At 40.3% G+C, this 144,179-nt stretch overlaps 5 protein-coding genes across 5 annotated transcripts in view; 2 read left to right on the top strand and 3 right to left on the bottom strand.

The window, feature by feature from the left end:
* Nucleotides 1-2,102: 2,102 nt before the first annotated feature.
* Nucleotides 2,103-37,181, top strand: st6galnac5a (ST6 (alpha-N-acetyl-neuraminyl-2,3-beta-galactosyl-1,3)-N-acetylgalactosaminide alpha-2,6-sialyltransferase 5a; the record flags this gene model as incomplete). The annotated part of the gene is made up of 5 exons (XM_079232567.1): nucleotides 2,103-2,117; nucleotides 3,307-3,516; nucleotides 27,225-27,637; nucleotides 35,674-35,781; nucleotides 36,923-37,181. 5 exons carry the CDS (start codon nucleotides 2,103-2,105, stop codon nucleotides 37,179-37,181), a joined length of 1,005 nt encoding a protein of 334 aa, XP_079088693.1.
* Nucleotides 37,182-42,583: 5,402 nt separating this feature from the next.
* pigk (phosphatidylinositol glycan anchor biosynthesis, class K) lies at nucleotides 42,584-67,361 on the bottom strand. Its single transcript, XM_079232646.1, has 11 exons — nucleotides 67,252-67,361; nucleotides 66,903-66,956; nucleotides 66,674-66,765; nucleotides 66,187-66,322; nucleotides 64,841-64,952; nucleotides 63,572-63,668; nucleotides 62,697-62,814; nucleotides 60,042-60,152; nucleotides 58,100-58,272; nucleotides 52,548-52,623; nucleotides 42,584-42,836 (listed from the first exon to the last, which is right to left on the bottom strand). Exons 1-11 carry the CDS (start codon nucleotides 67,315-67,317, stop codon nucleotides 42,720-42,722), a joined length of 1,152 nt encoding a protein of 383 aa, XP_079088772.1. The 5' UTR covers nucleotides 67,318-67,361; the 3' UTR covers nucleotides 42,584-42,719.
* A 2,266-nt stretch (nucleotides 67,362-69,627) lies between these two features.
* Nucleotides 69,628-124,216, top strand: ak5 (adenylate kinase 5; the record flags this gene model as incomplete). The annotated part of the gene is made up of 14 exons (XM_079214813.1): nucleotides 69,628-69,687; nucleotides 70,861-71,047; nucleotides 73,652-73,819; nucleotides 76,541-76,713; nucleotides 84,132-84,245; nucleotides 92,861-93,052; nucleotides 98,362-98,452; nucleotides 102,567-102,640; nucleotides 109,163-109,208; nucleotides 109,908-109,952; nucleotides 116,178-116,341; nucleotides 122,418-122,534; nucleotides 123,022-123,222; nucleotides 124,130-124,216. 14 exons carry the CDS (start codon nucleotides 69,628-69,630, stop codon nucleotides 124,193-124,195), a joined length of 1,698 nt encoding a protein of 565 aa, XP_079070939.1. The 3' UTR covers nucleotides 124,196-124,216.
* Nucleotides 124,217-125,444: 1,228 nt separating this feature from the next.
* On the bottom strand, nucleotides 125,445-138,393 carry zzz3 (zinc finger, ZZ-type containing 3). The gene is made up of 11 exons (XM_079215311.1): nucleotides 136,253-138,393; nucleotides 132,917-133,055; nucleotides 132,555-132,702; nucleotides 132,324-132,436; nucleotides 131,342-131,413; nucleotides 130,861-130,962; nucleotides 130,370-130,465; nucleotides 129,671-129,820; nucleotides 128,295-128,429; nucleotides 127,688-127,788; nucleotides 125,445-127,343 (listed from the first exon to the last, which is right to left on the bottom strand). Exons 1-11 carry the CDS (start codon nucleotides 138,376-138,378, stop codon nucleotides 127,199-127,201), a joined length of 3,327 nt encoding a protein of 1,108 aa, XP_079071437.1. The 5' UTR covers nucleotides 138,379-138,393; the 3' UTR covers nucleotides 125,445-127,198.
* Nucleotides 138,394-143,627: 5,234 nt separating this feature from the next.
* usp33 (ubiquitin specific peptidase 33) overlaps nucleotides 143,628-144,179 on the bottom strand; it is a gene marked incomplete at its 5' end in the record, with an annotated part of 15,410 nt that continues 14,858 nt past the window's right edge. Inside the window, one exon of the mRNA XM_079230810.1 lies at nucleotides 143,628-144,179. This exon is cut by the window's right edge and continues 384 nt beyond it.

The raw sequence follows: 144,179 nt of genomic DNA, 5'->3' as shown, positions 1-144,179 counted from the left end.
TAATAGTGTTTACTATATTTTCCTGTGACACAAAGTAGTGTTAGTCTATACATTTTTAGGTGGGAAATACAGTTATTTACTTTACTTGAAAGACATTAAGTCATTACTTGAGACTTGACTTGGACAAAAACAAAATTGCTTGAGCATCTCTTTGTTTATGTTTATATAGTTCATGTACATGCTTATGTATGCATGTATGTATGTATCTGAGTTAATATACTGTTCACATGTATTGTATTGTAATGTACACCTGGAAAAATGCATTTGTCTACAGGCAAGCAGACAGTTCTTTTAAACTAATTTTAGTAAATGAACTAAGATACCAGTATTATTACACTTGTCCTCCACAATTTGTAACAAATTGCTTGGTTATTTCAGATAGTTTTCTAGAAATGATAGTAAGTAAGTAATATACAAGTAAAGTAACGTGTTATGAAACTACTAACTGTATAATATTAAACAAATATATATTTTCTAAAATTACTTTCTGCAGGACTATATGGTGCTGTCTTAACCAAACAGTTGTTCAGATTTTCCATCAAAAAGTCTCAACTGCATGTTCCAACAGTGTCTCTGCAGCTCTGAGAAGCCCTTTGAACTTTGTTTTGAAAAGTATTGTGTAGCTTAACGTGTATTAATATGTATGCAAAACTGCTGTTGCAACTGCTTGAAACATGAAATGCATCACTTTCAGGACACCACACAGAGAAAAACAGAGCGAAACATTTCTGAAGTGACTAATTGATTTGTCAGTGTGGCTAGAGAACAAAATACATCACCATTTATTGTGCTACACGTGCACTTATAGAGGGTTTTAATACACAGACACAGTAGGCAGCATCACACACAGCATGAATACACAACCAAGACACCAACATTGAAAAACGAGCAGCACAGATTCAGCACCAGAGCTGCATGCTGCATTAATCAAACACTGAAAACTATTTACTTTGCGTTTTTTTTAAGGGGAAATCCATAATATGTATTGGTAATGTACTGCATAGTCTCATTTTGATGTAATGTAGCTGTGGCAAGAAGCTCTACTTAAAAAACGAACGCGTTTTTTCACGTTCGCTTTTAAGAATGCATATTTCATAAAAAAGGAAGATTATATAAAAAAAGAAAAGACGTAATCACAATATACCTCAGTGGTGTTAAAACTAACCTTTTTCAGCGTGCCCTTTTTTAATTTATGAAACAATAGAAAGACAAAACGAGAAAATGAAATGTACATTGAATAAAAGAGAAAGCTGGATCATGGACCAACAGCTGTTGACTGATGCTTTGATGGATAGAAGAAGAAAAAAAGTATTTACAAGTGAAAGTAATGTATTGAACATTTTACTTACTGAAAGGGAAACAACGTTTGTGCAAAATGTACTTAAAATATCAAACATAAAAGGACTATACCACTATATACTATATAAAACTATATAAAACACTATCAGGGTTAAATGTAAGCATTAGTCTTATAGTTAGTCCAGGTGGAGCTATTGTTAACACATATTAGTAAATAAATGCAGTGGAGTAAAAAGCATAATCTTTCTGAAATGTGAAATGTAGTGGTATAGCATATGAAGTGGCATGAAATGGAAATACTCAAGTAGTCAAGTTGAAGTACTTTAAGTGTGCAGAAGTGCAGTAGTTAAGTAAAAATACCTGGTTACATTCCACCTCTGATTACCAGAGGCTCAGTGTTGGCTCTTTTACGTCAGACATGGTGCAGGCAGGTTCACCTTACTCCTGAGTAATCCGAGCAGAGATGTCCATCAAATACTGCTCAGCACGAAATAACCGTTAAACAAAACGGCCTTATCGCCCTCTTGCAGGTAGTCTCTTTAATTAACTGCGCTGCGTCTCTCCACTCATCAGCCCCTCTAACTCGGGGGGCTTTAAGACCCAGCAGAGGTGCAATAGTGAACATCTGTCCCCTCGGTCTCCACAGTATGAATTGCGCCTGGGCTCCGGTCTGAAGACACACAGACAGCAGCAGGCGGACTGGCTCAGCGCGGACGGAGAGGAAGAGGATCTGGGATGCGAACAGATGAGAGAAAGTGGAGTCCGACGCACTGAGCCACGGCGATAAGACAGCGCGCTACAACATGAAGACACCTATGGTAAAGGTTTCTGTCGTGCAGCACTATATGCAGTTGTTTGTATTCGCTTTTACATCCAGCATTGTTCAGGGAAGTGCACTTCAATTGCCGTAACGCTGCTGTGTGTATTGTGTCGGATCAAAAGATTAGGATCTGAACAATGGGCATCCAGCTGGGCGCTCTGTTTGGCTCTAAGCTCCGGCTTTTTCTTATAATAAACACTACAGCATGGAGCACAGCGCGCCCTGCGTTATCCTTTCCTGCGCTTAATGCAGTTGCGTAAATCTTTTTTTTTTTTTTTAAGTGCATTATGTTTTTTTGTTGGTTTAATATGTATTGTACTAATGCATGTTGCGTAACAGGAAACAAATTGATGCACACAATTAAAACAAAACAAATCAAAAGTGTCACTGGCTTTTGATTTGACCACATACCTGTCTCTATGAGACTAAATGTTGAGAACCTACCTGTTTTGACCAGTAATAATAATGATAATTATGAACAACATTTTAAAGTAGATTGGGCAAAGATCACAGAAGATGATTTATTGCTTTACAAGTCACAAACTGATAAGAGCCTCGGAAATATTGATATACCACTTGATGCAATTATGTGTGGCAACATTAACTGTAAAAATCAAAATCATAATAGTGATCTGTGTGTAATGTATGATAACATTGTGAACTGTCTCAATAATGTAAGTAAATTATTTTCCAAAAAAAGGGCTAAACAACATAATCTTAGGCCAGGATGGAATGAATATGTGTCTGAACTCCATATAGAGGCAAGAGAAGCATCTGTGATTGAATAGTGATTCATAGTGAACAAGGTCAAGGCTCAAACTGAATCACCTTTTCACTTACAAGGTCAAGATATGGACATGAACTTTACTTTATCGTGTATTGTAACCGTGCAGATGTTCTCCTGTAAGGACCTGAACATTACAATATATTCATGCAAACTAAGTAAAGATGAACACTAACGACCTTCTGGCGTCTTGTCGATATCACGATTCAGCCTGTGCCCTCAAATAGTGGATAAGTGTTTTTTTTTTCTTTTTCTGGTTTTCTTTTTTGTTGAAGTTTTGGTCGCACGTGACATGGCATCCAGGAAGTTGGGGTGATGTTGACAGAATGATGGTGGTGCAGCCCATACTCAGTCCGCTGCTACTGGAATAATTGGACAGCATCTGTTTGTGTCTTTGTGTCAGCGCCATGGGATAGCCGTGCTCCTCGTGCTCCTCCTGTGCGCGAGCTTGTTCCTCGTGTACAACGGCAGCTTCAACGGCGCTTCCAGGGACGCTAACGACACGCACATCCGACAGCATGAACAGCTGCGGCGGCCCACTGAAGCCTCCGTCAGGGTGGCCAAGCCTCACCCCCCGGTCCTCCAGGGATACAGTGGCATCATCGACCATAAGGTAAACAGATGTGTTTGTGTGCGTCTCCCGGAATGCAGGGAGGAGGCGGGCGAAGGGCTCCAAATGGTGTCTGAGTCGCTGCAGAGATGGAGGAAAGTGAAGCCAGTTTCTTACTTCCCCCCCCACACACACATACACACGCGCGCTCTCTCTCTCTCTCTCTCTCTCTCTCTCTCTCTCTCTCTCTCTCTCTCTCTCTCTCTCTCTCTCCTCCTGTCTAATGACCAGCAGTCATCTATCTGCACAGGTCTTTAGTGAGAGTCTCACCCCTCTGTCATTTATCACAATTTTCTCCAGCACAGTGTTGCACCACACTCGATACCAACCTGTCGTTACTAATAACAGTTTAGGCTACAAATGAAATCCCTGGCTGCATTCTTGCGCTCTAATTGGTAAGCCCAGGAGACCTGCAGAGAGGTGAACCCTGACGTCACAGCAGGGGTGTATTGACTTCCATGTATGGGCCAGGAGAAAACAATCAATGTGAGTACTGGCGTGCTGCAAGTAGAGACTTTTTTTAGGCAACATACAAGATGGCGTGCTTCTCTGTAGGCAATTTGGGTGATGGGATGTTGGGCGGTTTGTGTAGCGGTCCGCACCACTGAGCCAAAGGAAGAATGGAACAGTTCTCCAACCATTGGATGTGAGATGTTTAAGATTGAAAGAAATGTACAGTTTTGGGCTGACTCATAGACAGATTTAGAGACAATGAGCCCCGGACTGAAAGAGACATAACTGAAGCAGATGTTTGTCTCTTTGTCTCTTGTAGTTTAGTGTGGCTCTTTGTAGTCCCCTTGTGTAAGTTTGTACTTGTTTTGCATCTCTCTGGCATTTAGCATTTCTTTATAGTTGTTTTGAATCTCTGTAGTATTTCTGTGTGTCTTTGTTGTTGTTATGTGTGTTACTTCACTGTCCTTTTGGATCTCTCTGGGTTTGTTTTGCATCTTTCTGTAGTGATGTGGTGTCTCTTTGGAGTTGTTTTGCTTCACTTTGGTTTCATTTTGGTGTTTCTGTTGAGTTGCTATATCTTTCTTTGAAGTCAATTTGTTTCTTTAAAAAAAATAGTTTTGCACCCCTCTGTAGTATTGCATGCCCGTCTTTCAATCAGAGGATCAGTGGTTCAAGCCCCCACTCCGCTAGTCCATGTCGATGTGTCCTTGAGCAAGACATGTTTTGCATTGCTGTCTTCATTTTGCGTCTCTTTGTAGTCAATTTGCTAATATTTTACTCTCTTTTCTTCTCTGTGTAGTTTTGTGTCTCTTTGTTGTCATTTCATTGACTTTTAACCAATACATGTAAACAGTTACTTCAACCTGGGGCCCAGGAGCCAGAGGGCAGGGGACATCTGGACCTGAGTCCTGGAGGTTCATTCAGTAATCCATCACTGGCAGGACTAATAACATTTTGAATGGCAGGGCTAATTGGTGCTTCCATCTATTTTTAAGAAAACAATGTTTTTGCTGCTGAACGCATTCTTTAAATCATCATATTATGTCACAGGTTGATTTGCATAAGAGTAATTTGACAGCCTCCTCCCTGCTCAGGAGGCTGTTGCTGTGTGGAAGAGACAAATAAGCAGCATGGACATGTATCTGCTAGACAGATTTGGAAGTAAGCACCTTGTTTGTAAATGTCAGAAAAGTATCCTGCTTGGGAAGTGAACTTTTGCTAAATTAAACACCAGGGGCTTTGAAGAGTCACTTAATCTTGTGACAAAGTAATGCAGTTTGGCAACAGAAGGTGGAACTATTATTCATTAAAAGAAATCTCTTTGGTGCAGGAACCAGCAAGCGAGGAAACCTCGCATGTTGATGACTGTGAAAAGTTCAGCTGGCAGAGTTTCCTCAGGAGAAATGCTGTTCGTCTGTCCACTTAAGTTTCCCTTTTGAGTCTCTCGGCTCTGTCTGCAGGAAATGCATGCTGGATATGTGCACAGTGAACTCACAGCTCACTTTATGTATGACACCTTGTACTTTGTACTTTGTGTATGTGTGTGTTTCCTTGTATTGTTTATTTTTTTTTTGCCCTCATTTAATCAAGTTACATGCCAGGCAATTCTCTTTTTGTTTTATTTTTAAGGCATTTGATATCTTACAGAGATCGCAGATAGATAAACTGAGGCAGGAGAGAGACGAGAGATGACATCCAGCAAAAGTCCCCAGCTGGATGCAAACCAGGATGCTGTGGTTCATGGTCAGCACCTTATGCCCTCGGCAACCAGAGCGCCCTGAAATGTTTAGTCTTGAGGCGGAAAACCAAGCAGTTGGAGTTCAGCACGTAGCTGTGAAGATTAGAATAGTTGAAATGATACTTGTGTCCACACGGCCACGAGGGCCTTGACCTAAATCAACCATGATGTGTGAACACGCCTCCTCGTGCAGACATCCAATGCAGTATAAGTTACATTAATGGACTGGCGGGTGGTACGGCTGCTGTCTCGAGAGCTCAGTAATTTTGTTGGTATTCGGTTACCAAGAATTTTCATTGAAGGAACTATTGTAATGTTGTGACTTTGTTGATGAGTGGCATGTGGATGATGGACTTGGTGTGAGACAGAACATTGAAATATAGCTGACCGAAATATTTGTTGCGGTCAATATGCCAGAGGCTGTTTCAGCTCTTGGTCTTAAAAAGCTAAGTCTTGCATCTTTCAGAATTTAATCGGTGCACAAATATATTTGAAATAAGTCATTCATATTTTAAGGCAGCTGACGGGGCTCACAGCGGCATCTGTTTTCTCACTGCCTGAAATGCCAATATTCAGTGACAGTGTACGTTTTGATTTGATGAGGATTTGTCTGTAATGCGTCAGTAAACCTAGCTTTGGATGAGAATCGATTTCCCCCCTCTGACGGGAGCAGCCGAGCACCATGAGTAAACCACCAATTTATTTTTTCTCTTGGCAATAAACCTATTGACATTTTAGCGACAAGGGACATCAATTAGGGCCACGGCTCCACTGAACATCATTTATGCTTCTTCAAACCTACTATTATATCACCATTGACATTCCGCCTCTGCAAGCTGCAATCAATACTTTATGATTCAAATGCACTTTGCGACTATGGCATGTGGAAGTGCATAATGCAGTCCAACCTTCAAATACTTAGCGTTCAGTTTTCTGAAGCATTGTGTTTGACAACATGGATGAACTTTCTCAGTAATATCCAGAAGTGAGAAAGTTATCGGCCTTTGATTCACATTTGTCCTCCTGCAGTGCTGAATGATTGGTGCTGGGAAAAAAACTCTGACAGGAACATTTGTCTTCTTCATCTTTGCCTGCTGCCCTCTCTGCCATATTGATCTTTCCAAGATATCAGCTGGCTGGCATGCAGGGTTCAGTGCCAGTCAGCCTTTGACCGTTTCACTTTATCTTCCTCCAGAGTATTAAACTCATCACAACCCAGAAAACATTTTGAAGCCTTTAAGTTTTTTGCCGACTTTTAGCCAAGATTTATTTTTCTCTCTATCGAGTGATGAACTGAAATTTTAAGATTTATTTTTGTATGTTACAGACATTATTTATGCCTCTGAAATACATTTCCATCTTGTGTACCAAGTATTTTCAATGCAATATGTTTTGATTTGAGTCAGAATGAAGTTTAATTGATTAATCTATTTAAATATATTTATTTCTTATTTATGCAGCAGCATTAGTTGGCCCTGAGCTGTGAAGACTGTAGGAGGGGCGAGATAAGCAAGCAAAGAAAGAAACTTGGGAAGGAGATGAAAAGGAAAAGAAACTCTTGAAGGGTAAGGCAAAGAGAATGAGAGAAGAGGACAAAACCTAGAAAGGGTAAGGATGGAGAGAATGATAAAAAAGAATACAGGACCGTGGAAAGGTTCAGCCAGCGAGAATGAGACAAGAGATGGAAGGATGCCGAATATGAGAGTGGAAAATAGAGTTGAATCCCATGGGGTTTCCTTTCTTAGAGCAGGATCCTCAGTTTTATTTTCTCGAGGAGGAAGGAAGGAGGAGGGAGGAGGACAGGAAATCACTCTCACCCATCTCACTGTGGAGATAGAAGGATGAGGTGCCATAACCATCTCCCTCTGACCCTCTGACATCGGTATCATGCCGATTCCTAACTGTTATCATGCGAGACAGGTGGAGGCAAACTAATGGAGGAGGGTTTGATGCAGAAGAGGGGAGTTTTATCAAACCCTGATGTCACGCTGGAAAGCCTTGAACCTGGCTGACTTGACACGTCTAACCAGACACAAGATATTTTCATATGATTTAAGGTTGAACGTTTGGTTGTTAAAAGGAGCAATATACGGCATTCAGAGCATTAATATAGCAGCAAACAACTATTTGCTATGTATAGACATAGTGGAGTAAGCTGGACCTGAGCAGAGAATGACGTTGTGTGTGTTGTTATTGGAGCTTCTCTGGGCTTTTCATTTTTTGCCGGGCTGGCCGCACATGCTGAGGGTGCCCCACTGGTCGGCTCATGACCTCCGCTCTGCACAGCGCTCATACGACGGTTGCAGCTGATAACCACAGCCCAAACTGACAGCGTTATCGCAAAAGTGTACTGCTGCCCGGTTCCTCCTCAGATTATTATCGGTAGCTCTGTCGGCATGTTTTCCGTTGTTTGTTCCGTTGTTTGTTCCGCTGTTAGCACCGTTGCTGCCGATCATGTATTATGCACTTTTAACAAACAAGACAAAGAGTACTCCACAGATTTAGTATTGCACTCTAACATTGTCAGATTCACAATGGATGGTGAAAAAAAAAAAAAAAAACTGATGATGGATTGTTAAAAAAAAAAAACTGATGAAGCTGAACAAGAGATGTTGACTGCTGCTGATTTTGCACACAAGTAATTTGTTATTATATAATTACTTGTTATTCTCTACTTTCTATTTCTGATTTTCATCATTCATCTTTTACCATTACTCTTGTAAATATGTGTGAAGTCTTTTAATATAATGCATAATTTCAGGTTGACGCAACTTAAATTTAGTTTTTTGCTTGCACAATGATTGTTGCTCATGTATAGTCGGTAGTATTTACCATGTTCATCATCTTTTAAGTTGGAGTTTACCAAACTGGAATAGCATTAGTTTTGCAGGTATTTGGTTGTAAAGAAAGTATTTGACAAATTGCAACTTTGAATTGATGATTGCAAATGGTGAAAAGTCAGCTGATCACCAATGTCTTGAAGTTTCATCCTCTGAGGAGCGTTAATGTTGAAACCAAAGTTTGTGAAAATGAATAGATTTTGAGATATTTCACAGAATTTAGTGAACATGTTGACTTACTTGCAAAGTTTGTATGATTCATCTTTCAGAAACTATAAATGTGTGTCCCAAATTTCCTGACAATAGTTGAAAAGAGATAATTTCAGTCTGGATCAAAGTAGTGAACCGAGTGACACCGACCACAGCCAGAAGCTGTTGTGCAGCTGCAGACAATCCCAGTAACATGACACGAGACATTTACAGAACAGATTCTTCTGCACAAACACTGGACACAGTTTGTTTTAGACATATCTGGGCTCTAGGTACACACAGCTTGAAGGCATACGCCAAGGAGAACAAAGCCATCTTTGCCAAGGAGACATGACAAGTCATCCCTCTCCAACCCACAGCTTTACTGACAGCTGGAGAAGTGAAGTGAGAAGTTAAATATTTCATCTCAGACAGCTACCTCTTCTACGATTTTCTCTGAGCAACAAAGCCATGTTTCACTGTTCATTGGGATGTTGCTTTGCAATCAGCCAGCTGGATAGTAGAATAGATACTGTGTTTGTGACAGTGGTGGAAGAAATGTATTTATTTTACCTTCATTCAACCAGATGAGTCAATTGAGAACCAGTTCTCATTTACATTGACAACCTGGCCAAAAAGGCACCACGTCGTTATAAAACAAATAAAACATGGAAACATCTCGATCAATCTCATAGAAAAATGTGCAATATGTTTAAAAATATAGGAGAAGTAAACTCAGAAACAGTTGCAGGGATCAAGGACTATTGTTTGTAATAAGTTATTGAAGGAGGATTACCAGGGTGTGGAGTTTGAGCTTCTTCTGCAACTCATTCCAGTCGCTCAGAGCTGCAAACTGGAATGAGAAATGAATGAAGGCGCTGCAGACTTTTGGGATGACCATGTTGATGAAATTGCTAGAGCGTAAATTGCGGTTACTGTTTGGAGATGATGAGTAGAGAGCGGAGATATGTGGGGGTTTTCCCAATGATAGTTCAATAGATGAGCTGATGCCAGTGGATTAGTCTGCGGGTGTGGACTGATGACCGGTTGAGGAGAGAGTACAGACTGCAGTGATGTGCGTGTGCGTGTGCGTGTGCGTGTGCGTGTGCGTGTGCGTGTGTGTGTGTGTGTGAGGTCTGCCTTTTGTGTTTTTTACAATTTAGATTTTTAAAATACAACGCAAACTTCATGTAACATTTGCTCAAGGTAACTACTATTTGTATGCAGAGACCTTGTTAGAATACTGGAAATGCTCCATTTCGACTAAGAGATGAGAATAGTGGTTTCGTTATGCCACAGTGGTCCCAATTGTGGTATAGTCTTGGATTTCAACTTATCTCCAGTGCATTCTGCTTCCGCCAAACATAACACAGCTTCAGGCACTTTCCAATGCAGGCCTGGAAAGCAATTATGGAAGAATAGTGGGATGGGAAGGAGGGCGCTGCCTCTCGATAAGCATTCACTCAACCAAGCAATCTCACACTCTGTGCCTTTTGGCATTCTTTGGTGAGGGAATCGCTGGTGAAGTCATACATTTTCAACATAAAGGAAGTGGAGGGAAATTTCTTGAGACGTGTGTCATGAGCTGAATGGTGATTTCATGCCTCTGCATGTCTTAACCTTTGGTGCCCGGTAAGCTGTTGCCTGTGGGGCACTCTTCTTATATGGCCCCTGAGAGACCTGTGAAGGATCTGAAAAGGTTAAACTATGATAAATGGATGATACCTTTTGGCACAACATCCGGAGATGGATGATGATGCGCCGCCGGCATCCGCGTCGTTGAGGGCCAATGCAAAGAGACGGCTTGCAGGAAGCATCGCAATGAAACCCAATTTCTTTGCTGCTCCTTCTTCTTGCTCCGCAGACCTACGAGGCCGTCTCCATCACTCTGCTCTTTAGACGTGATTAATGAGCATGTTTTACAAGGTGGGAGTGAGGAATGATCAAACCATAATTTACATTTTGGCATAATCTCTTTCTGTATGCCCTGAGTGTCCCTCAAAACCCAGATTAGAAACATATTGGATACCAAGGATATCAATGTGGTTCTAACCAAACATATTGAATACCAAGGTTATTAATTACAGAGGCCTGGGGTTTGCCCAAACAATGAGCTGCTTGAGGAAATAAAAGAGCAAAGGATGAGCTGAGTTACATTTGGCAATGCTTTCTTATAAACAAGAAATTACTGAACAAAAGATGTAGAAGAAACCTCTCCTGTAAGCGACTGAAGTGTTTTTTTTGCTGATTTGACATTAAATCGTTGCATGCACCAAGATATCTGCCTTCAGTCGAAACGGTCTCAATTACACAGCACACTTTGATGTGCATTCCACCACGAGGAGACAGTGTCATGGTTGTTCATCGGAAAGTCTTTGGTCTCCCGCTCTCACTGAGGAGGCGACTGATTACACCTCCACTGGTGTTGAGGAGTAAGCATTTTTTCCTGGAAATTATAAGGAGCTGCTTCCGCCTCCTCTTCCTTTCTCTCTGCTGGAAGGACAGCAGGGTGTTTTGATGTCTCTGTAGTGTAAAACAGATATTGTAGATACCTCATACGCTCTCAGAGCAATTTCATGTGATGCGTCGGCTCCTGCACTGGAAAAGTCCAAATCTACATCCAAATGAAGAGAACATCTGAAGAAATGAGTGTGAATAACAAATGCAGATGCTTGAGGGCTCACTGAATGGTTTAATGAGTACGAACATTATCTGAATCGTATCCTGTGGCCTTCGTAGTCCTCAGATCTCAACCCAGTTGGACACATGGGAGATAATGGTGTAACATGTGTGACAGCACCATTACTAAAACACCACATGAGGGAATCTGTGTGGAAGGAATAGTGTTCAGAGACTTGCTTATTCTTTGCCATGGAGAAGTTAAGCTGGAGACTCGCAGTTGCTTGACAACAACATACCCCATTTACCTGTTGCCACTTGGCACGTCTTGGGCTGAGTCTCCAGTTAACAGTCGATCATTAAACTGAAAGACATATTGATTTGAAGCGTATGTGTACAGATTGTAAAGCCCTCTGGCAAATTTGTGATTTTGGGCTATACAAAATGCATTTAATTGAATTCAAATGAATAAAAAAAGTATCAATATACTGGCTTCAAAATAGGATACTTCACTTGCATATAGCACACATGTAGACAGAGCCGTCTCCTGCTGTGTAATGACGACCAGCTGATTCATAAACATGGAGCCGAGGTGAGTCTGCAGTAATTGGTCCTGGTTGCTCCGTCTCTTCTCTGATCGCTTGCTGCCTCAGCAGAGTTGTTTGTGTGGTTCTGCAGTGAACGTAGAGGAAAGTAATAATTTGAGGAGTTTGGAGGATAGAATTTGTCCGTACTGCTTTCCACACTTATTCACACCTTGTCAGTCACTGTGGGAAGCGGGCGTGACTGTTGAATTCTTTGTTTCAGAAAGTATATTTCTTGCCTGCAGATACAGCAGCACCTCTTTCACCCCCATTTTCCTGGAGAATTGAGGAGGTTTGTAAACATTGCAGTGTTCGCCTCAGATTTTAACTTCATTGAGACCTTGGACAAGCCTCTGTGGGCAAGTGGGTCACAGTGACATGTAGGTCAACAGTGGAAATTGACATGATTGTCAGTACGCCTAAATTGATTTTTGGCGGGGAGGCGCAGGGTGTCGTTGATGTGGAGTAAAACCTCACCAGCTCAACAAAATTTTATCAAAAGAGCTCCTTCTTTCCTGCAGTTAAAAAAAAAAAGGATTAGATAAAGATTTGAAGTAGGAGGAAACATGTTTCTTCCAACAATACCCGCATTGTAATTCCTGTATAATCTATCAACCTTATTTTTATGACCTCAAATTTTAAATCCGTCATTTTGGCACGATAGGCGGGTCTAAATACTACAATAACCAGAAGCCTCGGCTGCCGTTGCCATGAAGAAGAAGCAAGTTAGAGGTCGTGAATCAGAGCGCTAGCAATTTCAAAACACTCCGTTGTTGAATTTGTGAGCAAAACGCAGCGTTCTAGTTCTTGAATTCAATTAACATTGACCCAAAAGTAGATTTAAGCTGCAGATGGTTTGTCGGTTTTCCCAACATCCTGATCCTTAACTTCCACTCGCTGTCGGCTGCACACAGTTTAACATTCTGACTTGTGATGCTTCCTCACAACTTGGGGAGTCGAATTGTATGCATACAGACTCGTGCTTCAGATTTTTTTTTATCAAAGGTTATGCAGTTGGTCGTCTTTCGGACTGATGATCTGACGAGGAGAGCTCAATATCGATTTCATGCTGTAGAAGAGCTGTGAATCGCGTAACATTGTTCATGGGAATAATGAATGGGACTCAAAAGTATTCTGTTTAAAGTTGCAGCGAAGCCACGAGACTTAAAAAAACCCCAATAAATCCAGGTTGAATTGACAAAACATAGTCAAAGAAGAATAAACTCATTACAGTCTTTTCCAATGCTTCTTTGATGTTCTAAAAATATATATTTATATATAACAACAAACAAATAAATTAGAGCCCCACAGCTTCTTTGTAGAACCAATTCTTTGTAATAATAAGCTCAATATCAAGTGTGATTTGTGTTCATTGTTTGCCGGCCAGTTGTTTTTAAAACAGGTTGCTCGAACTGCTTTGTCATGAAATGAATTAAATTCCTTTTTTTGCCAAAACAATCTGATATAAACTTTTGGAACAGCACTTGATTATCTTTCTTATCTTGCCAGCAGGGATTCACTTTTTATTCATGGAGGAACTCCTTTGAAACTTCTGCCTCTTCTCAAACTGCAGTTATTTGCAGTCGAGATAAACAAAAGGAACTGGGAGTAGAGTTGCTTCAGCGCTCGTCATCACTCAGTTGTTTCAATCGAAGCGCTCTGCTTTGGTTATTAGAAGTGGCTCCTAAATACCTACATTTCCTCCACCTCACTGGTGATGCTTTGAAACTCTACAAAGTTAAGCTTCAAACCTTAACACTGAGCTGGGAAGAAAAGTTTTGGATTGAAACAAAAAAGGTATTTAAAACTGAAAATGCTTTTTTTTTTTACAGTGAAAAGTAATGATAAAAAGACATCTGGCTCATAACATGAACAGAGATTAACAGATGTAGGGGCTTATTCCACAAATGCAAAAGAATATCTCTCTATTTATGAGCCGAAGATGACTCCACTTCCTCGGCTCGTAATCTGTCCTCATCATCATTTCGTTAATAATGCAACAAAGGCCTTGATGATGATGATGATGATGATAATAGCATCAGATGCTCCGCTAATAACCGAGAGGAAAGTTATCAGCTGCAAAGACGTTAATATCAGTGTTAATACTTCTAACAAACTTCAGCCACAGAGCCAACGGGTAACTTGACTATTTTCTTTTCATGCTACTTTAAACTTCCACTCCACAACATTTATCTGACAGGTGTAACATACTTGTTTTTGAGATTAAAAAGGAGATATGTGTTTCAAATACAATACAGTGTTATGGATTAAACCAGTATTTCCCAATTTCTTTTGGGTGTGCCACGTTTACAATCTGTGTCTATCTGGGCACTTTGTCAAATGTTTCACAACATTAGCGGTTCTACAATTTCCCTCTTAACTTCTCACATTGAGTTATTTGTTTGAAGCTCAACAAGGAAATAATATTCAATATTTCACAAAGCATTTATTGATTTGAGAAAGGTTCAAATAATGAACAGAGATTTGTGAACCTGAACTTTGTTATTTTCTTTTTTTCTACTCAATTAATCCTCCTCCAAATTTATCTTGGGCCAGAACCCATGTTGGGAACCACTAGATTAAACTACTTGATGATATATCAAGTAATAGTTTCACCTCAGGAGATGCGTTGCTGTAAAATGCTGCTTAAACATTGATCACTATCACTTTTTCTTCAAAATGAGCGCTTTTACTTCGATACTTTGGTGCATTTTGCTGATAATATCTATTTTGCTTGACTTTTAAATGATTTAAAAACGGTCTGCGTACTGTGCGTCACTCACCTTTCCTTTAGTGTGCAGCAACATGAAAATTGCCGATCAGCGCTCATTAGAGATAAAATGTTGTGAGAGCTGCTCCACGACAGAAGGATGTTAGCATACGTGCGCACATTGTTTATGTTTTCATGAATTCCTGCCACGCAGAATACTCCCAGGATTAGACTAATGAGCCCGGTGTTTATGGGGGAGGCTCATCACCTTGGTGAAAAAATGAGAAAACAACCTCCAAACAGCCATTTACTGATGTGAGGAATTATTTCTCTCATTGTAAAGATAAACCTGTGTGAATGTAACGCTCATTTGAATGTTCCCGATCACCGGTTCGGTTATTATCACATCTCAGGTGCGCACCCATTAAGGAAATGAAAAGGCATTACCTCGACAATAAACATTAATGGCGTGATTCATTTCATTAGTGTTTTCTTATTAAAAGTCATAGTTTGTGGGAATGCAATTGGGGGGGGGGAACAACAGCAATCAAAATTCTACTTACTGCAAGTAAAAATACATGGGAATTATCAACTAAATGTACTCAAAGCATCAAAAGTAAAAACACAGATTTTGCTGAAAAATGCCCCATGTGGTATATATTATTATTATATATGGCATTATGAGATTGTTAATCCAGATCGTGTAAGCAGAATGTCAGTTATTTTTAACTGCTTCATATACAGTTGGGTAGTTCAGTCCAGCGGTTACCAACCTATGGATTTCCACCCTCACTGCGCAAATTGTAGATGCACAAGCTAGAAATGGGTGGAAACGCTTATTTACCTCTGAAACACAAAAAGTGGATTTTATGAAACACTGCATTTTTATGAACCGGATAATCGTGAATATCCTCACTTGAATTGAAAAAAAGCGGAGAAGGGAAAAATAGAGCTTGATTAGAGGGAGATTTGGGGTGTTTTGAAGTGGGGTTGTAAGAGGTACTTATCCATAGTAAATGTATACAGTATGGGATAGACATGCCCCCAGGTTTGAGAAACTGACAGAAGTATCAGCACAGGAGCAAAGCCATGTACTGCTGTGGGCGAGGCAAAAGTAAAACATACTGTAGCCCCTAAAGGAAAGGCCCACTTCAATGAATTATTATCGGTTTAAGTGAACTGATCTGAAAGTGACACTTATCTATATAGAACGTATAGATACATTTCATTTTCAGTTCGGATCCCCGAAGGAAAGTTCGGTTTGACGGCAAGAAAAAAGCAGTGGAAATATTCTAAATGTAGCGTACACATAAACTGGTTTAGATTATTTTAAGGTGAACCTTTCTTTTAGGTGTCTAATACATGTTTTGCGGTTGCCCCCATCCACAGCAGTACATTCTTTGTTTCTCGTACCGGTACTTCTGTTGGGTAATATACTGAGTCAATGTACCTCACACACACTTCAAAACACACCCAAACCAAACCTTTAAAAGAAAATACAGGAATTATCATTGAAGAAATAACAGACCTACACAATGTTGATATTTGTATTTATCTTTCCAGGAAGGCTTTGTATTTTATAACTACCTTATCTAAGATAGTTTGTTTTTCACTAAAAAAGGATGTTGTTCTTTACTAAATGTAATGTAAAGTGATTCCAGTATGTATTCGGGCCATTTTGAGAGTTTTGAGAGAGTCACTTTGGTGATTATGAGGATAATATCGTGAAACAGGATAAACCAGACATGACTTTTTCATATCGCCTCATGCTTTGCCCCAACTCCACACTGCTTTCTTTTTTTACAAAAGGCCACAAATCCAAAGATTTACAAACCACTGATTGTTTTGTATTGTATAAGCTTATCATGGTTGTATAACATTTTCTTCAATAGTCAGTAAAGCTGTCAAATAGAATAATTCCCTCTGAAGTGTCATAGAGTGTAGTATAACGTACTTTAAAATTAGTACATGTAATAAGTTCGGTACATGTAATAAGTTACTTTCCACCACTGACATATGATAGACACAAGCACAAAGAGATTAGAAAACTCTCTCACCTGTCCTGTAAATAGGAAATCAGTGGCCTCCCAGGAGATTGTTCTTCTTAAGGAGGGTTGTCACTGGCAGCTGGTGGTTTAAGTACACACACACACACACACACACACACACACACACACACACACACACACACACACACACACACACACACACTCTCTCTCTCTCTTTGGTTACTGTCTCATCATCCTCGATCCTCTGTTCTAGCACATAATGGACAAGCTCCAACTATAGTATTTAGCATTGAACATGTTTTCAGAGTACTGTAGTATTGGCGATGTGTTATTGATGTCTTCTTTTTGTTTTTCTTTTGCTCGTTGTTATATTGCATATATTATAGAACACAACCGTAATTGCTCCTTTGGGATTTATCTCGATGGGATTTATTACACTCGCACTCCAAGACTTAGCAGCCGGTCTCCAGTCTGGAAGAAGAAGTTTCTTGCGTTAGTGTGAAAATTGCCTGTTTGCCCTTGTTCACAAATAACAAACTTGTCATCTGGAGTTTGACAGTTAACAGTTCGCCTGAGTTCCATATTCAAATTTCCTCCCGCTGTCCCTCACCGTGCATATATTCTACTTCACGCTAGGATTATTCTGCACCTTTTTATCTTTCAGTTTCCTTTTCAACTTGCTGTATCTCGTGTCAGAAAGAGACTTTTGCAGTTCAGGGTTGGACGTGATGTGAGCGTGAAATAGTGGCGCACACCTTGTGCTCAGTCCTCCGAGCCATTACCCTCACCAGACCTCTCTTAACAAGATCATCTTCTCGTTATCGATTCAGTCAACTGTTCACCACTCAGCCTGTGTGACCACCATGACCCTTCATCCTCAACAACTGACCTGAAAGAGTAAGGGGAACAACCGGCGAAGGTGACCACGAGTTCGCTTGTGAAAAATGTGAAATCTTCCTCAAATGCAGACGTCAGGTGTCTGGATGCGCTCAGGAGGAGAAATCCTGCAGATGTTTTAATGATGTTTTCGAGGCCACAGCTTCGCATAATGACCTTATCAGCTATCATGACTTCAATGCGTCTGCAAGTGAGTGTGCATTTCTAACTTTTCAGCCATCAAAAGATGCCCCTGAAATCCCTCCCATATGTCTCTGAAGGCCCTGCCCTAGTTTTGTTGGTCTCCAAAGTGCTTCTTTCTCTGACAGCCACTCCTTTTCTTGTTCCTCTTTTTCATCTATCAGATTGCCTTTCATTTTCCTCCCTTCCTCATCCTTCCTCTGTCTGCCACGTCCTCCCCCTCTCTCTTTGTCTTTTTGACTCCCTCTCTCTTCCTAATGTCCTTCTGTCATTCCTCCTGGCTTTCTCCCTCCATCTTCTCCACTCGCCACCTCCTGCTAGATTTCAGAGCCCAGAGAGTGAGAGATTCTTTGGCCTGGTAAATTGCACCTCATGTTTTGTATTCATGCCAAGGCAATCATTCCGACAGGGATGTGTCTGTGTGTGGTCCTCACAACTGTAGCTATCTGCTCCTCTATCTGTGTGGAGGTTATGGGGACAAACAGTGGCTGCACCATTGTACATTCTGCACCAGTGGCTAGCAGGCTGATATGGAGCCAATTAAGGCAAAGGAGTGTGGTTTGTAACAAGGTGCAGCCCGATTGTCTCCACACTCCCACTGGCTTGACACTTCGGGCTGCCTGTGTCCGGCCTCTCTAGCAGCTCATACTAATATAATCTCGCTGCAAGTGTTTCTCCTCTTCGGGTCAACCTCACAAGGTGAGGAGGAAGAGGAAGAGGTTCACGTTTTATCTGGGAGAAAAGGGAGAGAAAGAAACAAGGTGCAGCATTCTTCTTCTCACCTTCTCTGCGCAGGTGGTGAGGACAGTTAAGGTTTAATGACACAGAGTCTTGCCTTCAGGGCCGAGTCGTGCTGTCCGTCTATCTCATGATCTGCAGAGGTATTTGCTGTTTGGGAACTTTTAGATTGGAGCAGCAGAGTAGAGTGGATTTAGTGTGGGTGGACACTGGACACACAACAACACCTGTGTAATAGATGACAAAATGCAGCCCAATATAGTACAAGTTTTTGGTTTTCTTTTCACAGAAATGATGCTCCAACTTTGTGGTCAACTCCAAGGAGAAAAAGTGGGTTCTTGTTTTTTCCTATATTCTGTTTGTCGTTGTGTCACCCTCCTGCATACAGGATCCTAAATCAGCGTTTCCCAACATGTTTTTGCTTGTGACTGCTTCAGTCAGGGCTTCTTGTGTTGCATGTGTAGAAAGTTGTGAGCATTTTCACTTCTTTGATTATTTAAACTAAATCAATTGAGAGGTTAAGAAGTATAACTGCGATTATTTTGCATGAAAGGATGCAAATATTAGAGAAATTTAGTAAAGCAAGAATTCTTATTTTATTTTCTACCTGGTTAATCAATCATCTCATGAAGCCTTGAAGGGGTCGTCACCTCTATGTTGTTCATGCACAACATATGTCGTTGTATGCCCTTATTCTAAAAGAGACAATATTCCTACTCGTGTGTTTACATGGCTGATGATAATAAATTACGCTAATGTTTCTGTTTACATGCAGCGTGCATACTCTCAGCCTCCATCTTTTATTCTTTCAACCGCCTTCTTGAAAAGGTCGGCATTACAATATGTGTCCATATCCAAAACCCTGTTGATATCCAAGTCTTCGATTGTGTTTAAAAGAAGGTGTGTTTCTCCTTCCAACCAGAAAGAAGTACGAATACTCACAGGTGAGATGCGACTGAACCATGAGATGGATAAGCGCATCACACTACTTTCTCCTTTACTACTGAACATAAAACGTGTTTAATTGTTTTTTTCCCCTCATTATCTGCATGACTTCGAGAAGTTGCTTGTCCAGAAAAACGTATTTAAAAAAACAAACAAATAGTCTAGTTTTTGCAGCCAGACTCTCAAAGCTCTACTGTCCTTAACACTGACAGTCGCCAAAGTGGGCATCTTCCCTCTTCCTGTCTGTCTATTCTTGGTTGATGCATGTCGGAAAACTACGTGTGAAAGTGATATTAATCCTGAGTGTGATTTCAATTTTTTTAAACTGATGGGACAGCCAACAGTCAGCTTTAACACACTCAGAGAGAGGACACTTCAAATGTTGTGGTTTGTTTCTCCAAGAGGAAATTGAAAACAAGCTGTTGCTTTTATTAAATTGATTTAGGACTCGTCATCAATTAATCTGTCAGAAGTCTCTCGCCTCGCCGCCAATTTTCCATTGTAGAATTTATTCAGTTTCAGTATTTCCCCTAGGTTTACAGCTTCGGGGGGACACGGACAGACAGACGGACATACTACAAAGTAATACCTCACAGTACTAGTGACTCCATCTGTGCTTTTGCATGCATTGCAATCCCTTTCAAGTAAACCAGATCGCTCCATCAGACAAAAAAAAAGAAAAGTGCTATCACTGTGTTAGAAAAATGAAAATAAAGTTAATAAAAAATAACTAATATTGAGTTACTAGGAAATATCTAATTGTGGAAAACAATTAGCTATTTTCTAACTTTTAAGCACAAGGCGCACAGCTCATCAATAGGCTCGTTTGAGATGAGCCAGTTCTGCGCAGAATCGATCGGCGCGCAATGCATGCCGGTTAGATTTGACTTGCGCTGACGTTATGCACACGTGGTCAACGATAATCCCACGAGAGCAAGCCGGACGTCGATTTTAGAACCAGGCGCTGCAGTAGCTTTCCCCCGACTGCCTGGTCTAGTGCATGATGGGAAACGCCTGGCTGTCGCCACATCAGAGAGCTGATTGGCTCTTAGATCCCACAGCAAACACCACGTGTTGTAGAAAATTCTTATTTTATGTGTAGTTGTAATACTTAATGCTGGATTGTTGACTATTCGTCTCATGTTTAATCTTAAAACATATCTTGTGTGGTTGTTAATACAAAATTGTATTTATATAACACACATCAAAACCACTAGTAATGTATTTCACAGGCAGACATAAAAAGAACAAAGGATGCAGCTACACACACATTTCTACATAAATATATATTTATAAACACATGAATAAATCCAAACATGATCCAAAACATGAATTTTGCCCGGCGCGTTTTTGCCAAGGCGTTTTTGAAGCGGCTGCACTTTTAAAAGTCGCGTCTGGTGTGATTGCGCTGATAGCTTAAACTAGGGATAGCTTAAAGCAGCAAATCCCATTGTGAAAAGCACGCAACATATTTTTCGCGACACTGAGCAGAGAAGTAGACGCGCGACCATGTGTCTACAAGCTGTCGTGTAGATACGATCAATAACATACGGCTGTTTAGTTTGTTTAATAACAGAACAAGGTGTAGACCTGTTCTATAGGAAAGAGAACCTTAAATGACTTCTGATATCTGGCGTTATAAAAAAAAGGTTATTACCCTTACATTTGGGAGTCATTATTTAAATGATCTGGTTGTGGTTTTGATCGCACTTTGTGTGTTCAAAAGTGTGCAGCAGTGCCAGATGTGTATTGTGTGTATGTGTGTGTGTGTGTGAGAGTGTGTGAGAGTGAGTCTGATGTCCTGAAAGTGTTGCATCCCTCTCCATTGGCCGAACCTTTTACTTTGATCACAAACGTGTGCACACAGGCGCATATTACATTTCAGCTCCTCAGTGCTGTCTGTATTGAATTTCTCTCTTTTTCTGACACACACAGTGAAGAGCCGTCTTTGCAGTCCCGCTTGCTTTGAGGATCAGAGCTCGGCCCACAATCTGTCCTCTTCTTCCTCTGTTATCAGCTCTTGTTTTAGCCAGTACCCACTCTAGTTCATCAACCATGTCGTTTATCCCCAAAAAGCCAAACCCCTTTACCTTCATCAGTCAACTTTCAGTAGTTTCTTTTTAGGTCAGATGCTATTTTTTATATTCTGAAGTAGATAATTGCCCTCCATCAAAAATGTCTTCTCTTCAAGGTGCTCACTGAAAACTCTGCCCTAATTAGGACCAGAGCGTTGGAACAGCAGGAGCCGTCGCTGGAATCCCTAATTGCCCCTGTTTTCGATACCCACCCTCCCTAGCTCTTCCCTCCTCCTCTTCCTCCCCCTCCCCGTCTTCATTAGTCCTTAGCAGCGCTCGCTCCCCACCTCAGCTCTCTCTAATGAACGGTCAAACGCCCATGCCGGACAAATGGCTCCAAATCAGCCGTCCTCCATCGACATTTTGGCTTTTATGGCAGGAACCAACTTAAGAAGTTAACTTGTGGTTTTAGGGTATTTTTTTATTTTTTTCACAGATTTTTCAGCTTTCTTCATGGTCTTTTTTCACAGGCAATTTTACTGAATGATGAAATAAAGCATTAGCATTGTGAATATCCACTATATTCATCCCAGTGAGATTTAATTTAACTTAACCTCACTGTTAGAAACAGTTGGCTTTACACAAAAGGGTGTTCAAGCCATTTGTTATCTGCTTTTTTATGGTATTGGTTGTTTTATTTGTTGCCACTGGAGTTGTATACTGTTCAGTATTTTAAGCCGTGGCTGTTTCAGTCATTAGATTTTATTGAACATTTCCGTCAGTTTAGTCAAAAAATAAGTAATAAGCAACATCTTTGTTTGCTGCTGGTGTAGTCCTGATTTGACGCAGCACAGGAAATGAAACTGCTGCACTGAAAAGAAAAAATCAGTCTATAATATTTTGTCTTTTTGGTCAAACTACACAGTCACAGTTGGTGTTTAATGAAGTCGGTCTCATCATCATCTCGTCTCAGTCATGGATTAAAAGGTCGTTGACCAACATATTCAGTCATAGTTTTTGTTTGTTTGTGTTTTTGTTAATTGACACTGCTTTAGTCATCTAATTGGCAGTGTGGTGCTACCATTTAGTTTTGCTATAAGCTGCATTGTTGGTTAATTTCTGATCAAACCTCCTCACCCATGGAGAATGTGACCCATGGGCCATGGAGGACAAAAGCTGCAATCATAACTCATTGAGCAACACATGAGCAGGGTGACATACAATAATAAGAGATACTTATATGTATATTGAGGTCAGAATGTACCCTTATTTTTCTTTTTTTAACTTTCAAGCGCATTTTTTAGCTTCAAGCCATCATTAACTTCTGACCATGCATGGAAGCCTTCTCTTTAAGGAGGCTACAGAAAACAAAGGAGTCTTTGGCAAGTCTAAAGGTTAGGCCTGAGGCTCGGAAGAGGCTGAACATTTTTTGTTTTGTTGTTATATCTCGATACTAGACAGCCAGACAGCATCCTGCTGGGCTGCATGATTGCCGCCTCTCAGCTCTCACATTCACCGGCCATATCCTCAGTTTCATATCCTTGAAGACCCGGCATCCTCACTAAGCCCTCGCTCGATCCCCCCTTCCTACTGCATTCACCCACACAAAATCAATAACAACACTGGAATGGCATTTCTCCGCTCTGAGGGGGTATGGCACATGTCAAGCGTAATGGTTCACTGCAGTGTGAGTATTTATTTTCCTCAAGGGACCGAGCTAAGTCAGGGAATGGGGGGGAGGGTGGGAGGGGGAGATTAAAGCTGATTTCATGCCCCCTTAAGACTCATGTGAGTTTAAACCACCAATTATTGCCCGTGTTATCCATGGGCGGTGAAGGGCTCTGGGCACTGACTACGAATCCAATCAGGCCCGGCCAAACTGAACCATTTCTTCCAACTACAATCACAGTGATAATGTGTGTATATGAGTCATTATATTACTTCCTGTTTTTTGATTACACATACTGGTTCATGACTTACAAATGCCACTAAATAATACCAGGCTTGTCCAGAACAGCCTTAATAACACTGGAAACACCATTCCAGTGGCGAGCATCATGTTCCTTCAGTGCTTGAATCACTCTCTTTGGTCCCCACCCACCCCGTCCCCCTCTGCTCTCAAGGACACCGCCTCCCCAGGTGATCTGGGGACTCAAGCTGCCTCTCACTTACATCCCCCTCTGCCATTTTTTTCAAGGTTAATCCATGGAGCTCTGACAGCCATGTTTTCCTCGGGTCAGGAAGTCTGTCAGGGTGAATGGTGTGCAGGCAGTGATGGTCCATGCATCCCTTGTGAGAGACGGACTCGCTGGAAGCAGAGGGGGGTTCAGAATGCCGACCTGAATGAGGAAACACAGGAGGGCGACCCTGGCCGTCTGGGTTGTCGCTCCGCTAGGCGGAGCAGAGATGTGACTGGCTGTCGTCCGGCTGCACGTTGGGGTTTCTGTACCTTTTTTATAGGCCACTGTGGATGGATGGATGGGTGGGCTTAATGAAACCAGGACGGGCTCCCAGTGTTTGCCACAAGTGGGACAAGGTCACCCCGTAGGCTGGAAATCTCATGAAATTAAAAACTATTGTGTTGTGAGCTTATAAGTAAGGCAGTTGATTGGGTCCAGCTTCTCAAATGTGCAGATTTACTGCTTTTCTCTATTTGAAATGATGGCAAATTGAATTTTGGAAACACAAGTTTTTATGGCAACCTGTGAGACCAAAAGATGAATCCGCTAATCTTGAAAATAATTAATGTATTAATTAAGAAAACTAGTTAGTAACAGCTTTACAATTATCACATGTTATCTTAACATCTCTGCACTTTTACAGTCAATTGGCTAATAGATGGAAGAAACATGGACTAAACAATGAAATGCGCTAATTTAATATATTTTGTATTTGTTCGATTATCTGAAAAATAAAGATGGCGTCTTGGAGAAGCAGATTTTCTGTTGTGTCACAGCAGAGAAATTAGAGAAATTGTTTCGTTTATTGCATTTTCTTCTTTCTTATGTCTATTTGTATCCCTCCAGTAAGTCAAACATAGCCTCATGTTAATCAGGATACATGATTTATTTTTGATATTCACTCGGGTTACATCACTGATTGCAGCTTTGATCAGGTGGTGTAATGGGACACGGATGAAGAACACTTAAAGAACCTCAGCAGCCAGAAATTAAACGCAGCAAATCTTTTAATTATGATCAAAGGTATTTTGTTGTGTTTGAAATCGCTTGCTTTGTTCTTTCTAACGCATTGATAGAGCTGTTTTGAATTATGAACTATTAATAACATGAATCGTTGAGTGGAATTTTGTCACGGATAAATTAGATTTTAATGAAATTGAATGAAATGTACAGTTTTTAGGATTCTTAAGTTTCTCTCAGCCGGTTCTTAGGTAAGCTACAGTTTGCATCAACTCAATTGCCTCAACCCAAACCCCCATATTGCATGGGTCACGTAATACCGGCTTAAATGGAGAGCCTTGTCCAGACCATCCAGACGATTTCTTGGTAATAGCCTGACCGAGCTCCCAGAAGTGGGCAATTCGGGCCAGCAAGGCCCACTTAAATTCTCTGTGAGACAGTGGAAGAGAGAATAGCGTCTGTGGAGCCACTTAAAAGCCCCCGGGTGAAAATGGGATTTCTGACCTGCTCCACTGGTGCTGCAGCTCTACAGCCAGATTGGCTGTCAAGGCGCTGCCAGGTGGGAGAGGGGTAAGGGTGGGGTGTCGAGCAGATGGAAGGAATGGATGGATGCTGCTGCTGGTTGTTGGTGTAGACCGCTAGGACCTCATTAGCTCAACATTTCATCAAACACTGCTCTCACCGCCTCTATATATCTCTTTCCATTTTGCCATCTTTTCTTTTTCCTTGTTTTTAACTCTCTTTAACTCTCTTTTTTCTCTCCTTCCCACCTCCCCTCTCTGTATTGTTTCCCCCCTGCTTATCAAGGTCTCATTAACCAGATGAGGCTGTTCAGCTGGTAATCTGCCACTAAGTCAAAGTCGGAAGATGAGGATGATAATGACACATTTACACACGCACACACGCGTCGAGCTATAATCGTTTGTTCTTGTTAATGCCATGAACATGTAAATGTGTTACGGCAATAATAATGTCAATAACCACCATATTCTGCTGGGGAGATATTTCATGGGGCATTAAAGGGCTCTGCAGAACCTGGTTTGCATATCTTTGCTGTTCAGTGCAGGGAAAAGCAAAGACACACCCACATGCACGCATACAAAGTACATGTGTAGCAGCCTGACACACACACACACACACCGCCAACATGCGGAGCAGCTTAACATACATAACTAGGTTTATGTTAATGATTTATGTGCTTGTACATGGCAGGCTGAAGAGAAAAAGAGGCCACAGACTTAATGAACTGTACATGTACAAATGCATGACTGGCAATGTAGTTTCAAACACTGGTTGGGCCTTACACAGCAACGGATGATTATTTGTGAGTCTATAGAGAGAGAAAAAAACAGCAGATGTCAAAGTACAGCTATAATTTAAATCAACAAAATGCTTGTTGATTTGGTGGATTGGCCAGGATGCCCTTTTTTTCTTTTTTTTTTTTTTTACAGAAATAGGACCTTACTGCTCAGTTCTATGGCTGCAACTATTATTTTTATTACTGATCAATCTGATCATAAAATGACATCTGTCTGTCTCAATATTCCCAGTTGTCCAAGTTGCCATATTCAAATTGTTTGTTTTGTTCGACAATCATTTGAAAACCCAAAGACATTCAGTCTAATAACATATTGTATATTTAATTCATATATCAAAAAAGGAGAAGCTTGAATCATTGTTTAATTTGTGATAAAAAACAAATTATGAATTGCTCAATATTCCTCCCTGGATTTGTTTGACAATATGTGACACGGATATTTTATTCATTCTTTTTAGTGGCTTTGTGCAGTGTTTGTTTAACTATAAAGATTTAAACAATACTGGATATAAATAACAAGAAAAAAAGAAAAAAGGAAGAGAGAAGACAGCTCTCACCATTCAAGCATAAAGAAAAACAAAGAACATGAGGCCAAGTAAGTTCATGCATATATGTTCAAAGGAATCCATATTACACTCATGTGTACCTACACAAAGGCATACCAAGTCAAACAAATCCCCTGATCAGGTGTGTTTCACCTTGTAAATTGATAAAGTAGTAATTGGTATTTAATCCACGCATTCATCATGTTTATTATGTTATTATCATCTTTCATAAATATCGTAAAGCGTTCCAGAGTTTCAAATATATAAGATGCTGAATACATTGTAGGTTCATATTTGATAAGAATTCAACATGAATTATATGTATCAGGACTGTTGTTGGGGAGGTAAACACACATTCCTCTGTTGCGTGCAAGTGGGAGAAAGATGCGAGGTGAATCCTTTGTAAGACCCCGGGGTTTCTACCAATCGCAAAGCAATATGACAAGCTGCATATCCCCTGGAGGCTCTGTCACTACCCATTTGTCAACAAAGCATTTCCTGCCTCAAACACAGAGCGAAGCTTTTTACCAAAGTTCCCCTAGGTGTGCATTTCTGTCTGCTTTGCATATTTCTCTATAAACTGGGGCTAAACACAACTTTCAGAGCAGTTTTGACTTCTGGGGGGAAAAAAAATGTTTGTAGAGTTTATAACAAATATGGTGCAAAACAAAAAATCCTGCTGGCAGTGCTGTGGGTGCTTCTACAGGGAATGAAGAGGCCAAATATTCTGATGCACAGTACATATTTGTTATGTTCTGTTGACATCATTCTTGCTTTTTGCCATCAATCAGCCTCCCAGGATGCACTGCCAGACCTGCGCCCTGGTGACCAGCTCAGGTCACCTCATCGGAGGCGGTCGAGGTGAAGAGATCGACCGGGCCGAGTGCGTCATCCGCATGAACGACGCCCCCACCGCCAGAGGCTATGCTGGAGACGTCGGCCGGCGTACCTCCCTGCGCGTCATCGCTCACTCCAGCATGCAGAGGGTCCTGCGGAATCGCCATGAGCTGCTCAACGCCAGCCAGGACACTGTGTTCATCTTCTGGGGCCCCAGCAGCTATATGAGGCGCGACGGGAAGGGCCTTGTGTACAATAACCTGAGGCTGATGAACCAGGTGCTTCCCAAACTCAAAGTCTACATCATCTCCTGGCAGAAGATGCTGCAGTTTGACGAGCTCTTCAAAAAGGAGACCGGGAAGGACAGGTGAGGGAAAGATTATCACAAGGAGTGTGCAATAATGTGATAAGGAATAAGGATCCTATCGATGAGATGCATTGAGGAAAGCGTATTTAGTCGACGTTTGATTAATAGAGTAGTAAATAAACCAGCCATTTTCGGGCCAAGTTCATCAAGGAAATATTCCAAACGTTTGTTGGTTCAAGATTCTCGCTTTAATTATATCACTTAAATTCTAAGTATCTTTTGTTTTTAGACTTCCGAAATATGAAATTTAACAGCTACACCTTTTGCTCTGGGAAAGTGTGGTTAGTGTTTTTTATTGACAAAAAAAAGAACTCCATTATTAAAAACACAACAAAATGTCTGATTATTAAAATAATCATTATTACATAACAGTGACATATAGAAGTCTATGACTACTACCCGTGCTTCAGGGCCAGTATTCGTCATGATGAATACATGCAGTATAACAACTCTTTAATATGTGTAGTTATGGTAAGGATTGGGCCAAATAGGTCACCCATTGGTTTGTGGACTGCCGCTCTGTAGCCTCAGGATCGCCATCTTGGATTACGGCCGTCGCCATGTTGTTTTTTCCCCGCAACCAGTGGTTGTAACAATGGAATAACAATGGAAGCAGGGTTACTTTGTTAATTGCAAAACAACAGATTGATTCACATATTTGTAATTTATAAGTTACTGTCCTAAATGTTGGTTGATGAGCAACTTGTTTCACATGTAAACGAGATGTAGACGCTGGCCTCCACTCACCAGGGGACAAAGCAGAATGAGGTTAAACTTGGTGATCCATCAACTTCAATGTGTAGTTGTGAACGGGTTGTAGTTAATGCAGGGCTCTCAAGTTTTTAAGACAGGTAAGAGTGACATATCCTAGCCCTGTTTTTTTTTTTGATTGGCTGATGAGTCCAGGGCATTCGGGGGAGACGTGCTTGATTCCTCCATGGTGAGGGCAGCGCGACCAGGTCATGTTTGCGCTCTGCGGCACATTAAATAGCCTAGAGTTTTTTTTCAGCGTGAGAAATACGATGTGTGGCGGGAGGGCGTGACTTAAGACCGAAATGCGTGACAGTCACGCTCAATGCGTGACACTTGAGAGCCCTGTTAATGATTACATAGAAACACAGCACTAACAGTTGCTACTTTTACTGCTGGTTGGAATCCACAAAAATCAAATATAAGAGTTGGCTGTCGAAAAACCCGAAGTTGCTAGCTAGAAAGACATCAGTAAGTAAACTCAGATTTAATGAAAATGTACGATGTTGCAGTTTCCTACTACCGTTTGAATACATCACAAAGTTAAATGTTTCAAAGTAAAAGCTCAATGTTAAATCATAATGTCACTAACAAAAGAAGAAAAAAAACTGGTGACGTTTTTGTTTCTGAAACACCTTTTCTCAAGCTGCCCAGTCTTAAACGACTGAAATTGAATGAGTCCAAGCTGAGTTCTCAGTCCCGTGGCCATTAAAGCTTAAGGAAAATGCCACACACACACACACACACACACACACACACACACACACACACACACACACACACACACACACAGTGTCTCTCTCTTTGTCCGGGGTGTCATTGGAGATTGAATCGGACTTCAGATGTCAGGGAGGAAATTAGAGGATTTGGTGAATAGTTCAGACAGCCGTCCTTCAGGATCAGTGCCTGCTTTCATGGTAAATGTTTACAGTGAGCAAGCAGATCCTGATGTACTGTTTTCCTTTTTAGAGCATTCTGCATTAATATCTGTGAGACTTTTTTGAGGTCATCTCTGCTCTGTGGAGCGTGGGAAAAGAGAGAGAGAGTAAGCCTTTAAGTATTGCTTTTAGATTTTATTTTATATATTGCCGAAAGGAAACTGGTGGTATGAAAGAGCAATCTCTTTTAGTTAATTTGTCAAATGAATCCTACTGTTTTTAAGAATTGGGAGCTTGAGTGAGCCGCATTGATAGGAGAGTTTTCGGGTAATCATTTGTGCGATCTGCCAGCCTGTAATTGTAATTATGGGTTATGCTGTTTCAGTAAGGGTAATTAAGATGATGTGGGCTGTTGTCACATCCACCCATTTTAATAACACTGGCATAGGAGCAATGAAAAGCAGGTGTCCCTCTGCAATCTCTGTGTTAAATTGCCAAACCAGAATGAGCCTCAACCGGTGATTACAGGCAAATTAGCTTTTGAAATATATATATATTTCAAATGCAGTATTTACGCTGTGGAAATCGTCTCACTGTGTTGCTCTGTTAGGTGTCTACTCGATACATTTAGTATAATTTCCTGATGTTAAATGTATAGGTGGCAGGTTTGTTCAGTCACCAAAAGATCACAGGTTTGATCCCTGAAAAATGTCAGCTTGAGCATTGGCATTCCTGAAACACGAATCCTCTATGACTTAAAGTGTCAAAAAGAGGAGAAGAGAATATGCAACAGAGAACAATGCAGCACTGGTGAGTTCAAAGAGCCACCAGAACCAGACCTCCGTATTAATCTTTTCTTTTCTTCACTGAAAGTGAAAAAACTGAAGAGGAAAAGTCTGCTGCTCAAAGAAAAGCAACATCATAAAAGACATATTACGAGAACAATAATGAGAATAAGCTATATATCTTCGAAAGAGTACACATATAGTGATGTTCAGCAAGTGTTTCAGCTTTAACTTATTGCACTCATCACACCTTCATGTGACCTCCACCTCTCAGCAGTTGCATAACAACCATTACAATAAACTCAATGACAGTACACCTCTTCAGAAACAACAAAAACCCAAAGAGCACAACTGTCTTTCTCCGATCAGCATGTTTTCATATTTAGAGAGCTACACTGTACACTTCTTGACTATTGTGAATTTATGATCAAATTTTTCTCAACGTAAATAGAGCACTCCGCCTGCAGGATGTGATTTATTATGTTTTCCCTTCAAGACAAATCAACTTGTTTTTTTGTATCAGTGTCATCATATTGAAAAGCTCCTTTTATTAAATACAAGCAAAGAATAATCTCACTTTTTAATTGAAATAAGATTTTAAGACTTAAGGGGATCAACACACAATTTAACTGCTCATTAACTGGGCACCTTAACCAGGTTTTCAGCACCAAACTGTGTAAACACGTAGAGCAATGCCGCTCTTCTGTGCAAGGATTAATGCATCTTCACACTCACAGCTTGCTTCCAGTCCTTTTAAAGAAAGCCATTGAAACTAAGAGCTTGACATTTCACACCACATTATTCATCAGCATGTTCATCAACAAGAAAATGAGGAAGACTTCTTTAGTGAGATTAGCTGCGTGTGTCCTCACTAACACCTCTGTGCATCCACCGCAGACTGCTTGATGACAAAATGTTGCGCTTTGAACTTTTCTGAAGTTTTCTAATTTGCAAAAGGTGTGTGTGTGTGTGTGTGTGTGTGTGTGTGTGTGTGTGTGTGTGTGTGTGTGTGTGTGTGTGTGTGTGTGTGTGTGTGTGTGTGTGTGTGTGTGTGTGTGTGTGTGTGTGTGTTTTCTTGCATGCTGTTGTCATATTAAAGCCCACGGGCTGTGTTTGCATATCACAAGAAATCAACACGTTCCAGACAGCCTGGGTCATGTTGTAATTACGTGAAAATGAGAAGTCTGTGCTTCAGCTGCGATAGCATCACTTTGGGTTGATACTGTTGTTTGTGGTCTGAACAGACTTTAATAAAGATCAAGGATTGTGTGCGGTAACTATTCATCACACTGTCACTCAGTGTAGATTGATTGATTGAATCAGGAGGTTTGGGGTTGTTCGGCAACACAGTGAAACTGCAGGAAGTGACGACATGTCTACTGCAAACACAACGCTGTGGAATTAAAGGTCTGATAATGAAGGATGAAGGAGGAGACTTGTTGAGATTTGCTTCAAGCTTTTGTTGGTAATGTATTTAAGAAACCTTGTTTTATTTATTTGTTGCAGTTCTCTTTACATACCAACAGCAATCAATAAATCAAATGCTCTGACAAAAACAAAATCTGGTATCTGCGGCTGTCACAGGTCTGTTATAAGCCAATTATTGTGTCCGAATGACTGAATGTCCCACCTACCTGCATTGCACGTCACCGGAGTCTAAACTGCTAGTTCGACAGCTGTGAGTACTAACAATAGACATGTTTGTTTATGTTATTTTTGATGATTCTGTGGGAGTGGCTTTAAAGGGAGGGGCGACAGTTTCGCCGACTTGGCGACTTTCTCGCTAGATTTAGCAATCTTGGAGCCAGTGATGCCAGCTACATTCATTGGAATGAGTTGGCAAGACTGGGCTGGGGTTCTTTTTTTGTTAATCTAATCTACTCTTGCTGGTTTCTGCAATGTTGCTAACCCCATCTTTAATTGCTGAAAGTAAACCAACAACTCCCCATTTACTACACATTGCACTATATTTACCCTCCGCCATTTTATTTGAGCGTCCAAATTCAAGTTTGTAATTCATGCACGATAATAGTGAACGTAAAACTAAATCCCAAAATGGAACTAGTAGCATCCACACTAGTAACGTCCCCTGAATATTTCCTCACTTCCCAGAGTTTTCCAGGCTCATTTGTTTCTGTTCCATCGTAGCCAAGCAGAGGACTTGTTCAAAATACAAATGCTTAACAGGCTTTTTATTTGCGGATTTACCTGACCCCCCTACACTGTTCTCTCTCTCTGAGAAAACCAGAGAAACACCTTTTCAAACAGCAAGGTAAACCCTCTCCTCCATATGTGTCACCCTCATCAACCGGAGGCGAGTAGGGTGTCGAGCCCGCCAGGTTGTTCTTGTCGAGACTTTTCTTATCAGGCCCTGGCTTTGTTTCTCTGTCTTGCCAAGTTGAAACCTCTGCTGCTGTAGATGCTCGTGTATTTGTGTGGGAACAGTAACAAGCTTTCTGCAAGCAGCAGGGTGACGACAAGGTGGTAGAGAGAACAGGAGATCCTGTCAAACTGACTTTAATCCTTCGCCTCCTTACTCCCATTCACATCAATGACACAAGGGGAGCTCGTCTGACCGCGGTTGCCAGAACACGGCCCAGTGCACCACCTGCAGCATCACATATAGCAGCAAAAGTGAACAGCAACCCCAGATTCACTCTAATTTTTTAACAAACTTTGACTGCTTGGTGTTTCGCCTCACTGTATTTGCATTTTTTTGGCACTGGGTCTGACATTTAAACCTCCGCTAGTTGGTACATTTGTCTTGGATACGTGCTAGCTCCTGCGTGACAGATAGTCACCCAATGTCCAAACCCTGAAGCCCAGAAACACCCCGAACACAGCGAAATGAAAGGCAGAAGAATAGTACAGACAACGCCTCGCACTTCTGGTGGGTCTTCAGTGATGATTTGGAGGGAGTACTTTTGTACGAGTAGAGATAATCCTGCATTGTATACCTTCAACATGTTTGAAGTCTTTAAGTGTTTAAAGTGCAGGGGAAATGAAAATGAGTGTCAGCCGCACTGGTAGATTTAAGTATTGGATAGATGGTACAAATATTTTAGTACAATAGGAAGAATAATTTTTACTTTGTTGAACCCCTGACAGCACCACACGTATCCAGTAAAACATCTACAAGATGTATTACCACCAGATTTTTTTTTTTTTACAGACATTGAAGTTTCTCGTGATGTTTCTCTTTAGTGATTGCCTTGATTTTTGATCTTGAAGTTGACATTTGTGATATTGAGTGTCTCGGCAACTGGTAGATTGTCATGAATCTTGGTAAACACCTTCATTTTATGACCAAATATCTGCAAAACGAATCCACTTCAGATGTATTTTGTGTTTAGTGCTAATTAGCAAATGTTAGCATGCTTAACTAGAGATGAATGTGGTTATACCACATTGTACTAGTTTGCAAAACTACATAATCTGTTTTCCAGTATGTTTTATAATATAATGCCAATAGTATTACTATTAACCCAACCTATAATCTCATCCCGCTCTCTAAAGTGATTTAGAACCTACCCTTCTTCTGTCATCTGATAAAGCACAGAAGTCTGAAGGGTTTAGTTCTGTACCATAAAGCAATCTCACGTTATTCGGAGTACACCCTTTGTCCCAGCACATTTTCTGCAATAATCAACTGTGATTCTTGCAAAATAAAATGCCAAATGTTGGCCAATCTTATACTAAGGTATTATAATTAACACACAATGATTTACTGATGGTAAAATACTACAGGTGGCTATACTAGTTATTGAATGAGGAGGTTCAGTAGAATTTATTATGTTTCCCTTCTTCATTGTTGATTAATTTTTATAATAAAGGTTGCAGGGGTTATTCGTCTTGTGACATCAACATCATATTTTATATTTCAAAAGGGGCCATAATGCACCTGATAACTGATGCATGAACACATCCACTGGTCAGCAGTCACAATCCCAGTCGAGATTCTGTGCAGCATGGAAAGCATGACGAGATTCACAGCTGTGCCTGATTCAGCTGAGGGATCCACATTTATCTCTCCTGAATTGTGTTACACCGGCTCATACTTAAATATTTTTACACAGCAGTTTTTGTTTAGTTTTTTTCAATATAATTTATAAATTGATTTGATGAATACAGATTGTTCCAAAAGTGCTTTGGACCACAGTGGCTAAACCTACTGCATGAATGCTTTGCAGCGCTTACAACCTTGGCTCCAGGCCAGCAAGCCAGAGATCAACATCTTAAAGTGTTCTGTCCCGACTGCTTTGTGAAAACCACCGCTAGCAGCCGTGCTAGCAGCTCTGTGAGGCTGCACATAGGACCAGCAGTGTTTTGAGCTCAATACAAACATGTGACAATGCTAATGTTTAGCATGTTCACCATCTTTGTTTTGCATGGTGGCACAAAACAGCAGAGGCTGGAGGAAGTGACATCAGTTTTGCAGGTATTTTAATCAAAGCCCTGAAGTGGTGGGAAATGTTATGATTATGGTACCAGATGAATTTGTGGAGCTCACCAAATTATACTTCATCCTCCAGGGACTTTGAATATGTGTAGTCATGGTACCTAGTAGGTGTCAAGATATTTTACTGAAAAACAAAAAAAATGTAAGCCAGGATCACTTAAGTTGCCAGGATTCAGCCTCTGAGGGTAACCAATGGCTGTCCAACATTTGATGACAATCTGTTTAATAGTTAAGTGGTGGACAGACCAACATTGCTCTCTCTTGAACCATGATTGTGCTAAAACATATAATAATTGATTCAGGCCATCACAAAGTTTGCGGTCAGTTGTCTTCAAAACACTCATAGATATAAAAAGTCAGGTTAATGCATCCTGTATGAAAGAAGCTTCTGATAAACATTTCAGTGTATTTTATGTTTCAGTATCTTCTCATTGCAACATATTTAAGTTAACTTTCATTTAGGCTTATTCATTGAGTTTGCTGTGAAAACCACAGAATCAAAGGACTAACCAATATTTATTTTTTCATTTAGTTCAATTTATTTTCACTTTAAACTAAAGGTTTTCACAGCCCTTTGAGAAGTGGTGTTTGAAGTTGTATGACTTTGGGGCCCATTAAATCTATTCAAAAACAACATGGGAATCTTAAAAAATGTATGGTAGTCAGGCTGTAATGATTTTTTCATCTGACACAACCCTATGCAATGAAAATATTATTTCATATTTATTTCATATTTATTTCATAACGGCACATCTCAGAAAACTGATAATTGCTCATTGCTCAAGTGCTGTGTGAAAGCAGGTATTTCGCTCTGCAGCTGAAGCTTTTTAATTTCAACTATCTGCATTAAATTTGCAAAACTACTTTCTGATTAAGGGTTTGATTATTTGACAGGGTTCATTTGTATCAGTCGATATGTAGGATGGATCTGTATTTTAATCAAGCTGCGAGGAAACTTGAATGATCTTGCAGTCAGGAAAATCGACCTCAAGATTTAGATAAATCTTTATTCTGACATAAAACGCTGATGGGAAGATTGTCTATCCCAGTTAATCACATTCTGAAAAAAATCAAATATGGCACATTTTTTCAGCTGTGTGATCTCCCACATATGGAATCTATATATCCTTCTCCTCCTCCTCCTCCTCCTCCTCCTCTCTGCAGAAGGATATCAAACTCCTGGCTGAGCACCGGCTGGTTCACGATGACCATTGCCCTGGAGCTGTGCGACAGGATAAATGTCTACGGCATGGTTGCCCCTGACTTCTGCAGGTGAGACAGTGGAGCTGTATGTAAAATATCACCAAACAGCACCATTACTAAAAATGTTTAAAGCAAAGCAGTATATGCAGCCGCATCAAGGTTATAAAAACTCACAGCAGCATATCCACCTGATGAGAAAGATTTAAATATATTCAGGCGACTGATGAATAAAATGTCAGTGTGACTAGATATGTTTTTGAGATGCTTAAATGCCTGAATATAAGTTTCAAAATAACAAGTACAAAAAACAGGCAAGAATTACAAGTATGGAAACTGTTTTTTGTTTTTACATTTGTATGCATTTGAGATATTAGAGGAAGAAAACGCATAGGTCTTGCTCTGCTCCCTTTTTTTCTGGCCACTGCAAATATCATTGCACAGTATGTCAGAGTGAAAAATGGCTTTGTCGCCCATATTTAAGGTTTCCTCTAAGTCTGTATCTGTACAGCCTTTTTTTGCAGTGAGATTCAGCTTACTTGGTCTAATTCCCTGCTACACTATTTAAGCTTGTGGCAATCAATCAGTCTCCCTTTGTTTCCCCTGGCTTTACTTTGGTTATATTGGTTTTGTTTGTCCCACCATATAGCATCCCCAACAGCCCATTTTCTCTGGTTATTCATCCTCTGTAGACAGAGTCGAAAACAACATCTAACAATTGACCAAAACACAAAATGGATTGATTATCGGCTGCTGAGGGCTGCAGTTGTATTCCCCAAATTTCAGGCTAAAGAAGACTTTATTTATTGGATCAATCCGAGATAAAACAGGCCTTATTTATCCCTTAATACATATTTTGAATTATTCAGTTTGGAGATGCAGACTTCTAAAGATCTGGCCTGTGAACTGGAATGCAGTTTATGTGAAATAGGCGCACATTAGACATACATGATTAGATGTGTTGAACATGCTGCAACCACCCAGAGGCTCCATTTTATGCTCTTTCATAATTACGTTCTTTTTCATTCAGTGTTGGGACATTAAAGTTATAAAAGTTATTAAAATGGGCTAAATTTGGCTGCGTACGCCGTGCTAAGATCAACAAATTCTCCCTCCGAAAAGAAAAACACTTTGTGGTGTAACATGAAACTCAAGTGACTCATTAAAGCATTTTGAAATGTCAACTGTCTCTCTCCTCTCATTACTCCTGCAGGGAGCCTAAGCACCACTCTGTCCCTTACCACTACTACGAGCCACGTGGGCCAGATGAATGTGCCATGTACATTTCTCATGAGCGTGGGCGGCGCGGCAGCCACCACCGTTTCATCACGGAGAAACGGGTCTTCGCTAAATGGGCACGGACTTTTGACATCCACTTCTACCAGCCGGACTGGAGTCCCCCGCCTCTCCCAGCTAATCGGACGCTAGAGGGTACGATCGCCGCGACGCCCCTGGCACCCCAAAATACGTGACCTGTGTTGGGGGGGGGTGAAGAAAATACTTTCAAGATTCATCCAAGAAAGACTGAGGATTGGGAACGTTTGTACAGAATGCTACTGGACCTTTAACAGAGAGGATACAACATGAAGTAGGCAAGAAAAATAGTTCCCACAGATGAAGACTGAGTCTCGTTCATTCTGCTGGAAAAATTAATTCTGAACAGTTCTCCAGCTCCACCACTGCATCTCCAGCAGTGTGTTCTGTTAACTGAGGGGAACCAGTTCAAAGTTGTATATCCCTTGTACAACCTTGTTCAGTAAGTTTATACAAGGAGGCAACATGATAACGCTCCACTCTCAATGCATGCGTGCAGTGTCTTACTGTGGATCTTCTTTGTGTGTGAGTGCTGTATGTTTACCTGAGGGGTACAAACTTGAGTTTGGGCTCTCCACAAAGCCTCTGTTGAATGAAGGAACTATGCAGGAGTCACTGCGTACAGTTCAATGAAAGAAAAGTACCATTATAATGCTTGTAATCTAACAATGTAGTGCTGGAGACAGTGTAAACGGAATACTAATAGTGTAGTTCAATTTGGCTGTTTGAAATGTGAATCATCACTGGTGAGATTCATATTCATCTGCGATTTTCAAAGATTGAGGAGGTCAAGCTGGATGAGGTTCTTTATTGAAATTCCTGTGTCGTGCAACAAAGGCTCAAACTCCTAAGAAACAGGAGTCGCATCCCAAACTAATTTTGACCGCCTTTCAGATATCTGCATCGTAAGCTCTCAAAAGTGTCACCCAAGTTAAACCTTTGCAATGCAGCGCTTCTTGACCGAGTGTGTAACATTAATTGGAAGGTTTTATCTTGGCGTGTGCTCTTCCTCCTCGGCCCCGTATGTATGTACTGTATGTATCACAAGGCTTTGTCGCCTCCTGTCACCACTTAATTGTGCGAATTATTTAGCTACAGGCCGGACTTCCATGTAATCGCACAGCCATGTCACACAAGACAAGTGAGAGATTAGAATCGAGAGCAGGGTTGCAGCGGGCTCATCCATCCTACGATACAGTATTCATCTGCTGCTTGAATCGCCTAGCAGGAGAATTACACCGTTTTTTGTTAAACTGATGTGTATGTGATCCGTCAGTCTACACCCTCACTCTCCTTATTGTGTTGTGTCTGCACTCGCCTCTCATTTGATGAAGTATTTGCTGCTTGTAGGCTGCCCCTTCCTCCCTTTGTGATCCTCTATTCCCCCCTCTTCTCTCCATGAATAGAAATCAGGTGTCAGTCTGGAGAAAGACGTGCGGTTATCTTAATGATTTATCCTGGTGCTAAGTCCCTATTGATTTTGCCCTCATCTCTGTAATGTGAGTAATGAGAGGAGGGATTCTGTGGGTCGGAGACATCGGTTCTCACACCACTAGAATGTGTTTGTCACATTTCCTCGGCAGACGAGGAAGCGATTGCTACTGGTATACATCACAAACAGCTGCAGGAGTACTGTACTGGGAATCCTGCTGCTGAGCTGAGGTCCAGATATGCTCATTTGTTTTCTAGAGACTCATCTGTGAATGGCTGTGCACAACAGTCTGTATTAGCAAAGAGACATGCATTTGAATATTTTAGTTTTTTTTTGTGTAATTGACTTGAAACGTACTTGATTCATAGTATGTCGTTCTGCAGCTACTGGCTATTTTTTTATAAATTGTTTAGTCTGTAAAATGTAACAAAATAGTAAAAGAAATGCCAATCACAGGTTTCCAGAGCCCAAGGTGATATTTTCAGATTATTTGTTTTGTACAAATAGTCCAACACAGAGATATTCAACAGGCAGTGATATAAAACTGCTGCTGTTAATCCGTTTTCTTTTCACACACGATGGAAATGTATCATTCCACTCAATAAAATACTTTTTATCAATAGTCCTGCATTCAGCAGTTTCTATGTAACATAAGATGGTAAAAATGTGAGAAATAAAATATTACCCATGTATGTGTGTGTCGTAGCCCCCCAGACATGAAGATGAAACATGGAGGTTGTGAGGCCAGTGACTCACCTTCACCCTACACTGACAGCAGCTGCCATTTTTACTTTTCAATCTCGTTCTTCGTGTCTGGTTGTGACATCGGGCGGTGTCGCACTGAAATAATAATGAAAGACAGGCGGTGTTACAAGGCCCTTTCTCCCCAGAGCTACAATAGATCCCCGACTGTCTTCAAGACTGAGCTTTTGTATTTGATGATCGTACTGCCACAAAAGCTGAAGGTAAAGTAATTACAGTAGATCAAGGTAATATCAGATGATGAAGGGAAAGCATAGTATTCCGCAGGGGGTCATGAACACTTTTATTGGGCAGTTGAGCCCGATCAATAACATGTACTTGATAGGCATTTATGAGGATTGATAGCTCATTATAAAGTATAATGTAAAAAACTATGAATAGGGCTGAAAAATCACTGAATGCTTTTGTTCTATATCCTCTTAATATTCACAAAATACTACCCGTTATCATAACACTGGCCCTGGAACTAACAATTATTTTAATATCAGGTTTATTTTTATTTTTAGTTGATAAACAGTTTTGTCTGCAACATGGTTTTTGCAGGATTACCAAGTTATTTTTTGTTAAATAACACTGGAATGTAACGCCTGTTGTCATACTAGTAGCATGTGTCCTAGAATGATTAATTATATTGCATTTTTCTGTACTTCCCAACAGTATCAAACCATAATTTGAAACCGAGGAAGATATACTGATAAAATGCAACAGTGTAAAAAATAAAGAATTTAAACAAAAAAAGTGAATCAGTTATCAAAATTGCTAAAAATGTGACAACAAAACAATAATTTGTGGTTTTGATACACAACTCTCTTGTTGAAATTCATTCCGTAAAACTAATTAGGAGCTGAACCAATTGGGAAAAAGTTACAAACTCGCTTGTTAGTAGTCTCAGAAGTATGGAACGCCGGTCATGTGATAACAGAGAGACAGGTGTATGAGGACCATGAGATGTGTCTGAAAGCTCTGAAAAAAAACAAGTTAAGATTTGTTTGCCATGCAAAGTCAACACAAACATAAATTAATCTTACCTTAAGGTTTTCTGCGCAATTTAAAGGCTTATTGTTGGAAAAAGTAATTAATAAAACAATCTACTAATGTAAAGCGTCTAGTACTGTTTTCAACATATGAAAATCCTTAATATGCTCAGAATACACATTCTTTTTGTATCAGTTGAATTTTCTTTGCCATCTTAGTTTGTACTTGGTGTGAAATTGACTTTGTATGAATGAATAAAACATTAAAATGATGGAAAAAAAGAGACAAAGCTGTTTGTATGTTTTACAGGGGAAAAAGAAAGCCACATTTAAATTCAACATTACATTGAATGAGCGCCGCCGAGAAGGATTTATGTCACAGCTATTGTTGCAGATGAAAATGAAAATATGTGACTGAAATTACTTTCAATATTGCGGGGAATGATTGACATTACCAAGGCAAGCAGGACATTCAAAGTTTTCATGGAAATTGGACATGTCAGGTGCACACACCGTCTTAAAAATAGCACGTGTGTGTGTGCTTGTGTATCATTAAATTTAGCAGGCTGTCACATGAGACTAATGTCTAAAGACAACAAGCGCGCGCGCGTGCGAGTGAGTGAGTTTGCTTGTGCGTGTGCTCTCTCTGGTGAATACGTCGTATCGTTTGAACAACCTGTGTGACATATTCAGAGCATCCTGCCCGACTCTTCCACAGGAAATCTCGATGCCTCTATGGAGACAGCTGCTCAAATATTGTCCCGTCACTGGGTCTTCTCCCCCACCAAGTCAGGTGTAAAGGAAAACAGACACGGCTCTTGATTAGCATATAGGCAAACCATATTGAGAGGAGACGGGAGAGTATATTCAATTCCATCTGCGTAAGAATGACAGGCGCGGAGGAGACTGTCAAATTTGAAGTGTGTTAAAAAAATTAAAAAAACACATCGGAGATAGGTTGGCTTTAATTTTTATTGCATCTGCTGCCAGCCTGCTATTCACGGATTGTATATTGAGGCTTGGGTCCAATGGCTGCTCTATCTTTTGAAATACTAGACTGGAACTGAAACATTTTAGAAAGCCTCTCTGGATTGTTTGAAATGTGTCCAGTAAAAAAACAAAAGAGCAGGTGTGCAAGTCAGCTCAAGTGTTACCGATTTCAAGGATGCGTTTGTGGTATGAAATAAGCTTAGAGTGAGCTTTGCCAGGTCTACCTTCAAGGGTTGGCAACAGTAAAAGTAGATATTGTGTTTTTATACAGTATTAGAGTAATTAAGAAAGAAGAGAAAAGACAAGACAAATCCATTCCTTTGAGTCAGTGTTTAATCTTTAATCAAAATCCTTCGATTGAAGAAATAAAATGAACTTGCTCTCTCTGAAAGGTAACCAGGAGGAAAAAGGAAAAAGAAATAAGCATTGCATAAATAATGTAAAAGAAAAGGTACTTTGAGTGGCTGACACAGCAGCTGCCTTCTGATACATATGGTTTCATTTCCAACTCCATCTATTTTCCACTTTAGCCTCAAGGGAGAGTGGCAGCGGGCACCCGATGGGCGGGTCCTCACGCCAAGAAGCAAAAGACAAACTACCTTGGGTTCAATCCATATGCTTTGAGCATCAGTCACTCCCCTAACAATGAGTATGATGCAGAGTGGTTACATATGCAGGGAAAGGTAGAGGGGGTGAAAAAGAGGAACACACGTCCCAGCACAGAGGAGATTCATTTGGGACGGCTCGCGGCTTACTAGGTTATCACTCACTTATCGCCGCTGTAGCGCGAGACGTGGAATGGCCGGGGAAATAGCTGTCCATCACCCAGAATACAATCAGCGGAGTGCACGGCTGGGGAGCTAATGGATGTTTCCACAGGGAGGGCAATTTGGTGAATGGGAAAGTGGATGGGTCCATCATGCGAGATGGGATTATGTGCGATTGTTATCCTTCACAAGCGTGATATGACAGTCAAGGGGTGTAATGTATATGGACAAGGGAGACATTACATAGTAATCTCTTCACAGCCCACTCACAGCCAATAAGCCAGCCCACGTCCCACACTTTCCTTTTTCTGACCGAGCAGACGCTCTGAGTAGCACTTAAACAAAAAGAGCTACTGCTGCTGATTTATGCAGAGCAGCACGCTCTCAAAAATAAATTAAATTCTTATCTGCAGACTCAATTCAGTGCATTTTTTTTTACCAAATCAAAGCAATTACGGAATGGCTTGACAAAAACTGAGCTTTTGACACAAATATAAATAACTATAAGTTGAAGTCCTTGTCAAGAATAACACACAAAACGGTATAAAATAGCCATACTGCTAGTGTTAAACACAAACTCAATTTCATCAGCATAGAACAGTAACCCCCTCCCACCCCCCCAAAAAAAAGGCACCCACCACAGCTCCTGGCCAAGCAGCTGTGCTGCCATACATCTCCTTTCCTGTCACGAAAGCGCACCTCTAATGCCTGCAGTAAAAGCTCCAGATCTGCAGCCATCCTCAGATATCCAGTGGCATCAACGCCGTGGCCTCAGAAGATGTGTTTGAGGTGCTTCATGCCATACGTCTTGAAAAACACCAGGAGGATTAGAGTCCACAGGCCCAGGATGAAGCCATCAGGAGGATGCCAGTCTTTCTGCTTCGGTTTCTGAAGGGAGGAGGGGGTGAGGTATGGTGGGGAGGACGTGGGAGAAAGGAAGGAAAGGGGGAGATTGCAGGTTAGCAGTCGTCTATTTCTTCAGTGGAGGCCACTGCTGATTGTTCTGTCAGTCACACAGGCAGGCAGGCGCGGAATCAAATATACACTCGCTTTATCTCTTCACACACTTTATGTACACCATCTGCTGTCTCACACACACCAACACAAAGGTTCACACAAAGAGCGGGGGGTAAAGCTCATCAGTACACCTCCCTTGTCTTGTGTTTGTCCCATTCACTGCCACATCATCACTTTGTGTATGATTATACTTTTAAATCTCCCCCATATTAAACATGCATCTCACAAGGAGCACATTTATATGCTAATGCAGCGACGTTATTCTGCAGAGAGATGAGATTTAACCTCTAAAAAAAAATCTTCCCAACTCCTCTGGCGGCGACAAAGCTACGGATAGGCTGCGAGGACGCACTTAAGAGATTTCTGGTGTCCCTTGCTATATATGCTGCCATTATCCAGTCAAGAAATCAGCAGCCAGAAAAGGCATCCCTAAAACCCCAAGAGACAAGACAATGAACACAACATGCAGTACAGCAAAGCTGCTACACAAATACATGCCCTGTGTCTCCATAGTTTGGCTGAGTGGCAAAACAGTTCCTAGTGTACATTTAGTCTCTCAAGTACATCCATATCGGCAGGAGGAGTTGGAGCCGGGCTGACAGCAGACTGATGGGCCCCGGAAGATTAGACGCTGTTGTGAAAGCCAAGCCCAAGGTCATTATCACCCTTAGTAAACACCGTAACGGTGAGTGTATGGCCTCAATGGCTAGTTTCATGTCTTCTTCAATAAAGCACGATGTTCATTTAGTAAATGATGGTCCCATTTGGCTTGGCTGCCTTGTGACTGACAGGCTGCTGCCAGGGTTTTGCCCGCGTTTTTGTCTTGGAACTTAAAAGTTCATGAAAGTCAATTGTACTTAGGTCATCTAAAATTCCTTATTTAGCATATGGCTGTACCTTCACTTCTAGCTGCCAAAAAAAACATGGGAACAACTTCTAAATGCTGCATATAGCATATACACTGATTATATTTATGGAAGGTTGTTGTGTAGCTACTTCTGTTTAGAGAACAGTCAAGATGTTCTACTCGAGTTAAATGAAAAAAGGTTTTGTAGAAGAACATATTGATTTTCCTCAAAGTAAATCATAAAGAAACAAGTTATTGGTATCGGTACCAAAACACAGGTATTATAACATCACCATGAAGGAAAGATTTCCCACGATACCCGGCCCGAGAATCACATTCATCCGGTGGACAGAAGAACTTCTTAAAACAAATAGAAAACTGGAGCTGGTTACGTGCAGGTAATGGACAAAAAGAATGTGAATAAATACCAATACGTTTTAAGATGGTTTGTTTGGGGTGCCCTTTCTTCATTAGTGAAGGATAATGTTGCTTTGTGTCTCGTGGGAGTCAGAAGCAGAGACCTCTGCTCACTAGTTAGCCATTGACACTTTACTTCGTCTACAGATTCAGACATCCCTGGTTTATGTGGCCACAAAGTAATTAAAGCAGCTTTAGATACCTTACCCAAGTATCACTTATTCAATTTTAGTGCCCAACATCATCCCCCAACTGCTTAATTTCCGCGTGGATCAGTGGCTCCAATCACAGTTCAAATGTTTTGCAGAACCATAGTGACCTTGAAGAAAACCTTTGGATTTGTAAGGGACTGTTTTGGTATTACAGTATAGGCACTAAAATATAACCAGGGTGGACATAAATTAATTTCAGTGCAGACAAAATCATATTTCATCTAATTCTGAAGACTGGTAGAATGTCAGTGTTGAAACTGTCTAATTGTCTTGCAATTGATACATAAATTGATCTGTACAACTCAAGCGGACATTAATATTTTGCTGAATCTCCCTTATATGAGAGGTGCAGAAGTACTGAATTGGCATATGCACAGTGGACAGTACATGCAAATAAGAGAGAGCAACTGGCACATATTGCAGTGTGTTAAATATGTGAAGCATCTGAAATCCACCCATGAAGTGCCAAATGCCAGTGAAATGTGTCTCTGGCAGCCAATATCTTCACAAAACGGGCTAAGAAAATTTTAACACTTCGGTTATTTTCAGTTTTTCATAAATTCTCTCCCTCCTGATCATAAGCCAAACAACTCAAAGCAAAACGACAGCTCTGTCTCAAACGGGCTTCTCATGGTTAATGGTTATGCTCCTGCTACACAAAGCAATATTATCTCAGCTTGTGGAGAGGGGGGTGGAAAAATAACGCACTGCACCTGATTCTATTCATGAAATTTTGAACATAATATAATGATGAATAATTACTACCTGCATTACTTATACCAGTGGTTCTCAACCTTTTTTCAGAGATGTACCGCCTGCAAAATATTTTTACATTATTGTAATTTCCAGCTCTTGGTAAATGAGGCAAACCGTCAGGAACCGTCTGTGGTTGTACTCGTGCCTCAGCCCTCCAGGCTGCCTTTTCAACGCAAAGTCCAGGTTTGTGCCACAACGCTGCCATTTCCTAACTTGGAAAGACTGAAGCTAGCAGTCAAATTGGATTACGTCTGACCCCAAATTTATTTAACAGCTCAATCAAGACAAATCAATAGCGCTTCACTGCCAGCCAGAATGTCGAAAGCAGAGACGACTATGCATTTGAGCCCTGAGCTCCCAACTAGTGAGTGTTGGGTCAGGGCTGGAGCTTCTGATTTAAAGCTGCATTCACAATACAGATATTTACTAATATTCTTTGGTTGTGTCACATTTTTATTGGCTATGTAATAACCACATATAAAATGATATTGGAGGAAAAAAGAAGCCTGAAGAAATAAAAATTCAGGCTTAGAGAGGAGCTGCGACACATCAATCACATTGTGAAACGGGCCGATGCTCCAGACTGCCACAGGCCCTTCTCCTACATACACGACATCTACACTAGAGTGTCGAACAGAAACCAAGCTGCAGGTTATGTGCTGGAAAAAACTCAGTTGCTCACAAACTGTTGAAGCACCGAGACAATGAAACTCAAAATATAAGGGATTTTTTTCAGCGTTGGATTCAATGGAGCTTTTGTGACAGGAACTATAGGAAACATGTCAGACATCAGAATGGCACACGTAGAAGTTTTGTCAAAATATACCACCTGAAAACCGCCATGAACTCTTTTGTATGACTGATGGGAACCAATACTTTCTGTCAAAGATAGAACACTTTTGTATATTTTAGACAAGGTTTCAAATCTGATCGAACCACACAGTAACCCTGCTGTTAGGCTTCATTGACACTGTGTGTTAAGTCTTCATAAAATAAAATAAAATAGACAAAGGCTGTACCAGAATCAAACAAAAACAATAGATTTCCACACAGAGAAATACAAAGGGTAATTCCAGGTCATAGTTCAGATATAAAACTCAAGCCCACTCCAGGTTCATCTCCCCAGCTGCTGGCAGCGCTGGAAGGCAAAGATTCATCCACATGGGAAGTGAGAAGAGATCTGTCTGGTTCAAAAGTACTGAGGCAACTTTTTTCCTGCATCCTTCTGCCCTCCGTTTTCCGCAAAGCTTGGTTTGTAGTTAATTAGGTAATTTTGAGAAAAGGTTGTTTGCAGAAGTTTACATCCGGCCATGTTGTTATCAAGCATTGCTATGTGTATAATGACGAAGCTAAAACCACATGTGATGTGAATGGTGGGGGCCTGTTTTTTCTTCTTCTTTTAAATAAACTTTCAATTGGAATGTAGCTTATTTCGTTAATGTTTACTTAAAGTTGCTATAATCAATATTTTTGAACTAACAGAAGTAAATGACCATGTGACAATGTAAAAGGTGTCACTCGTAGTAATGAACCCACAGAGAAATAACACCTGAATCTGGAGTGACCCTCGGCTTTCAGGAGCTTTATAGAGTTTCAACTCATAGTTTAGTTGTCCGGCCCACAAATTTACGGTCTTAGTTCTTTTCCACCATTGTCACATCATTTTTTCACCGCACCACAGACTGTTTGGGTTGTAGCTACTCCAGTCATGTGCCAATCGCACGTTATATTAATTTAAAGAACGCTTGCGGTGATTCTGCTGGGCTTTTTTTCTAGATCTGGCTACAAAAAGGATCAAATGAAGGTATTGTTTGACTGGAATTTGAAGTTGTGATATTACTTGCTAGCGTGTTATTTTGGGTACCTTAAAAAGGTATTTAATACTCAACCCAGCCCTACTCACAGTTTTGAATGGGTCGATTTTGATCCATCTTTTCTAGTTTAGCTGAAACTCCCCAAATCCCAATTAAACTTGACAGCATGCTTAGGTTGTCGTCCTCAATGTTTTACGGTCAGCGGACACAGAGCTATGACAACAGTGATCTGTCCCACTGAGACGTCAACATAAACAGAGGAATACTCATCTGACAGTGCAGGCTGCCATCGCACAGCCACTGATTTCAAACGGCACAAATGCGGTCCAAATCTTATATTCAAAGTGGGGTCATTTTTGTTCTGACTACACTAAATGCACCAGATCTGTGTTACATAGCTAAATTAGGGTTGAGGTACATTCAGCTTAAGCCTTGGTGACAAAGTGGCCGGCAGGAAGACCAGAAGAGGAGCTAAGGGTTAAACCTCTGGAGGACGAGGCAGAACCCGGCTGGGGATACTCATAAGAGAGGACTGGGAGCACATGGCCATTGGGGGCAGTTGACCTCTGTGACAATGGGAGGCAGAGGTGTGTGTGATTGAGTCTCTTTGTGTGCGTGGGTGGACATGTACGTGTGTGTGTGTGTGTGTGTGTGTGTGTGTGTGTGTGTGTGCAGCCTCTTGGGTAAGGAAGCTCAAAGGGAGATGGATCAACTGTGACAGGAAGCCACGTCAGCACGGCCGGCAGAGAGGGGAGCATATGTCAAGAGAGGAGGGAGAGACATGAGAAGAGAAGTAACATTATGTCAGAGGACAGAGGTGAATAACTACACGTTTTTCAACGAGTGAAACGTAAACAACAATATTATTATTATTCACTATAAAATAATGTGATGATTTGTTTACCATATACTGGTACTCAACCTTTTTCCAGTGATGTACCCCCTGGGAAATGTTTTTTTTTTTTTGCCGAGTACCCCATGACCAGTGCAAAGCATCTTTGGTTGAATAAAGATGTAATACACAGCGCTGTGCCCTCAGTGTCTTTAATATAGAATATATACAATTCAGATTAGGAATTTACACTTATATTTTATTGAATATTTTATAATTAATGTTAAATGTTTTTTTTTTTAATGGATGTTCATTTGAAATATAGTTTAAAACAATCTCACGTACCCCCTGGAGTGCCTTGACATACCCCCGGGGTACACGTACCTCCATTTGAGAACCACTGCTTTAGTGAACAAACATTTGTACAGATCCCTTACATTTTGTTGGTTTAGAATTGTGATTATTATAGACAAATAACAATCAATTTAAGATTATTTTTTGCTGATTTTGGCTGCCCATTTAACTGTAATAAGCTAATATCATCCGATAAATTGGCCCAGACAATTTATTAGTCTAGCTCTGGTGTGTGTATGTGTATGTATATGTATATGTATATGTATATGTATATATATATATATATATATATATATATATATATATATATATATATATATATATATATATATATATAAATAATTCTGCAAGGCACATTTTGAAAGTCCAAGCTGACGTCCTTGAATTGCTTCTTTTGTCTGACCAGCAGCCCAAAACCCACATTCATTTCATAATTCTATTTTTTTTTTTTTTTTTCAAAGAAGAGAAAAGCAGCAGTGAAGCTGACCGAAACCAGCTAAATGTTTGGAGCTTTTTCTTGATAAATGACTCCAACAGATAATCACAAATGCTTATTTTCTGTTGGCCAACTAATTGCTTTAATGACTAATTGATACAGCCCTAAATTTAATAACTACTTTGAATATAAAATTTGGATGGCCTTGGATAGAAATCAAGACCACGAAAAATGGAAACAAGCCTGCTCTCTGAATGAGTTTTTCACTGACACAAAAAGAGAATGCAGCTTCTTCAGAAAAAGAAACAGACGTGACGGAGGCAGAGGAAAAAGATATTAGCCACAGAAATGAGAGTGAGGAGCAGAAAAGTGGGTAATGTACGTCCCACTACCAAGGACAGAGTCAGACTCAAGCAGCCTGCCTCCATTACACACGCTTTGTGTTGCGTATTCAATTCACAAGTAAGATCAATTAACGGCAATCTGATTGATCGGTGCTAATTAACACGGCCATGCAGGATGCTAATGGTCGTTGAGGGAGGTCTGAAACACTCTGCCAAACACTAGCATTCCAAGGTCAAAACTGCAGCAAATTTATGTTGATGACAGAACAGCTGCCATTGTGTACTGCCAGGATACTCCACTGTACTGCCCAGACATTGAAGTGCTAGGACAGCAGCGGGGTATTATTCTCTTATAAAGCATGTTTTAGCTTATTTGTTTATAATTTTTTCGTTATTGAGCACAAGCAACACAGAAGAGCTCATTCAGAGGAAAAGCTTGTCCACACGATCCCAACACCCACTTTTGAAAAGTGTCAATGTGGCAGGCTCAGAGAGGAAAGGGGGATTTGGCAACGGATGGAAGGGAGGAAAAGCATTAATTTTCAGTGTTTCTATTTTCAATTCTCTGGAGCCATATGGTGTGGCGTCAAGCTGGCGAAGCAACAAATAACAATTTGACGCAAAAGACCAGGACTTACAGCAGAGAGGCAGGAACAAAAAGTCGAATACACAAGAGAGTGGAAGAAAAAGGAGCTCCTTCTAGTTATTTTCAGAGCTGAACATATTGTGATGAGGTGTTGGCAACATGATGAGATGTGCGAGGTTGGGAAAAGAAGGTGCCAGGAAGAGAGGACTCACCGTGTCACCACTAGCAAGACAACTGCCAACAGTGTCAGGACATTAATCAACTCCTCGCATATAAGCTTTGTGGCATCACAAGGGGACAGGTAGTGGAGGGGCGCTACAAAATGGCCGCCAGTGCAAGAACTACATTTCCCAGCCTGCCTCACCGCTCACCCAGCTGCAGCTGCTTAGGGCACCTGATTGAGGCAGGGCTGGAAGGCTTAAGAGAGAGCACCCGGGAAGGAGAAGGGGCACATGCGGATGGTGAATCCACAAGCACATGGAAGAGGACGACAAAGAAGGGGACCTCGTAGCCTGGATTCACCAGTGTTGAGTTTTGTTTGGTTAATTAACCACTTTCTCCTCCGGGATGTTTTGTGTTTTCTAACTGGACTCTTTTTTGATACTTACCTTGCTGGTGGGATGGGAAATAAACCTTTACTTTTTGTTCATACCATCGGACGTGCCTGTGTCCAGCTCCCTTTTTGCACTGCCCCAGGCTAGCCTGTCCTAGCGACAGCCCGTGGCACTACAGCTTCCACATACACAATTAGTGGAAGTTTGTACACAGACCTACGCATCTGATCAGCGGCAACAAAAGACACCGCCAGAGTGGCATGAAAACAAAGATATCTCAGAGTGCTGTGCACAATTTGACAGCTAATCAACAAGGGGAGAGCTGTCAATAGGCTTTATGGACATTGGTCATTCTGCTGCAGTGCAGATGGATTATGGTGATAGGGTGAGAGATGACTCAGTCCTCAACCCAGCAGGAGTGCTAGCCGATAATCGAAATCTCTGACAAGGGTCGGCGGGTCGATGAATGTGTTTGTTCATATGGGTGCATTTAAAAAGAGGAGGGGCAGACAGAAAAATACATTCAAAGAGGAAAACACACAAAGAGAGAGACAAAGTAGCAGACAGCGGGGAGTTAATGGTGTGGCGTTCGTGTGCGAGCGTGCAAACGTTCAATTGTGCGATTGCTTCTGTGCATTGAAAATGACCCTCAGTTTACTCTCATGTGAGCAGAAGATCTGAAACAGGGCTGCATTTGCCAGGATTTTGAGGCAGTCCTCAGCGATCAATTTGCCAGCGTGCCGCTGGGTGTGGAGACCCTTCTTGTTTCCCATCACAATACTCAAAAAGCGTCCACCTGGTCTGTGGTCAGCTTAATTTCTCTGGGCCGACTGACTGTGACTCCTTTGTATACACCAAAATCGATGTTGATTCCAGCAGAAAGACCAGTGGATTTTTTTCAGATTTTCAGTAATGTATTTATTTCTTACTGGGTTCAGCTGGATCTGACCTTTGTTATCAATATTGTTGACCATTGTTTTAGAAACACCACAAAACAGCTACTTTGATCCACTGCTTCGGTTCTAAAAATAAATTTGAAAAAAAAAAAAAAAAAAAAATCGCATGGCCAGGTTATATACTTGGCATTATTCAGCAACTGAAATTACTTGGCATTACTGTTAAGCATTTAAAGCTAGGCATTATTGCTCAATTCTCCCATTATCCTCAGCAAAAATGTTTTAAAATGATAAGGTGCTGGAACAAAGCTAACCAGCTTTGCAGCCACAATGGTCATTTTTATTGACTTGAAACAGTAAAACATGAAATACTATGAAGAGCATTGGCTCATTTTAATTTCAAGAACAACAATTACCATAGTTAAACCTGTACTATTGACATATTATCATTCTTATGAAGTTGACAACATGTTGGCTATCAGTAGATTGAGCAGACACAGCAAATTATCATAAATCTTTGACACTTTGCATTTGTTTACTTGGCGAATCCAAGTCCAACATTCCCTTTCCTTTTAGGTCTGCTTGGCTCTCCAAAAACTCCTGAGGAAAATATCTGACTCTTTAGCTACTGAATTATATTCACCAGCTAATCACTAACTTTGGATGTCTGCCGTTTGGGGCGGAGCAGGTCATGTACTGTGGGTTTAACAGCTGCCTGCTGCTGAAAACAACATTACGAGTGAATCAAAACATACAATCCAATACATCTACAATTTGAGTTGAAAATAGCTCTCCTCTGACAGACTCTTATTGTAAAGACACTGGATTGATAATACTGTGTTGATGGTCATGGTAATGTTTTTAAGTATGGTTTCTCAGAGGCAGCTGAACCCCAAATGTAAGCACCACTAATGTCTGGTCTAGGCCTGAGGCAAGATTCATGTGACTTCTTTACTTTTCTGAGGCACAAGTTGAAAGGGAAGTATACAAAAAAATATATTTAAAAAGCTCTTAATGGAAAATATTACAAAAGCGATACAGAAGACCCAAGAGCATCTATTTTGAATGTAGAGCACGCGTTGTAAAGGTGGAAAGAGGAGAAATAGGTGTTCATTTGTGAAGGTCGGCAGAACTGCAAGCTGCAATCTATTTGGGAATGAGGTGAATGCACAATTCCTCGCCACAATCCTGCCTATCCATTCTGCTGGATTTCACGGCGGCCGCTCCACACTGAGGCCAGAAGGCACTTGCATTTCACACTCAGCGCTGTCACCATGGGAACGACACAAAGACATCTGTCTGTGGATGTTGCACATCATTTCTGTTCCGTGTCCAAATTAAGGACAAACCTGTGAACACACTTCGAATAGCAAAATCACAGGAGCCAAAATAACTGGTTTCCCACGCAAAAAGGCATTAAAGATGGCAAACGTGTAAAGTGGAAGTTTCATCCCAAATAACAAGTTGGGGTTACATCAACGTGGAACTCTTCATGTGGTTTCGAGTGACCCTGGTGTTAGTGTGGAACTCTTACCTGATGGATTATTTCAGACACTGGCAGCTGGTCCACATACGAGTAAGTCTCTTTTTGCAGCTCTCCATTCACAAAACTGAAAGACAAAACACATACTGTAAAACCGCACATTTACCTGGAGTAAGCTGCAATCCAGTCACTAACTTTCTGTTAGACGTGCAAGTAGAGATCCAAACTCCCAGGCTCCTAACCATGATGCACTTTGGTTAATACAAATCAAAAAAGCTAACAAACAAAGTGAACAACAAATAATAAATCAGACTTCTACTCAGTCGCTAAGATTTTACAAATGTCTAACAGTTGCCTGAATCCAACTGAAAAGTTGTCCAATGGAGCATCATAAGTAATATCAAGGTGAAATGTCATTAATTAAAGAATGTGGTTAGAATGGCGCCTTAGGAGGCACTACACAAACAGTGAAGTTTAATCACGCCTTCAATCATCTTACATTACTATAACTTAAGAATAGAAAGGGAACAGTTATATTTTTAGAGTCCTGACATGGTTTGATATTATTTAATAAGCCGAAAAGATTTTGATAAAGGGTACATATGCGTTTCCTCACTCATCTCCTCCAGAAGACTCCTCTCTCCTCGTCTCCTTAAGGGAAGATCTTCCATTCAGGTGGAGGAATGATTTCCGGTTCATGGCAGGAAAGCGGACCCGATGCAGCATAAGTTAGCGTATTTAAAAGCATGCCCTAAATGACTAAAGTAATTTGTGGCTCAGATTCTTGTTCATGGATACTGAAAAAGGTCACCACATGCCATTTAATGGATAGATATTAGTTAGTGTGAGATGTGTTAAACCTGTGACCTTTGAGACAGAGCTGGTTATCCAGTCACAGAGCTTTCCTGCTTCCATTGTTGTCCAAAAGCTATTAAAAAAAGCATTACTGAGCCACACTGGGTTACATGCTCCACCATTACAATGAACACAAGGACTGTAATTAACTTTGAGTCAACCCCAGAGACGCCATCTTACTGCAGTAAATACTCACTTGAGTACAAATTCCGCATCTGAAAATAGTATGCCAAACAAATACACAATTTACTCCCGTTTCATTTCGCTACAACACGAGTGACCAGCTGTTTTAGGCTTACTTGCTGAGCTTTTTTTAGAGATGGAACTTTATATTTGTGACTCATTTTAAAGATTCAGAGAGAAGGAATCGCTCCCTTTCATTGCTTTTCTGGAAGAAGTCCATACCTGAAATGATAATGTTCTGTCTGATAAAGAGTTATCCGACAGATCTCAGAGGAACAGTCTGTGAGGCTACCGTTTACTCTTTGATTCATCACCTTGTACACTCCAAACTACATTGGCTATGGTAAATGGACCTGTACTTTGTAGAGCGCTTTCAAAGTGCTTTAACACTACTTGTCATCATTCATTCATTCATTCATTCACACCCGTTCACATTGATGGCAGGAGCTACCATGCAAGGTGCCACCTGCTCGTCAGGACTAGCTAACCATTCACACACTGTAGGCACAGCTAGGGGAGCAATTTGGGGTTAAATGTCTTGCCCTCGGACACATTGACATAGACAGGGGGAGCCGGGGATCGAACAGGTGATCCTCTGATTGAAGGACGACCCTGCTTTACTACTGGGCCACAGGCCACTGGCTCAGTAGTAATACTGGCTTTGTTTTATAAGAAACTGATTTGGATCCACCACTACGCCACAATTGTGATGTGCCGTTTTTAAATGTTTGCATCCGTCGGTGCATCTTCATCAGTGTCACACATACAGAGTCAGGAAGAACCGTCTTGGCTAAAGGTCACACTGGAGTGGCGGATCTTTGGCTAATCAAAGACATTTCAGGTCAGACAGCTGCTCAAAGTGGGCCGTATCCCGGAGTGAGCCACCACTTGCTGTGTGAAGCAACCCATTGTCCTTTTTCTCTTCTTTCTTTCCTCTTAATTACTTCTGGTCAATTCTTTCTGTCCTTCCTTCTTTATTTTCCTGCCTTTATCCCTTTCTTTTCAACTACCTTTCTCTGCCTGTCTTTCGGTAGGGCAGAAGTTGCTCTGACAGATGGGAACAGAGACAGAAGAAAACTGTCCGGCTGGCAGGCAGCGAGCCGATCTCCTGCCGAGCCTTCTCTGTGCACCGAGCTCTTCCTGCTCTGTTGAAATGTGTCACTGAGCAGCGACGTTGCACTGTCATTTCCCCCCTTTTCAGTTAGCATAGGAGATGAACTTTAATTCCAGTTAAACCACTTTCCACTGTATTTTCCATAGAAAGACATATTTTTGGAGAAGATTTTTCAATCCACTTAGCTTATTCTAATGGATGTGCCCCCCCCCACACACACCTCCAGCTCCGGTGTCACTGCTGCCTCCGGCTGCCATCTTTAGGTCAAACAAATTTCCTTTTAACATCTGCTCTACTAATGACCCAAGTAGATTTTGTCGACTCTATCTAACGATGCAGGTCACAAATTAGATTCAATGTACTGAAATTACTGAAATGTGCCAACAACTCAGCTTTAATTTGATAATATTGGAGCTTTGTGACCCACAAGATGACATGTTTTAGTCAACAAGTACGAATGGCTGGAAGTGAATAACTACACAATGTCATTACACTGTTAAGCCCATGTATAATGAAGAGGATCGAGGGGGTCCATTAAAACAGCCCCTCCATCAAGAGCAATTCACTTAATGGAAGAGCTTGTGTTCTGGGGGGGAAAGCATCCATTTAGAAATGGGTGAATTGAAGAGAGAATAAAATAGGGATGAGAGTGAGCAAGAGAATGACTAAGAGACTCATAAACATGCAACTATCTTCTATAAATATCCTGCATAACTTGTCTGAGTGGCCGGATGAGCTGACTGATATATATATATATATATATATATATATATATATATATATATATATATATATATATATATAAATAAAAATAATACCAGCTTGTTTCAGAGGACATCTGTGATATTTTCCATAAAACCCATTTGCAGGTTTTATGAAATGCCATCATTACATTTTAACCAGTGCCGTTTAGGCAGAGGTCTTATAGCGATCAGTCTCATTTATTGCTTTTTTGAGATGATCCAGATGTGTTGGCAAAGGCTTTAACCAAGCCCAGTGCTGATGTTATAGACAAAAGCCCAATTCATCCAACATTTATTTCTTTAAAAAGGAGGTGGGATTATCACTGTAGAGCTGCACGATTACTTTCATGACCGATAATACACCGATTATTTTCCCAATTAACTGATTGTGAAACAGATTAAGTGAGAAATGCACATCATAATTAAAGCCTGAGGGGACAAAGTGAAATTGCATGTCTGTTCTTACCCATAATTTAAATCCGTAGAGACACTTGCATTTCAGCATTTTTGTTCTTAGCTTTGTTTCTGTTACTGAATTTCATTATCTCAGCAGATGGGTTCTGTTTTCTAGAAGCAAAGTTTTTTCTTTTTTTTACTTGATAGATGCCATCTTATTAACATGCCATCAACTCATAGCACTCATAGCCTGTCCCCTTGACAACTCCAGTTCTTACAATACATAATTATTTTAAATTACATTATTTAACAAGCATCCTGGTGATGAAAGTCAGTTTTTCCCACAGAACAATCCTTGTATACTAAAACTCCCTCTTCTATGAGCCACCTCTCCATTTTATATTAATCTCGTCCAACACTTAATGACAATGACTCACTTTAGTGCCACAAACAAAATGACGTTAGCCTCCATAATATCTTTGAACTTTCACAATAGTGTTCTCTATCATTCCTAAAAGTAGAAAGACCAGTAGATTGCTGCAGCAGTGAACTTGGCTCCATTAAACATCAAATGAATCCGGGATTGCTGCTTTCTTACATCAGAATTGGAGACAAAGCGTCTCTCTGTAGGACTGAATTAGGGCAACAGCTCGATAACGCTTGCGCTGTGTTTCTGTGTTGCATGGGAGATCAGCCAACCTAATGTGTTGGCCTTGATCAATAATAAAGTAATAGGGGAAGTTGTGTAAAATAACTAACTAGCCGAAGGCCAAAACAGTTGATGACTAAAATCAGTATGGCAATTGCCTTTAATCACTAATTAGCAGCCAATCACATTAGATTATTTCACTTTAACACCTCCCAGTGGTTCAATTAAATTCCATTTTAATAAAATTAATAGAAGTGGGGGGAGTGTAATTAAGAATAAAGTTTTAATTTCCATCATCTATTTGTATAAATCTATGCAATCGTACTTACTCTTACTCGCCTAATGTATGGAGGACTGTTTGCAGTTTGGTGCATGAGCAGTGCGTTTCCTAAAACATCGGGTGATCGTCTATATTTATGGTTTTAGTGTGTTCGGGAACTAATATGAGAAAACAAACAATATGCCACCAGACACTGAGGATGCTGAGCAGATGATGTTTGCAGTTATTTTACAGAGTTGCTGATACACTTCCTGAATCATCCTGAACATCTGCAAAACAGTGAGTGCATTTCTCAAAACAATTCAATGCACCAAATAAGAGATTAACTGCAAATGATTGTCTACAAACAAGCCACATGCTTAGCCATGTAGTATTTTCTGATGTAAACTATGGCTTATTGTCAATTATAAATTATAAAATATGCATGGCATATATTAATTTAAACAGTACAACATTATACATTACTGTAAGTGGGAGATTGGGCCGGATTCACAAATGTCTTTACTGTTTGTAATGTAATTTGTTGACAGCTGGTCCAACTGTTTTGCATGCAATGAACTAATGTTTGGGGTGTAAGAGCTTTCAAAAGACCAGGATAACTGTGCACAAGTGACAATGAGGAGGTTAAATAAGAATTTTTGAGAATTTCATTTCTGATCAGAGAAATAAATGTACCAAAGCAACTGAGAAAACCGAAGAAAAGTTTGACAGCTCTCTACAGACATCTTGTGGCCAAATGTACTTATCACAGTATGCATCAAACTGATGGAATGAGAGAACATATTCAATTCAATTTGGATGCATTCTATCCAGTGAACACAGGGTGGCGCCATAGACGATCCATCAGAGACGCTGCTGCTCACTCAATGTCACTTATGAAGATTTACTAAATTATAGCCTGAAGCCAAAAAAGGGAAATATCTAATTATGATCTGCACTGTGAAATAGGGGAGTACGGGCTGGCAATGATTATACCATTCTATCTAAATGAGCTCTATTAATACCTCAAATCATGTCATTCGTCAGCATTTAAAACTAACCCACCTGTAGGGTAGTCATAGCAACATCCACGGTGTCACCCAGAGACAGACCACTCAACCCATCATTAGTAGAGAAATCAATTTCACTAATGAGACGTTCTGAATAGAAATCGAAGTCTAGTAAGTTGAAACGTAAAACGAAAATAAGGTTTTTACCTCCAACATCATTTTAAACTTTAAAGGTAACTTAATGATTGCTGAAATGATACTTGCATTGCATTATAATATAATTATGTTTCTAAAGACATAGGATAATCCAAGACTGCAACATACAGATGGGTTTTCTTTTCTTTCAATTACACTCTAATTTCAATTACACTAATGACAAAAACAAACAGCTTACTTCTGCTCCACCTGCTCGATGGGGTCGGTCAAGTTGATGGTTTCCATGGTGATTTCGACTTTGCGCACACTACCAAAGAAATCTGTTATGAGGGCACTTCCTGGGTCCCTCAGGAAAAGGTCAGTACGGTGGCCCGGCGTGGACACACACTGACTCTTGGGACATACTTTGAACTGGGGAAGCAGACAATATACAAGCAGTGTGTTAGTGAAATAGAAAGCGCACAAACAACCAAAGTTGGGGGCTCTAATCCCATTACAACCACCTGCTCAGGTATGTACTACCTACTCAGGTATGTACATATCTACTCATGCTGCCATAGGGAGCTTTAGCCTTAATTACATGGTGGAGGTGACTTTGCCGGAGACTGTTAAAGAGTTTATGCCTCTTATTTTTCATGCCACAGATACTAGCCAGCTGCATCTAAAGTGACGAGAACTGCAGTTGGAGGTGTTAAAATATAAAGAGAAATGTGTGGAGAAGCTTAGAGGCAAGGCGCATGAAACTTGTGCATCTCATTGTCAATTAGAAATCGTTCAATGCCTGGTGTGTTACCACTTGTGGTGGGGTTAATCCTCTTAAGTGTGAGATTTATCAGTTTGTTGTCCATTAGAAAAGAAAAAGAAAATCATTAAACCGAGGTGAGCGTTATCTCCATCAGCCAAAAAGGACTTGGAAAAACACACGATTGGTGGAGGATGTTTTTGGGAAGGTGGAGGCAATTTCTGTATCATCAAAAGGGCAAGAATTTGCAGACCGGATTAAAATGAAAAAAAAAAAACTTGGTGAGCTCTTCTGGGGAATCCATATAATGGATCCTTAATTCCACAAAATAGCTCAAGAACAAAGAGTGCATCTCTTTTAACAGAATTGGAAAGGATAATCATTATTAGTTGGAGCACATCGATCAAGCTCGGACTGAGTGCAGGAGTAAGGATTTAAGGTGTCCCTGCAGCCAGCAGATCTCAGCAGGAGTGTAAAAGATGAAAAGGGCTGCTGAGATTGAGCCATGGCCCGGAGCAGCATGTACTCACCATCACCATCACCACTACCACCACCACCACCACCACCATCATCATCATCATCATCATCAGTCAAAAGCCAACAGCCATAACACAGTATCAGACATTCTGCTTCAAGTGCAGAGTCCTGTGTAACTTTCATCTGGCTCCTTTAGGACCAGAAACTTTATAACACCATTGCTCACATAGAAGTCGTCTAATAATGAATAATCTTGCAATTATTTTGGGGGTTAACCAATTAATCCTTATCAAGAAAAGGCAATTCCCAATTTATCAGAACCCAAATTGTCTTCAAATTGCTTGTGCTGTCTGACCAAAATACAAAAATAATCAATTAAGTGCTAAGTAAGTGCTTGCAGAGGTATACAATCTAAACAAATCAAACCCTCACATTGGAGAAGCTGAATCCAGGAAATGTTATAAATAACCGGTAGTTAACTATTGTCTACTACGGGTATTTTTTGTTGGTTCAGCATATTTTCTCTTCTGTATTCTCATTCCTTGGATGTTATTAAAAGGTCAAAACTATAGCTTTAAGTAAATATGAAGTTACAAAAAGAAAAACACAAACTTATACAAAACAATATGTTTGTGTGAAACAGAGTACATGTAGAGGAATGCACAAACACTTTATGTACATAACTCAATGGTGTATATGGAGCTGATGTCGTCAATAAGTCGATCCAATTATTACTCGTTCTCAAGCGAAACTGTATCATAAGTTCATATACATTAAATACTTCAGATTTGGACTCTTGGTTGACAAAAGATTTAAAGACCTTTGACTCTGTTTCTAATATTTTAGAGACTAAATCTATTAATAGACAAAATATACTTGATAATGAAAAAGGTTAGTTGCTGCTATATGGCACAGATGCAATGCACAAGCACAAGCAAAAGCAACGCACACGCGTCCTCACCAGGTCATTCATGTTGGCTTTGCTTGCAGGGTGGATGTCTTCCAGGAACTCCAGCAAGTAGAAGGTGTAACGGTCCATCAAATGGACTCCGATGGCCAAATCTGGCTGGTGCTAGAAACAGAAATGAAGAAGAAAATACAAGAATAATACAAAGTCAATACACAACAGCACTTTATCAGCACAGGTGCTTTGGTGGGGTTTTCCTTACCTGTTTTTTTTAAGACGACTGAAATCATTGAAAATTATTTTCTTTGGATCATCGAAACAAGGCAACAGTCATGTGTCATCCCCCACAACAAAAACTCCTCACTCTCAGGATGCATCATAACACAAATATGCCACATTGTTTCAATGCACTCTTATAGCGTAAGGTAATCATGTCAAGTTTAATTTTGTACTATCAAAACGAATAAGTGCCATTTGGCATTGTGACTAAATAAATGGAGACCAACCTAAAGCTGCGGAAATATTCCACACATTGTAACTGCACATGTGGTGGCAGGGTGCCTGTTAAGACTGCTGCCTTCCTTACATACCTCTCTGTATATAGTGATTTCAGTGTCTCTTCATCTATGCCAAGTAGGATGTGTGGTTCCCAGAGTGAGATTGGTTGCTAGATGACTAAGCCCATCCCACTTCCTGATTTGTTTCCAATTGGATCCTAATTGGAGCAGCACCATAACCAGCCCTCCAATACGAGAGATACAATTCAAGGGGGGTGGTTATATAAACTTGGCCGGTTTGTTCGTCAGGGCGGTTGGGATTTCCATTAAACAGCACACCACCATGTCTCTAGTTGCTGTGTTCAGTCTAAACACATGTTACGCTTTGTTGAGGCACTTTCAGCAGGCACGGGTAATTACAGAGGTTTTAGTTTTATTAGATATTCTATATGGATAAAGTTTGATAATGAGTGACTGCCATCAACTTAAACTACACCGTGGTTTTGTAGACGTGAATTAAAGAGCAATGCATACTTTATATTTAGAGATGTGTCGGATGAAATAAAAAATTTAAAAAAAAGGCACCAACACTAATTGCTGGCTAATACTAGTGACATAAAAGAAAATATATATTTTCACAACTTGTCTTCAACTATGCCACTTTTGCCTAACCCCAAATCAGTGGTTGTCATTCTGTAATGTGGAGAGGAAACAGATGTTAACTACACCACGATTTCAGTTTAAATGAGCCAACGTTGACAAGTCAGTAGGCAGATCCCACTATTTGGCTTTAACTATAAACAAGTGTACAGTACATCGAACGCTGCTTCTGCAACTATCCACGTTTCTCTGTACTTGCCCTTTACAAATTAAATAAATGGACACTAATGTAATGGTAAAATATAGTGTTGTAATATTGTGAGTTTAATAGAGCCTGAATTGAACTTTAAATGACCCTCAGAGATGAGGGACCAAATGGCCGAGGCAGTCAGAGGCTTGGTGACCTGTCTTCACTAGGGTTGGGTACCGAGAACGTTCCAACATGTCCGGTACCTACCGGACCGAAAAGCAACGCAGATTTCGGTGCTTTCCTCCGCAGCCTGAGCCGATTTAAATACTTTTTTTTTACACTACTCTGTAATGTTGTATATAGATACTAAAAAGGTAGCGCGGTACCCGCACGTTAAAAACAATAGGATTTTGATGTATCGATACTATTAAAATAGCGCGGATCAGAGCACGCTCTCTACTCCGCTCTCTGTTGTCCACCTGCATGCAGGTCGGGGCTGGAGGGGGCGGGGCTTCCAGCGCTCACACACCACACACAGCGCGCGAACACAGAGATCGCTGCAGACACGAGCACGAGCTTTTGAACGTCCGTCCTCGGCTTTCTGGAACAAATCTCTCCCAGTTGATATGAATGATGACGTGTAGTCCAGTAAAGCAGCAGTTTGTAGAATCCAACGGTTTCTGAGTTCTGTTGCACACGGTCCCAATCAGGCCACCTGACGCTTGCGTCTGTTTTGCATTGGCAATAAAAAAGTATCGGTTCAGGCACCGTTGAGGCACGGGTATCGTTTTAAAAGTATCGGTTTAGCACCGGTATCGGAAAAAACCCAAACGATACCCATCCCTAGTCTTCACCTGTATATTTGGGGGGGGGTTTGACTTATCTGGCTGTGACTAGGTAACTTATCTGTGTTCAAAGACTAATGGATGAACAGGTTTTACACAGACCAGGACTGTGTTTTATGGTAACTTAGGAGGCGGGACCCTGATTGTGTTATAAGTGGGGTGTTGAATGTTGCTTCTTCGAATTCTGTGTCACAGCAGTGACAGACTTTTCCTTCCTGCAGGAATAAACGGACTTAAGCTAACTTTGATATCAGAGACTTCATTCCTTTTTAACAGATCTACAGGAACATCTTCCATTACACTAATCAATACAATTAGAAAATCTTATCCAACCAAGACTATCTTGCGTAACATTGGCATAAGTTGCTTAAGTGGTCAACCCCAAAAAATCAAATAAAGAGCAGGTCAAGAAAAGACTTAATGTTTTTGAATTTACAGAAATGTGACTCTTGTTTGGAGGAGGAGGGTCAGTCTCCAGTTTATGTGCTATATCAAGCTACACTGCTTATTAGAAAACCTGACAAACTGATTAATGATTTCATATTTAATATCCTCGATGTGAGGGAAGGTGACTCACCGACAGGGAATCCTCTCCAACTTGACTGCTGGCCAAAGCCATGAGGTTTGGGGAGTAGAACCTTTCATACATGGAGGCGCCCTGGCAGGTGTCAATAATGAAGAGCAACTCATTGTACCTGGTGACACACACGATCATGTACATTCTCAAACCACACTGATGGGGGAATACACAGCTGGCATATCTCTTGTCTATTTGCTCCAATAAAACCTGTTATAACACACACCTTCTAACCATCTTTCATACTGCAGTTGCCATGGCGACCAAGAAAAAAGCAACAGCTTCATTCAGTTCCTCCAACACACCGACGCACACAGACTCTCCCTTCCGTCCTCGGTCGCTTGCTCCTTTTCCTCCTTCCACTATTTCTTCCTCCATTCGCAAACAAGATAAGACGTTTGCATCCAGTTGACTGAACCAAGGTGGTTTGGGGACGATGGAGGAAGGTGGCCAAGTCTCTACGGTGACTGTAATTTGGCAGTTCTAGCCTGCAATTATCACAGCAGCATCAAAGCTGGCGTCACTAAGCTTTAATCAAGCAGCCGGCGGCCCGACTGTAAACTAGACACTCTTTATTGATAGGCTTGGAGGACAATAGGAGAGCTGGGAGCAGAAAGCTGCTTTTGCTCATTGAGTGTCTCGAGATGCACAAATTAAAAAACAGCACAGCACCTTAAAAAGCAACCGATTCTATTTATAGCGAGAGTCTTCTCTTTCATACGAGGGTATGTTAATATCGGAATAACAGGAACCCCCTTGCTGTCAGTGGTTTAGGATGTGTTGCATTAGTTTAACAGGTCGGGAAACAGGTCTAATTCCCAGCCGTTGCTGTTACTTTTCTGTCTTATTTGTATGTCATTCTCCAGTTTATTTACCTTCTTTTCTGCCACATCTGCTCAAAAGCATCGGCCAGTTCCACATTACTTATCTCCTCAGAGTCCTGGAACTTCAGGAAGCCATTTCCGCCATGGCCTGTAAAACAAACATATTATTATGAATTAATGAATCTCTGATTCATAATGCAAAATGATGATATATAGTAGAATAGAAAATCACAGGAACATTAAAAAGGACAGTGGACTCTCTTGGTCCTTTTATAACGTGTTTCTTTTGCACTTTGTCTCAATACTTGTAAAGTGTTTTGAATTGCCTTGTTGCTGAAATGAGCTAAATAAATAAACTTGCCTTGAAGTTCTGTTAATGTACTATATTTCGAATGCAGCTCAAGGCAACAACATAAATCGACTTAGCTTAGTACCCCAAAATGCAATGCAGTGGCAAGTTACAGAGTTCTGTAGGTTCCCTTCAGTGTTTAATAGAGACGGTGGAATACCTCACCTGAAACGGAGACCGCCTCTGCTATCATCATTAAAGTTAATACTTATTTACTTGAATTAAATATAACATCAACCTTTGGCGGGAAAGAGCAGAAGCGCAATTCCTCACAACAATTGCCGTATATTTAATGAGCGTGGCTGTTGTTGAGGCCATCATCTACTCTACTACAGTAACTGAATTGATGAAAAGACAAGATGCATGAAGATCTTAGTGGCTTGGCACCTCTGCTCTATATTTTTCTGATGGAAACATCACTGTGATTGTAGTGACTGGTCTCCGTGACTAGCCACTTGGCTGGGTGCGGGAGAAGATCCTGTTCCTTACTCACCGTTTCAGAAAGATTCCATGCCGTTCGTATATCTTTGGGTGAGGTTCCCGTTTACTAATATTTCACTGCTGATAATACAATTTGTTATATTGGTTTCCTGGTCTCCCTCTGAAGTGTCTTGCTTGCGGTAAAAACCGTGCGATTTCCCTGTCACCCATGCGTCATTACCACATGTCAGTTGCACCTGTGCCCCATATATAAACTACCAGTATACTACCACAATAAAATACACAGACATAACAAACGGCTCCTAGAGTGATCTTGCACTCTTCACCTACATGTACTGTGACTAATAGACATAAGAAGTATGTTTGTTCCTTCTCTGGTAAATGTAAGGAGTAGTTAGCTAAGACAGAGGGTTAGACACAAAAAGTGAGTACACACAAAGAAAAAAAGTGCCCATCACTGCGCATTCTAAACTAATTAAAAATAAATAAAGTAAGTTGAGTATTTGAGGGTGGATTTGTCCTGAATTTACCTGTTAGGTATATAAGGATGTTGCTGCGGTCATCAGAGAGGAGGCGTTTTGAGCGTGGAGTGCTGGGCGGCAGCCTGCCGGTCAAAACACGCAGGAAGTTCTCCACCGTCACCTGAAACAGTACATGGCAACAATTTTGATTACCTAGCATGGATTGGAAGAGATAAATTATGTAATGTGCATCTTCGTATCTAATGCGAATAGACAACGGTTTAAAAAAGCAGCGAGCAGATTGAGAATGTAAAAAAAGGAAATAATTTCATACATTTAATTAATTATCAATGAAATCACAAATGTAACTTTTCACCTGTATCAGTAGGGTCAGTGTACATTAACTGCTCTACTTATCATTTAATTAAACTGCGAGAATCATTTAATCATATTATTTTCTTTTCTTTTTTTCCCTCTTGAGCTTTATCAGCTTTTCTCTCACATGATTACCGTTTGACAGCAAACACAGATCGGCAGTCCACTGTTGATTTATATTTAAAAAGGCCAGCACAAAGCAGAGTAAATAATAAAACTGAGATAAAGAGTTGTTTTGCCACTGGGGTTCTGCCTTCTCGTAACAAACAAAACACTTGGGTGATCCTCTATTTGAGAATACAGATGATATCAAGTCATTTCCTGTTGTGTACTCAGATCAAACACTGGACAACGAATGTTGACCATGGCACGCTCCAATTCCCTACTGCACCTGTGACTATCTGCCTCCAAAGGATGTTATGTTATATAGAACTCAGTCTTATAAAGCAGGTGAAATACTAGATGGGATACATCCACCTGGCATTTGGTAATATATGCAAGTTACACTTGATAGAGTTTAACTAGAGTATCCATGTCCCTTTTACCAATGCATTTTCAATTAAATGGGCACTAATTTAAGCTTTAATAATAAAAGTTTAAAAGAAGATATGCTGGCTCAACCTCTATCCCTGTGGTTCTCAAATGGGGGTAGTACCCCACGGGGGTTTTTGAGATTAAAAATATATATATTTAAAATTAGCATAAATTAAAAAATATATTTGACACCGATGACCCAGCGCTGTGTATTACATTGTTTTTTTCAACAAAAAATGCTTTGCGCTGGTTAGGGGGTACTTGGCTGGAAAGCAATTCCACAGGGGTACATCACTGACAAAAGGTTGAGAACCACTGATCTAGTTAATGAAGTAGGAACTGTTGTTGCTCCCAGTTTAAACGTTGACATGCAGAAATTAAAATTTGAAAATCCAGAGGCAGTTGGAAAATATAATGATTTTAAACAGACTGTAAAGAGAAGAATTTGCTTTCTAGAAAAGGCATTTTACAGCGTGTATAATTGCATGGTTGAGATGTGAACCGACCTCATATCCTCGGTAGTCCACCTCCACGTCGTCGCCATACACGTTCAGCTCCATGTTCTTGTGGCTGAACACTGTGGCAGGTTTGGGGTTTCTGTGGTTACAAGCCATGTCATCAGCCAGCATAAGGACTATGTGGCTGAAAAAAAAGAAAGAAAATGGCAGTGACAGTTTAATCAAAATGATACATTAGAAACGAGGAGAAAGGACTAATGCTATAATCAAGTTGTCAAACACATATTCAGTGTGATGTATGTCTCTACATTCCATTAGCAGGATGATTAGATATATTTAAATTTTTCCCTAACCCTCCTCCACATCAGTAGTGGCAATGACCACGAGAAAGGGCTTATATTTGCTCCTCATCGTCAACACCACATACATGAGTCAGTTCCTGTCTGTACCACTAGGTTATTATCACCATTGAATACCTAAAGAAGACACAATAAATGAGACATAATGAGGACAGACTGTATCACAGTTAACTCACCTGTCAGGAATGCCCAGCCTCTTAACACTTCTGTAGACGGACAAAGTATTGGCCACATGACGGTAGTTGAACCAGAACCTGGATGTACACACCTGTGTATCAAATACAGCAGGTTGTTTAAGTCACACACATGTTTCTGCTGCTCCCATCATTAATGCAGCAGACCAATAGCACGTAAAACTCATCCGCTGAAGATGTAACGACAACGTTTCAATCAGAGAATACCCACCAGAACAGCCCAGTTGTTTGTATGACCACTGCTGAAGAACTGCCCTGCGTGCTCCTGAGGAACAAGCGGAGAACACTAATACATTTCTCTATTGTATACAAGCAAACACATTAGTCACCAAAACAGCGAGTGTTAGCAGGACTGCAAAGAGGGCTAACATGGGAATGACATGTTAGGTCAAATACAACATAAAACAAAATACAAGCAAACACATTAGTCACCAAAACAGCGAGTGTTAGCAGGACTGCAAAGAGGGCTAACATGGGAATGACATGTTAGGTCAAATACAACATAAAACAAACTAAGTGGCGGGATTTTCATTGCTGCGTGTGATATAATATACACTCACCTCAATGTTGACGCTGTCAGCTGACAAATGTGTGACTAATAAGCTCAGTAAAGTTAGTATTTTCATTGTGCAGCACTGTTAGCTGTGTGCATCAAGGAAGTGAAAACCGGCGACTCCGCCCTGTAAGTGCTTCCGGGAAGAGACATTTCAAAATAAAAGAGAATGTGGGTGGAAAAACCTCAAAATGTAACTTTTAAAAAACCTAAAAAAAGGTTAATGAGATGACCATTATTGTGCAAAGTAGATCATTTTGGCCGACCTCGTCCCCATACCCCTATATGCTTGTACTTGTATTATAAAATTATGAACGCTCACTGAGAACTAAAACTAAAATATGGGAAAAAATATAACAAAATATTTATACAATTTTGTGATTTAATTCGCTTAATATTGGTGGGTCATTGCTGATAAGCTTGATAAGAGTGGCTCCTAGAAGCACAGAGTACACAGGGGGAACAAATCAACTACATTTTTTACGTTGTGACATGCCATTTAAAGGGCACATGATGTTTTTTTTCTGTACGTTTCCTTGTGGTATTATAATGATACATGTTAGGGGTTGTGGTTTCTTTATGTAGTTTTGCAATATGTGGCAATTCCTTTTTAATTAAGTCACAGGGTTACAGTACACAATTCAGCCAATCATTATTTGGTTTAAAAAGCAGATTAGCCATCAAGTGATGATGGCAGCCTCATATTTAAATGCCCTCTCCAGTTAATTGGTTAAGAAGCCTTATAATGAGAAGTGACATGTGTATCACAGGCAGCAGATGTCAAATGTCATGTAGCTAAAGGAGCTTATGTCTGAGAGCCCTGCAGCACAAGGGGAAGCTATAAAAAAAAACATGCCCTTCGTGCAATTCTAATGTAACACTGCAATGCAGCAAGTAGAATGTCTGTTTGAAAAGCAACATTAAATTCAGGTTTGACACACTGCAGAGCGCATTTACAGGTCGTCCAACCACTTCAATCCTCCAGAATTCTCTTCTGCTGCTTTTTGACCTGCAATGACTCTCTCTCTCTCTCTCTCTCTCTCTCTCTCTCTCTCTCTCTCTCTCTCGCTCTCTCTACCTGCAGAGAGCTCATCATAATAATGGCCCTCTCCAAATACATTAGAAAATTAAAAAAGCAAGGATAGCTCTCCAACTAAACAGTTCTGGGTTGCATCATTCTAATCATTATTCTATTTTCAATCCATAAATTAGCATTTTTCTGTCAGGCCGTTTTGTCCTTAGCAGTTACAGATTCTCTGGCATGCCTGAAATGTTATTTGGATGGATTTATCCTCACTTTCTAATCTAAAGTTGTTGTCTGATATAACCAAAAAAGGAGGCTTATAGTAACATCCGCTATCCAATTGTCAAGAGGATTAGTGGCCTATATGGACTAAATCGTATGGGACAAACCGGCCAATAAATGTGCCTACGCTTGTGTTGCCCAAAAAAAGCCTTGATCCAGTGGAATTCAACTTTAAGTCTGTGTGTTTACATGCATGGCCAAAACTAAAGATATACATTGTTATGCAAGTTAAGTGGTGACCTGCAGCCAAGCACATATACACCCAGCTATATTTATCTGCACTGAAGGGTTTAGTTGTTTAATTGTCAATTTAAATTGGGATTAAAGTGATTTAGGTCTCATTAGTTTTATTATGTGACAAATCCTCTTATAATGGTGTCAAAATGTTGAGCTTGAAGATGAATTCTCGATCTTGGAAACATGAAGCTTGACAAAAGAGTAAAACATATACTCAGATATCATACTCAACATATATACTCACTCAGAGATATACCATGAGATGTGTCTGAAAGCACTGGAAACACAAATGAAGTGGACCTTGTGTATAGATTTTCGTCAAACTGATTAGTTTGAACTTTGCCCTTGTTGTTTTCTGATGAAGAAACCGAACAATACATTTTGAATTCCCAATCACTCCATTAAAAACACCCATAGGATCATAATTTCATAATCTATAATAATATACCCAATGACCTTTCTGTGCGATACTGTATCAATATCAGCCACAAGTTTCCAGGCTGAGCGAAACCGTGTGAAATACGCCTTGTGGAGGCGGTGCGCGCGTTAATTGGCACAGCGCGCAACCTCTGTGCCAACGCCGAGCCACACATGGTGCTGTGCAGAGCGCAGTGGAGGACGGACGAGCCACGCATCCGCATCACCGAAGAGGAGGGTGGCGCGGTGGCATCGCCTGCAGGAATCCAGTTGTAAAGTCCACACACGAGGCAACAATGCGCGGAGGGTAAACGGTCTGGAGCCCAGTTGTTGACCAGAGAATACCTTGCGGCACCGAGACGTCTGAAGAAGCACAAACAAAGCTCCGGACAAGTTGTGATTTCAGAGGAAATCCGACTGGAGATGAATACCAACGATGCTAAGGAGTACCTCGCACGGCGAGAGATACCTCAACTATTTGAGGTGAGAGATGGCGTGAGCGTTGTGGGGATGAGGCGATGCGTGCAGATTTGTCTCTGTGATTTTAGCACAAAGATTCGTGATGCTTATGGATGCCTGTCAGAGTGATATGTGAAACATCTTGTTCTGGATGATGGAGGTTTACACGAGGAGAGAAACGCTGCTGACTAGTCATTTCTGCTTCAGTGTGTTTTTATAGTAATATTATTATCCAAACAATTAAACCAAAAAGACAGTCCTCTTCTTCTTTGCATAATTTGAAATAAATTATTAGAATCATTATCATAATAAATTATTCTCAGCTTGAGACCACATTTTTTAATCATGGGAATTTAAAATGAAAAGTCCATAATACATTGTCTGAAATCACTACAGTATGATTATACACTAAAAGTAAAAAAAGTGCTGTGAAATATGATAGAGACACCGCATGGACTCTCGTTAAGCAGCATAGACAGAAATATAAGTGTAATTTCTTCCCCTGAGGGGATAGTAAATTGGCTCACCCACTTAATTAGTCTCAATCCTGAGTGTAGTGCAGCTAATGTATGCAAGCAATCACCGCTTATTTATTTACAGCCAGTTAAAATTACACTGAGCAGTGAAGTGACATATCATCATCATCATCATCATCATCATAACTGCAGTTTGATTGTACTGCTTCTCATATGAACATGTATTCATTATCAGCTAAATAAGCAGATCCAATTGTTTTCAGTTGGGAGAAGCTTTAATTGTGTTTTCATGCTGGTGGGAGTTGTTAGTGAGCAGAGTGGAGATGAAGTCCCAGATTGTTTTAAAACATTCAGGGTCGAGGGGGACAATGTCACACAAACACAAACTTGACTTGTGTTCTGGGGTGGAGTTCGTTCTCACATTCATCGCAGTGGTTGGCTTTCCTCCTCGACAACATCAGCATGGCAAATAAACACAGGAGCCTGATGACCTGAATCCAATTTCATGGGCTTCTGACAAAATGAGATGTCTTGTTCCCCCGGTGGAGCCGAGCCAAAGGCCAAGGCAACCAGATATATCTGCACTTCCAAACATTTCCTCATTAAAAGGCGGGCTAATCACCACCGCCACGCTGTCAGAGAACAATGCATCATAATACAGATGTAGAGATGCCAGAACAAACATCTAATAATTTTCTCTCCCGTCCAATGTTTTCTCCAGAGCCTGCTGACAGGCTTGATGTACTACCGGCCCGATGACCCCATCGACTACTTGGAGGGCTGCCTGAATAAAGCCAGGGAGCTTGGAGGAGCAGACAAGGTGCGGTGGGATACCTTTGTGGGACAGGAGAAGAAGTCCCTTCCGCCTCTGAACGGCGGGCAATCACGCAGGTCCCTCTTCAGAAATGGTGAGCAGCGAATGTTGAATGTAGCACATCAGAGCCAAGACCATGAGTGAATTCATCGATTGGTCAGTCGACAGAAAATTCATTTGCAACAATTACTCAACAAATTTTGAGTAATTGTTCAAATTATTTTTCAAACAAAAAAGGCGATACTAGCCTCTTAAATGTGAAGATTTCCTGCTTTAGTTTATTTGATTTCATAGAAAATGTAATATTTTTAGGAACTGTTATTGCCAACAAAAGGCGTCACATGAGGCTCTAGAAATGTATAATGGGTAAGCTAAAAATAATTCTATGACATTTAAATGCCAGGGGTGTCACGATATACAAGAAGTGACGATAACCGTATTATATAAAAAAAAGTAAGTAATCCAGCGCTTCTGAAATTACGCTTTTATACCGTCTCCCTACACTCATATTTTGAGATTTTCATATTAATTTGCCAAAAAAGACACAAAACGTGCAATAACTAAAGTAAAAGATAAATTTGATTGATACGATTTTTTTTGCGTTGTTAAAACTGTTGTGCTACTAGGAGCAACAACTTTTCAACTTTTAGATTGTGGTGAAATAGAAAACTTTTTTAGCACAAAGTGCAGCTGTGTGCATCAATACTCTCAGATAGATTTAGTTTCCAAAACCTGCAGGAAGCGATTGTGCAGACACCAGAGCGGCCACAAACACACAGTAATACCAAGTTTAAAAGCAACCACTGCTGTCAAATCCACATGTTCAAAAACAGAATCCAGTGTTCAGATCTCTGCCTTGAACATGCCTGTGCTGCCTTCACTTTGGCAGCCTGTTGCAGTGCAGTAAAGGACAGTTGAACGTGTGTACCGTCGTTAATCATTTACAAGAGTGAGAATACCAAACAACTCCCCATTCATCACTTATTCAAGCTGTGGTCTCCAGCAGGATTTACCAATGCAGGAAGATGCAAAATGTATTTTAAATTTGCAAAGCAAAGTTGACTATGGCGCTCATATGCTAATGCCATTTTCTATTTGCACCGTCTGATGATCTTCACCAGGAGATGACGAGATCAGTCGTGTATGTCCATGTGTGAGTGAGCGATTATGTGCATGTGCACCTCCGGTCTGCCTATGGCTGATCTCACATACTGATGCACCAAACTGCATCACATTTTTGGGTACTCACATGTTCAAGGACCTCTCATGGTTGCAGTGACTCACACTTTCTCAAAACTACTTTTGTATCCTGTTTGATAATGTCATTGATTGACTGCTGACAGTCTTAACCAACCCTTGACCGGTAACGGCCACAAGTGAGTCACAGTGGGGGAAAACTGTTTGCACACTTTTATTGTTTTGAATGGTTTGTTTGGCTCTCAGCTAACAGCTCACATAACTGCAAGTACACACACTGCTGAATGCATGGCCGCCGCTCAGACATAGTAGAAGGGGGTTAAACCAATAGTGGGTTGTGTGCATTCAATCAAACATTACTGCAGTGGTGGTTGCAGACACACCTGCCAGAGATCTGTACTACTAAGTGAACCCTTCTGTAATTAGGTCTATTTTAAATTCAAACTGTGTTTAATGGGTCAGAGTGTGGTATCAATGAGCACAGTGACTACCATGATAGAATAAAGTCATGTTTAAAAAAAAAGAAAACGTTTTTTTAAGCAACTTAAAACAACAAGAATTGAGAGCAGACTGCTTTGAGAAATTCAGATTTGGACCAATTAGATGCCTGAAAGATACCAGCTGCAGTGTTTAGCTGCTGGGAACTGCAGCCTAATCAGGGATAAAGATTCCTGTGTCCTGCAGTTCCCCTCTTGGCTGAAAGCTGAAGCTCAAATGTACCATGTTTCAAAACATTTGCAGGAAGGAAGGGCTTCTCTCGCCTCCTTAATTATTCCAATCTCGGCCTGATCGACGGTTCAGTGCGTAAGAAATGTTAAAAGGGCAGGGGGGGAGCATAAATATTTTATTTGTCTTTTTTTAAAACGTTCGCGTGGCACAGCATCTCTGTTCCCTCAAAACAATCTATTTCCATCTCTGGGACATGCATTGTCATGAGTGAAAATGCATGATCAACACCATTCTCTTCCTTTTAGTCCAGTGTAAAGAGATGATATTGGTTCTGCATGTAAATTAAAGCAGCTCTGCTCCCTTCTAATAGCATGTAGTAACAATGTATATCCTTGGTAAATGAGTTATAATCAATACTTTCATCACCAGAGACAGCTGTATAATTAGCAACCTAAATGAAGCATTGGATTCATCACACTATGACAGTTTCAGCTTCAATTTACTGTTTGATTGTTAGCGCAGGCATGACTTTCTTTTTTTTTTTGTCCTAAAATGTAATTGCAGCGTATGAAATAATGTGACAAGTGCACCTTCAAAGTGACTGACAGAATATAATTATGATGATTCAAATATTTTGATAGTAAACTTCAGGCTTTGGAAAAAAATCCTCACTTACTCCAGGTAAATTGTTTCTCATCTATGTGTGTGTGTGTGTGTGTGTGTGTGTGTGTGTGTGTGTGTGTGTGTGTGTGTGTGTGTGTGTGTGTGTGTGTGTGTGTGTGTGTGTGTGTGTGTGTGTGTGTGTGTCTCTCTCTGTGTCTCTGTGTTACAGTGATGCCCGACAGTACCAATTTCCCCTACAGACGGTATGACCGCCTCCCTCCCATCAGCCAGTTTTCCATCGAGAGCGACTCGGACCTGTCGGAGACAGCAGAGCTCATAGAGGAGTACGAGGTGTTTGATCCATCCAGACCACGACCGAAAGTCATCCTCGTCATCGGTAAAGAACAAGTGCACCCAACCAAAACACAAACATTAATGCTAGAAACATCTGTGACCTTACTCAGCACAAGCGTGAGGAAGTTTTGAGGTAAAATGTTTCCTCATTAGATGTTTTAGATTTGAAGCTGCTGACTGATGTTTTGCATGAGATAAGACAAGTCCGTAAAGATCCTTTTATGTGTAAACAGATAAACACTCTAAACAGTGTCTCTTCTGGTGAAAGCTTTATCCATTCATATAAAAGGCTCAAAAAATAAACAAAATGTATTTTTGACTCGTCGTTGATCTAAAAATAAATGGCCTGGATGGGAACCTAGTCGGAGAGTGAGTGTGTGTGTGTGTGTGTGTGTGTGTGTGTGTGTGTGTGTGTGTGGGGGGGGGGGGGGGTCTGTCTGTGTTTCCTGGTATTTTAAAAAGTAGCCCCGCCTCTCTGTTAGTATCAGCAGGGTAGATCTCGTTGCATGTCACTCACTGCAGACACTCACGCTCTCCTAATCTGATTTCCTTGATGGGCCTGCATTAACCTGTCAAATAGATTCATTAATCTTATGAATTAAGCCCAGCAACTGCACAATAAGAGTAATGACACTGGTTGAGCTGGACCGAAAAAAATCCTATTTTAAAACAGGGTGGCAGCAGCTGTCAACTCTATGGAGGATCGTGGCAAATGTTTTGTCTGTCAGGTTTGCAGAGAGAGAGGCGGACTGACAAAGACACGTGTGGCCAGGAAGAGTCTGGGTCGAACGTTACGAAATACTCAGATGTTAGATAAAAGTGCATATCTGCTGAATACATATTAGAGTATGTCTCTGATCCTCCCACCACTTCTCTCTCTTGCAAAACGTCTACTTTATCTTTTCCAATACACAACGTGACAAGAATAGTTTGTTAAATTTATGAGCCTTTTTCATAAGACGTAATGATCATAGAAGAATAAATCAGGTTCAGTTAATATCATGTGCAACGGCTCACGATGCTTACTGGGAAACTTAAAGTAATACATCACCCCCAAACTGACCATTTGTGGAACAATTACTCACCCCGCGTTACTTGAATTCAGCAAGGACACTTTATTTTTCCACTGTGAACAAAGAATAAAAAAACAGAAAAAAAAGTCTTAATGAGTTGAAGTAAATGATAAAGACATCTGTTTACAAACTCTCACACAACTTGTGCAAAATAATCCAAATCTCATTTATCCAGTCGCATGCTCACCACTTCCCAAACACATGCATCTTCGATCAAACCTGACAACACTTATAAACCACATAAACCGCCTCATGCTTACACAGGCCCACTACATATCTATGGAGTCTGGAGTGTTTTAAATAGTAAAGTTTTAGCGAAGATGCATGTGTTTGAGAAGTGGTGAGCATGCGACTGGATGATGATACTTGGATTATGCTGCAAGAGTTGAGTTTGTAAACTGATGTTTAGACATTTAATCATTTCTTTTAAATCATCAAGACTTTTCTCAAATTTTGGATTATTCGTTCACTATGGAGGCATAAGAGAAAAACAAGGTTTTCATCAATAATTTAAGGTAACACAGGTTGAGTAATTGATATACAAATGGTAATTTATTGGGTGAACGATTACTTTAAACTGAAATAAGCCATCGTTAACCTTATTAGCTGCACCTGTGCTCGTCAACATGTCTATGATTGTAACTGTCAGATGAACCCAGACACTTTTTTCTTCTTCTTTTTACACAATTATGAGCATTACTTGGGATTCAGTTGAAGGACATACTACAATAACTTCACTGTAATTTGGCTGTCTAAGATAAACAATATATTTGCCCTCACCGATTTATATCATCTTTTACATTTGGATGCACATTTGGGTGCACTCTTCTCCTCATCCCAACAAAAATGTCTCCGACAGTGAGACCATGATGGAATAAGCTATCCACACAGCTTGGTTCTTCGCCTTAGTTCCCTTCACACTGGCCTGACTTTCAACGAAGAGCAATTTTGGAGAAGTTGACATTTCTTTTGTAACATTTCTGAAATCCTGGAATGAAACACAGTAAAAGCAGCTTTTGCATGGAGGCCTTTCACAAACTGACGACTTGTGTCTTTCTTGTTTCTCTAAGATATTATTGCAATTGACTGGATGGGCAACTTAATTCCAAAATATCAACAATTTGTGTTTTCTTTTTTCTTTTTGGAGGAATTATTACTTTTTTCAGTTGCGTTAAGAAAGGGGCTAACATTGCATCTATTCATAATTATGTTTGACCAAAGTATCAGCATCAAGCCAAGAGTTGTTCTCTCCTGTTGGCGTTCCTCTGCACATCCTTTGTCCTGTTGAAATATAGAGATAATAAAAAACAGGATTCTGTAGCAAATGTAGGAGGTTCACACTTACCTGCTTCTCTCATCCACCCCCACATGCCCTTCTCCCTCGCAAAACACACACAAGCAGCAACACAGTCCCACAGAGAGACACACAGTCACAAATGTGCAAACACAATCAGAGCCATGCACGCACACACACACACACACACACACACACACACACACACACACACGCACACACACACACACACACACAAAGTCTCACATAGTCTGGGTTTCTCTCGTAAATACACACATGCACCCACGCTAACACACCCACACACACACACAATGTTTCACACTCACACAGACACATTTCACACACACGACAAAATCTCTCCCAAAACATCAACAGCTCTCTCTCTCTCTGTGCCTAGGTGGCCCCGGCAGCGGCAAGGGAACACAGAGCCTGAAGATTGCCGAGCGCTATGGCTTCCAGTACATGTCTGTGGGCGAGCTGCTGAGGAAGAAGATGATCCACAACGCCACCAGCAACAGAAAGTGGAGCCTGATCGCTAAAATCATCACCAACGGAGAGCTGGCACCGCAGGTAGCAGAGAAACAGAGAAACACAGAGAGAGAGAGTGTGTGTTTGTGTGTGTAAAACAGGGAGAATATGAGAGGAAGTGTGTCCAGTCACTAGTAGGTTGTTATCTCAGTGTGCATGTAAGAAGGGACTAATTAGCAGCATCCATATCACAAACGCGCTGAAGAGAGGGATGCTTCTGTCTTATTAGCATTCTTGTTTTCAAGAAAATGACCACAGACCCCCTGTGGTCATTTGTGCACTATTCATTAAAACACTGTATACACAACGTACATGATTTTTTACACTTCCCAGATCAATATTTCTATGGAATTAAGATTATGATGTTGATTTTTCATATTTAAGAAGAAAAAAAAACATTTTTTTAAAGGATTTCCTTTTATCCACACAGGTATTGTTCTTTTATAACTTAGGTATAAAAACGACACCTGCCGGGAGAATTTAATAGTTTTTTTCCTCAAAGGAAGATTATCAACGCATGGTGATTTAGTTGGATTTAAGACTTGTAATCTGAGGTTTAAATGTTACGGATCATTTTTATTTTTTTAAGTGGGTTATATAAGATACTTATCCATAGTCAGTTGAGAAACAGAGAAGAGTACCAGCACGGGAGCAAAGCAATGTACTGCTGTGAATGGAGGTAGCAGTAAAACTATTTTAGCCACCTAAAAGAAACTGTTGAAGTGTTTTGCTCACATTGATTTGCTCGCTTCAGGGTGCTCTTAATAGCTTTTTTCCAGGGTTTTCATCTGTATCCCCTAGGCCTTCCTCAGTGAATGGAGCTTAAGTGGTTGTCAGAGCAGTCTTTGGCCTTGAATGAGGAGACCAACTGTGAGCACATGACAATTCCATGCAAAGGTTACATGATGAAAGCTTGTTAAAGTACAATTGCTGTGGGAAATATAGACAAAAAGCTGATGATGAATGGATTTTAGATTATTTTGCATGGGTTTCATGCCCAAAATGCAGGACAATGTGTTGACTTAAGACCAAACTACAAGTTTTAAAATACAAGAAAATTGACTTTTTACAACATCGTGTTTGCTTATTGTTTACCTTTCAAGTTTATAATAATAATAATAATAATGATAGATTAGGAATGCAATGTTTTGGTTGGAGGCGCATTAAATTATAATAAATTATAAATAGTTTTCTAAATGTTTACACATAAACACGTGAGATAACTTTGACAAAAGATATATGTGAAATATTTGCTGTGCTGGATTTGATATGATGGATGGCATAACAAACGCAAATTTCAGATCCCTAAAACGTTATTCTTCGCACCCTATGTGCTACTGTCAGGAAGGAAATAATAGTGATAACAAACTTTAGCTGTCGAGCACTTTTCAAGTGTCATTTAATCAGAAATTGCCTCACAGGACAACAGATAAAAAAAGATATTTGACGAATGGAAGCGGTCCAATCAGACTTCAGCAGAGACTTGTTACAAGTATATATGGGCACAAAAGCTTACAAATGTATGCTGCAGCCAGCACATGGAAGATACAAATTCAGTTTAAAGCTTAAAAAAAAATGTATAGAGATTATTTAAAGTACACATGATGCAAAACCTTCTCCTTAGTCCCATATGTAGCGAGTCCCTCTACCAATGTATCCCAAACCTCTAACCAAAGTAGCATTAGTGACATACTTGATCCATTACTCTACACAGGTCAATGCATGACATAGTTATATATTATATAACACTAAACACTATACTGAAGCAAAAAGAGGCTTAAAAAGGACTTTACTTTAAATGTGACTATGGCATAGTAAACACGCTTTTAACATATGAGCTTAAAGCATCTCTCAAGAATGTATCTCATATATGAACAGATTTAAGAGAAGTGATTCTGGTTGTCTGGGTACATTTTGATTAACATAATGAAAACAGCTGAGGGTCTTCATCCATGATGTGTTGCTGATGCAGCAAGGTACAAGGCTGTAACAGGAACACCAAGCCCCCACTTGCTTCGTGACTGCCAGTCCTTTGCTTGCGCCTCCTTGTGAATTATGTTTAATAACTGCCCACCTCATCATTTATCATCCTTTCCTTGTGTCGCTGGCATAAACCTTGCATCTACCATCTGGCTGTTCACCAGATGTCAGCCCAGCAACCAGTGAGATAAACAGCAAAGTAGGCTAAGCTGAAGTCATATTAGATATGATGAAGTGACTTGTATGTCTGTTGGGCATTTCATTTCCTGCCATGGATAGTTTAGCAGAGCAGAGGAGAATTTGGTTTCCTAATGATTTTGTAAGTAATGATGAGAGGAAAAGGCCAAATACTCCAATGTATGAGTGTTCAAAAGCTGTTAAAGGAACCCCGTCCAATACCTGGGCTACTGAGGTGCTTTCCCCTCTGGATTAATCTGGTTGACGCGCTCTTGCTTCGCCTCCGTTACCTTGCATTCCTTTGCTTCGGTTCAATGATCCACGGACAGGTTGTATGTTATAAAATTAGTTTATTCTCTTCCAGCAGTGGTAGAACATGAATATGGTCCCTAGATGCCAACAATTAACCCTGTGTTGCTCGAAGCATAACAGTACCGTGCAAGCAGTCAAAACCCTTTGCCCTTTCTGGGTTCCAACACCTGCCGTCAATCATGCTCTGATTGATTATATAGCGGGCCAATCCCAGGAACACAGAACGGCGCCACCCAGTGTACATATTTAGTAACAAAGTTTCATCCCATTTGGCTCCGACAAAAGCTTTAAGCAGGAGCCCTGATGACAGAGTTGCTAGCGTAAACATTGTTTTATGATGTGTTGAGTGACATATTACTGATTCACAGCTTGTTGTTTTAGTGGATTTTACATAGATTTTAGTCTCCTCCTTTATACCATATGACCCAAAAAAAAAATTTCAGTTTAAGTTGATGAGCGATCGCGCGATAGCACAAAGCTACTGCTTTAAATGTCAATATGTCAGTCAATAGTAGGTTCAAGTAGGTGGAAATCTTCTCACCTAAATTTGAGGCAAGAAACTATTTCTTTAAATATTTAACTTTTGCTGATATGTTAACTCATGAAGGAGATTTTGACAGGCTTTTATTTTGTAATTCAAAATCTGAATATTGATTGTCTCTGGGTGACACCTTGAGATGGTCTACTATTAATTTGAAGTGGAATTAGTTTGTAACTGTGGACCATTTAACCTCAAATCTAATCTGAAATTAGAGGTAAAATAGGTTCATGAAATGCGATTTGGAGTTAGCTCTTGAAGGAGATTTTGAAGGGCTTTCATTTTGTAATTCAACATCAGAATGTCTGATTCTCTTGAGGTAGACTACCATATAAGTGGAGTATTTATCTTTCTATAATTTTTAGATTTCTTTCTGTAAGTAGACTGGAAAAACTGTGCTTAGCTGTGCAGTCCAGTGCTGCAAATCATTCAAAATCCATTAAACCCACAGAAATACATCACTGACTCTCTGCCAACTGCCACATCAACTTGAAGTTCTTGCTGTTTGTCTGTAAGTCAGTGCAAGGTCATGTGAGTCAGTATTTATTTGCACTTGCCACAGGTCTCAAAATAAGAGCACCTTGGATGTTTGTCTGGTCGCAAATTAATGACGATTAGTACATTTATATCATCAGACTGGGGAAGAAATGTCATTATTTCAAGCACCTCTTCAACTAGTCTAAATTCAAGGGCACTATGTGGTGATATTTACACTCAGTGGCGAATTTGCAGAATGGTTACGCAGCTTTTGCGGCCACTAAATCTGCACCTGCAAAGGGTGAAATGCACCCATAACTGTGCTACCAGGCAAATAGCATTCCTGTGCTGCTCCTATGCTATTTGCAGTGTAAAGATTATGCATACATTTGGCGCAAAATTGACCCCCTTTATATTATGGTTGTGAAATCTGACTGGATTACGGTGCAAATTTTTCCCACAAAGTTTTGCAGCTGAGGGCTCAATTATTCATGTACCAAAGTATAAATGTTGTTTTTGAGCGAACTACACAGAAGGCTGAACGATGTCAGGTAGAAAATTATTAAAAAAAAAAAAATCTTCAGAAAGAAACCGTATTTGGGATTTAAAACCCCAGTCTGCCGGTGCTGATGATGTTTTGAAACACATACCCTAAGAATGAAGAAGAAGACGGCATGATTTGAAGCGAATGACAAAAGAAATATCTTTCAATGCTTCCATTATCACTGTCTTGGCGTGACGGCCCTTATAAATGTGCTTCAGTTACCACCAACTTCCTGAATATGATCTTTGTTAATTGGAGTGTTTTTGTGACTCATTTCCATAGAATGGGAACAATATTGGACCAAATGTATGGATATTACATCATTTAAATATGTGGAAATAGCAGAGAACCAAGATGCTATTTGTTTGGCAGCTAAGTTATGGGTGCATTTAATTAATTTCATTGCTTTGAGAATTACTTTCTTTTAGTCTTGTTTGTGCAGGTTTAGTGGCTGCAAGAGCCAGGTAATCCCTGTATGAATTCACACAAAAATCACTACTACACTACAAAAAGTGTGAAAAAAATAGCATGATAAATCCTTGATAAAATCCCCAAATGCATTGTGTCACAATTGTTAGACTGCACCGGTTTGAGGATGATAAATCATGAATGTCAAAATAAACGGTTCAATATAGAGTTCGAGGAACCGGCATCGGAAATAAGCAGCAGATATAAATGCTGTGATTGCATTGGATGCTGTGATTGCATTGGAAAATTCTCCATATATATTGTATTTGTGCCGACCAAATAAATTCAATTAAATTCAGTTTATTTTATATAGCCCAACATCACAAATACAAGTTTGCCTCGGAGGGCTTTACAATCTGTACACATGACATCCCTATCCTGGGACCTCACATCGGATCAGGAAAAACTCCCCCAATAAAGATAGTAAAAACCCTTCCACAGAGAAAAAAGGGGAAGCAACCTGAGGGAGAGCAACAGAGGAGGATCCCTCTCCCCGGATGGACAGAAGCAATAGATGGCATGTTGCCAGGATGAATAACGTAACGGAGTTACAGCACATTCAATGAATGTGACAGAAATTATTTATATAATGAGTAATAGGCATGGTCCATGATCCAGATAGCCACGATTCATTAAGCAGAAGGAGGTAGAGAGGAGGGGCATCCCAGGGGCAGTGGGAGGAGAAAGCAGGGCCATGGCAGCTGGCAGGCCTGGTTCCAGGCCGGTTCCATCAGCAGGGCCATGGTTGCATCAGCAGGGCCAGGCGGGAGGACCTTAAATGAGGTGACCGTGCCTGCCCCCCGGACTGAAAGTGGAAGCTGATTCCACAGAAGAGGAGCCCGATAACTGAAAGCTCTAGCCCCCAACCTACTTTTTAACACTCTGGGAACCACAAGTAACCCTGCATTCAGTGAGCGTAATGCTCTCGTGGGGTAATATGGCACTATAAGGTCCTTAAGATATGATGGTGCATCACCAGTTAAGGCTTTGTAGGTAAGGAGAAGGATTTTAAATATGATTCTCGATCTTACAGGAAGCCAGTGGAGAGCAGCTAGTACAGGAGTAATGTGATCTCTCTTCCACGTCCTCGTTAGTACACGAGCTGCAGCATTCTGGATCAGTTGGAGAGATCCACGGGACTTACTGGAGCAGCCTGATAATACGGAGTTACAGTAATTCAGTCTTGAGGTAACAAATGCATTGATCAATGTTTCTGCATCGCGTTGAGACAGGATGTGCCGGATCTTTGAAATGTTCCGTAGGTGAAAAAAGGCAGTCCTTGAGATCTGTTTCACGTGAGTGCCAAAGGACAGGTCCTGGTCAAAAATAACTCTGAGATTCCTTACGGTGGTGGTAGATGCCAGAGCGATGCCATCCAGAGAAACCATATCATCAGATACTTAATTTCTGAGGTGTTTTGGTCCGAGTAAAATAACTTCAGTCTTGTCCGAGTTCAGCAGCAGGAAGTTGCAGGTCATCCAGGTTTTGATGTCTTTAAGACACGCTTGAAGTTTGGCGACCTGGTGGGTTTCATCTGGCTTGATCGACAGATATAGTTGAGTACCATCGGCATAACAGTGAAAGCTTATGGAGTGTTTTCTGATAATATTGCCTAAAGGAAGCATATATAAGGTGAATAAAATTGGTCCAAGCACAGAACCTTGTGGAACTCTATAGCGAACGGCAGTGGTAACCGAGGCCTCATCGTTTACAAATACAAACTGAGATCGATCTGATAAATACGACTTAAACCAGCTTAGTGCTGTACCTTTTATACCAATCAACTGGTCCAGTCTCTGTAATAAGATGTCATGGTCAATGGTGTCAAACGCTGCACTAAGGTCTAACCTTACTTACCTAAGACCAGTACAGAGACAAGTCCCCTATCTGATGCAACTAGAAGATCATTAGTAATTGTCACTAGTGCTGTCTCTGTGCTATGATGCTTTCTAAACAGAAAAGCTTTTAAACAGAAAATTAATGAATTACCTACAAAGTGTTTATATATAGGGAGAAGTGAATGAAACATTTCCAATGCAGCTTTGGTGATGATTCTGTCCAGCTACTGTATGTTTGCTGGTATAGTACTGTAAATAGATCGTCTCTTTGGTGGTCAGAGATGATTGTTTGACCAGCATTCCTGTGAGAGCTCAGACATCAAGCTGTGCAGTGGATCAAAGCGCTTTCCTCAGATTAGCTTTTCTCATTTTACCTTACACTACATTAATCTGTTCGCTGGATTCTAGAAGAGCTTTAATCTCTGCGTAGTCTGTCGGGCTGCTGCCTTTATTCTGTGTGTGGAGGGAAATTAAACGTCTGTGTTGCTCAGCGTTGGCTATGGAGGTTATTTTTAGATCTGAACATAGCTCGTGTATCTCTGCCATCATATCGTATGATGCATTTAGCTCGGGGAAATATATTCGAACATGTTGACCTCCAGCCACGAGGAAGTAATTGATGCTAAACGATGCTGGCACTCTCTGGCCTCAGGTGCAATCAAGACAGTTTTTCTGTACAATTGGATAAACAAATTAAATATATTGTGGAATTCTCCAATGCGTTGTCATAGTTTTCCATTCACCTTCTTTATGACTCTAAATCAGCTACTCATTATTTATTTTCAAGGGCTTTTAACTCCTCTACAATGTTGATGAATGTGTGAATTACTCAAATGAACTCATCTTCTTCTCCTTCATGCTCCTGCTGGAAAAGCTAATTATAATTACAGCTATGAACATCTTTGCTTTATAATTTGTAGCTGAAATGTCCTGTGACAACCAGTTGCTCACTCAGACAACTGTTGTAGTTTTGAAATGGGATAAAGTAAAGTGAAATGTGAGTTTGGAAAGACAGACTTTCATCAACAATTATTTGTATTGTTAAAAAATTCAATTAATTGTCTTGTTTATTACTCTTTTGACATTTACACGCAAGTATGAATCCTGTTGCTTTCGCTGTTTCCAGGAGACAACAATAACTGAGATAAAGCAGAAGATTATGAAGATCCCAGATGCCAATGGTATCGTCATAGATGGGTTCCCTCGAGATGTGGGACAGGCCTTGTCCTTTGAAGACCAGGTGAGTTCAGAGGATTACCTCTTCAGGCCTTTTCATACCATAAAATTTGGATTACAAAGCCTGTTTGCACCTGTTTAAAATCCTCTTACCAGCTTTTACTAAATAATAAATGTACAGTCGTATTTAATCATAAACAAGCCGCTGTTGAGATTAGCGGTACCTGACAAACTCTCAAAACGACCACCGGAAATGAACGGATCAAGAAAGCAATACAAAAATTGCCCGCCGAGGGCCAGCACGGCAAGGGGAGAGGTCCCGCGAGGAGATCCTCCCGCACCGAGCGACCGTCCCTGTCCCGCCGAGTTGAATCCACCGAGCAGACTGCGCGGGCCACACCCGTTTACCTCTCGGTTTCACGCCCTCTTGAACTCTTGGGAAGAGCGATGGTGGAAATATCAGATCGACAGATGAAGTAGAGTCTAAATGTTTGGTGTGTGTAATGTGAATACTTAACACTTTTACAGTGAGATCACTCGTGAAGGGGATTTGGGAATATTTCATGTGAATTTTGTTACGTATGTCTCTGCAACTGTTGCTAAATTTAGATTCGGAAAAATCCACAAATTAGCCACACCGGTATTTAAACCGCACGAGTCAAAGTTGAGGAAAAAAGTAGCGGCTTATAACCCGAATTTTACGGTACTTTACTCAGATGCTTGAGTCCATACTAAGGTATCTTTTGACAAAGAAAAATCTTGCTGCGCTGTGAGTTGTGTAAGTCACATTGGTGAGTTCGTCAGATGCTTGCCGACATATACGTAAATATTTAGATTTTATCTCTTTTTTTATCTCGATTTTAAATTTTGGCCAATAATATGTTATATCTTCTTCAGTCTTATCTCTTGATCTCATTTGCAGACCCCTCTCAATAATTTCCATTGTATATGATAGCAGCCACCATTAATTTGCCATTTAGAAACATTGTTCAACAGCATGTGGAGCAGCTGGCTTTCACATGTTGCGCAGACGATGTGGAACAACATGAGAGCTCGTTCAAAGCAAAATATAAGACTACCACTGTGTCCACCACAGAAAACCTCTCCAGTTCACCCAAGAGTGAAATAGTTAGGAACCTTAAGATTTCTAAATCTACCATAAGACATTTAACCACTATTTATCTCCCATCACTACGGATATTTCAGTCTGTGATCAGCTGGAGCACATGATGTCTTTCTCTGCTATGAACCAAATGTGTAAATGAGTTTGTCGCTCACCACAAAATGGTGCTGCTATCCCTGATGTTTTTATCTCCAATAGCATGAGATCTAAGGGCGTCGGCAGCGGCGGCTCGGGGTCACAATGCCAGAGTTTGGTGTATTTGATATCCGATGTTGCACAGCGCCTCAGGTTCACGTTCAGGGAATTAACACTCTTTAAATTCTGCAATTAAATGCCGTTTCCTTTGTGCATATTTATTTACTTTTGCAGCAAGGTTTGCGTAAATGAGGTTTCCTTCAATCGAATAGGTGTTGTGGGTCTATCTTTCTTAACAAACTGCTAAAAATGCATTAGTGTGGGTCAGAAATTAGAGCCTCAGTGTGCCATGATTTCCAAAAAGCTGTTAAAGAGGAATTTAAGTAAACTTAAGAGGGACCTATAATTTGGGAGGTTTAAAACTGTCACCATACAAGTTTACTTATCTATTGGTGATTAACATGTACATTACATTTACCTCCTGTAATCTTCCATTTCTTTACTTTCATTTCCTTTACATAACAATTTCCTCCACATTTGTGTATATTTGTATTATAAATAGTCTTCTAGTCTGAATCCTCATGGCACACCTGATCTATTGCACAGCAAACTGACACAGGCATTGTATCTGGTTCCTTTGGCTTATAGCACTAACCACTGTGGACGGCTAAACCTCTCTCGTCTCTCCATTAATTGTTATTTTCCCTCCCCATTTTTTGAAAGAGGCCAAGTCTCGGCGTAATGAGATTTTGTAATGTGGTTTCTTAAGGTCCACCTCGTCTGACAGTAGACTCTCCTTAGTGCATGTTCTGTCTGAAAGCTGCACGAAGAACCCAGGAAATGAAACAAAATGATATGTGCGGATGTACAGAGCATGGGTTTTCTAAACAGACAATACCCACACAATCACACACCTTCTCATTGATAGAACTCACAATTGAGCCATGACTATGGTTATTATCAGAGACTCCGGCTTACCTTCCCTTTGGCGTCTCCACATCAGCTGAAGCTGTAAATAGAAAATAAGCAGACAGTTAGCGACTAACTCACTAACTATTTCCACATCCAAGAAGCCTGGAAGTCCCATAATTAAAATGTAGCTTTATCGCTTATCTTGTGATTTGGTAAATTAAATTTCGTAATTGATAACCACAGAAATTATATTCATCTGAAAAGATTTGTCTGCAGATTTTTTTTTTATTGTCACAACGTTATTTTAATTGTTGTATAAAAGGATTGCTAAACGGTTGATGACAGTTTGTAAATGGGCCCCGGGGGTTAGATAAGGACCAGAGGAAGTTCACTGTAGATGAAATCACGTAGATAACACGTGTGTACAGTTGTGTTTATAACCGTGACCTGGCAACCGCTTAAAAAAAGGCCCATACTGTTGTTGGTGAATGGATGGGAGAGACCGCTCAGCCATTAACGCACATATACAGAAGTCCTGGGATTTACACCTGAATTAGGTGACAACTGGTTATGTCATTAAAGGAGCTTTTGTGCAGCTCAGGAGCAAAGAGATAATAACAGTAGTGTCCTTTGACAAATCAGATGCTGAGTACTTGTGTTGAGTTAATTGTGAGACCACAATGAGTGCAATCCTATTTCTTACTTTACTTTAATTATGTCAGGTTGATTGTGGAGGCTGGACAGTAAGACAACATTGTTCTCTTACTGTCCAGCCTCAGTCCAGATGATGCAAGTTGATAGTTGAAAGGAATACCTGCAGACACCACTCAGCCTTTTACAAAAGTACTCAACGTGTTTTTCTTTAATATTCTCCTCAAAAGATGCTTTTTTAGTAAAGATGCATCTACTGTATTGTATATCAGGAAATATCAGGAACTACAAGTAAAAAATATGTAAAGTAGGGTTAGTGTATTTGGGCAAAGGTTTATATAGCATTTAAAACGTTTATCATGGAGGCTCTAAAGGTTGCTAATTAACATGTTAACGGAAGTGAACAAACTGTTTTTTATTTTATCGGGTGTTTTGTGCTGGACTATTGTCCCTGCGTCAGGGACTTCCGTTTGCTCAGTTTAGTCTTTGTGCTATTTTAAGATAATCGTCTCCCAGATTAGCTCAAATTAAGCTTAAAGATAGCCTGGTTCCGTTCAAAATATTAATATGATATTAAATGTAAATATGTGCTGTAGTTATTTATGTCATTCCCACTGGGTGCAGACCGATTTTTAGTTAGTTTTAGCTACATCAAGTAATTTCCTTGTCAATGTTTGTGAAAGTGCTTGTAAGTAGATATGTTTTAACTTCGGACAGAACCAGGCTTGCAAAATAGAATGTGAATAAGCATATTTCCAAACAAGAACTGTGCCTTTAAGACAAAAGGTTTTGTTCATCATCTCAAGATTATCTTTGATTATAGCAGGACCTTGGAGATATTGTAGCTTTTATTTACATTGAATGTAACAAAGAAAGAAGCTACAGTGTTTCTTTTGACAAATTAGTTTCAGTTGTCAAAGAAAAAATAATCTTTGTGTGTCTTTTCAACATGCAGTATTAGTCTGACAGTAGAATCTGGCTTATAGTTGACATTTATCTGGACATGTACAAGTTCATCTCCCAACTCCAATCAGCTGTCATACTAAAACCAAATTAAAACTCACCATTTTATCATTTGTGACCAAAATATTGGGTTACAGCCCAGGAGTACAGGGGCCAAAAAGGAGACAAAGGAGCCGAGGAACGAGAAATAATTTAATGAAAAGGAAAACTTCAAAGCCAAAAAACGAGGATACTAACAGGGGAGTCAAAAATGTATAACAACGAAAACCAAAGAAAATCCAGAAACGGGCAAAACACAAAACAGGATCAGGGCAGACAGACAGCAGGGAACATTACAAAAGGAGCAGGGTCTGAAACAGCTATGGAAACATGGATACAAGCAGTGCCAGAAACAGCAAGCATGATGATTACAAACAGAGCAGAAACAGACAAACCAACAATGGAGAGGGAGACAAACAGGATTTAAATACACTGGGAAGATAGAGGTGATTAGACACAGAAGGATTCAACTTGGGGCGGGGCAGACAATCACATCAACAGGAAGTGAAGTAAACAGCGGACACAAGACACAGGGAAATTCAAAATAAAACAGGAAACGAACTAAACAAAACCCAAGACGTGACATATTGACATATATATTTTATCTACTCCCCATATGCTCCTCATAATGCATAATCTTTTGTTATGGAGCATTGTTGGTGATTTGTCTTGTCTCTCAGATAGTAGTTATCCTTTTGTGAATCCACTTCTAGCTTGATTTTTTACAATAACTTTGGTGTAACTATAAAATCTTATCTTCACAATTGCTTCATGTAGACCTTATGGTCCCACTACTGTCTTCCACCTTTACTGAAAGTGTGTTTGGCTCGCTGCATGCAGTAGTTTCCATAATGAAGGCAGAACAAAGCACTTTTTGGTTGCTTTGTATTTTATTGCATTACAATGTTTAAAAAAAATCACAGCAACATCTTCATTTAATGGAATTCATGCAGTATCTATACACCAAACATTAAAGACATTATAATACCATAAAGTTGAATAAATATCTGTTGAATGCTAAACTCAATGGAGCATTGTAGTTTTTATTATACTGTCGGGATATTACATTGGATTACTTTGTTTTGACAGCCCCATACAGTTTCTAAGGCTTTTACAGCAAGCCAATTTTGGAGAAAATGTCAAATCTTGCCAGACATTTTTCATGAAAGCGGTCAAGCTTGAATACACATCATAGAAGCACAAACCAATCACGTGCAGAGCTTCAGTCCACAGAATATTTGCAGAGACCTTCAAAGGGTTTAATCTGATTGAGTGATTCATTGACTTTCTAAATTAACCTGAAACACACGTGCTGCTACTTGACGCATCATGTATTTCCTATTCTAGAAGGTTCAGTGCTTATTTTTGCATCCTATATTTCCCAGCACTCTGAGTGATCATCTGGGGACCTGCAACATTCATTTTCATTAGTATCCCCTCAACCCATGCTGCTACTTTGCCCTTTACAACATCACAGTAGTCATTTATGATCCGCTCCTGTGGGATGCCACATCCGTCCTACTCCTCTTTATAGTGGCCCAGTGAGACCAACTAACCCTCCATTCTTCCCTTTTTTTGCTTTTTAGATCAACTTCTATCGACTACAAAGGCATCAGTCTGTCTATTCATCTCTGTCAATTTACCTGTGTGTGTGTCTAAATCCACAAAACACACACACACACACACACGCACAGACAGACAGACACATCTGTCAATTTTGGCAATTGATCAATCATACTAGTCGCTTATCACGGAAAATTGCCAAAAATGCTTTGGTCCTAGCCACTCAAATATAAGGATTTGTTCTATATCATTGTATATATTTAAATATATTTGGAGTTTTGACGAAACTAGCAATTTTCATTATTCTGTGACGTTTAAAAACTGGTCAATAAAACATAATAAAAAAATCAAGACAGTAACTGATAGTGAAAATAGTAATACAATGCCGTTTTTTTCCCACAAAGAGGACAAAACACAGCAGCAGCTACTTTGCTTTGTATGTCCAGTGTGGACAACACACATTCCTCTCACACGTTTTCACTCCTTTAATGTTCAGGAAAGTTGCACCAAGATACATATCCACTAAGAATAAACATGAAATGTGTGAAAACTGACATTTACAATAATCTGTGCAGGTCCATCCTTTGTTAACATCACAGACAACAGCCTTGTTAGTCAATTTGGGACAAAAGTCACTAAAATAACCTCAATAGAAGTGTGGGTTAGAAAGAGAATCTTTAAATGTAAATGCCACTGTTACTGCCCCAGTGCCAGTCGAGAAAGTTCTAAAGATGTTCATGTGAAGATAGTGAAGTGGGGCTGAAATAATCAGTTGATTATCCAATTAGTTGATTGACAGAAAACAAACCTGCAACTAATTTGATAATCAAATAATCGCTTGAGCCCCTTTTGAAGAAAATAATGCCAAACATGACATAGTTTCAACTCCTGCTTGTTATTTTCTAATTTTTAAAAAATGTAACATCTTTGGGGTTTTTGATTTTGTATGTTGGTAGGATGATTGAAGCAATTTGAAGAGGTCATCTTGAGTTTGAGGCAATGGACAGCTTTCCCAATGTTAAACAATTAATTGGGAAAACAACTGTGGATTAATTGCTAATGAAAAAACTGTTTATTGGCCCCAGCTGCCTGCTGACACATAGTATATGCTCATAAGGCCTGACAAATAATGTTTATGTACGGTACTTTAATTCAGTTTGAACATTGAGATTAATGCCATTCAAACGTCTTTGATACAAAAGGAACGTCTGTCTGTGGTTTTTCCTAATCTGAATCCGGAGTCTTTGGACAGAGCGTGGCTAATATTCGAGACAAATTGAAAAGCCCCTTGAGGCCCATTGTGAAATTGGTCCATGTAAATAAAATTGACTTGACTTGGATGGCGGAGGAAGAGGAAACAACCCCAGAATGCTCTGGTTTATGGAGACAGATGGAGACAACTGATATTCAGCAGCAGAGCAGAACAAAAGGCAAACAGCAGTCTGTACTGATGCCAGGAATCATCTGTTTCTTAGTCAACAGCAGATTTAACTGGATCAATTTCAGGAAAGAGTCCATGATGATTAACTAAAGCTGGAACAGCTGGAATAAGATAGTTTGTTCTCTTATTTTATACAGGTCTTGTTCGTCAAACCAAACACAAAACTTGGGACAGATATCTATACATAGTGGTTACGATCGAACATAATAAACTATATAAGTGAATGTGTAAATTCCTCAAACACTAAAAGGTATATCTATATTTTGTGAGTGACAGGATCGGTATCATCAAGCTTACATTTAACTTCACAGAGGACATTTTAGCATTTTATTCAGCAGTGCTTAAATCTATTTCAGTTAAATATTGCTTCCTGGTCTTTAAGCAAGAGAGATAGCATCACTGACAGAACTGCCGGCATTAGAACTGTTTCTGAAAATAGATGCCGTTATGTGATGCAATGATTATATATTTCAGGAGACATTGTAATGATGATGAATCTAACAATTATTTCTTGTTACAAAACATCAGCCGGCATCTGATGGCTGCACCACATTACCAGCACAACTGGAGAAAAATGGAACTAGCAACTTGGATTTGCAAGACTCAAAACTAAGTCCTGTTGCCGAGTGGTGTGAGCCTCTATAAACAACCACATGTGCAAATAAGGTGCAGACTTTGGAGTGTTCATCGGGAGCATTTCAGGAAAACTAACTACAGAGAATGAATCGTATTAAACCACTAATGTTTCATAGAGAGAGTTTCCAGAGGTGTTGAGATGGGAGACTAGTGGGCAGGTTCAAGATGAGGAGAGCATTTAACACTCTTTCCTCTTTATAAACAACTGGTCTCAACTTAAGAGGTTAGAGCCATAGGAACTGAGTTATTTCCCTTTGATGCTGCTTTTCATTAGATAGATAACATCATCATTCACTGATCTTTAAATAGCCAACGCAGCCGGTTTACTCCACGTACTCGTTGGTTACTAAGGAATGGTTTTGTGTTTTGGACTTTGTAAAAACAGAAGAGGCCAAGCGCATTGTTGTGTCACAAATTAAATCTCTATTTCTCAGTGCTGCTGTTGTTGCCTGACCTTTTCAATTAATATAGAATAGTCAGTGTGTATTTTCTTGCCATCATATCTTGGCAACAGGCCTGTCGTAGCTATCTCCTGATTGCAGTGATTTGAGCTGAACGAGATAACTTTGCTTAGAGCTTGTTTGTTACTGTTAGTTTATCCTCCCCAGGTTACAAGTGCATGCAGTCCCTACATGCTCTCCTTTTTTCAGAGGTTTTAGAGCCCCGTCATGTAAAATGCTTTCTCATGTCAGGTTTGGTCAACGTGTAATCGAGATTCATCAAGCCAGGTGTCTGTGGCTCAGAGGAAGAGCTGGTCGTCCTTCATCCAGAAGATCGGCGGTGTTGCATGTGTTGCATAGTTAGTCCTGATGGGCAGGAGGGCACATTGAATGGCAGCCACTGCCATCAGTGTATGAATGGGTGTGACTGGGCGAATTAGTGAATGTAGTGTTAAAGCGATTTGATGGCTCAGCAGTCTTCGGCTAAACCATGTAAATGCAAAATATATTAAAACAAAAATCTGCTGTTTAAAAAAAGAAGATATCCAATCTCTTTAGACCGAACTGACAATTAAGTCATTTCTTTCTGGTTTGAATTGCATTTTGGACATTTTGACCTGAGCGCATTGAATTAAAAAATGAGACTGACCTTGAACTCAATCTCTGGTTTCCCATTTTGTAGCTCTGCAAAGGGTCAGATCGTGAATGAATGAAGGTTTATCCGAGTGGTCAAGGTTTGGCTGTAATGTTTCACACGTCTTTCTCTCGCTCGGTAGATCTGCACTCCCGATCTGGTGGTGTTTCTGGCCTGCACCAACCACCGTTTGAAGGAGAGGCTGCAGAAACGAGCTGAGCAGCAGGGACGGCCGGACGACAACCCCAAAGCCATCGATCGCCGACTGACCAACTTCAAACAAAACACCATTCCTCTGGTCAAATACTTCCAAGAGAGGGGCCTTATCGTCACAGTAAGTTGTGTGGGATAGTATGCATGTCTGTGTTTGAATAGAGAGACGTGATGATATACAATATCAATTTTATTTATATAGCTTTAAATCATTCAGTGTTGGAGGCGGCGCTCCATTCATTCCTATGAAAGTTGCTCAGTAGCGCATGAAGCAAAAAAAAGATCCTACTTCAGAGTATGAAGTTACCAGAATCTTCCCTACCTCGATGATTTAAAAATAAAAGTCTAAATATTTTATTTCAGAAATGTATAGTTCCTCTTGTGTGATATCCTTTCCAATTTGTTTTGGAATATTTTGTATACTTTGCAAATCACATGTGTTAATAAGCTTTGTACGTTTTTGACAACATAATTGACAATGCTGTTTTGTTGCATAATGTAATGTGGTGTAAATGCTCAGTTACGGGTTTCATTTATAGACTAACAATTGTTGGTTGAGAAGATAAACATGTTTGTTCTGTGCTATAGTTTTATTTGTAGTTTATGGTCAACTGACATGTTCAGATATCACAAAAACTTCAGCACCGATCTGTAAATCATAAATCAGTTGACTTATAAACAACAGAAATAACATGTACAGCTCTTAGCTCTTAAAACAATCCAAGATCTCTTATAATGTCCCTGTGCAATTTGGTGTGTTGTTTTTGTAGAAACACCTTGAGCAATTTCCCTTCCTGTTACCAGTGAATGAACGAAGTCTGCAGTACTCTTGAGTGAACTTATTAATGGATTGTCCCTCTTGTAAATAGCTGCTCCTCTCATTGAGGTGCTGCAGCATAAATACAGACATGCAACATCACTTCCCTCCTACGACTTACTTTTGAAATCATCATTGCAATCACACAGACTTCAGAAAACAAAGGTTGGCTCAAACTAAAGTGCTCTTACGAAAAACAAGTTCATGACAAATTATGTTTGCACTGAACACATGGGCAGTTCTTGAGAGGAATCACAAGAGCTTTGCAGGAAAAAAAGTATTTGCTTTGTTTCCACCATGTTTGTAGAGGAAGTGTGTCTTGTCCTTAAGCTCTTGAGCTTCTGAACAACAAGACATTGTTGTATGACACATGTAAGGACTTTAGATTTTAAATGCATTGTGTATGTGTGTTAATGAGTGTGAAAGGATCCTTGAGATGTTCTTATATTCCTTGTATCTAAGTATCCCAGTTAACTCTTTCTGACAAAAGTTCAAACCTAAAAAACAGGCAGAAGCGACAGATCAGACTATCCACAAAGAAAACTGGTATGGTCCGATTTATTTTCCAATAGTCTGTCTGTTTACCACTAGCACAAATTCCTCCTTGTGATTCCTAAAGTCTGCATGAATGTAGATTTTCGGAATCTTTTAGAATGTTATTTGTTTTCTTTATATTTTAATTTGTATTATTATTTTATTTATTTATAATCCTTAATCCCACAGTGGAGAAATTATTCTCTGCATTTTACCCATCCTTAGTATAATTAAGGAGGAGCAGTGTGCGGCTGTAAAGCACTGAGGCCTTCAGTGTCTTGGTCAAAGACACTTCAACATGCAAACTATGGGGAGACCAGGGATCGAACCGGCTACCTTGTGGATTCAGGACAAACACTCCCCATGAGCTACATGAGAACTTCACACAGTATAAAAGTACAAAGTACATGGACATTAAACATCATTAATAAATACATGGCAAAATGCCTGTACTTTCATGGAAATGTTTACGTTACGACAATAACAGGTTACGCTTGCACATGCGCGACGTCCAAGATTCTTGGCGACTCACCGATTCTTGGTATTTTGCCAAGACAAAAACAGCAGAAACGCCTATGTCACAGAGATCGGCTTTTTGGTGGGGCATGAACATTTTTCTTCCTCCAAAGTGGGGCGTGACAAAAAAAGAGAACCACTGAACTAATCATTCATGCCCATTCATACACAGCAGCAATTTAAGGTTCAGTGTCTTGTCCAAAGACACATTGACATGGCCTAGCAGAGCCGGGGATCAAACCACCGATCCTCGGATTCAAGGATGACCCTGCTCTACCACTGAGCATATATATATATATATACGTATATATATATATATATATATATATATATATATATATATATATATATATATATATATATATATATATGTATATATATATATATATATATATGTATGTCCATGGCAGATATATATATATATATACATATATATATACATATATGTATATATATATATATATATATATATATACACATATATATGTATATACGTATATATACATATATATATGTATATATATGTATATATATATGTATATATATATATATATATATATATATATATATATATATATATATCTGCCATGAACCTTTGAGCCACATGAGAGAGCCTGAATGTTTGTATTGATCTGATAAATAAAGCCTACTTATAACATTTATTTTGCACAATTCAAACAATAAAATAAAAAATCACAGCGCAGGAAGAGACAAAAAGGCTTATTTGAAGCCTCCACCTATATAATATAAAAACAATTACAAACATAAATTGAAATATGCATAAGATAGACAACAAAAGAAAGAAAGAAAAATAATGTAATGATGTCAAGTCTGTGTGTGTGTGCGTGTGTGTGCGTGTGTGTGTGTGTGTGTGTGTGCATGTGCGAGTGTGAAAGTAAGTGTGGCTTGCGTTTGTTCAGGGATATTGGATTATATATATCCTAAGCAATGGTAACTAAAAATGTAGCTATAACAGCTAAAACAAAAAAGTAAAAAAAAAAAAGTATCTTATACATGAAAATGCAAGTTAAAGAAATATTAATGTTATAAATAGTAAAAATCTGCAGTTTGTGAAATTTAAGGAGGAGCTGAGATGTGAGACTGTTATCGTGTTGCAATCCTAACAAAACGATTCTGGAGAACCAACATTTTTTTCAGAGAAGTAGGAAAAACATTGAATCTAATATGAAAGGTTAGCGTACAGTCTATTTGTTTTGCTGATGAGAGTAAGTTAAAAGAATGAGATACCATTTATTTTATTTATTTAGCATGTCTATATGTTTTCAATAATCCCATCTTCAAAATGGCTGTATTCAAGATAATATTAGGTGATAATTGGAAATGGCGTTAAGGAACGCTCATTTATGCACAAATTCGTTCTTCTTGCGATACATAAATAAGGTCTATTGTGAATTGGGTCGCGATGGTTGTCATTTTGGGTCCGCAGAAAAAAAATTGTGAAACAATGATCTAAACAGCAACTGCAACAGCAAGTGTCCTCTAATGAACTAAAACAAAACACAAATGTTGTAAACAGTACCTAGTCTGTCTGAGCACAAACACATATTTTAAAGATAACATTAATGATTAGATGAGTTTCTCCTGCTCTTCAGTTATGACTCAATTTCATCGTAAATGTCAGGCCCAATAAAGGAAGGTATATGTTTATAAAGTAACAGTCGCTGTGACTCATTACTCAGCATCTTCAACGCTGATTTGGAAAGACTAAATTGTTGATACACACATCTACAAGTCTATTAATTTATAATAACATTTCACTGAATTAATTTGTCCCATCTCTGTCATTGTGACAAAGTTTTGGCAATTGCTTTTATTCATTTTTAGCCGTAGACAAATTTGGGGATTTGTGATATTCAGATTTTTGTGTAAAAAGTGCTGATGATGTCCGAATGAAGGTCTGTTTTTGTCATGTAGGGTGACTCAACTTATCAACCATACACACACACACACACACACACACACACACACACACACACACACACACACACACACACACCTCTACAATGGAGCCTCACAGGAAATTGCAGCAAAGGAGAGATAATAGATTGAAGAATTGAAGCCATCCTGTCATTCGAGGAAAAAGGACCGCTCTAATGAAGTATTCCCCCGAATAAGTTCAGCTCCAGCTTCCTTCTCACATGCTGCTAGATATCACGCAGATATAAACAAACAAAAGACACCTCATCTCATTCTATATGGAGCCGTATCTCTCTGGGGATGGCTACAAGGTATCCTTTCATTATTCCTGAATAAGATACTGGCATTGTAGCTAATCAGTATGAACGCTCTTATTTTAAAAAGAAGAAAATATCTTCTGCTGAGAAAAAAAGACAGAATAACCTTTACGTAACATTAACACAACTTTATTTGTGTTGTTGTAATGTACAGGGAGAAGCTCAAACTCTTGAAGAATCATTGCATGAATTAATTTGAACACCGAATGCACCAAAAGCTTAATTTGCCTTCTTTAATCTATTTATGCTTCTTTGAAATATTTGAGATGGTGGTTAAGGGTGTTCACCTCGCTTAATTTTATCAGTGGACTTCATAAAAAAGATTGTTATACTTTATATATATTCAAGGTAAATTATTTGACAAAATCTCACAATTCACACAATTGGCCTTTACTGTCAAGATGACTGTTTAAGATGATTGCTATATATATATTGTCAAAGAGTGGAATATGAGCTTTTGTTTGGTGAATTAAACATACGCAGATCAGGACAGCGTTCTATCCCTTTCTCTCTGTGGGTGCAAGAAAGCAAAAGTTGCTGCCCCCCTCTGCTCTTCTACAGGTGGAGTTGCAGGGCTTCAAGCTCAGCAGTGTCCTATTTTTTAGGTTGTTACCATGGAAACCCCCAGGAGGAAGCTGATTGTTGGTTGTGTGCAATCCTTATCTTACATTTCATCTTTTGACCTCCACTCCCACAGCTGTCATTCTTTAAATTATCTGTGTAGTTTGCAGTAACCCTGCTGAGAATCACACACCTGTAGAGCAACTCTCTCCAGTCTGTATATTAGTTCTTCTGTACGCACAAGGTTGCCTTGTCATCACCCATGATGGAAGCAGAGGGACGGCAAAAAGAGCAGATTAGGGAGGAGGAGTAGTCTGCTTCAATCAGCTTCCAGCTCGCTCACAAACCATATTCTTCACGGTCAATCATTGAGTACTGTTTGTGCAAAGGAAGACAGCAGACCTCCGAATCCTCTGAAAGGGTCCGATTGACACAGAAGGGAGGCTAATTAATCAAGTGTCATTAAAGCTTCCGGTGGGAGTTGAATACAAAACGACCCTGAGTGTGTAGCTGCCGGCATCAGAGCTCGTTCCTTATGTTTGATCTGATAATGGATCTCATGTCACGGCGGCTTCACGGCCTGAGCATGTCTGTTTGTGTTTGTGATGTAGGCTTCAGGTCGTGACTTCTGCCTACGTCTTGTATCTGTCGTAGAACAGAGAATTAAAGGTCAAAACGCTCAGAAATAAATTGTGAATGAACAAACAAAGTGTCAAAGATGATTTTTTTCTTCTTCTTTTCCTTCAGTTGGATGCTGACCGAGACGAGGAGGAGGTCTTTTGTGATATCAGCATGACTTTGGACAACAAGCTGTTTCCCTCCAAAGAGCCGGCAGCAGGTGAGATGAACATACAACTTATTTCATGAAACTGCGGGACAACAAGAGATGTTTTATGGTCATATACCTTAAAAGCTCCTAAACTACTAAATAGTAGCATCTGTATGATTATCTTGAGCAATATTGCAAACTAATAAGGGTTTAAATGATGTAAATGTTTTTCCTCGTCTTGAAGTCAATGGGTGTTTTGGATGGGTATTTGGTTAGATGGCTGAATTAAGGTATATTTTAAGGTCTAAATTACTTAGAGTAGCCCTAGCTTTATTAGCTGCAACATTCAAGGAAAGGCATTACAATTTTAGTAATGATTTTATATACTATATACTATAAACTTTTTGTACATTACATATATTTTGATGCCAATAGTTCTGCACTTTTAAGTACAATTTTGATTGCAAGACTTATTTATATAACATAGCTCCGTGTGTGTGTGTGTGTGTGTGTGTGTGCGTGTGTGTGTGTGTGTGTGTGTGTGTGTGTGTGTGTGTGTGTGTGTGTGTGTGTGTGTGTAAAATATGTATGTATAATTTAGTAAAGGGCATTCTACAGCAGCCCTGAGCCAACCGATGATGAAATGTGATGCAATAGATATGCAACAAAATATATATTTTTAGCTTTTTATAAGCTACATGTGTTCAGTGTAGAAATACTTCTCCAAAATAATCCTTATACACAATAAGCATCACCCACCAGATCCCTGGTTACCATACGAGTTGGCATAGCAACCAGTGAAGCAGGGTTAGCCACGCTTTGTGAGAAATACAGAATCAACAGGGTCAGTCTTTGATCAGTCAGATGGAGACGATATATGTGTTGTGTAAAATACAATAACTGTTTTAAAAAATGTGCCAGATGGATTCATATTAATGACGGAGAAAAACTCATGTTTTAACTCATATGACCAGTCGGCGCTGTGTTGACGTTGGCACAGAACTCAGCTGGCAGAATCTGCCTGCTAAGAAGTGCAAAGCTCTCCTTATATGTCAGGATGTAAAGCCATCAAAAACTGTTTTGGAGGAATAAAAAAAAAATCATCTCAATCACCTTGTGGTGAAGATTTACTGTAGACCAGAAGATTGATTACCCTTTTATACCTGTCTGTTAAATCAAAGGCTTTGCACCGAGACTTGAAACAGGGGAAAGCAGCTCGCCTGGCTCTGTCCAAAGATAACAAGTCAGCCCGTACCATTAAAGTTCATTAATTGACACAAAACAAATGACCATTATTTGTTGGTCGGGATCATCATCCTAATCCAGACATATGAAGCGAAAACAGGATATTTACCTAAACCTAACCAAGTCAGCTTGTTGCCTAAACCTAAGAAGATGAAGGCACATTTGTCCCGTGTGCTTCTGCTTCTGCGACCCGGAAGTTCTGGTTTATTTTGGCTCTCTATCGCATATCTGTTTTTTTTAAATGTCTTACTTTAAGAAAGCCCAGTGTGAGCTTCAATGCAAATCTAGGAAGGATCATGGCTTTGTTGTTTTTCTAAGATTATTTTTCTGTTTTTGCCTGGTAGAGGTGTTCTTCTTTTTTTGGGGATCCTTCCGGTCTGCTGTTGAGGCTCTAATGAGAGAGGTTGTTGCAAACTCTGCGGATTATAAAACCCTTGAAGAACAACTTGTGCTTTTGTGTTTTATAAATAAACTTGACTTGGCTCGTTCTTGTGCTTCTGTTGTGCCACACAGCTTGGGCACACTTGCAGCGCAGTAGGAAGCTGCGTAGGAACGGGAGGAATACATTATGAATTGGTTATTAGGTGACAACCAACCAATGAACCATCTTTTTCTTATTCTAAAATGCATTCGACACCAAAATAGTAACTTTGTGATGAAGGGAACTGATTTGAGCCATGGCAGATTCACTGAGGTTTGTGTGAGGAGGAGCAGAAAACATGTGGCTGCACATCAAAATAGTTCAGAAGGAGGAAATCAGTTTAGATTCAGTGTTTGTCTGACCAGGAGAGCCATGAGCAGCCAAAGAGAGCTGATAGCAGGCAGGTGGGACAGTTTGTAAGTGGCATCATTACTACACATTTGTTCTGTTCTGACAAAGGCCAGACACATAATGGGACCGAGGTACACACACATTCACAGCAATCTTTGACATAAAAATTGCCATATCCTACTTTACAGCTATACCTGACATACTTTTGACAGCCGTCCGCTTCATGGCAGGATACTGAAATATAGATGAGGTCTGAGAAAAACTGCACAAAAAAATCCTGATCTTTAGGAAAACAAGAAACGAGAGAGTTCAAGCTCTCATTAAGAAAAAGAGAAATGATCACTCAATGCCAGTGAAAAGCCGGTGCTTTTTCTTAATGTTTATTATTAATACATTACTCCCATAGGAATAAAAAAACGTAATAGAATATTGATCTTTTCCTCATCTTTGGGCATGATTGTACAAGAGATCGAGAGAGCTTCCCATCACAAATCCACTTAAAGCAGTTATGTAGCTGCACTGTGAGATGCATTTAAGAATAGCGTGACGTCTCTACATTTGTCAAGATGTTCTCCTGCATATGTGTCCTGTAATGGAGCCTCACAATAGCAGTTCCATCCAGGCATAAAAAGAGTGGGGTGCAATTTTAAAGGTCTAGTTTTGCACCATGAAACTTGCAAAATCCACATAAAGAATTGGGAGCCACATCAACCGTCTTCCTCTCAGAGATCAGGTGAAACAGCTTAAATCGGCTGATATTGAAAAGTATGAGAAACAGGAAACAAAAAGTGAAATTTAAAAATAGATTGACAGTAGTTGAGGCAAACTCTTATGAAGAGAAAGTGCCTGCTTCTAGCGCCACATTGTTCCCCAGCAGGGAGGAAACTCTCCCGCTCAGTCTGTAATTACGTGGACATGGCCTCAACAGCAAAGATCTATCACACCCCAGCCCCTCTGCACTCTGACATGCTGCTCTTGTGTTGTGAACTGCAGAGAGGACACAGGACGTTTTTCTCCTGTAAATCAGGCGCATCCAGACGCTTTTTAACATAATGAATGTAAGAAATGCACAGCTGCCGTCTCTCCGGGATCTTCCTGAACGTTTGAAGCTGCATCCTTGCAGACTCTCTAACCCAGTTATCTGTGCAGATGGAGCTCTGGCGTGCAGGAAAAAAGAATCTGCCGAGGGGAAGTGTTATTCACGACCCAGTTCCACTGAGAAACAGGATGAAGATGCTGCGTGTTAAGAGTTTATCACAGCATCACCCTTGACTGCTTGCTGACAACTTGAAATTATGGTTCAGTTTAGGTTCAGGTGTTAATTGGGCCAAAAAGTAGTAGTTTGCAGATATTTTATTTCCCCCCAAAAATGCAGATGTGCAGCTGGATGTTCAAATATGGAAGTTTGTTTCACGTGAGTTTGCTGTAGTGAGACTAAATCAATGGTCATGACAGCTAACAGTGCATACTTTTAAAGGCTCTTTACCCAGCATTCAGAGCATTAATATAGCAGCAAACATATTATAAAGATATAATGGAGTAATGTCTACCTGAGCAGAGAATGAAGTCACTCTTCCTCTGTGTGTGGTTTTCCAAGCTTCTCTGTGCCTGGTTTACATAGCCGGGCCGGCCGCGTGGGCTTTTAGTGCATGTGAGTGTTTCCCACTGGCTAGATTATGACCTCCGCTCTGTTATCTAGAGAAACTTGCAAGAATACAGTAGAACTGTTGAGAACCCAGGCCATAGCCTTTCAAATGAAAGTAGTAAGCAGCACTGGCTCCAAAAGTCGCTAAATCTAGCAAGAAAATTGTCAAGTCGGCAATACTGATAACCCGTCCACTCAGGCCTCCCTCCAAAGCCACTCCCGCAAAATTATCATTGTGAATGTAAACAACGAACATGGCTAATGCTAGTACTCACAGCTGTCAAGCTAGCAGCTTGTGGGACACTCCCGTGACGCACACAGGCAGGTAGTCCTTCCAATCACTTCATGCATTTGTCAGAGCAGTAAATGTATTCATTGATGTCTGGATTTTGAGAGATTTTTTTTTTTTAATCTTTTTTTTTTATACAATTTCTAAAGAAGATTACAAAGAAACAAGTCATTTGAAGTGAATTAAGAGTAAACTCAGAGTTTGATGATGGTTTTGTTTGATCTGTCCTCAGGTCCCAGTGAGCTGGATCTCAGTCTACTGGGGGAAAGCAGCAGCCAGGCCAATGTTGCTTGCAAGTATGATGAGGTAAGATCCCATTCTGATTCTTGATTTTTGATGATTTATAATTTTCGATACCGTTTGTCAATTTTTTTTAAAACGTCCGTTTTGGTAGCAATACCTTACTTTTATAAAGACACTCTTTTTTGTTGTTTTTTTTATCACATGAAAAACTTTTCTAATACAGCCTTGTTTAATGTTGTCTTGAAATACTGGAAGCAGCAATACAAACACAATAACTTTTCTTAAATAAAATCAATTTAAAGAACAGATCTGATAAAAAATAACTATGCACACAAGACCTAGCAAATCATTAAATGGTAATAAGATCGTTCAGAGTAAACTTTGTGTTTACATAAGCATGCAGCCAAAAAAAACTGATTGTCACCTGTTTCCACATCTTCCGCTTTACCTCGCTCCTTGCTTTTTATTTGCAAAACCATAAAATGGTCAATCTTTCTTTTCAAAAATGGCAAACGGTGAAACAGTGAAGGCCGGTGATTCAGAGCGGTCCAGAGACGGAGAATGTTGTTGTTGTGTAACGCTTGGCAAGGGTGCAGACGAGCATCATTCCTCCACACTGCAGTGAAGCGTAACCCTGACCTCTGTCTCATTCCCTTCCTCCGAGTGTCTGGAAACCAATTGCTCAGCTCTCTCTTCCTCTTTATCTTTAGCATCTCTCCGTTTCTCTTCTACTCAATTTTCTAACTCAAGGTTTTCTTCTTTCCTTGGGAGTGTTGCTGCCTGAGGTGCTTTATTGTCAATATCTCAGTCTTCTAACCAGGCGTTGTTTTCCTGGAGCATATTCTCTCTTTTAGCCGCACACCTCTGCCCATTCATACAGTGCATCTAATTCACACTTGGCAGCTGCTCGTGATAACCGTTTACTTGTTGCTGCTCAGTAGTGTTTTACTGGCAGTAATTCAGTGCTGGTTGAGTAAAAAGCAATGTTTGCTATCAATTTCTTTATCACCCTCTCTCACTACTTAAAATGTTGTGTATATACTTATTTTTCTGTTATTTATTAACAACTTGTACATATTTCCCCCCCAGCATAAATGGAATTTATTTTAAAAGGGGATCTATTGAATATAATATACATAACAATGTTATCATTAGTGTATAATCACCTGAAAATAAGAATATATATTTTTTCCGTTACCTTAGAATGAGGCGTTTATACCTACAGGTCCTCGCCACGAAGGCCGCCGTGTTGCACCGCTATGTTTCTATGGCAGCCAAGAAGGGACAAACCGAACACTGGCCCTAAACAGAGCCTCTCTCGTTTTAACGTGACCTGAAGGACACCATAGTTCTCTGAAATGCTTGTGAAACACTCAAAGTCCTTACAAGTCAGCCACACAAAAGTCTCTGAGTGACTCTCAGGCATGCTTGCGAATACGCAGCCCAGATAGCCTGTTTCAGCTTTCAGAAACATTTAATATGGAGCTTTCGCATCAGGACAATACTCCAGGACACCAAATGTGATATGATACGATGAGAGGAGATAGGTTATGGGTGTATTTATCCCAAGGAAAATGATTGTGTTGCTAATGCAGTCCAAAAAAGTATGGATGGATCAGGCGTTACGCTGGTACTGGATGTGTCTGATAATTATTGACCACTGTCACCCACTCATTATTCAATCATTCTCCCCTTAGGTTCACTGTTATGTGGCATATCTAATAGCTCAGCAGTTATCACACTCAGCAGTGAGAGTAATCTGTTTGTGAACTGGTGGTGGAGAATTAACAGCGTGACGAGCTCTGTGGACAATAGACACCACATATCAACACAGGATGAGAGTATGAAGGTGGCAACAAACGCTAGAAAATACATTCCCTCCCAACTTAATTGACAAGCAGGAATCGGGCTGGTTCTGGTGCTTACTCTCCTATCACATGATCTATCATGTGAACAGACATCTCGCTGGCTAAAAAATTGAGACTGACCTTAAAACTCACAAAGGAGCAAGATTTGTTGCAGTTAACCTTGATTTTATTTTTGGTATTGTGTATATTTTGGAGTCTGTTCATTTTTGTAGTACCTGATTGATATTTCATATTTGCACTCTTTCTCATAAACATTGGAGAGGACAAGAAGAGTGAAAACAAAAACAGGTCGTCCCTGTGCAGCACTTCCTGTGAAGTGGAACGAAGGCGCCATGCAGCTTTGTCATCTCATATTTGTCGCCTCGGATGTGAGACAGAGATGATTTTGCTACCGTGGCGATGCACAGAAAGGCAGAGCGGCTATTTTGGGTCTCTGGAGTAAAATCTCATGGACATTTTCCTCCAATTATTTCTTGGTTTTCTTGACCTACAATTCCTGATGAAAGAACATCTACTGTGTCTTAGGTTTCTGAGTCCATTTGAAAGTGCAATTCAGTCGTGGAAAGTAACTAAGTACATTTTCTCAAGTATTGTAAGTAAGTACAATTTTGAGGTGCTTCACTTGAATTTACAGAATAGGTCATTTCACACTGTTATATTATTACATATATTATAACACTAACAAATAAAAGTAAGAGCATTTAATGTTGTAGTTAATGTGGAGCTAATTTTAGAAACGTTGTATACAACTTGGTAGATTATATATCAAATATATTTCTATCAAAAATATATATATCAAAGATATGGATCATGATGATGATGATGATGATGATGATGATGATGATGATGATGATGATGAGCACTTATCTCTGATGGTAATGGTTGCCTATTGTGGGTAATGCTTTGTGGATTACTAGATTGTTGCATCAATGTCATCAAGTACATTTATTTTTACAGCTAATTTAGTTCTCTGGTTTAGTCAAAACATGCTGGTAATTTAATCTACAGTTCATTCATTGTTTCAGGGATGGAAATGTTGATCCGTCCACCACTTTGGTCCAGGCTGAAATATCTCGATGAAAAAAGATGATGATCTTGCCAGCATCTGTTCAAGAGGTTTTTTTGGTGGTTTGTAATGAGCACTACATCGTCACGGAACTGCTAACATATACGGACTTTACGTTTTTAGATGTGGTAAAGGAGCTCGTGTTTATGACCACGTGTCCATCGCTCGTCATCAACATACAGCATCAGTTACCTAGGAAATGAGAAAAACAGTCTTCTTTTACATAGGGTTCGTGTGTGTGTGTGTGTGTGTGTGTGTGTGTGTGTGTGTGTGTGTGTGTGTGTGTGTGTGTGTGTGTGTGTGTGCGTGCGTGTGTGCATGTGTATTTTGTCTATATTACGTGTTCGCAGGGCGTGCTGGGCATGTGTTTCTCTCTCTCTCTCTCTCTCTCTCTCTCTCTCTCTGAGTCATCAGACCAGTTGGTGTACCCACATGCCAAGCTGGCTGGTCGTTGGCACCCAGCACCCCCACACTGACGCCATTTATTTAACACTCACAGAGCTCTGCTTCACTTCGTTCTGTGTCTCTGCTGTTATCTTCTCCTGAATGTAACTGCAGCTTCACTTGAGCCCTCTGCAAAACAGCCACATGTCTAAATCACAACCATTAGAAGTCAATTCAGAACAACGGAGAGTGTATACTAAATATAATTTGTCTAAAATGATTACATATCACTGTTGAACAATTGGGCTAACACTATGGTTCCGGATAGGTTAGATTTAGGCACAAAAACAACTTGGTTTGTGTTTGGGAAAAGTCAGGATTTGGGTTTAATTGACGACTTTGTTAGGGTCCGGGAAGCTCAGTTGTCGTGGTTACAACGTCATCTGTCTCCAGTGTTAAAGTCAGATGTTTTATTGCCCCATCCATCCGCCCCCGACCTCATCCCCATGTTACACCATGTAACCAAGAATATGTATCTGATGAAGACGTAATGTCTCAATATCGTAGTTGTACAAAACTGATATTGTTTTTTTTTTTTACCTTTTTGCATCATCTCACGCTACATTTATAGTGCACATCAGATGTTTTTCACTCAAATGTTAAGTTGGATGTTCAGTTTTTAAATATTCAATTTGCTTTTTGGTGAGAAGGGAAAAGAAAAAATGGTGGTGATTAATGTTAATAGCTGATTGGCTGAGAGACACACCCAGAAGAGACAATAGATGCTCATGCCATGTGTGCCTTTTAAAAGATCCATTAACATTTTAATTTTGAAGCCTCTCTACCGTATTGAAATAGAAATGAGACAGCACTTAACTACAGAGTCCATTAGAGAAATAGTTGATCAATTGTTACTTCAGATTGTCCTAAATTCAATTACAAATCATTCATTCATATTATTAAATCATGCATTCAATACAATTATTTTGTCCACTTTATTCGGTCGTTCATGTCCTCAGATTGCTTAATGCATTCAAATTAATAGGGTTGAATTATCATTTTAACTTCAATTATCTTTGTCCCCCTGACACTCTCACTATGGCTCAGTTGAATTGAATAAAGTCTTATTTTAATTTTATAAATTCTTGGATACACTGCATTTTGTGAGATGGCTGTTAAACATCATGTTGTGTCTCACATCCCATAAACATTAATACATAATATTATACTGTGAATGTACTGTAAAAGGTACCTTCAAGGCTCTGGAGCACTTAACGGCTAAAAGAACGTTAACGGGGGCAATGAATAATTAGCAATTGTATTAATTAACGATAACATAAGAGAACAAATTATTAATTCTGGGGAATAAGTTAAAGGTGCAAGGGGTGAAATGTAAAGGCATTTGGCCGAAGTGAACCAACAGAGAATTATCTCCTATCAAATGACAGTGATGAATAGGATGTACATTAATATTGAATGAGTATTTGTGTTTATTGTTATTTGTGTGTAGTTTGTCTTTTGGAGAACCAAACCTATCGGGGTGGTGGTGAGATGTATGAGTGGTGCTTAATCTATTTGGTGCCCCTGAACTTGCATGTGGCTCCGGCCTGAACCCTCTATTTGAAATAGAACAACTCCAAATGAATGCTTACGTTGCTCCATATATGCTGGAGTAAAGAGTAAATAAGCAACTGTGTGCGAACACATTCACCATATCAACATTACGTGGTGATAATATGTCAATGATGTGTGTTGTAAATGCAGCTTTATTTAAAGCAACAATCATTGATTCAGATATCCGGGGAAAATTCCTCCTACGAGCGACTCCTTTTACATCACCCATAGTCATTTGATCCACTGTTAATATCCTTAATATGTATTTATTTAAAGTGATTATATCGTGATTAAAACATAGTTATGAATATTTATAGTATAGCTATTTGAATTATTAGAGAGATCAGATTACTTAATAACTTAATTCAGGCATGATTTTCCTCCCTTATGAACTAAAAGGATTCCTTTAGCTCTGAATATCTTCTGGACTTCACAACGATCAGCAGTGTCATCATTCATCATCAGCATTATTAATATCACCTATGCAGGCTTTTGTATGTTTGTCTTTTTCTAGTGTCACCAGACTGTGGCATTGTATTAATACACACTTAAGTTATTCGCTGCCAGTAAGATTCAGATTGCCGAAGCTGTGGAGGATAACCATGGAAACCTGCGGCATTGAGTCTTCAGGGAGAAGTTTCTTTTTGATAACGGTCTCAAATATCTCAAACAGTTGATGTGCGTCTGAATCCAATGAGTCATTACATCCTCTTGAGATTTGACTCGCCCATGTGTTTGTGAGAGTGATCCAGGGAAAGAGGCTGCTGATGGTTTCAGTCCTCCGAGCTTGTGTTTGCTCATCACTTACTCTCTCAAATACTCTTTCATCTTTTTTGTCTTTTCTCTCTTTCCTGTGATATTTTTCTATCAAATACCGTAGATTTGTTTAAACCAGTTTCCTTGTCTTTTGTATCACAAGTATGTGAACAACTGTTGAACTGTTGAGGCTACAACAGCAGTTTCAAAGTAAAAAGCCAGGGGCCTGTTTCACAAAGATACTGGTCTGATACTGGTGTTGAGCTAGTCTTAGTTTTATTCTAAGATTATTCTCATGCAAATTAGACAGATTATTTCAAACCCTAAAAGGCAAACTAAGAGCCACGTTTCCATGGTAACACTCAGTGGCATCTGCTGATCAGTGGCACCAATTGACGACAAAAAGAGTAAAATGTGGTCCATGAATTGTAAATATATGTAGCAGTGACACCACAACATGAACTGTTGGGGTGTCCAATAGAGCTGCAATCCATTTAGTCATTGATTAACCTAATAATATCAGACAAGAGCAGAATATTCCCATCATATTTTTTTAAGGTCACATCTTAAAATGTCTTTTCCTGTCAGACCAATGTTTTAAAACTCCCCCAAAAAATCCTCACAGTTTAGAGGCTGGGAAAAACATGAAAAATAACTTTTATCGGTTATTGGAGTATTAAAATAGTTGGTGATTCATGTATTTTTCTCTCAATTGACTAACCGATTACATGACTAAGAGTTTCAGTCTTTGTGTCAAAATACTTTTATTTCAAGTGTTTAATCAAATACGCATTGAATGGTCGTCAAACGCACATTGATGGCACAACATATTGAAAAAGAAGAAATAAAGATGCATTTGAAATGTGAAATTATAATGCAAATGACCTGTCTTGACAGGTCGAAGAGGAGGAAGATATTGGGTATGCTGAAGGGACCACAGAAAGTGAGTTGATGAAATGACTGAAACCATTGAGATTGAAAACACACTTCCTGTCTTTCCTCTGTGACCTGCAGTTGACATCGCAACTTATCACCAAAGCTTTAATCAGCAGCTACATATTTGTCCTCCTCTGCCTTCTGTCATGAACCAGAAGCTGACTCCATTCAGCATTTCAGCACACACACACACACACACACACACACACACACACACACACACACACACACACACACACACACACACACACACACACACACACACACAGGATGCAGGGAGTAGAAGTTAATTCTTCTGGTGTGTGTGTGTGTGTGTGTGTGTGTGTGTGTGTGTGTGTGTGTGTGTGTGTGTGTGTGTGTCTGTGTGTGTGTGTGTGTGTGTGTGTGTGTGTCTTTAATGAGTGAATCTAAGGGATCCTTATCCAAAATGTTTGTGTATGTAATGTGGTTTCTAATTATTCAATAATGTCCCTAAAAAAACTACACTATAAGTCTGGTTCTTGTCCATTTTAATCAGGGAAGAGTCTCATTAACATGGAATAAATTCCAAATTCATAGGGAAGAGTAAAAGTAAGAGGTCATAATATCAATCAATTTATCGATTACAGAACAGTTTGGCTGTTAAAAGGGATGTATTCATTATTTTTGTGTGCGTGCATCAGTGTGCGTATGTGTGTGTAATCACTGATGTTCTTTCTTCTGACAGGTGATTGTACAGAACAGAAGAAACCGAAGGTCATCTTCATGATGGGTACATAGCCACACACACACACACACACACACCTCGGCACTGGTGGAGCCTACCTCATTAGACAGAGCTGAGAGGCAGACACGCACACAATAATACCAATCAGTTGCTCTGACATTTTGCTGCATCTTTCAAGTGAACTAAACTCAGTCTGTTGTTGCTCTGATGAAAAAGCTGCGTTCAGGAGCGCTGCTGGAGGGGAAACAGCAGACGTTCTGTTTGTTTCAGACAACAGAAGGAAAGTCAATGAAGTAATTAAAAAAGGTTCAATTTTACGGCTCGTTTCAACCATGCTCATCACTAGAAAACAAGACTGATTCTTATATTAAGAGAATAGAGGAAGTGGAAAATGTTAAATTAGCCACTACAAGTTTTCATTAAAAACTTAAAAACTCACAAAAGGCATCATAATAAGTGTTAGAAACAGTGAGTCATTGTTGTCAGCTTATATGTTTTGTAGATATAGAGTATATTTATCACATCATAATAATAATAATAATAATAATAATGGGTGTATTTATCAAGGACTTAAATATTTTCTTCTGTTATTTTGAAGATGTGGTTTGAGATGTGTATTACTTTTGGCAGGTTTGATGATCCCCTGTTTCCGAACAGCGAAACATTTTCATTATTGTATCATTACATACACACCAAAGTCATGCAACTTATAGTGAGTTTTAGATAATAACACAAGCGCAGGATTAAAACTTATGCACCTACCTTGAATCTCTTTGGATGATATATCAAAGAAAATTGTGCCACCAAGCTGAAACAAGGCTGTTTTTTAGAATTTAAATTTAATGTACGGGAGATTGCGCTGACACGATTAGACAAGTAATTTAGTTTTAGAGTATTTTTTTTTAATCAATTATCTTAATAATCTGCTGATTGAAGACAAAACGTGTAAGTGTGACTATCAGAATCAGAATCAGAATCCGTTTATTTATCACGAATGTTTACACAAACAAAACAAGGACTTTTTCTTGGCGGAAGGTGCGTAACATTAGACATGAGACGAGACAAACAACAATCAAAAATCAACGACAACAACAGTGCAATGGGTATTAAATTAAGTATAAGATAAAGTGCTCATACAAACAGATAAATGCATTTTACGCTGCCATTTTGGTCCATGTTTTGTTTTTTTCCTCTCTAAAATGTAGTAAAATCTAAATAAAATGTCTCACACAATTCAAATACACAAAAACTACTGTTCCGTTGCAGCAGATGAGTAAATATACTTATTTATGTCCACCCTCTGGAGGCAGAGTGGTATTTTTTGTAATCAATTATTATTCTGCGACATTAAAGCTGTTTGGCTTACTCTGATAATCAAAGACCGGACGAGAGACAAAGGTTAAGTTCCTTTCCATAAAAACCAACACGACAAATCTCCAGTGATCTGAACTAATATCAGTTTGTCTGAATGTTCGAGAAACAGAGGTGGAGTTAGAGCAGGAGCTTTCCTTCAGCAGGAGCAGATAATTGGAGGGAAATGCCAACTGCATAATAACTGTCACCTCGACTTGCATGTGTCTTCTGAGCAGATTTTATACCATATAATGAAAGGTTGGCCACGTTGGCGAACATATTAATTTTTTATTCCACTAGCAGCAAATAGTTATCATACTTTCAGTATGTTTTAACAGAAAAAGGGGTTAACCAGAGCAAGAAAACAATCTCCAGCTCTCATCACAGCATCAGTTTCTGCTGCTGTGACGTTTGACTGCAGTTTTTGCCCTGTCCCTACACCGTTTTCTCCATGAATGGACATTCGTGCTGAACAATGAATGGAAATTTGATCGCAATATGGCCTACTGCAATTTTCTAATCGCAGAAGGCGCAATATTTGTTAAAGCGAGACACGACAAGCAAAAGCATTATATTTTCTTGCAGTGATGGGTCATTTTTGAGATTTGAGATTTAATCTTCATAACATGTCTTCTTTCAGAGTAGTGGAAAGAAAACATCCAAAATATGTGGTGGTTGGTTTTTAGTTTTCTTACCCTATTCACCTGTTGTGTTTTTAAATAGTATGGGATTTTACAACACATATCTGTTTTATTCTCATAATCCGAGCCAGAAGTCCCCACAGTATTTACAAACATCAAACTTTACAGTTTCATTCCCATCTATATTCTGAAGAGTTTTGCTGAAGGGTATGTTCATTTATCATTTATAGCCTGTATAATGTATAATATTTCATTCCTAAAAAACATTGCGAAAGTTGATTTTCTTTAAGGCTGTTGACAGTATTTTTCTGATTTATGGAGTGACTTCCCTCTGAAAAAACAAATGAACAAACAAAATGAAACAAGAATTTTCAACTGGCTTTATCCAATGTTCAGATTTCTTAGGTTTGTAAGGGTTGAATGGTGCACCAATAACATGTGACTTTCAAAAAAACTTAGTCCCAAAAAATATTTCAATTAATTGACATTGTTAATCTAAAGATATTGATTATAGCAGCCTTAAAAATAGTGTCTCTAACTAACTTCAAACCAGCAAGGTGGTCCAGCAGTTGAAGAAATCCTAGAAAACCTTATGCCCAAATTCAAGGGCCAAATGATCAGATGTATCACCCATTTCTGTCATTTCCAGTGGACAACTCCTCTCATTAAACTCATATAAAACAGTTGTGCCACTCCACTATTTGGGGAAAACTGGACACAATAATCTTTGAAAATCCCCAAATGGTGTCCATTTCTGCGATGTTTGCACTAAATGCATCTTCCCTATCGGGCCATTTAGTCAAACATAATATGAACCCTTCATATTGTTTTAGTTATAGCATTTTGAAATTTTCAAGAGCTTTTAAAAGCCAAGCTACAAACTACTAGGACTACTAAATGATGTAGTGCATGAAAAAAAAGACTTAATTTATCAACACAGGTTGTCTTTCCAGCCGGGTCACACGTGATGCTGACTTTGAAAACCCTGTCTCAAGAGGACTCACCTCTTGTGAATGTAAAGTTAGTGTCCGCTTGTCAACCCCTCGTCTCTGAATGTCGCTCTTTTCCAAACCTGCTTCTTCTGGCTGTCAGTTGCTGCCGGACTGTTCTCTCCTCGCCACTGGCAGACTACTTTGCCAGTGGCGGGGAGTGAGGCGATGGCGCTGGGTGCCAACTGTCATTTGTGGTCTAATAAATAGTAAGCGAGATGAGCTTGTCATTTGTGACAGGAAGGCCGCACCACTGCAATCAGACCCGTCTCTACTTGATCTATTGTAAAACAATCATCTACAATACTTGCTGAACAACAGAGGTAGAATTATATCCGGCGATTGAATGAAAAATATGTCTCAATTGTGAGCTTGTTGAAATATATTTTCTTTTCTTTTTAAATGCTAGGAATCTTATGTTCACAAAACTGCTTTAATTAAAAGTTTGAGGTGGTTTTACTTGGGTTTTTCCATCCAAACCCTCCCCAACTAAAAGAACTGGTGCAAAGGTTGGAGCAGTGTTCTGCAGCGGTGCTTCAGAAAGAAAGTGGAGATGGTGCCTGAGGGAAATGCTAATGTGAGGTTTCACTGGTGTCGAAGCTTTCAGCCTTTTTTTCATCTTCTCTCCTTCATGTCCCGCTGCTCTCTCTTCCATCTTCCTTCCTTTCTGCTTTTACTAATCAGACTTACATATAAAAAGTGAAAACCCTGCTGTTGATGTGAGAGGTAATTTTACTTTTAATCTTCATTTTTTATATTTTTTTGGATTGATCCAAAGGCAATTTTGCACTTAGGTGGCCCTTGATGAAACCAAGACTGCCATTAACAAGCAGCAGCAGAAATACATAGTTTAAAAATTACTAAATTGTTCTGTATTAAAATGATGGTCTCCAATACCAGATCGGCTCCATTTTCATGGATACCCGGTCCAGCTATTGGAATCGGTATGTGACCAGTAGCAATGGAGAGGTGATACATCTACAGAGAATTATTACCCTAATCTGCAGCTCTCATCACATTGACCAAGCTTTAGTGAGTTTCAGCTAATTGTGTTGCTGTCCAGTCCACAATTTTACTGTTTTGATTCACTCACCGTGTGTTATTATCCTTTTCGGCTGCTATTTTCAAAGAAAAAGCTCTAAAAACACTACCTGCTCAGCACCAAACAGCAGACAAAGTTATAAACTATCTGGTGAACATTTAGGAGCTAAAGAGTGGGAGGTTTCCATCAGGAGTTTATAGACGAAAAACAAATTAAAAAGGAGAGTGAATATTGTATTTATAGTCACCAGCTCGCCAAATGTCTCAAAACTCTCAATTAGTGATAATGTTGCTCTGCGACTGCTGGATGTGTAAATAAGCGGCTATTTGTTGTTAACTTCGCCATATAAACTTCAAATAATTCAGTATCGTGTTCACAACTTGTTTCCACTGTGCCACAAAGTGGTTATTTCAGGTTTAAGATCCCACTTTTCCTGAGCATTAAAAAATAATCCTGTGTACACAGTAAAATAAATTATTTAAACTAAGTGGAGAATATTCATGAAAAGCAGCAGCAGTTTTGTACAGTATAAAACAGCACAGAGGCATAACTAATTCACTTCATCTTGTCTAAAGCTTTTGTCTGTCAAGGCTAGTTAATCTAAACTTCAAAAAGACTCAGGCAGAGGGAACTATCTTTACCCACAGAACCAGTTAATGCAGCAGGTTTGAGTTTCAGCCGACTATCTAGGAGAGTGCCTAACAAGCTTCTCAGAGATTTAGCTTCAGCCCTGGTGGGTCATTATTTTACTTCCTGGCAGAGGTGTGAAGCAGCAGAGGAATACTTCTAGTGAGTAGGCTTGATGAAATATACTTCTATTTCCTGACCCTGGGTGAGCCGAGCCCCGCTCCCGTGCCCTGAGGAAGCGTTGATGCAGACGTGTGTTTTTGTAGGAGGAAACCCGTTCTCAGTTTTATTACTGTGCAAAAGGCTGGTTATGATAAATCACCACTGTCTACTGAACACAGCTTCATGGCTGTGTAATACAGTTAACCTGCTATAAAAACACCTGCAGACCCCACAGCAGAGCAGCCAGACTGCTGAGAAAGTTGAGATATTTAAATCAAATCAGCTAAAATGTCATTACTAAATGACAGATTTAGTGACTGATTAGAAAATCTGTGTGTTTTTATTCTCATTTCTGTTGGATGTATACTGTCTGTCTGTGTGTGTGCATGCATGCATGTCAGTACACCTGGAAAGTGAGAACATTTTGGGGACTTTAAGCTTAAGGCTGGATTTTAAGTTAAAGCTAGGTCACGCGTCAGCGAGGCAGGAGATGCTGTGAGCTTTAGATAAGGTGAGAACGAAGGTTATTTTCAGTCTCTCCTCCTGATGCAGCAGAGTGATGTACGCTTGTCCTGGATTTAAAATCACGAAGAACAACCAATCCACTCTTAGCTTCTTTCCCAGCAAAAACGTTCCAATGTCGACTTGAGTCCTACAAATAACAACCCAACTTGACTACTGAACCCTCGCTCACATGAAAAGGGACATAAACAATTGAGTCAGGAGAGAAATTGGCTCCTTTCTGACCTCCCCCACAGCCAGCCAATCAAAGTGTGAAGTTAAAGGGTTTTAGAAGTGTAAAGTGGCATGAAACGATATAAAAGTAGAGTACAAGTTCTTCAAATTGGTACCTAGGTACCACTTCACTGGTTAAGGTTAGATGCTTGGGACAGTTCTATATCAATGAGTAACCTGAGAAGTATAAAACCACAAGTGTGTGTTGTGTGTTGTGTGTGTGTTGAACCAAAACCTTTCTACACATGTAAGCCTGCCACGGTCACTTCTTTTGTTGGACATTATATTGTCACAAAAATTATTGCGATAAACAATAGTATTGTCATTTTAAGACAATTTTCTCCCATTGATATGCAAATATATTAACATTATAATAATGCAAGTACAACCTTAAAGATATTCAGACAAAGGAATTGGAATGGATTTTTTTTAATGAAAACATCAATAAAATAAAACTACAAAAACAAGAAATTGTAAGAAATTACAATTGTAAAACTTTTGAATGCAGCAACAAATTTGTTGAAACTTAAACAGGAATGCTCACATCCTCTTCTTTCACCTCAATTTCCTCCTCGTCATCCTCACCTCACTTTGTGTTACTAAGCGACTACTTGGCTGTGAGGATGAACCGACCCCTGCTTGTAGCTTTGTGTGTGTGTGTGTGTGTGTGTGTGTGTGTGTGTGTGTGTGTGTGTGTTTGTGTGTGTGCGCGCTCTCTCAGGTGGTCCAGGCTCAGGGAAATCTCTCCAGGGTGAGCGGCTGGAAGAGCGGTTCGGCCTGCGTCACGTCACCCTGGGTGACCTGATTTGTAACGAGCTGCAGTCTCACGCCGACAGAGGGCGTCACCTGCGGGACGTCCTGGAGAGAGGAGAGCAGCTGCCAGAGGTCAGTGTGGCGTTTATATTATCAAAGTCAAGAAGTAAAGTAAAGTAAATACTACAATACCCATGAGGCATGGTAGCCTGGAGAAAAAGCCAGTTAGAGGCACAAATCAGAGCGGTTGAGAACTAAGCAAAATGAAAATGTCAGAATCATCAAAACTTCTACCTGTTTTTAGCGACACACAAAACAGAATTTTGGGAGTCGTAGTTAACTTCTTTTTAATCCAACAACCAGATATTTTCTCATTTCTGTGGGATGATAACAGTAATTTTGCTGTGATAATAACAATTTGTATAATGTTTGTGTTTATTGAAAACATTTTACATTTCACTCTAAAATTGCAGTCTTCAATACATCAAAGCACAAGTTAAGAAAAGAACAGACTAAAAAAAATCCATAAAAGAAAAGGATATTAAGTAGCACCAGTGATTGCAAACCGGCAGCATGTCTGAACATAAAAAATAAAAAAAAAAGAATAGAGATGTCACAGAGACACCCACACTGAATGACAGCTGATTTCTGGGAGCGCTGAGCAGTGGGTTGAGTGAACAAGATAATACATTAAAAGAACAATATCTTTCAGACTTTTATTAAAAAAAAGACAAATCCTTCCATGCTGTCACTGAAAAGAAAAATGTAACACCACAGCTCTGAGACTGTGTACTCAGTAAACATGTTTTTCTGCTAAAGGCCTAATGAAATAAACAGAAGAGGGATTATATTGCCAAGGGTGCTCAAAATGTCATTTACAGAGATTGCATAATCTAGAGAGAGCTGACATGGATGTCTGAGCATTTACTGGAGCTGGAAACGACTACGACCTGATCCATTATCTACAACAAGACTCGAAACAGGCTTCCAGAGTTAAACTCTGCACTTAACATGATTCTGCACAGTGAAGGTCAAACATCCGAGAGAAGAAACAAAGCGCCAAAACATTTTTGTGAAGGGGGACTTCCAAAATGTATAGGACGGCAATCCAATAAATGATATATTAATGCAGTGGGATTCAGCACCAGCTGTGTACAGTGGCGCTGTGTTCAGCATTAATTATCACACATTTTCTCAAGGCCTGGCGACGTCAGTCTGTGCGTTCAACAGTCAATTATCTCCACAGTTAAGGCTTCTCCATGACATTTCTGCTGACATTCAGGGTCCCAAGAGGATAAGGCCTAATGACTTCTCATGGGTTTTCAGTTATATTTATTATCATTAAAATGTCTTTTTTTTCAAGGTTTCATCCTTGGGTTCAACAAAAAAAACCGTGATGTTTTGATACTTTTTGTCTAATGCAATAGTACAAAACATTTTCTGTTAGTTGGTTGGTTGACATACAAATGCAAGATGTCACATGAGCTTTACGAAATTGCATTTTACACAACGTCATGACATTTCTAAAACCAGATTATTAATGTTACAAATCAGAAAAGAATCGGAAATGAATCATTGTGAAATGTCACAAATAATGTGCAGCTTTCTATCCACAGTTTTTCATTTCAAATTAATTAAATAACCACTCGAATAATTTGAGAATATAAAAAACACTCACACAGAGGTGTTTTCAATGTCCCTGATTGATTAGACCTTTTAGAAATGTAATGCTTTTATGCTTGTTTAAGTAACGTCAGTGAGAGCAAGGACAAGGTTAAAGGTTAATGGCTAAGAAGGTGTTAATAAAAGTAATACGATTATGTGTACCACACAAATTTGTAAAGTACACAGTGAACTACTTTTTATTTGTCATGTGTTTAATTCACACAGGAGAATACAGAAGTAGGCTTTACCAGTGGCGGGCCGTGCGTTTTCGACTTAGGCCTTTAGTGAGTGCCGTATAGTCCACATCACGGGCGGACTGGGGAAAAAAAAGTGTCCCGGGAGTTACTGTCACAGACCGACCCACTCAATACACGGCGCGTTCATACAGTCTGCCATTTGTGGATAGCAGACACCCACTCCGCCACACGGCACCACCACGAGCATGAAGGGAGGTCACACGGGGCGCGTGGACCGACCCATGAAGTTTAACCACCAGCGGACTCCCCCGCCAAGCAACGCACAATTACGCAGAGCCTCTCAGTCGCCTCTCGGTCGGTTACCAGCAGAATATCTTCGTAAAATACAAACAGCTTAAACATCACATTAGAAAATTCACTGTGTCACGTGTAGAGGGCACAAATATTAAGCTTCATTTTCAGCATCTCTCATCACGAGATGATGATTTTTCCTTCCGTCAACTTTTTCTGAACTGATCTGAGGATGGCAAGTCAGCCTCTCTCGCCACCAGCTTCTATCGACTGACCTGCAGTCTTGTCAGGGTATTTTTTGTGAGTATGGACAACGTGAAACAAACCAGGGTTAAAATCTGCTTTGGTTGCAGCTGGCGGATACTTCCAGGTCAGCACGAAGCGACACACAAGCTGCAGAAAGTTGAACTGTCTGGTTGCCAGTAAATTAGCCACCGCAGAGAGAAAAGAAGCACATGAGACAAGAGTTGAAACCCTTCAACTGGAAAATATAACGCTAAGCAGTAACGTGAAGAAATTGTATTTAAAAAGACAGGATATCTGCTACAAGGAGACGATTTGCAGCTGCATGTAACATTAATATGAAATTCAGCAAAGAGTGAAATATACATATGTTTTCCTACACATTACAGAATATAACATATTGTAAAAGGTATGCATCAATATTGCATATTATTTTTGCTTTAAGATACAATTTGTAAAGGACTTTTATGTTCCTCTTTTGGTTAAAGATAGTCTTTCGCTTGGTAAGTGATAAACTGGGAAAATAATAAAAAATAAAAAATTATTTACTGAACATGTACTTCAACGCCACGCGGGAGACCAAACCATTTGTTGATCAACTGTGAAACATCGGATTCACACATAGAAATATGAAATATATTGTGATATTTCTGAATGTTTAAATTAAATTCCATTCACCTCCAATATTTCATTTTAAGGGTGCACCGATCAGGATTTCAGGGCTCGATCACTAGTAGCATCGGTCGATACCGATCACAGGGTCTATTTATTGTGGAGCATATACACTATGTTTACAAAAATTAAGAGATGAGAAAGTACCATGAATGGAGAAGTATTTATTTACTGGCAGGCGACATGTGCAAGATGAATCCACCCCCTCTGATTGGAGACACAACTGGGAACAGTAAAGCCATGTTAACAACACAGAGAAATTGTTCTGCATCATCTGATCGGCTCCTCTGATCAAACTATCGAGAACAGATATCAGCTGTTGGTGGCACATAAATCGGAGCCCTGTTCTCAAATGTTGAGAAAATAAAGCCCAAACTAACTGCATGTCTAGATGAGTGAGTGAAAACATGTTTTTTGACGAACCGACTCTTTAAAAGTAAGAATCTGTTCTTTTGCTAAATTTTTGGACATAATGGTTTGTGAAGAACACAAACAATACAAAAGTATCAACATTAAACTCTGGAAAACCACTGAGACATTCAGGCTTTCCACTATATTTTTAAGATGTAAAAATTGGTGCATTAAGAAGATTTTGGAGGAGGGCGAAACGCAGATTCACTTTAAGTTTCTGTCGTCTCACTGGAGAAACCTGAAGGCGTTCAAGCCCAGCTCAGCTTCTTAAAGCACATTAAGGTCACGTCCCATGTGTTCACTCACATCGTCTGTGCCAGACGCTAATTTGATGTTGTGTGAGTGCGTTTTTTACAGAGAGAGAGGGAGGTATTGATTTAAAGGGAGGATAAATGATGTGGGAGTTTACAAAAACTACTTTAATATTGAATCACACATCGGAGTTTATGGTTTTAACTCAAAGTGAGATAAAATGCCTGTTTGTCTCCCCGGTGAGTGTAAAAACTGTAACGGCACAAGTTCAACATTATGAAATGTTACTGTACTGTTGCCTAGCAACACAGAAAGTACAATGTAATGTTCTCTGTTAACTATAATCCATCTGCAGACCACCAGCTTCCTGTCGGCCACACGTGTGCTCTCTATAAGGCTGCACATACAGTAGCAGGTACAGTCAGTTAAACCGGCCTGAGGAGTTCAGTATACGGGATTATTTTCCCTGGCGTGCAGAGATGGAAAGTGGAAACACACAAATTGACTTTCGGCTGCATATTTTGAGCAGAAGCCAAAAATCCTTATATTTAATGTGTTAACACGGTAAATAGAGCATTTCTTGATTTCCTGTCGCGGCTGCACATGATTTCATGCATCTTCTGGCAGCTCAGGGTCTCAGCCCGGGGACGTAGAATTGGTCATGAATACTCAGCTAAGAGCACATCCGGCTTTTGACAAGATTGTGTCATCATAAAACATAAATCACCCCCCTTTTTTGCTTCTTTCCTTCCTTCCTGTGAGTTTTTTCTCTAGAAGGCTGAGATCCCCATACCAGCAAAGACTTTTAAAAAGTCAGTAAAGGACCGAATAAGAGTGCTTTAATTCTTTACCTTTTCCACAGACGAGTTTTAGAATCATCTCCTCCATGAAGGTTATAATGTGGTTTTTGATTGAACTGTTTTAGAGACATGTGCATTCAACTTAATGATAATTTTGTGAGCTGCAGTTTGTTTGTAATTAGACTGAGAAGTGTTTCTAATAACGCTTCTACCACTGTTGTAAATGTGGTGGGCAAATTACTACAAACGTATGAACTTTATGAGTGTTGGATTTATTGCAGGGCGGCTGTTTAATTTAGACTGTATTAGTTTGAGCTGAGTGGAGCTAATAAACTGGAAACGGAGTGTGTCTGCCTTTGTGAATTGATAAGGACATCTAAATGCACCCGATGGTTATTCTTAACTTCAGCAAAGTACAATTTAAGAGACCCAAAATTGTGTAACGTTGATAAGCAGTCCATGAAGTGAGTGCAGCCGCAATAACAATAACTCAGCAGTTTACAGGTAATTATATTATGAAGAGTAGCATAATTGTGCACTACAAAATTCCCATATAGTCCAAATTACATACGTATAAACACTAATTTTTACATCTCTAAAACAAGAAATAGCCTTATCCTCTATTAAAGAGTCTAGCAACAGGACAGCAAGCACAGCCAAAAGGCAGGTGGAGATTCACAGCTTACAGAGGGTGCACTATATTCTTGATGACACTGTGACAAAGAGCCACCTGGTGCAAAATGAAGCAAATTTTAAAATACCTATTTTCTTTGATTTGGACCTCCAAACTAATCCAATTATCAAAAGATGGATGTTAACAGTGTGTGGTTCTCTCTGAGTAAATATTTATATATTATTTGAATCGGTCACACAGAAAAACTTGAGCTCTAAGCTCCGAGCTAAACCTCTCATTAGTTGCTGTATAGGCTCTGTTTTGTTTTGTTTTACTTTTTTCTTTACCTTTATTTATCAATTATCTGGGGAAAGGGCCTTAGCATGCTTGCTCCTTCTGGAAGAAATGTCTCTAACTCCTTATGTATGGACCCTGTTGCCTTCAAGTACTCATAATGTGCAGGAAACATTTACTATTAACACGTACTGGAACAAGTAAACTAAAAAGTTGATCACCAGCAATACATTTATAAGTAATGAATCATCTAAGTCACTTGTCAAAAATGTAAAACACGTTTTGGTTTCAGCTTCTCATTTTATGCTGATTTACTCTGTTTTAGATTTAATGTTTGTGGGTTTTGAACTGCTGGGCAGACACAAAATGCAATGTGAAGACAACGCCTGACATTAATCAAATAGATTTTAGCTCTACTAATTTACTATTTGCCACTGTTTTTGATACACAAAGTGTATTTATTATTTCACACAATGTAAGCAGCACTTTGAACGTAATAAAGATCTTAGAACTACATTTAAATCTTCAAAGATGGGAAATACTTTAAGAATTGTTTTAAGGCTTAATAATTGATACATAGTGAACTTGAAGTTGTTGAGGCTCCTTGAGGAGCTTTTCTTCAGTTGGTAATCCAGCCTGTTGTGCTTACAAATTCATAAATGCATGCATATCCCTGCTTTTTGTTGTCTGAGTGTATTCATATATGAAGCATTTATTGGTGTTGACGTGGTAATTAATGCTTGTGCTGTTTGTGTGTCTGTGATGTCCAGAACACACTGCTGGAACTGCTGTGTGATGCGGTGGCGGCGGCGGTACGTCAGGGGAAAGGCCTTGTGATCAGTGGGTTCCCCAGAGACCTGAGACATGTGGAGGAGTACGAGGCCAAGGTCAGAGCACCGGACAGGCAGGGGCAGACTGACCGGCCACATGTGGATAAACGAGGAACAAGCTAGAATAATGTCTCCATAAAAAAAAAAAAATTTAAAAGTGAGGAAAGAAAGCAGAAAGACTTTTTGATCTTGATACGTTGGACGTGCAGGGCTGACTACAGAGTGAAAAATGTTAATTAAATATGGCTCATAGAAAAAAATAGAATATAATGGTAAAAAAAAAAAATTGGGAGGCATGACAAACAGAAATGGCAGAGTGATCATAACTGTCAGAATGACAATGATTTGCTAATAATAAGAACAACAAATAGAAGGAAAATGTCTGTTTTTTACTGATGCAGACTGGTAGCACAACAACAACACTAATGGAACAACAGTGCAGTGACACACCGTTCAGTATAAAGTAAAAGAGCAGAAGCATGAGGTTCACTGGCGTCACCTGGACTTGCTGCTGATTTCCCTCCTTCTGTGCCTTGTGTGTCAGATGGGGGAGCCCAGCGCAGTGCTGCTGCTGAGCTGCTCCGCTGACACCATGTCCAGCCGCCTGCAGTGTCGTGGCAGAGCCACCTCGGGCCTCCACCCCGCCTCCGACAGAGACGGCCTCCTGCACAGGAGGGCTGAGAGCTTCTGCATCGACAGCCAGGCGGTGGCAACTCATTATGAACGCAGGAAGCTTCTGCACACGGTAATGTTGTATTTTAAAGAGACATTTGTTTTTATTCGTCGTGGCAGAATGCAGCATTGTCTGCCAAGGCTGGAGGTTCAATTCCCACTCAGGGTTAAAGCTCACCCATCAACATATTCCAGCCTTTTTTTTTTTTTCAAGTGTTTTTGTACCCAAACACTTGCACCCCGGTTACAATATTTACCTTATGATCTCCCTTATTTGTATGTTAAATATACTGGCATAACTTTTCTACTTTAGTTTATGTGCATGATCACAATATTAAGTCAAACAGACATATGGATGGACTTTATAGGGCACACATTGCAAATGTTTGTTTACAATGTTAAATCAGGTTTTATGAGCTGTTTGGGGAAACAATTTTTACTAATGTGTCTTGGGCCTTTACATATTGATTCATATCATTTTTACACACAAAATTACAAAAAAACATGTATGGAAGCATCTGAATATGTTATCCATTCATTTGTGAAGGTTTTCCTTTGATGCGTTACCATTTGTATATAAAACATATAAAAAGCCAATTTGCCTTTTTTCCCCCCCAAGCTTTATATTCAAAGTGAATTAACCAAAAAAATCTCGACAATTATGATTATTTTGGAATCTTTTTCAGCTTAAGGCTCGGGTGAAAGCACAGGGGTTAACTTGCTGTGTGTTTGGTGCCTCTGATCCTGTCACTGGAGTCTCCGCTGACACGATAATCACAGAATTTCTGTTCAGGGTTGAGCCGTTGGAACATTTAAATGCCACACAAGGTGTGTGTGTGTGTAAATGCCACAGCCAATGTCACAATTCTGCTGTGAACTTGCAGAGGTTGCACTGCTGCAGCAGCTGTCCTCGACTGCACATTGAAGACACTAATGCTTTTTGAAAGCCCCCGTCTCAGTCAGTGTGTCTCCTTCTGCAGGTTGACGCCGAGAGGTCGCCAGAAGAAGTGTTCGCCCAGATCTGCCAGGCAATGGAGACCTTCTGATTAAAAAAACAAAAAAAACTCTGCTGTCCAGGAGGTCGACCTGGAAGAGTCTCTCTCTCTCCCTCTCTCTCCCTCTCTCTCTCTCTCTCTCTCTCTCTCCCCCCCGCACCAGACATAAGCTCGTTGAACTGTGGTACGCATGTCCCCAAACACTCCCAGCAATCAGTGAAACCTCTTTCTGCTTTCGACTCTGACAAAGCACCCGGTTGTCACATTCTGCTTCACCCACTTGCATTGTCTCTCTCTTACATTGACCTCAATTTATGCTGCCAACTGCCGGACCGAGGCATATAACTGTACCGAGAAAACAGCATTCCCTGCTGTGACTGAGAGCATGTTTCTAGTTAAATGTGAAATCTCTCTGCCATTGCCCGATCAAAAGGAGCAGGGAGAGGGTTCCCCCCGCGCTAGAAAGTGGAAATGTCAGTGTGCTCATGCTCTCATGCACAGCAACATGCTTTATATTGTAACAAGCATGCAATAATTACAATCCAGCTGAACTGCTTTTTGTCCGTTAAATAAAAAGCATACTAAGAGTATTAAAGAATATTGCATTTGTATGTTTCAAAGCTCATCGTGCAGGTGCTTGTTTGAGTCTGGTATTTAACATTCAATAAAGCCAGTGTATTTGCTAAATGGAGGATTTCTGAGTGTGTACTTTGGTGTTTTGTGTTTGTGTGAAGGCAAGGAATGATCACAGCTGATCTGATAGCACCACCTGCTGGTGAGAAGATCACAACAGAAAAGTCCTGGAATTATATGAAAGGCAATTAAATGGGGGAAAAGGGTTTGACATCCTGTTTAAAATGCATAGAAACATTTAGTTTGTTCTTGCAGTTTTAAGCGGATACAATAAGTGAATACAATATCAGCTAAATTACCTTTAACTGCAGCACTCTGTCAGGGAGCGTTTGAAGTGGCCACTAAAGGTCACACACACAAAGGGCCATCTTGTTTCTCAGACATGAGGATCTCCTGCTTTTCTCAGTTCTAGATCATCAGGTAAATAATGTAGGTTTGGACTGTTAGTTGCATAAAAGAAAGTGTGCTTTACATGTTTTACTTAGCTGACATTTATAATATTTTTTTAATGATAAATAGAAAATGAAATGTGTTGCAGCTTCTGCGCATTATGATATTCTGAACACATCGATTCAATATTGAAACATTTAATCAACCAAAACTTGAAAAGCAAATGAAATGTAATTAGTCACAAATGCACGTGGGCTGCAAATAACAATTAGTCCCATTACTTTATGAATCCGCTGATTAGTTTCTCAATTAAATTGTTTAATCATTTGAACTATAAAATTGTGTCCAAAATGACAACTTCAAACATCTTGATTTGTTCAACCAACAGTTTGAAACCCACACATTCAGAATAAAATTATATCAAATAAATTACAGAAACCAACAGATTATTTTTTTCTTTTACTAATCAAGTCAACAAAATGAATTATCTACTAATCAAATTATGTTATTAATAATAAAGGAACAACAGGTGTAGAAGCACTAGTTTCACACTTTTATTTCCACGTTTCTCCTCTAGCATTTTTTTTTTTTTACATTATTTTTTTTTACATAAGAACAGACTGTTATACACAGATATTGAAGCAGGGGCAAAGGGGGTGAAGGAAAGAGACAAAAACCATACAAAATGGTGTCTACTCAAGCACAACAAAATCTATGTGTATAAAATTGTGTGGGTTGTTCCACTGTGGAGGCACCAACCACTACCTCAATTTTTTATTTTTTTAAATAGATTAATAAAAATACAATCTTTTAAATGGACCTTTTAAAGTGGACTGCAAAATTAAAGAATATCTAGAGGCATGATGACTGGATTGATAATGTAGGACAATGTGGGTCGATGGCGCCACGCAGGAAGGGAGAAGTTGTGGCCAGGCTCAGAGGTGGAATTACCTCCCCAATAAACAATATTTTAAAAAATGGCACACAGCAACTAGCGCTGGCTACTTTTCACCATATACTTGTACACTCAACATGTTCAACAACGGCACACATTGGGGGAGGTGAGAAAATAAACTTTCCATACGTTCCCATTCGCCTGCCTTCAAAAACATTTGCTCTCCGTTCTGTAGTGCTTCCCCGTTAGACATGTCTTAGTGGGCAAAGGGAAAGGAAATAGAGATGTGTGTGTGTGTGTGTGTGTGAACAGCGTTGTGTGACAGTGGTAGGGGTGGCTCCATGCTGAAACATGGCACACAGTCTGTTCAACACATACAGGTCTGTCTGCAGAACGCCATGTGGAACAGCAGAACTTCCTACAGTCTGCAGTCAAAAACACACCGACCTCGGCATCACGCTCCACACCTCCTACTTTCTTTCGCAGCAGCTCCTGCTGAGGAAGCTGTGACTCATAAATACTCATCTACGGATACCTAGCTAGAACATTTTTCACTCTTGCATAACACGGAGACCACATACACACATACAATCCACCCAGGTGCATCTCAGTTGATGACTTCACAGTCCACTATGACCACACATCTTCTTTAAGTGGCGCTTCACGAGACTGATCATCCATTCTCCAGTTTTGAAGCAGCACAGGGAGGTAAACTGGAGGGCGATGAGGGGAAGGGAGGAAAGCCCCCCATGAGTCACAGAGCTCGGGAATGTCGGTGTGCCTTCTGGGGTATTTTTTGTTTGTTTTTTAAAAAATAGTGTATTGTTTCAAATCACGGATCCATTGATTAACCTGGCTGAGGTGGAGCAGGGCCCTCTCGTTCTGCGGAACAAACATGGCCACCCTTTGCTTAAGTCAGGGATACCAGTTTATCAACAGTCCGCCCCCTCCCCACCCACTCACCCTTCAGCAGCACTGTGTTCTGCTTTGAGGCTCCTGCCTGCCTGCCGGCCTGCCTGCCTGCCTGCCTGGCGGCGGGTTAAGCAGTTATCTTGGACTTGGAGGATGGAGCCATGCACAGAGTGGCCTGTGGGATATGTGGAGAGAGCCTGGAGCTAGAGACGCCTGGGACGCTGTCATCTGTTGGCTGGAAAGTAGTTAGGGTCCAGGTAGTTGTAACCTGTGCTCTGCGGCAGACAGTAGTCCCTGTCCAGAAAGGTGTCTTGCTGGTGCACTGGTTCCAAGTGGTGGTTAGGCTTGTGAGTCTCTGTCTTGAACAAGCTGGAAGAAGAGCAGAAACACAGGGGGAAGTAAAGGAAGAGCTAAACTATTATATTTCAACTAGGTTGTGTATTCAAAATCAATACCTGCTGACCATGTCTAAATCTTTTTTAAATAGATATCACATAGCACATGTAGCATTATTACAATACCTCAAAATAATTCAAATAAGTAAACAATAAACAAGACTACACTGCGATACCAATATTGTTACCACAGTATTACCTTTGTAAACATCTCTGATAGACAAATGTATAATATTTTAAATTATGTATCATCCTTTCATTCCAATCCCAACTAACAGTACTGTATGTGGTACTTTGACAAAAGGTGGAGGGTCTCACCAGTCGGAGCAGTTGGAGCAGAAATCCACAGAGTTGTCCTGTGGACAATCCTGACAGTGCCACCTCACTCCCTGGATGGGCTCCATGCCGCAGACATCACACTGCACAAAAAGAGCACACAAACGCATCTCCAGAGCGGTACAAAACCATTACATGTTGGCAAACAATTATTTCTTTGGACTAAAGTAACACTTTAAAGTATAAAACTAACAATGTAAAATGCTGATAGAGCTGCAACTGTCTACTCTGTTGCAACTTTCAAGCTCGAGGGTGTCATAAATAAAAAAACAATGATTTATTATAGAGGATTGATTCCCCGCTGTAGCCAGAGGCAACATTGATCTATACTATTTCAAAGCTTCCTCGTGTGCTGCATTGTGGAGTCAATCAACCTCACACTCATAAACAGAGCCAATATAAAACAGATGCTGTCCTAAACTCATAGAATTGATCCTAAGTAATGCAACTGGACACAACCTGTGTCCATGATGACCAACTGTATAGCCCCTCAGATTCAGGGTGTAATTTAATTTCCCCTCCTACATGGAGGGCACACGTATGTAGAAGCCTGGCTTCAGAGTTGTACAGAAATGTTCAACAACTTCACCTTGAAGCCTATATGCCGCATCCCAGCCTTGTCCTCGTGGATCTCCTGGAGCGTCTGTTTCTTCAGTCGCTTCAACTCTAAAAGTTCTTTGTACTCTGGCAAACTTCTCAACTCCATAGGTATAGCCTCTTCATCCTGAGTGCGAGGGAAGGAAAGACAAACATACGTAAACGTACACACACACAGAAGAAAAAAAGAGACTGAGAGATGCTTCGTCTGTGCATCCCTGACGATTATCAGTCACCATCTCTCTATGACTCCAGGGATCTAACCTGATAATGATATCTATAGATGTTTTATGACCGGAAGATACATTTACAAGGTTTTCTTTTGTTTGGTGAGGAATGTTTTAGTACACAGACACTTTCAGCTTAAAGTACATGGGTGCAAACCGCTGTCTCCTTCACAAAGAAACCTCCGCTTGCCTCCACCTTCTTAAAGAGAGCGGAAAAAAACTCTTTGTTTTTGAGAAAACTATCCGGCAAACTTCCACGCCTTGACAGGAAATGGCTTGTTGAGAATCCTGCCAAGCTGCCAACGCATTTGCCCTCAGCAGAGTTTCATTATTTCCTGCAAACGTGGTCAAAGTAAAAGGACAACCTGGTGAAGTAAAATATTATCGTGGCCCATGCTGGCAGCATCTTTGTGACTCTGGCAGTGTCAGAGGTTTTGTTAATGCGGCAGTAGCCTGTGTTCTCAGCAGGAGACGGCGACCCGGTTTTACTTAAAGGTTACTGCCATCAAAAGGGAAAGAAGGAAAATGTCAACGCTTGGGTAGCGGCGAGCGTCGGGAGTCCTGCAGTTCAAATGGAAAGAGAGGCATGGCTGGCTGGGCCACCTGCTCTGATTTAGCTGTTCAAGAGGACAAGTCGCACTGATTGAAGTGGGAAAAAAGGGCATTTGGCCCATGACGTCTGCAAGGTCATGGGCCAAATGCCGTATTTCACCCAAAATGTATTAAAGTGGCGTTAAGAGGAATAGTCTTTCATATAAAGGCTGGCACGTACACAGTTGCTTACTTCGTCTCGTCTTAAAATGGGATTTAAATAGACACGTCAGGTATAAAACAACCTCCCTAAGGCACAAAACATGCAGCTTTTCCCTGTCGTTATCTTAGGTCACTGCTTATATGAAGACTGTGGATGGTGAGAGAGGAGAGGGAACGCAAGCTTGTGCTAAGCTTAATTAGGCAGCATAGTACCACAGTCTGCTCTGTGGTCAGTGACTCGAAAGAAACTCGAGGATCAGTTACAAGATAATATTCCCAGGTAACATAAAAAGGAGTTGGATGTGTTCAAAAAGAAGTGTTCAAAAAATAAAGAAAAAGCAATGAAGATTTCAGTTATTAGCGTTCTGTGATGTGGCAGAGGACTGACCGAGTCGTCAGCTGAGGGGTCCTGCATGCTGCTGTAATACGCCGAGCGCTCGTCTTCTTCGTCCATGTAGACGGGAGGCTCGTAGGAGGTCAGGAAAGTAGACGGCCGGTACAGGTGCTTGTTGAGGTGGTGCTGCCGCTTACTGGATGCCTGAGGAACAAACAAGGACAGTCACAAGAGCAGCCAATTTTAAACAGGACCCCTTCAAACATGTAATTTCTTAGAAGTCAATACAATAGCAACAATTACTTGCAAGTTAACAATTGGAGCACTTTCTGCAGATATTGATAACTTTTGTTTGGCAAAAGTATGCAGAACTAGATATGAAATAATGGTAATGATGTTCAATACAACATTCCAAATTTCTTCACACATGTCGAACAAAAACTTTGATACAATAGTAGTGTAAATTACATGTTGCAAACATTTAGTAAATATTTACAGACTACATATTTTAGTCACAAATATTTTGTTGCTAAAAGACTAAAAATAAAACAATAACCAGTAAAACATCTTTTAATTCTGAAATATCCCAGAATCAATCACACGTCATCATCACGGTTTCATTCGATTTAAATCAGAATACAACAATATTTAATTAATTGCCACGTACTTACTTAAAGACACAACTTTAAAAACACATTTATAATTAGTGAACTCAATGGGATTAAGGAGTCTGGTAATTAAGTGAAAGGCTACCTTTTTAGTGTACATGCACAGGTTGGGTGTTCTTCCAGGCACAGGAATACCAGCTTTTGTCAGTTTGATGAAGTACTTTTGAACCCTACTGGCAACCTGCAAAGTTTTAACGGGAAAATGGCTGTTAATGATTTCCAACTGAAGAAAAGCTGCTTGAAGTAATTCAAGTCACGCAAATGTATGATCTAGGTTCTTGTAGGGGGTCTTTGCCTTTTAGTACTGCAAAGTATACACTCAAAGCAATTTAACATACTATTTCCATTGTAAAAGCACACAATCGTATTAATAGGTATTGAAAATATATTGTTTAGCTCGCAAAATACAATTCTGGGCACGACGGGTTTAGTCAGGTGAAGGTTTCTGACTTCATTGAGGTGATTTCTTTCTGCTCAAATATGTAAATAAGCCAAATATTCTGAATTAATCAGGTAATACGTGTGGATAAAACAAGCATGCCAGTTTGTTCCATTAATCCAAGCTCTCTTTGTCACCTGTTTTGCTGTTCGGTTGCCGAGCTCATCAGCAACCTTCTGCCATCTTCTGGACTCAACTTCCTCGGGAGGGAACTTTAAAAGAAGCTGCTCCAGTTTTTTCTATCAAATTAGACAAAACAACATAAAACCATGTAAGGACAAATTACTTTACTTCATGAATGACTATACCCTGCTTTGGTAAATAATGTGTTTGATGTGTAGGATTTTATCACAAACTAAATGTATATCATTCAAAAACAGCCTATGAAACAGGTGGGTAGCACAGGTTATTACACCACTGGGTTGCTTTTAAAAATAGAAGGTTAATTCAACCCTCATTTCACTTACTTTTGATACCTAAATTGATTTCTAAAATTCAAAGTGGGAACTGGTATTATGATGGAAAAAAATAAAAAATCTGTAGACAACCGAAAAATATTTTAATGCAATCCGGCACCCACTGAAATGTATTGCAACATCTTGCACACTTACTACCTACCTGTTCCTCCACAGTCCACAGCTGGTTAAAAGTGTCAGACTTGTTCGGCTGACAAAGCCTTCCCCTGATCATCTGTCAAGAAAACACAGGTGATGTTAAAAGATGCAAAAATAATGGGAGCTCCACCCTTTGAAGAGATCTGTGCATATGAACTGCCTGACACACTGAATCAGTCAGTTTGACATACAAAGCCCAGCTGTCAGATGAAACTTGAGCGGTGTCATTGGTAAGACACAGAAAAACAGCAACACTTTTGGCTGACAAACAAAATCCTGTTAGAATTCACAGTTTAACCCGGGAGAATGCAAATGTGCCTGCACAGTGTAAACAGAAATAATCAAGTTGTTTGCTCAGAGCCAAACGCTTGGTGCCGTCTAATCCCAACAATCATCAAAAGTAAAACCGTACTGCGTATACAATGCGCACGCACGCACGCACGCACGCACGCACGCACGCACGCACGCACGCACGCACGCACGCACGCACGCACGCACGCACGCACGCACGCACGCACGCACGCACGCACGCACGCACGCACGCACGCACGCACGCACGCACGCACGCACGCACGCACGCACGCACGCACGCACGCACGCACGCACGCACGCACGCACGCACGCACGCACGCACGCACGCACGCACGCACGCACGCACGCACGCACGCACGCACGCACGCACGCACGCACGCACGCACGCACGCGGCTCCTGATGTTTCCATAGATAACATTGTTTGTGCTCACATGTGCCACCTGCTCAACTCCGCCAAGGAGCAAGAATGGGAGAGATGAGGTTGCCAGAGGCCTACGCGTGTGAAATGGTAATAACCAGATGATTTGTAGGCCAATCTGCAGGAGATCGGTGACTTACCAGTTACAGTTGGGAACAGATGTAGCTGCATCTGCACTAATGATATACTGGGAGACATTCACAGTGTATGTATGGGGGTGGTACAGGTTATCTTACAAAGGAGGCAGTGCCATACCTGTGTTTGCCTGCTGATCTCTAAAGCGTCACTAGTGGGCAGAGAGGAGTACATGGTGGACGATTCACCTTCCTTCTTGGGCTCCACAGGACTTTTTGGTCGAGCAGGCAAACCTGAAGGGAGGAAATGAGAAGAATGAGTCAATTAAAAATGGCAGACGAATCTCTGCAGGGATAATTTTTGATTTAAAACAATGTACACATACCAAGACAAAGACAAATATATACGTGCCTTGGTCGAAGATTAGCTTTAGCCGCCTGGTTTTGCGTTTCTTGTCGCAGAACTCTCTCTCAAAGTCACCGAGGCCTGAGGTGTACTGCTCCCATCCAACGTCAGGGAGCTGGACGACTCGCTGAGGACACGGCAAGTCCAAACTAACCTGATGGTCACAAGAATTGGGGGTCACAATCTATATTAACAAATGATCTTCATTTCTATAAACTATACCGCAACAAGGTTAGATACGTTACAACATGAGAACAAAACACTGTACGGTAGGGAAGCTAATTCTGGCCGTTTTTCTCTCCAATAGCTGCTTTTGTAGATAAATGCTTTTTTGGTTTGTCAAGAACACGTGCGTGTGTGTGTGTTACCCGTTTCTGCAGCTGCTCCACAAAGCTGATGGGATTGCCGAGTGCCTCCCTCTGGTGACGCGCCAGAGTCTCTAGGTCCAGAATGGCCTGCGTGCGCTGGGCCTCGAGAACACCAATGGTCTGCAGCAGCCTCTGATAACTGACATGTAGGGAAGTGAGGTTAGACAACAGTGGAAGAGAGGGACTACTTACATTATTCAACCCGACACTTGCAATGCTGCAGTGCATCAAACTTTCAGGCCCCAGACGATGCATAATTCAACCATTGTGCTGAGAACTTAAATACTTGCACAAGAGATAAACCACTTTCCAGTCTTCAACCAGCTGCTTTCGCAAATAAAACACCTTTAGAGTTACTTTTCTAGTGCAGCCCATCACTAACTGCAGTGGGTGAATGACAAACAGTAAGAGAAAATACACTTTAAACATTTTGCTAATCTGTAACTGTGCACATCATTCTGATTTCATAGCAATATCAAAACCTTTGCATGACAAACATTGGGTTTTGCAGTTCTTGAGGAGCCTTCCATGCTGTACAAGTTTGGCTTTTCCACTCACACCCTCTGAAGCAAAAGAAGAGCTGCAAACTGAGCTGTCAATGACTAAGTGTAGTACTGACTCAGAGGCCCTACAGTACGAACAGAGCAGGAGCAATCAACAGGAATGTGACAGCATCCTGCATGACTATAATCTAATGCAAGTGCTCAGTGAAGCAGAGTCGATCAATCTCCCCTAACAGGACATTAATGAAAATCAATGCAGAGGTCCAAAGGTCCAGCGGTCAGAAAATCCTACAAGCAAACCATTCAAACAAGTCAACTGTGTTTAACCGCACATCCCTTCTTTAGTTACAGACACCATCCTTTTATATGATGTGGAACTCTGTTGACCTTGTACCAAATCAGTGAGTGCTATACTTCAACGCAAACTGTAAAAATAAATCTGTCTCTGCAGCAGTGGCACCAAAACGTATTACTGCACTTAGATGCTCAGTCAAATGTAAGATCTCGGCAAAAGAAAGCAGCAACTTCCTCAGATGAACATCGATCTGTCTGCTTTTCAGTAGTGATGTGTCCTTTCGTATCGAGGCTTCGATGCGCGTGTCGAGTAATCCAGGTAGATTTTGGTGAAGCGCGTATCGAGGCAGGGAAACTCAATGGATTTCCCCCTTCCTCTCTGTACCCAGCTTCATGTGTGCCTGTGAAAGGGTATTTTATAAAGCAGGCGAAATAGTCTCAAAAAGCCCAGCACTGTGGAAACGTTCTTATTTTTACTTAGAAAATTGGACACATCAACATGGACGAACGGAGCCGAGACTCAAAACACCAATCCTCTGACTGAAAGTCAAATATTCTAACCACTGACCCACAGTCACATCACAACCCCCTCCCAATTTGTTTCGAGCTTTGATTTTGACCCCGCCATTGTATCATAAAGATAGACACAATATTAATAAGTTAATAATTGATGTATTGGCGTCACAAACATAATTTATTCAATGTAAAGCTTCACACACCAAAGCCATGGTGTCGTTATGATCACTCGCTTGTTTCTGCTTGTTTTACATGTATTGTCCACTTGGTGGCGCAGTAGAGCAAATGAAGCTCCATGAATCTTCGGCCCATGAGCGAACCAACTGGATGGAAAGCTTCAATGCTTCAGGAAGCTTCATCTCGCCATCACTACTTTTCAGCCCTCTGAACTCCCACCATATGTCCAGGGACAAATCTGGTGCACCATTGCCACCTACTGGGCCTGAGGTTCACTAAATAACACAAGTGCCAAATGAATATCAGGCCAGGACAATAGTGCTGTGCTAAGGCCTGATAATCAAGGATTGTGGTTTGCTTTTTTTTAAGTATTTACATGAAATAGGTAGAGGGTACCATGACAAAATAGACACATTTGTAAAATAAAAATACAAGATGTTCTGTTTCCACATCCTCAATCACTTCTGTCTAAATTCTCCATATTCAGCAAATCTAGAATGCCTAGTCATGCATCCGTAAAAATGACTTCTTACTGCATTGATCTGAGCCAGAAAAAAATACTCCTCAATCAGCACATTCTAAAACTTGGCATGTCACAGAAACAAGATTGAATTACCTTACAAAACACGAGCAATTAAATCTTTCTCGAAAGACATTTTCTGAATTTGAAACAATTCGAGACTAAAGGACCTCAGCTGAGGATCGTCTCTAAGCCTCACAGCCCTTTGCCCTCATGAAGATGCATCATGAATCAGCTGACCTGCTACGATGCAGTTAGCCGTGCCTGACTGAGCGCAGCATGGGAACTGTCCACCAACATAAACATCCCATCTTCTTTGACTACCGACAACATAACTTTGAATAAAACCCTGCACAGAGAAATACTGTGAATGGAGGCAATCAGCAGAGTGATTTTAACATCCAATCTCTGTGGTATTTGGGAAGCTGACAGTTGGCAGCTAATTCACACAATTACAGCATCAGATTGAAGGTGGAAATTAAAAGGCTGAAACATGCAAAGCCTTGAACAATAATACAGGAGCTATAGTTAGATGCTCCCCGATATTCCCATAATAACTTGAGAAAAAGACTAAAAAAAAAAAACAGGGATAATTTAACAGTCCGTCTATGCGTTGGTGCTGCCAAAACCCAGATCCACTTATTTGTGATGTTTCCTTACATTTTCTGATGGAAGTGAAGGATGAGAGTGTCTGCTTGCCAAAAAGGCAAATTTTGTATATTTTCTTCATGAATATGTGAACTTCTGTGGCTGTAGGTAGAGATAAAGTTAATCTTCCTTTATGAACAAAACACTGACAACAATCAAACTGTTGATAAAACTGAGGATGTGTGAGACAATTAACAGGACGAACAGGACAGGAAAGAAGATATTGTTATATTATATTAAATATTATCCTGCCCTTCAAATTTTGATTCCATGTTTTTCTAACTCTTTTTAAAAACGTTTACGGTATCTCTTCAGGCATTTAACAGTTAAATTAAACAGATTTAGAGAAACTTATTCAACCTGTGAGGAGGGGTCACAACAAGAAAGAGCTAAAAAGGCTGGGAACTACTGATGTAGCCTAAATAAAAATAACAAAAACACAGAAGCAGTCAATGAATCGCCTATATATTTAACACTAAGACTAAACTGAAGAATAATTTAATCTTCAGCTCTTTCTTGCACAAACAAATCATCATTAACTCAAATATGTCTCTGGTTCATTCAAAAGCAAAGACCAGAAGTACCGCAATGAACACAGAATACAATGATCAACATGTGTGAGAACTACATAAAAAAAAGATGAGGAGAGAGCAGAATCCCCGGGGAGCTCCTACATACTCTTTGTTGTGTTTAAGAGCCAGGTGGTCTGACTCAAAATAATACACATCTGGCTCCTCCTCCTCCTCCTCCTCTTCTTCTTCTTCTTCTTCTCCCTCTTCCTTCTCCTCATCCTCTTCCTCCTCCTTCTCCTCCTCCTCCTCCTCAGCCTGGCTCTGTGCCAGCTTCTTGCTTTGCTCAACCTCTTTGCTCTCCACAGGTACACAACTGTCCTCACCACCTGCCCCGTCTCCTAGATCCACAGAGACCGGCTCCTCGCTGGAGGTGCCAACCGAGTCTGAGGGAGCAGGTTCCTCGACCACAGGGCAATCCTCCTCCAGCCCAACTAGCACCTCCCCCTCTTCCCTCAAGGGACCATTGTCTCTGGGAGGAGAACTTAGCTTGGAGGAGGATGCCTTGCCACCAGTAGCAGCCCTCCTGGGTGAAGTCCGCAACGTGTATCTGTGTTCGTAGAGCTCTGTGAAAGAGGGGGGCGTGCTGGATATTGAGGGATTGCACTCTGGCTCTGTGGGGGAGAGCGTTGTTGCTAGTGGGGGTGTAGTTTCTCCTGAGTTGCTGTTGTTGTTGATTGGAATACTGTTCATGTTGGTGGTAGTGGAGGCAGCCACTTCCTGCACTGGTGTTGACGGCCGGCCGTTGGTATCATTTTCACTCTCAGTCACCTGCTCCTCATGGGCCAGAAACAATGGGTCGCCCACCACGTCCACCTCCACCTCCTGCTCCTTCGCCACTATCAACTCAGGGATAGGATCCTCTGGAAAAGTTTCAAATGACTGCACAGATGAGGCTGGCGATTCCCCTGAGCCAGAGACCTCCATCTGCAGAGGGACAGAGTTTCTACAAGGCACAGATGGGTCAGGGGATGAGGGGGCCCCTGTTTGACTACCGTTGAGCAGTGACGGGCAGTTGGTGACAGAGGTGGGGTTTGCACTAAGCTCTTCAGTGAGTATGCTAGGTTCCCCTGCTTTATTCTCTCTGAGTCCATTAGAGGCCTTGTGGGCATTCGGGGGCTGGGCTGCCCCATCACACTCCACATGACCATCCTCTGCCTTCGCCCCTGTCAGCTCACCTTCCTCTTTACTGTAGACAGGTGAGGCAGGAGCTGTGTGAGCAGAGTTTTGGCTGGAAATGTCTTCACAACTGTTGTCCTTGCTATGCTCTGAGGCAGAGACTGGACTTTCAGATTTCAGAGGCCCAGGGTCCTCATCGTGTCCCTGAGACTCTCCAGAGCGGGAGCACCGCTTGGCCCTTTTGATTTGAGGACAGGCATCCCGTGGCCCGTTCCCTCTCTCACAGTTTTCGGAACTCTCAGGACTAATGTCTTTTTCTAAACAGGACACACCCCGCTTCCTGGAGCTGGTCCATTGCTCTGCCTCAGCTGGAGAAGCATTCAAGTCAGTTACCTTTCCCTGCAACGAGGTCTGCTGCGGGCCATCCTGCGGAGTGTCATGCTTCGACTCCTGCTTCGACTCCTGCTTCGACTCCTGCTTCGACTCCTGCTTCGACTCCTGCTTCGACTCCTGCTTGCCGTCCTGCTTCGACTCCTGCTTGCCGTCCTGCTTCGACTCCTGCTTGCCGTCCTGCTTCGACTCCTGCTTGCCGTCCTGCTTCGACTCCTGCTTCGACTCCTGCTTGCAGTCCTGCTTGCAGTCCTGCTTCGAGTCCTGCTTCGAGTCCTGCTTCGAGTCCTGCTTGCCGTCCTGCTTGCCGTCCTGCTTGCCGTCCTGCTTCGACTCCTGCTTGCCGTCCTGCTTCGACTCCTGCTTGCCGTCCTGCTTCGACTCCTGCTTGCCGTCCTGCTTCGACTCCTGCTTGCCGTCCTGCTTCGACTCCTGCTTGCCGTCCTGCTTCGACTCCTGCTTGCCGTCCTGCTTCGACTCCTGCTTGCCGTCCTGCTTGCCGTCCTGCGTCGACTCCTGCTTGCAGTCCTGCTTCGAGTCCTGCTTCGAGTCCTGCTTCGAGTCCTGCTTCTTCTTGGGAGAGCGGGCCCTTGGTAGCGGAGGTAACAAGGTCTCCTCCGGCTGGGCAATACTGCGGTTCCTGAGGGTTCGACCACAAAAGTTCTCATCCAATCCATTGAGCCCCACTGACGACCTTGTGACACGCGAGGAACGGGACGCGGCCATACTACGGCGGGTGCCTACAGTCTCCTCATCCTGGTGCTCTCTCCTCTGCAGCAGAATGCGGGCACCTGCAAAGCGCACACAGACACATACATAAACTTCATTAAGTCATAAATAACCACTAAAAACTGCAAACCTTCATAGCTTAATTGTTACTTCATAACATAACCTTTGCTGTAAGTTTATATTGGTTTCACTAACCAGGCATGCCAACAAATTATTGCATGAGCAGTACCCTAGGGTGTTTCAAACAAGAACATTCACCAAAAGGCCTTTGTTAAATACAGCTTGGGTCATTTCTAAGTTCACACCAGAGGGGTATTGATTTCTCCTGTCATTGTATCCAAGCAACACATTTTGTCCACAGGCAATACTAGATGATCACAGGTTCATACAAAGGGAATACACAAAAAAAGGTGGAAGATCTTAAATTGGCAGAAGACAAAACAGGAAACAATGAAAAAAGGTAGGGCTGGGACGATTTCTCATCATAAGCAACGTCTTCGATTACAAAAATGCATAGAGTTTGTATATATCTAAAAATATATTTTCGAAATGTTTCTTCATCGACCCCATGATAAAAGAAATTCAACAATGCCTTCCCAAATTTGCACTGTTTGCCTGAGGTATCCTGCAGATAAAGTACATTACTGTGCATTTGAACAACAATTCTGGCTTACAGTGTGAACTGGAAGATGAGCACAAGATGAATGCTACCAGGCACTATTATGTGGTCGATTTTATTCTATACTAAATCCATTTCACACATAACAGATAGCCTTTATGCAATTCAAAATGTAATCTCTACAATCCACAAGAAATGCACTTTTACTATAATTTCATGTAAACACCTTTACTTTACTCACATTTATCTCACTCGCATAATAAAGTCGATATTGAGGCAAACAACAGAGCTATCATCAATAGCTTATTCTAGTTTCTCGCAATATTTTGATACTGCATTGCATAAAGGTCATGGAGTGAAACGGTTAAAAAAGTAGCATGTAGTGACTACAAACACAATAGCAGTGTTGTGGATTTCACATTACAAATAAGTAACAGAGATGCTTTTAAAACTCATCAATGTAAAAAACAACTAAACAAAGTCACTTCATTTTCCAGACAAACTATACACAGTAAAACAACTTCTTTTAGTGGGCAAGGCTGGGACAGTAAACCTTATCAATGACCATCTGGTTGTATTCTAGGAATATAGTAATTAGGATAAGGTGCTATATAGAAGATTGGGAAAATTTCTATTGCCTCTCAACGGCCCTCAACACGGCAACGGCTCAGCCGGCGTCTTGCAGCTAACAGTGCAAACAACGGCAAGAGTGCTGGTAGAGCAAACAGTGTATACTTAAGGTAGAACTAGAGGGTGAGTGCTACACTTCTGCGACGCCATCGATCGGTACTGCATTATCAGCTGTAACCGCCGTACGAGTGCAGTGCAGTGCAGTGCAGTGCGGAGCAGCGGTTGTGAGTGAGCCAGCGGGGTACGCTCCCATACACAAGTGCTAAAAGCAGAACAAAGAAGCCAAGCTTCATCAACCTGATCTACTTGGCTGGTGTATTGCTGGGGACCCCAGAATGTGCAGTGTTGTAAGTTGCTGCAATTTGGACATAGTTCCTCTTTGCTTCTGGATGTTACACTCCAACTCTTCTTCACTTCACTGGAGTCAATGAGCGGTTATCTTGAACACTGCAAGCAGCACTTCAGGGGGCTACGACCAGGGTTCATTCCCCAATGCCAGAACGAACACATAGCATCCATGGCACGGTAGATAAATTATTGTTATTAATTAGCATTGAGGACATGGTACTCATTTACATTATTTTCAAGTAGATAAATCTTTGGCCCGATGTCTATCGAAACTGATTTAAAAAGCTCCTTGTTTCCTTTCCTGGGACAATACCTCCCTTTTCCTACACTGTGATAACACAGCAACATCCAAGCCAGAGGCTACGCTGACTACAAATACATTTTTATAATATTCCTTCAGGGAGCTAACATAATAGTCACCTGGAACAAGCACTACCACATGCACATATTACTCACACTCCACTAAAGACTCCAGCTGAGAAAGCTAATGTGATTTGTCCATGCATAAAATAAGAGAGAACACGAAAAACAGAGGGGGAGCAGGTTATTCTGACTAAGCAGCACTCACCCTTAGACTCAAAATTGACAAAAATAATTAAGCCTGCTCATCTGACCTGCTCTAAAAAACTAATTACTACGTGAAAATGATCAGGGTTTAGTTGAATAATTTGAAATACTTCTTCACACTTCCCTTTCCTAATAATTAACACTTTGTTGGCAATGCCTCAATTAATTAACAATAAATTGATACTCATCTATTGCTGCCACTAGGTGCATGTTGGAAATATCTGAATACATGTTGTGGCCATTAAACAAAATAAAGCAAGTTGCGATTACTTACAAATCTGAATACCCTATCTGAGCTTGCTTCTTTCCAGTCTACACTTAAAGTAATTACGCAAGAACCTTGCTGTTGAAGATCAATCGGTATTTAAAACCCACAAGTCTCCTTTGTTATGAGCACAGTGTGAATTATCATCAAGCCACAGCATAGGTTGAAAAGTAAAGAGTATTACAGAAGTAAAGAGTATTACAGAAGTAAAACATATTTTTAATTGTTTACACAAAATTATGTTCTCTTGTTGACTTTTCTTCAATTTGTTATTTTCTCAATACTTTCAACATGTGAAGGCCCTGATAAGTGTACTATAAACTAAATAAATATGGTAAAACCCTCTTTGGTTGAACTGCATATAATTCATGTCATCAGTCAGGCCATAATGTTTGATGAGGGGTCGCAAGTAGACATTGCTTTGTTTTATGGGGGTCAAAAGCCAAAAAGGTTGGGAACCACCACAAACCAGAATTTGATTTATGTTTTCTCTCAACCGTTTGTGGGTGTATGAGAGTAACAGTTACTGATATGAGGATAAATGTATTTTTTTTTTTAAGTATCTTTTGTCTTTTATAAACATTTAACTTAGATTAGAAAAAAATACAAGAAAGCTTGAAACTATCCCTGTTTGCAAATGTTATTGTCAAAACATAATTTTTTACATCTGTAGACGTTGACATTGAGAGCAATTTAAAACCGGAGTCAAATTCCACATTAAGCCACCGATCCTGAAGAAAGAAAACAACAACTTGTGCTCACAGGCAGGAGTTAAACCACAAATGTCGAACGTGTCAAAGCCATATGTTAGTAGTCAGTGCAGCTACTTAGACAGGACCCATGTGTGATTGTAATTCTCAATCAAACCACTTCCTGTTCTTTCCTAAAGCGCGTGTTTGGTTGTGAACCTATATTAACACGTGCCGATTACATTTCTAGCACCATGACAGACGCGGACTAAGACACGGATCACTAATCATAAACGAAACATTGGTTTCATTGAGATGTTAAGTCTGTAAACACACACACACACCTTAGTAGCCGAGTGTGTGGGCTATTGTTGGCAAACCAGCTAAGCTATCGGTCGAGTTTAGAGTGGTACATTCGTTTTATGATAAACAAATAAGCGTTGTGCGGTTTAACAATCGAGTTGGACTGTTCATATCTATTACTAACATGTAGTTAGTAATAGTAACAGGGCCTACTGGCAGCAAGACATCCACGAAGTGGTGTTGGTGTACATACCGATGAGAATCGCTCAAATCCCAGCATCCCAGCTAAATCACCTGCTGCGAGCTTATTGTCGAGAAAGTTAACCTAGCTAGATGTTGTTAGACTAGACACCGTTGCAGCTGCACGTGCCGCCGGTTGAGTTAACGCTAGTTTGCAGCAGGTAAACTCAAAAAGTTAAGGAATAAAACTCCAAACGCAAAAACAACCCAGTGGGTTCATGGAGCCGGACAGCAGGCTAGTTGTTAGCACGCACCGACTTACACGGGAACGTTATTTGACCTAGCTTGCCGTTTAGCAGCGGGCTAACCTTAGCAAATTAACTTACCGTTAGCTCTCGGGGCTAAATATAAAACATTAACGCTTGAGACACCAAACCACAGACTGTTGCACCCGTGAAATCCACATATTACCTTCCACGCTTATGGCGACCCCCCAGGAATAAATACACTACAATCTAAAAGCCCATTTTACTTGTTTTCTCCTTCTTTACGTGAACGACTAGTTAGCCAAGTTGGCTACTTCTCCTCGGCTAGTTTCCCTGTAAACGGCATCGTGCAGACGAGTATCTATCGCGGCGGCTTCAGATGTAAAGCCCCTGTAGTAGCGCCAGTAACCTCGGCTACATGCTAGCTACACTAGCTCGACCAACCGACAGTCATTAAGTCCACCAATAAAACATTAACGGGTGGAGGGACTCGCCACCTGCATCGTTTCACTGGGGTTTACATTTCAACTGATACGCGGTTAACAAACAAGCGGCACAACGGCAGTTGGTAACCGGCAGTTGGTAACCAAGTAGCAGCTAGCCGCTGCAGCCTGGTGTTAGCTCGCCAAGCTAGCTAGCTGATTGTTACGTGCATAACTTTGCCGATGTATTTGTGTTCCGCTAACACTGCCGGTCAGACATTTTTTGGTAGGCTAATAAAGTCAGTTGTTTTAACGTTCGCTGAACTAAAAGCGACGAACTGGAGGTCCGCTTCTAAATAGCGTTTTGTAGCTCAAGAATTACACATACCTCACTTCCGTAAATTTGCTGCACGTTCGGCCGCAGCCATGTTTTCAATCCAGTCAACTAGCGCGAGCCAGGGTGTGTGAGTCGACTCAACCACGCTCGTCAAAATGCAACACTATACTGTACATTTTTGTCCATGCCAAGAGTGCATTCGGTCACACTCTTCGGCGCACCTCGATTAAGTGATGACTCAGTTGTACTTTGTTTACCACGATGGACAATAAACATAAATAAGTTACTTTTCTTTTCAAATATATATCTTGATTCCCATCTAACAACTATTTTTATCTATTGGAAATTGTGACAAAATCAAGGTGACCATAATGTGAAACATGTTTTTCATCAAGATTTAATAGTGTCAGCCAGCAAAATTCAGGATAGATCTTACTCAAGTGACAGCTATATATATGCAAAACCTAGGAGTACAGCATTCTCTTTACCTTGTCAGCCAACACCTGAAGCAACACCATGCCCATACACAAAAATAATGCCTTTAATTAACTAGATTGCTGCTGATTGCATACTGCAATATGCTTTCTGTAGCTGTACAATTTAGTAAAGATTGATCCAGATCATGTTTTGCGTGCACATTTTATGGGCAGCTTTGCATTTACATGCAGTTACATGTGATGTTAAACTGGGATGGAGTGTTAGAGCATGCATTCTTAACAGACTCCACCTGCCACATATTTAAAAAAAAATAATATCAACATTATAACACTCATCTGTGCTAAGTTACCAAGTGCTGAATCCTGACCGACATACTATATCAGTACTGGTACATTCAAATACGAACCAGACATTTGCATAAGCATGCCAATTTGTACTTCTACAGAACAGTGCAAAACACAAAATTAATTCCTGAGACTATTCAGTAATTAGTCCCTTTATAACCTTGTGATTTTCATCCCTTTAAATGTCACATTTTACTTCTTTTACCATTCATTGGGCAATATTCTCGTACAACAGGAAAATGTGTGATATATCTACAGAAAGATGTATTGTGATTAAACAAAATCAGCAACACATGGACATACAATATGTGCTCATTTGGTAAAAAAAAAGAAGCTATATGGCATTCATTCAGTGGAATTTTTAGCTGCACATAATTTAAATGCTTGGTT

Source organism: Taurulus bubalis (assembly GCF_910589615.1).
Source record: "Taurulus bubalis genome assembly, chromosome: 1".
Lineage (NCBI taxonomy): Eukaryota > Metazoa > Chordata > Actinopteri > Perciformes > Cottidae > Taurulus > Taurulus bubalis.
This window is presented reverse-complemented; position numbering and strand designations above follow the sequence as displayed.

Excerpts from the sequence above, each read along its gene's own strand:
- zzz3 (XM_079215311.1), bottom strand. The coding sequence starts at position 138,378 with ATGGCCGCGTCCCGTTCCTCGCGTGTCACAAGGTCGTCAGTGGGGCTC. Across the intron at positions 127,789-128,294 it reads TGCGGCATATAGGCTTCAAG|TGTGATGTCTGCGGCATGGA; the intron begins GTGAAGTTGTTG and ends CTTTTTGTGCAG. Across the intron at positions 127,344-127,687 it reads TGCTCCAACTGCTCCGACTG|CTTGTTCAAGACAGAGACTC; the intron begins GTGAGACCCTCC and ends CTCTTCTTCCAG.
- pigk (XM_079232646.1), bottom strand. The coding sequence starts at position 67,317 with ATGAAAATACTAACTTTACTGAGCTTATTAGTCACACATTTGTCAGCT. Across the intron at positions 58,273-60,041 it reads AAGCCAACATGAATGACCTG|TTCAAAGTATGTCCCAAGAG; the intron begins GTGAGGACGCGT and ends CTGCTTCCCCAG. Across the intron at positions 52,624-58,099 it reads ATCGAGCAGGTGGAGCAGAA|TTTTGTGAATGGAGAGCTGC; the intron begins GTAAGCTGTTTG and ends TTTGTCTTTCAG.